The 141,189-nt window shown below is 47.1% G+C and overlaps 6 protein-coding genes across 16 annotated transcripts; 1 reads left to right on the top strand and 5 right to left on the bottom strand.

The window, feature by feature from the left end:
• Positions 1 to 3,352: 3,352 nt before the first annotated feature.
• On the bottom strand, positions 3,353 to 19,909 carry LPAR5 (lysophosphatidic acid receptor 5). Its single transcript, XM_048502854.1, has 2 exons — positions 19,787 to 19,909; positions 3,353 to 7,533 (listed from the first exon to the last, which is right to left on the bottom strand). The coding sequence occupies exon 2, from the start codon at positions 7,240 to 7,242 to the stop codon at positions 6,127 to 6,129; it is 1,116 nt and encodes a 371-aa protein (XP_048358811.1). The 5' UTR covers positions 7,243 to 7,533; positions 19,787 to 19,909; the 3' UTR covers positions 3,353 to 6,126.
• A 4,243-nt stretch (positions 19,910 to 24,152) lies between these two features.
• On the top strand, positions 24,153 to 35,325 carry LOC125436506 (protein Wnt-4-like). The gene is made up of 4 exons (XM_048503566.1): positions 24,153 to 24,321; positions 27,672 to 27,803; positions 29,630 to 29,772; positions 34,604 to 35,325. Exons 1-4 carry the CDS (start codon positions 24,174 to 24,176, stop codon positions 35,069 to 35,071), a joined length of 891 nt encoding a protein of 296 aa, XP_048359523.1. The 5' UTR covers positions 24,153 to 24,173; the 3' UTR covers positions 35,072 to 35,325.
• Positions 35,326 to 39,855: 4,530 nt separating this feature from the next.
• Positions 39,856 to 58,904, bottom strand: LOC125436747 (acrosin binding protein). Of its 2 annotated transcripts, XM_048503994.1 has the most exons (10): positions 58,628 to 58,904; positions 52,853 to 53,065; positions 50,852 to 50,946; positions 49,620 to 49,728; positions 47,481 to 47,862; positions 44,734 to 44,866; positions 43,966 to 44,148; positions 43,451 to 43,615; positions 43,274 to 43,360; positions 39,856 to 40,384 (listed from the first exon to the last, which is right to left on the bottom strand). In XM_048503994.1, exons 1-10 carry the CDS (start codon positions 58,827 to 58,829, stop codon positions 40,271 to 40,273), a joined length of 1,683 nt encoding a protein of 560 aa, XP_048359951.1. In that variant the 5' UTR covers positions 58,830 to 58,904; the 3' UTR covers positions 39,856 to 40,270. The 2 variants fall into 2 exon arrangements, with proteins under 2 accessions (XP_048359951.1, XP_048359952.1); XM_048503995.1 differs by lacking the exon at positions 39,856 to 40,384 and having other exon boundaries at positions 43,272 to 43,379.
• Positions 58,905 to 59,166: 262 nt separating this feature from the next.
• Positions 59,167 to 72,687, bottom strand: ING4 (inhibitor of growth family member 4). Of its 3 annotated transcripts, none has more exons than XM_048504542.1 (8): positions 72,567 to 72,687; positions 71,436 to 71,507; positions 69,445 to 69,611; positions 67,862 to 67,976; positions 66,267 to 66,384; positions 65,540 to 65,684; positions 61,758 to 61,819; positions 59,167 to 59,932 (listed from the first exon to the last, which is right to left on the bottom strand). In XM_048504542.1, the coding sequence occupies exons 1-8, from the start codon at positions 72,601 to 72,603 to the stop codon at positions 59,893 to 59,895; spliced, it is 756 nt and encodes a 251-aa protein (XP_048360499.1). In that variant the 5' UTR covers positions 72,604 to 72,687; the 3' UTR covers positions 59,167 to 59,892. The 3 variants fall into 3 exon arrangements, with proteins under 3 accessions (XP_048360499.1, XP_048360498.1, XP_048360500.1); XM_048504541.1 differs by having other exon boundaries at positions 65,540 to 65,687; positions 72,567 to 72,686; XM_048504543.1 differs by having other exon boundaries at positions 65,540 to 65,687; positions 66,267 to 66,375; positions 72,567 to 72,686.
• Positions 72,688 to 75,728: 3,041 nt separating this feature from the next.
• Positions 75,729 to 80,866, bottom strand: LOC125436148 (enhancer of split m7 protein-like). The gene is made up of 4 exons (XM_048502847.1): positions 80,115 to 80,866; positions 79,911 to 80,012; positions 76,905 to 76,983; positions 75,729 to 76,376 (listed from the first exon to the last, which is right to left on the bottom strand). Exons 1-4 carry the CDS (start codon positions 80,226 to 80,228, stop codon positions 76,075 to 76,077), a joined length of 597 nt encoding a protein of 198 aa, XP_048358804.1. The 5' UTR covers positions 80,229 to 80,866; the 3' UTR covers positions 75,729 to 76,074.
• Positions 80,867 to 90,571: 9,705 nt separating this feature from the next.
• On the bottom strand, positions 90,572 to 137,979 carry ZNF384 (zinc finger protein 384). 8 transcript variants are annotated; one of them, XM_048503268.1, is made up of 10 exons: positions 137,655 to 137,783; positions 135,890 to 135,948; positions 134,241 to 134,311; positions 133,915 to 134,155; positions 132,923 to 133,253; positions 99,653 to 99,877; positions 98,922 to 99,104; positions 98,008 to 98,086; positions 95,100 to 95,258; positions 90,572 to 94,956 (listed from the first exon to the last, which is right to left on the bottom strand). In XM_048503268.1, the coding sequence occupies exons 3-10, from the start codon at positions 134,304 to 134,306 to the stop codon at positions 94,606 to 94,608; spliced, it is 1,635 nt and encodes a 544-aa protein (XP_048359225.1). In that variant the 5' UTR covers positions 134,307 to 134,311; positions 135,890 to 135,948; positions 137,655 to 137,783; the 3' UTR covers positions 90,572 to 94,605. The 8 variants fall into 8 exon arrangements, with proteins under 8 accessions (XP_048359225.1, XP_048359227.1, XP_048359220.1 ...); XM_048503270.1 differs by having other exon boundaries at positions 134,241 to 134,307; XM_048503264.1 differs by lacking the exon at positions 135,890 to 135,948 and having other exon boundaries at positions 92,959 to 94,280; positions 94,843 to 94,956; positions 137,655 to 137,979.
• Positions 137,980 to 141,189: the final 3,210 nt, after the last annotated feature.

Here is a 141,189-nt window from a genome sequence, read left to right as displayed (position 1 = left end):
GCAAATTTCTGGGATGTTCCTGCAGGGGGCGCATTTTTGGATGTATCAGCACCAAAATTTCAGGGTATCATCTGGAAACTGTCCTTATGGTACCCCCCATGTTTGGTGCAGTTTGGTTCAGGGGGTCCAAAGTTATGGACCCTCAAGGGGGGTGCCCCATCCCCCATTGTTTGCTAAGGAGATGGGGGCTACCCTTTGAGGGTCCATAACTTTGGACCCCCTGAACCAAACTGTACCAAACTTGGGGGGTGCCATAAACTCCAGATGATACCCTGAAATGTTGGTGCCAATACATCCAAAAACGCAGGAACATCCTAGAAATTTGCCCAAGAATCTTTGTTCTGCATTGAGTTTTCTGCATTGCTGTCAATGGGGGTTGCAGGCTGTGGGGGGCACATTTCTAAAGGCACAGTCTCAAAACTTTCAGGACCTCATCAAGATACTGCCCTAATGATACCCCCCTAAGTTTGGTGCAGTTTGGTTTAGGGGGGCCAAAGTTATGGACTCTCAAAACTGTAGCTCCCATCTCCTATTAGCTCCCATTGGAAACAATGTGGGATGGGGCACCCCCTTTGGGAGTACATAACTTTGGACTCCCTGAACCAAACATCACCAAACTTGGAGGGTAGCATAAGGACAGTCTCTTGATGATACGCTGAAATTTTGGTGCTGCTAGCCTAAAAACTGCGCCCCCTGCAGGCCAAAAATGGAAAACTACTAAAATACCCCAAAACAAGCCCAGCATTTTGATGCCCCCCCACAAGGTGATGCCCTGGGCAGCTGCCCACCTTGTCCAATGGGCATTACGCCAGTGCCTTGCACAGTTGGTGTTGAGGATGAAAGTGGAGAAATCTGCATAAAGTAGGGACATGAGAGTTTTTAGGTTGTCGCTTTTATTTTTGTTTTAAGTGAAGCGGTTTGAAAGAGTGACTACTGCTTACCAACTTAGGTAAACAGATTTTTGGACTGTTCCACACTTTTACAAAGTCTGTTTGGGATGAGCAGAAAAAATGTTTGTGGATGCCCTGGAAAGCAAGGGCAGTCTCTAAGTGCTTTCTTTTCTCTCAGAACTGGAAGTTGTTTGAGTGAGGTGCCCATTCCCCTGAAGTTCTCTTTTTCTACTCTGTGTCGCCTCTGGTCAAATGAATTCCAGAACAATACCACACTCTCCAAATCTGTCTCTGTTTGACAGCCAGCATGGTAGTGGTTAAGAGCAATGGACTCCAATCTGGTGAACCAGGTGTGTTTTCCCTTGCTTACACATGAAACCTGCTTGGTGACCTTGGGCTAGTCACTATTCTCTCAGAACTCTCTCAACTCCACTATCTTACAAGGTTGTGGGGAGAGGAAGAGAAGGAGTTTGTAAGACTTCTTACAGGCTCATTCCGCACATGCAGAATAATGCACTTTCAAACTGCTTTCAGTGCTCTTTTAAGCTGTGCGGAATGGCAAAATCCACTTGCAAACAGTTGTGAAAGTGGTTTGAAAATGCATTATTTTGCGTGTGCGGAAGGGGCCACAGTTAAGGAAAGTGGAGTATAAATCCAAACTATTCTTTCTGGCAGCTAAAAAGAGGGAATGGTATCAAGAACCTTCAATATGGGATAACTGAAGGTAAGTGTTTTACTTCATGATCACTGAGAAGTCATGGAATGAATAGCTGTCAGGCTTCCATGGTGGGTTTGCCTCCCTTTGGGAAACTAATCGTCCTGCTTAAGTAATTTTTAATCATCTACAGCTATTCAAAATCCAGGAACACATTTAAACCCACAAGCGGATGATACAAAAGTTCTGTGCTGCCTCTGCAGGGGTTGCGCTTATTTTTAGTCATAGTGAATGCATTTATCAGACAGACTGTTAAGGCTAACCAAAATAGTATTCACCCTTTTAGACAGAGCATGATGAGAGTTGTGGTCTGTAGCTTTTTGGGTCATATGTCTTTCCGTTAGTTGACACGATAATTACCTTCCTGAGAAGGGTTGTATAAAACTAGTGTAAGTTTATTTCCTTTTGTAACTCTTGCAATGGAGGGATGTGCTGATTTATTTTCACAGAATTGTATACATTTCTCAGCTCAGTATTAACTGTGACCACATCCCAGTGGAAATGTACCAGTAAGTTCTTGAAAATTTGCATGGAGGCTACGTCAATTTTTACTGAATAGATATGAACCGAAGATTTGTGTAACATTTCTGTTGAACACTTATCCCAAAGAGAGACGTTCCTCCAGGGCTGGAATAACACCCATTCACATGTATGAAAGAAAGATTCAATGCATGTTCACTTTACAAATGACAATGGTGAGCTGGGTAAATGTGGGGTTTCAGTCACATGGTTAGTTATACGCATGTTGAATATAACATAAGAACTATTGAAGACACATATAATGAAAAATCAGGTGTACACTGTACATGGGCTGTACATGCATTCACTGTAATGTGTGAACAGGGTGAAAGCATGTTTCAACTACAGGTTTTCTGGGCTCTGTTGCCACTCAAGTGCCCAGCTTTGAACTGGCACCTCATGTCCTGTTCAGAAAGGCTCAAGTGACCGAGGGCTTGATTTTAGCAAAAAGCTGACTGTAAAAGGATATGCATAAAAACATGTAACACACAAACAGAGAAAAAGTGTTCTCCTCCCTAATATTAGAACTTATCGAATGATAGGTGGCAGATTCAGGGCAGAATCTGTCTGGGCAAGACCCTCAACCCCCTAATTGGAATGCACAGCAGCCGGCTACACCTTTCCTAATGCTTCCGTACTGAAAACATTTTGCGAACATTTTCAAAATATTTTCAAAAAAACCCCATTTGTTCACACTCACTCCCTTGAAAACAGTTACTGGCTGCCATTTTGTGGTTGTTACATTTTTTCCCCTTTACTTCTTAGATTCGTACCTACAAAGGTTCAAAGCTTTGTGTTGCAATCCTTTAGGGGTTGTGTTGCAATTCCCCAGGGGTAGCTACGTAGACACGACCCTCCCCCTGAAATTAAAAACTGATGCAAACACAGAACAAGACAGCAGGTGTGAGCTCAGAAAATGGCACCAACAAAAAAGTCCAGGGATTGCAGAGTGGCTTGGTAAATACAGCAAGGGAAAATGCTTCCACAAAAGTATTGCTTTCAGAAAACCGTTTTCACAAAAGAATCTCTAGGGAACAGCCTCTGCTGTGGAATTGGGAGCCAGCAGTGATCACCCCACCTTGTTTTCCTCCCACCCCTTGGCATCTGTTAGCAGAATTCCAGATGTGACACATGAGGGTGGGGACAGGAAGCTGGAAGAGACTGGTGAGAAAAATAAGTGTGAGCTTCCACTTGTTTTCATTGGCAGTTTTAAGGAGAGAGAGTGAATGAATTTGCTGTAGCAATCCATACATACAGGTGTGAACCAGCCCAAACTTGGCAGCTTCAAACATATAGGTGTTCCTGCAGATGTAGGTATACCGCACACTGCTTACAGATGTCAGCTTTATTTATGAACATAGCAGGGAGAAAAATTATTTCCCCCATTGACTTTGTGGGCAGTTCAAACACTCCCCCCCCCCCCCGCAATGTTCATTTAATACATTTTTATCCTTCCTTTCTTCCAAGGAGCTCAGGCAGCGTACATCATCCTCCCTCCTTCCCTTTATCCTCACAACAACCCTGTGAGGTAGGTTAGGTAGGCGGAGACAAAAAGAGAGAGTGATGGCTAGCTGGCCAAAGTTCACATGGTAGAGTAAGAATCTGATGTACTGGTCCTGTTAGATCTGCCATGAATATAATATGGGCAAATTACCTTTTTCTTAAATATTTACATTAGTGCAACCATGGAGCTACCATGTTTCCCCGAATATAAGACAGTGTCTTATATTAATTTTTGCTCCCAAAGATGCGCTATGTCTTATTTTCAGGAGATGTCTTATTTTTCTGTGTTCTGTTCGTTGGGCATGCTTCCAAACAAAAACTTTGCTATGTCTTACTTTCGGGGGATGCCTTATATTTCACACTTCAGCAAAACCTCTACCACGTCTTATTTTCAGGGGATGTCTTATATCAGGGGAAACAGGGTATTTGGCTTGAATGTGGCTGGTCTGGTGTGGGTCAAAAAGGAGGTTACCAGTCACTCCTGTGCCTCTGAAGGCTGGGAGACAGCCAAGGGATGCCAACTTCCAGTTGTGAAATTCCTGGAGGTTTGAGGCTGGGGTTTCAGGAATCTGGGGAGGGACCTCAGCATGGTATAAATGCCACAGAATTATCTTTCCAAAGCAGCCATTTCCTCTGGGGAAACTGTTCTCTTTTGGCTGGAGATGAGTTGTAATTCCCAAGAGACCTCCAGCCACCGTCTGGCAACTGGCATCCTATCAGTGCCAATGGCATCCTAGTACCCTGAGCAGATCCTGGATAGTGCTATAACAAAGCTATGCTGACATCTGTACTTTGAGAGTCAATTCACACATTACAAAGCAGTCTACAGGTGTATGCTCAGAGTTCCTAGCTGGGTGCATGGCTCCCTGGTGTGCATTGGCCTGATTTAGATCAGGATTATTTATTTGGTTGCTTCATTTATACCCTGTCTTTTCCCCAGTGAGTGGCTTCCATTATTCTCCAGCCCTCCATTTTATCCTCATAACTACCCTGTGAAATTGGTTTAAGCTGAGATAGTGGCAGATCCAAAGTCACCTAAATTTTCAGTGTGTATAAAGGGAAGCTGAAAATCCATGTGTTGACCCTTTCAGATAGCACAGTGTGACTATATATATCAAGAGGATCTCCACATGATTAATGACTTCCAGTTACTGGTTGTAGGGTTTCTAGGCTATTCCTGGCAAAGGGTGGGACAGTTGAGGGTGAGGACATAGAATCATAAAGTTGGAAGAGACCCCAAAGGCCATCAGGTCCAACCCCCTGCAATGCAGGAACACACAATCAAAGCACTCCTGTCAGATGGCCATCCAGCCTCTCTTTAAAAACCTCCAAAGAAGGACACTCCGCCACATTCCGAGGTAGTGCATGGGAGGCACTACATCTTCTGCATAGATGTCACTTCCAGGGAAAACCTGGAAGTGACATACAGCAGCTTTAGGGATCACTAGAATTACTGGTAAACCATAGAGTGATTGGTGATTCCTAGAGCTACCTAAATCACTTTCAATTTTCCCTTGTAAGTGACATAGCAGTTAGTAAAAAAAAACCTCCTGTTGCCTCTTGGACAGGTGGTGAGCAACTATGGGGAGGCTTGGTAGCCGTAGTAATGTCTGAAGAGCCCTAAGGTTGACATATGTTCCCACTCTTGGAATCAGCATATTCAATGTAAGATGTGAGCCAGATGCTTGTACACAAACGCTATTTGAATGGTCGTCATGAAGGCACTTTTAGAAATGTATGGGAAAATTCACATAAATATCTGCATCCAAGAGCCAACAATTCCCACATCATGCACCTGCCCTATGCATAACTTGGACAACTGCATGAAAAGGTTATATATTTTATTACCAAAATAATGTTAATCTATATGTTTTATTTTCAGTGCAGAATCATTAAGTGGATTCTCAAGACTATGGATGAAAAACTAGATGACAGAACTTGCTCAGAGGCTTAGTCAAGGCAATGGTCGGACTTGTCCAGCCTTCGTTGGGCCCCTGGCAGCAGCCAAATGGCAGTCATTGGATAATATTGATGGGGGAGGCGGATACTAGAAACATCTGATACAGGATTGGAGAGAAGCTGCTAGCAGTTTTTTCACACAGTTATGTCCAGGTGAAGTCTACCTGAACAAGGAGAACTTTGAATTTCAGCAGCTGTGTCCACAGTGGTCATTTTTAATAGCCTTTGGTGCTGGTTTCTATAGAGAAATGTGGCATAAAATTGGATTCTGCCCTAGATATAAAATCCGAGCAACAACATTTCCATCCTATATAGCAATGACATTTGTCTTGTATACAGCACTTGTGTGAACAGACCGCATCCGGGAATGGAGACAAAAGTCTAAAAGAAATGTCAGAAACTAGCTGGAGAAATCTGAAGTTACCTTGGTTTCGTTTTGTCTAATTGTCTGCCCTCTCCCTCTTAATATTCAAGTTTCATAACTGTTTTTTACCCTGTTCTGAAATTCCCAAAGTCGCCAGCATGATAATCCACCCATTATTATATTTCAGAGTCTTCAATGGGGCTGTTTAGAAATATCTTCGGAGGAGAAAACGGCACATCCTTATGCGTGAGGATCAAGTGCCGCACTGGGAATGATTTGACCTCTGCCTTTGCGTTAGCCTGGTAAGGTTTGCTTTGCATCACCCGAGTCTGAAGCGTTCCTGTCTCGGAGTCCCACGCTTGCCCTCTCCTCAGCCTCTTTAAAGTGTTCCGGAAGCCTTCTGTACTGAAGTAATACACCAAGGGGTCCAGGGTACAGTTCATACTGGCCAAGAGCACCGTGACAACCAGGGCCCGGCGCACAGAATCCTTTGTCAGTTGATCCGTCGGGAACACACGGGCCTTGATCATCCCGTAAGCCGCCAGGATGATATTATAAGGGACAAAGCAGATAATAAAGATGACCAAGTTGACCACAAGCAGGCGGATTGTCTTTTGCTGGCGCAGGCTCCGGTCCCGGCCAGGCTTACACAGATTCCTAAAGATTTGGATCGAGCAGTAAGTCACAGAAGTGAGCGGCAGGAGAAAGCCAAGGATCTCTGCCAGAACAACCAAGGGAAAGAGTCTTTTCTGCCACAGATCATTGCTGAAGCTTTCGAAACACAGCATGATGGTCTGGTTTTCTTTCTGGCATGAGGTGGTTTTGTGAAACCAGGCCACTGGCACCGAGCCCATCAGGATAAGCACCCACACCACCAGGCAGAACAGCCGTGCCACCTTAGGGCGCCGGAGATGGCGCCAGCGGAGTGGGTAGACAATGGCAACAAAGCGGTCCAAATTGATGCACATGAGGAAGAGGCAGCTGCCGTACATGTTGATCTGGAAGATGGAGCCAGAGACCTGGCAAAGGAAAGGCCAGAAGGGCCATTCCCCCACGGCATAATAGTAGATACGGAATGGCAAAGATACTGTGAAAAGGAGGTCACTCACAACCAAGTTCAGCATATAGATGCTCACCACAGACTTGATACGTAGATAGTACAGGAAGATCCAGAGGGCCGCAAGGTTGAGAAGCAAGCCGGCTGTGAAAATCAGACTGTATCCAATCAGGTGAAGTTGGTGGCTGGTGCTGCGGTCCTTGCACAGTTCCAAAGACTGGTTGACAGATGACATCCCTGGGGCCACCAAAGGACTCCAGAAGATCGGTTCAGACCACTGAAGGGCTTCAGAAGGACCTCCTAGGATGCAGGGAGAAACCAAGGAAGCAAGAGAACACCTTCCTCAAATAAGAGGGGGTCATGGAAAGCCTGCAGGGCCTCAGTTGGAGCACATTTCTTTGCTTGACAACCCAAGTGTTGCTGGATGGTTTCTGTGACATTGTTGCTTGGAGGTCTAGGCCCCAGACTCTTTCAGAGATCCCGATCGGGAGGCCTTGGGGCCATTCTGGTTCATGAAATGATGAGCCTGAAAGAAAATTAGAAGAGCAAATTTGAAGTAGGAGACTATTCCCAACGAAAAGCAAGGAACGGAATGGAGGTGGGAGGAAACCTGTTAATCAGGAAAGGAAAGAGAAAGCATCACAGAGTATCACAGATGTCAAGAGAGTGATAATACAAAGATTATTAAAACTTTACAGGCGGAAAAGGAAGTTTACTAGGCTTTTGCTGTAGTTCTGGACTGATTATTACTTAGATGTTAATATTAGCAGCTAACTATGCATCAGATGCATATAGCTGTAATTACTTTTTTCTAAAGCTTCAGGTATGGGGATTCTGTGCAGTGAGGCAAAAAGACCTATTTCTGCATCTTGGTTCTATGTTTCACACTATCCCTCAAGCACCTTCTTCCTCAGCAGAGTTGCAAACGCTGTAAACATGCACTTCTAAATCTGAGTTTCTAAGGGAAGGAGGACATGGGGGGCAATTTTTGGACTGCAGAACCGGCAGGTGGAAAAAAGATGGCGGCCTCATTTTGCCTGCTGCTTCTGTGCTCCAAACCACCCACTGCTGAAATTATTTAATTTTTTAAAACTGCAAAATGCCATGCATTTCTCATTGGAGACCTTCGCGTCTGAGTGAATCTCTTTGTATGGTAGCAGTTAATCTCAGTAAATCTTTTTTGAAACCATTTTGGACTTGTTTGTGAGTAAATCTGCCCAAGAGAAGGTTGTAAGAGGGATACTCAGACCAGAATCCTAGGGTAGCCAACCTCCAGATAAGATGGAAGATCCCCTGGAATTACAACTTATTTGTAGTCGACTAGAGGCATATCTAGCATGATGCCCTGGGCGCCACTTAAAGGGGGGTGCCCTCAGTTGCCTGGCTCCCTCCCCACCAAAAACTCCACTTTGCACCTGACAGATTCAGATTTAAATTGGGGGCTCTACCTCCAAAATCCATGTGGACTTCAGAAGCAGAGCCCACAGTTCAATGCTTGTGCAGCTGGCTCCGGCTCCTTAGTCCACTTGACTTTGGATCTGGAGCTTCAAGTACAGAGCCAACCATATAAACCTGGCCCCAGCCAGGCTGAGCCTGGCATCAAATTGCCAATGTGGCCTGGCCAGTCCAGCTTTATACTCTTGGCTCCATCCCCAGAGTTCCATCTCCAAAGTTAGGTGGACCTCTGAGACAAAGTCAGTAGTATAAATCTAAACCAGGCCAGGCTGAGCCTGCAGTTCGGTGCTGGGCTCGGCCTGGCTGGGTCCAGGTTTACACTGCTGGCTCTGCCTCCGAAGTCCATGTGGAGAGTGAAGAGGGAGGGAGAATAATGCTGTAAGCTGCTTTGAGCAGAGGCGTAGTAAGGGAGAAATGCGCCTGGTGCACCAGTGCGTCCTCCGCCCCCGGAATGCCCCACCACACCCCCATTCCACCCTGGAACGCCCTTGCCACGCCCCCACAGGGGCATATGCCAGGTGTTTCATGCCCCCTGTCCCCTTGGAGCTACGCCTCTGGCTTTGGGTAATCCTTGGGGAGAAAAATAGGGTATAGATGTCAAATAAATAAATGAGAAAAATCCCAGTATTAAGTGACAGCAAGCCACTTTTCTCCAGATATAGGATTTGTTCTAAGAAGGCAACACCGTTCCCTACAACCTTGAGTGAGCATGGATGTACCACACCAAGTGTTTTATTTCAAATCGCTGTCATTGTGAATTCACAGTTATGAATTAATTATTCAGTTGGGACAGCATTTGACTGATTTAATTTTTTATTTATTGGCAGTCCTAGTTGGAGTTTTAAAATTGTGACTGTTTATGTGTGTTTTTATCATTATTGTTTTATTTATATCATTTTTATTGTGTTTAAAAATAATTATTTATGTATATTGTAAGCCACGTTTGAGCTGCGCAAGGAGGAAAGGAGGCTAATAAATGTTGTAAATAAATGAAATAAATTCAGATTTAGTGGAAAATCTAGATGAAGTTGTCAGAGTCCAATTGCATTCCAATGTTTTCTGTCTTTCTTTGTCTAACCCTGGCTGCCTGCTGCTGATTTTTAACTTTGTAAAAGGCAGCTGCAGTACCAATTAGTTTTATGTGCCCAGTCTGGGTTCTGTTGAGATTTTCAAGGCTCCTATGCATTTAAAATGTTCCTCCCTTTCATCTCTTTGCAGTTTAATAAATGACTTAATGCTTCTCTGAAGGTGGGATTTCTCTCAGCATCCCTGGATCAATAATAAATTATCAGTTCCCTTGGTAGCACTTGTGGTGGGAGGATTGTTTTTCACTTTATAGCCAGTCAAGTTCACTTCTTGTTTATTTTATTTTTATTATTCTTTAATAATCACAGTATTTTGATTAAAACCAATAAAAAGGCCCAGAGACCTTGCCTGGCTACAAGAGTTAAAATATTGTAAGAAAACTGGCCAATTGCAAAATAACAAGAACAATTCTCTCAACTTCCATTTCTAGGTCTTGGTATTTTGACATCTTTTGCTGTTCTTTTTCTTCAACCCCGTTGTCATCAAGTGTTGATTACCCACACTTTTTTTGTTTTCAACCACTGGTATGTCTGAAAAGTAAAAAGGTCAAAATACCATGGTACTTCCAGATACAAACAGATAACGTATTGACGCATAACACACCAGATGTAACAGTGGTTGAGAAGAAAAAAGTGTGGGTGATTGATGTAGTAACACCTGGTGACAAGAACAAGAACTGGAAAAGATGACAAAAGATCTGGAAATGAAACTCAAGAGATTATGGCACAAACCAGCAGTTGTCGTCTCAACGATTATCAGCGCACTGGGTGCCCTACTGAAAAACTTTGGTCAGCACTTGAACTGTCTACATATTGACAAAATCTCAATCTATCAATTACAGAAGGCCACATTGCTTGGATCTGCAAGTATACCACACCAAAACATTACAATATCCTAGGTTCTTGGGTAAAACCCAAAGCTTACCAGCTGAAGATCGGGCAGCTGCAATTTCATACAAATAGTAATAACAACAATAAGGATAATAAAAGAAGTCTGAAAACAAAGCAAATTTGCAGGGAGAAGAAGAACCTTTGCAGGGAGAAGAAGAACCATGTATAGACATAATAGGGTCTTGCCAGTAGGGATTTTTTAAAGGCAGAATGGCACTGTATTTAAAGTGCCTTGTGGATTCGCTGTTCCAACTCTGCTTGCTGATTAACGCAGAAAAGAAACCCCACAACAGCTGGGGGAAAAAACCCCAGTCATAGTATAGAACAGTGGTGGTGAACCTATGGCACGGGCGCACAGAGTTCATCATGTGGGGGGGAAATGCCCCCCCCCCCACATCTAGGCTGGCCTGGGCCCCTGAACTTGATGTGTGTGCACCTCAGCAAGCAGGGAGGACTTGGCTGGCGGGCCTGGTGCCTGTGCTACAGGTGACTGGTGCCCGGGGGGGGGGGGGGCAGAGGCAGCAGAGATGCTAGAGAGGCGTAAAGCGGCGCATGTGGGACTTGCTGGAGGCTATCCCTGCTCAGGTTAAATTGCCATGGTGTCACTTTGTGATAAATAAGCGGGTTTTGGGTTGCAATTTGGGCACTTGGTCTCGAAAAGGTTTGCCATCACTGGTATAGAACGAATCCTGTACCTACACAAACTCTACGTAATTGAACAATCATGAATAGGGAACACAGAAGAGCTGGGAATGGTTAACCAAGGGGTTTCAGACTGCAACACAGTTCTGAATGATCTGGGACCATCACACCTGTGAAATTGTCTCTTCCAGTACATCCCCCAAAGGGCATTAAGCTAGGCTGGTTATAACTTGCTGGTGGTTCCTACTCCAAGTAGCATCCAGCTGTCCTCAACCTGAGTGAGAGCTTTTTCAGCTCCGGGCTCAGACAGGTGGAGCTCTCTATTGAGTGAGACTCAGAGCCTGTGAAATTTGGCTCAGTTCTGCAGGGCCTGTAAAAATGAGATATTCCACCAGTCCGATGGTTAAGGCGGCAATAGTTACACCCATCACAACCCTTGTTTTCATTTTCACAGTTGCTTTTTCTCCACGCACCCACCCCCCTCCTGACCAGTTACCATGTTACCAATTGGGCGCCGACTGGAATTTTAAAATTAGAATGTTAAAGTTAATAAGATTTTAAATCACAGCATTTTAAATGGATTGCATCAGTCTGATGTAAGCAGCCCTGGGCCTAGTCAGGAAAGGGTGGGATATAACTCTAATAAAATAAATGAATTGCCCAACTGCAAAGTTTGCAAGCCATGCCAAACCAAGTTTGCGTCATAGAAATGTGAGGTTAGATCGATGCTTCTAATCCATTGTGGCCACAACTTGTTTTCAGTTCAGCACCAGAAGGAGAAGAGATGTATCGCCCAAGCTACTTTCTATGGTCTGTAGGCTGGATCCCATAACTCCCTTCTATTAAGTCTTCACTGGAGGAAGATTTAGCTGAAGGGTCACTTTAGAAGGTGGACTTTATGGCATTATATTCTGCTGAAGCCCCTCCCCTCCTCTCCCCCAACCCTGCGTTCCTCGGGTTCTACTCCTAAAATCTCCAGGTATTTACCAAGCCAGAGGTGGCAACCCTAGCACATGCCCATTTCACTCATACCAGGCCCACTGGGTTCTGCAGCAGGCTTGAAATTTGACATTATACAAAGGAGCCCCCTTGTGCATGACCCTACACCAGGGGTAGGGAACCTGCGGCTCTCCAGATGTTCAGGAACTACAATTCCCATCAGCCGCTACCAGCATGGCCAATTGGCCATGCTGACAGAGGCTGATGGGAATTGTAGTTCCTGAACATCTGGAGAGCCGCAGGTTCCCTACCCCTGCCCTACACTCTACCATCACACATCTAGGATTGCCCACTGAGACAGAGATCTGTCCCCTCCATAGCAGCTGGTTCTATAGATAGCTGCAACTGATAGTGTGCATCTCTATGATGGAAGACCTTCACTTTTCATTCACTACAGATCATGCTCCAATTAAAGAACAGGTGACCCCAGCCTCAAACAGTCAGAGAAATCCTATTAGAGTCCAAAGTTTTTAGTAGTGACCTCTTATCCGCGGCGGCGTCCAAGCCCTCCTCCCTTCCATTGGCTGTGTTTTTACCTCCTCCGATGAGAAGCTTGGCCCGGGGATGTTCTGGCCTTCTGAACTCCCTTAGATACGTCTCCCCTTGGGCTCTCCTGCCAAACTCAGCAGCAGATAAGAGATGGCAAAGCACCAGCAGCAAGGCAGGAAAATTCCCAGCCCTGTGGACTTCCCTGGGGCTGTCCAACTTCACTGTTCTCTGACTCAGATGTTTTTTCTTTGTAGGTGTTTGCAGGTACTTCTTCCCTCCCACTTTTTTCCATCCTGTTTCTGTAGTGGAATTCACCATCAGTCAAAACACGTGACCGTGGCTTTTAAAACTGATGCTGTACTCTGGTCTTGACAGAAAAGCAGAAAGGGTTGATCGAGAAGAGAGGCATCGTTTCCTGGCAGATGTGGTTCTTCTTTTGGAACGTGTCAGAGGAGGAAGTGGTTAAGGGGTGTTCTTTGCTTGGTTTTTTTTGTGCTCCCCTCCAACTTCCTGATTTCTGTCATCTTCACGTTGACAGTAGAGAAGAGACGCGAGACCAAGGAATTAATGATTAGCCAGTGCTTGCCATATCAGGGATCAGACATGCAGGGAGAAGAATCGGATCATGCTGAGGTGGTGGTTTGTCAGGCACAATTCAAGGAGTGGGACTGACCTTTGACCCATAAACCCCTGAGCCTTAAATCCATCTGAGACATTTTATCTCCTACTTTCTCCAAGGAGCACCAAGCAGCTCTTCCTCCCCCATTTCACCCTCACAACAGCCCTGGAGGTAGGCTAGGCCAAGAGTGGGTGTGGGGGCAATGATCACCCAATGAGTTTCACAACAAGAATTTGAGCCTGAGTGTCCCATATTCTAGCCTGGCACATTGTTACGCCACTCTGTCTGTGCTGTCTTATTTGTAACATTATAATATTTAAGATCCATGAGAATTATAGCAAGGTGCCCAAGGCAAGAAATCCACGGCCCATGGTGGAAACAATGAGAGGGAGGGAGCATACTATAGTAGTTGGTCTTAGACCAGAGAGGCCCGAGTTCAAATCTCTGCTCACTGGGGACCTTGGACAGATCACAGTATTGAATACCATAGATCTCTTCTACTAACAAAGGCTTCTTTCAAATTGGAAGAAAGAACCTTTTTTCATGAATCTGACAACCTCCAAACCTAAATCATCTAACAATGTAACAGTGGTAGGATAACTTATGCCATTCTAACAAAAACATAAATGCCAATCCACTTTCCTTTACCTTATGGTTGCCAATTCCAGGTTGGGATGTACCTGGGGATTTCAGGGCTGGAGCCGGAGTAGGATGAGGTTTGGGGAAGGGAGGGACCAGTGGTGGGATCCAAAAATTTTAGTAACAGGTTCCCATGGTGGTGGGATTCAAACTGTGGCGTAGCGCCAATGGGGCTGGGTGGGGCACAATGGGGGCGTGGCCGGGCATTCCGGGGGCGGGGCATTCCTGGGAAGGGCTGTGGCAAGGACGCAGCCACTGCACCAGTCCTTGGGCAGGAAACAAATGCATGCAGGCTGCCACGCACGCTGGTGCACCTCCTGCTAGACTGCTTCAAGTTCTGCGCGCTACTGCTGAGAGGAGGGGCGTAACTAAGGTAAAAATCACATGGCAAAATCACCAATTAGTAACCCCCTCTCAGCACACACAAATAATTAGTAACCTACTCTCGGGAACCTGTGAGAACCTGCTGGATCCCACCTCTGGGAGGGACCTCAAAAGAGTATAATGCCACAGAGTCCACCTTCCACAAGTGCCATTTTCTTCTAGTGAACTGATCTCTGTTGCCAGAAGATCACTGTAATCCCAGGAGATCTCCAGCTACTGGAGGTTGACAACCCAACTTGAACCCAATAGCTGCTGTCTAAGGCAGGTTGGCCTGCTGGCCCCATGCTTGTCATTCAAACAACCAGGCTACTTAGAGACATGTTTTTGGCTTTTGTCCCATCAGCAAGCCAGTGGTCAAAGATGGCAGAGTGGATCTTACCATTTCATACTGCAGGCAAGGGACATCATTTCTGAACATGTTCCCAGAGCCGCATTAAAGTTTTCATAAGCCCTTCTAGACAATCTTGTATTTGACTCCCCGCCTCACCCCAGCGTACCTCTGGGACAGACAGACAGACAGACAGACAGACAGACAGACAGACAGACAGACAGACAGACAGACAGACAGACAGACATCATTCCAAAAACTGTCCTATTGACCTCTATGGACCTCAGAGTGTGCATATCTGTTAAAAACCAGAAGTTGAATTTTTTTCCCATTCCTCAGCCCTTGCGCATCCTTCTCTCCTCTTATTTTAATATGGGATGTGATAAGGTGGGGAAGGGCTCAAGGCAAGCAAGGAAAGAAAGATGTATTGTAGTTGAGAAAAATAAATATCTTGGTTTTGTTAATTTCTGTTTTTCCCCAATTCCTGTAATTATTTTTTGTTAATCTTGTTTTTTGCTAAGCCCTGAAATTTTCGTAGGTCTTAGACACTGTGCCTAAAGTTCCTCATAGATAAGGCGGCCCTGCATTTCCCTACAGCAATCCTCCCCGCAAGTAGGTTGCCAACCTGCAGGTGATGGCTGGAACTCTCCAGAATTACCACTGACTTCCAGAATACAGAGATCTATTGCCCTGGAGGAGATGGCTGAAAGGTGAACTCTATGGCATTATACCCAAGTTGAGGTCCTTATTCTCCCCAGGCTCCATCACAAACCACCAGGATCTGGCAGCCCTACCCCCCCTTCCATCCCCACCAGCGGATGGGGGGGATCTGGCAACCCAACAGGGCACCGATTCAACTTACTCTCCCTCCAGCAGCTGAAACTTGAATTTCACTTGGGGAAGATCTAGTCTCCCCAAAAGGTCAATTAGGATTTCCCTTAAGTAACCTGAGCTTATCAGTGCAGGGAGGGGCACTCCATCGGATCTTTGACTTTCTCTTGGCAGCCTCTGCCTGTTCCAGTCGACTCTTGTTTGCCTTTCTCACTGTTTATGGACATTGCCCCTTCATTCAAAGGGTGACACTCCCGGGAATATATATGTCCCGGCCACCCATAAATCCTGGAGGGAGACAAAAGCATCCCAGCCACTGACCTCATCCCCTCTGATTTTAATGCCTGTCCCTTTCTCAGCTAAGCCTCTTCCTGGGCTTCCTTGTTGCTGGGATCTTTGTTCCTTCGACCTTCAATGCCTTTTCAAGAATCCAGGCTCCTAAAAAGTCCTTTCAAGGGGAAAGGCTGCTCAAACCTCTTCTGTGGGAGCTAACAGGAGAATAGTAATGGCCCCAAGCAAGCATGCCAGGTCAGCTGCGCAGGGCACAGAAAGGAGCTGCAAAATAATAACACATTGGTATCTGCAGAGCTCATTTCAAAGAGGTCAGCCCATGTCAAACCAATGTCCTTCTAGACCAGAAAATCCACAAGCAAAGCTTTATTCCCAGAATCTAGCTTACTACCCCTAAGCATGGAGGTTCCATTTAGCTTTCCTGGGTCATGAAAATGTCTGACTTTGTCCAATCCCCTTTTAAATCCACTAATGCCAATTGGTTGAGTTCAGTGACTGACCAGCAGAAGGCACAGGGGGATGCTTTTTCTTCCCCATAGCAGCCTTGTTTCTATCTCTGGGAAAGTTGACCCCCAGGTGAGTGGGGTTTGCCATGAGGTTCATGCAGGGCCATCTTGACAGTATGATAGGTCCCAACAGTGGTGAGATTCAGCAGGTTCGCACCACTTCGGCAGAATCGGTTTTTAAAATGGTGCTTGTAAACAACCAGTTGTCAAATTATTCAAATCCTACCTCCGGAACCAGTTGTTAAATTATTTGAATCTCACCACTGGGCCCCAGGCAGAGCAGTGTGTGAGATATGTACACATACTTGCCCATGTGGTTGCAGAGGTCACTGTGATATTAAAATCAGAGGAGAATGCCAGTATCCTGTTGTTATCATAAAAATTAACATTAATATTGTTCATTATCTTTAGTAAAACACAAGCGCATTTTCCAATAAATGTGCATTTTCCAATAAAATATTTATAGTTTAGTATAGTATTTATGTATTTATTGACAGCAAGTCACAGCATGCATAAATTAGCATAGGGCCCCTATGCTAGTGTGGGCCCTGAGCAACTACCCAGTATGCCCATGTGTTAAGATGGCCCTGGGTTCATGTGCCTTGATAGATGCACAGAGGACTAGGAAACTGGTGAAATCACCTTTCTCGTCTCTTCTTCTGCAAGTGGAACTATTACTCCAGGCCAGAAATTACTTCTGAGGGAAGGAGAAACCTGGAAAGATCTATAGTCCTTGCACAAAGATCAGAAATACTTACACAGGGGATGGCTGGATCCAACCCAGTAGCTACCAATACAATTTTGGGTTGATAATTCTACATGTAAACCACACATCTCTTGTGTGAAAAGTACCGTCTTTAGTCCACCCTGAACCAGCTGCCAAAATATTTCATGTCCGTACTTCAAGGCATTAATGAAGAGGGGAAATGTCTGCATCTCTGCATTATTCATAATATTAAAACCCTTCTGTTTCCCGTAGACTTATAATGCTGTCCAATTTGGAGTTCTTTTCAGATTTCTGGTTGGTTCCAGACTTCTGCAATCCAAACTCTTTTGCACTGTCTATTGGATGCCCTGTCCTGTTGATTGTATTTGACTCACACTGTATAATGCACCTTGAGTTTCAGACACAAAGGCAGACTATACAAAACTTAAATAACATGAACATGATTTTTTATTGATGCATTATAAAAATCACTTCTTAAAGGTCATAATTACATTTTTTAAAGTCTTAAATCCTTTTCAGATGTTATAACCATGTATATGAAGAGGCCACCAATAACAGACCATAGGACCCACAACGCCCCCAATGCATGTGGTCCCCATTTCATGTATACAAGGCAAAGCATATGTACTGATGCTTTATACACATCAAAAATCTGGACATTCCCTGTTCACACAAAATGGCAATGGTGTATTAGATGCATCGTGGGTAACGCATGATCCCAATTAGTGGGTTCCTGGTACATATTGCTATAACATTTTAAAAGAACTTATATATGTCACATATCCTTCACACACAACCCAAAATGTATTTAATTAATACAATGAAATAAAGTTAACCCATATTATTATTGTTAACATGTTTGAGACCTACAAAGAATCGAACGCATGGTATGAATTACCAGGAAATAGCCCCCTGCCCCGACCCCAACTGAAGCTCAAATCTTCCCTTCCAATATACTTTGAGGGAGGCTTGGAAACATTTAGAGATTGTGGGGGCGGAGCCTGAAGAGGACAGGGTTTGGGGAGGGGAAGGACTTCAGTGGGGTATAATGCCACAGAGTCCACCTTCTAAAGCAGCCATTTTCTTCAGGTGAACTAATCCCTGTCACCTGAAGATCAGTTGTAATAGCGGCAGATCTCCAGCCACATCCTACAGGTTGGCAACTCTGCTCTGAGGCAGGTGACCCCCAACGTGGTGCCGGCTATGGCATCTGCTGACACCTTTCCTGAGGTTCACAAAGTGTTTTTGGAAAGTGGGCAGAGCCAGATGGAGCTTTTGCCCAGTAAGGCTTCCAACTAGCCAATACGGAGTTGAGTGATTGTGCAGATTTTTTAAAAAAACATTGTTTCACAGCAGCTGCCACCACAGAACAAAGATCTTCACTGTATGACTGAAGGTAGCTTACTGCCTCTCACCAATCAAAGAGCAATGAATATTCTCATTCCTTGGATAGCCAACAACTTGTGGGGGGAAAAAATCTCACCCCTTCAACAGAGGCTCGGCAGGAGGTTATTTACAAGGCGATGTTATTGACCTCCATATGATGAAACGCTTCAAGTGCCCATTTCCACGCATCAGACCTCTCCTGACAGGGCAAGACATCCTTTTTCTTCAGATCTGTTGGCAAGCCTACTCAGTTCTCATCAGGTTGTTACAGTGTGTGTCTGTTGTTATCCCCAGCCCCCCTAACAGATATTTTCCTGCAAAGGGAATGGTATCGCATAGCCCGATCTTATCAGACTTCGTAAGCTAAGCAGGGCCAATACTTGGATGGGAGACCAAGGAAGACTCTGAATGGGCAGGCAATGGCAAACCAGCTCAGATTAATCATTTGCCATGAAAACCCTACTAGGCAACCATAAATTGGCTGCAACTTGATGGCACTTTACACAGAGACACGTTTTCCTGCACTCCTAGATAAGCAGAAACCCTACTTTGCCTTTGGTTGGGCCCATTTCACTGTCTGCCTGAGATTCCAGGGAAACAAACTAGAAACTATTGGGAACAAATGGAAATATCCACCTGCAACAGCTCCCCTTCCAGGATTTTCTCTTCTCTCGGGATCCAGAGCACACTGATTTTCTCTTCTTCCCTTTCTCCAACTCTCAGCTGTCCTAATGCTCTATCCTCCTGGAATGCATGCAGTGTCCTTCATTTGGGTTGTCTGTTTACTTTTTACTTTGGAGTAGCTTACAAATCATATTACTGTGCAAACCAAGCATGTACAGCCTCCTACTTTATCTATGGGTAGTTCTGCCATCTGTACAACTTATGGACTGCTGAACTGAATGGCCAAACTGAACTTCTATGCAATTTTTAATCCTGAATTTTAATGGTAAGTTTTAATTATTTATAGTTTATTTATTATGTATTGTTTTATTGAAGTTGGAAGCTGCCCTGAGCCTGAATAAGGGATGGGTGGTATAAAAACCTCAGAATAAATAAATAAATAAAGCTAGGGTGGAGTGGGCCATGGATGAAAGAATCATACCTTGCTTCCAGTCGTATTGTGAGTTTATGGCTACGGCAAGATTTGAACTTGGAACATCTTTGCTTGCAACACACATTCTTAACAACTATGTTACACCTAGTCTGCAAAGAGACTGCAGATAGAGGGTTTAACCACAAGGTATTGTGAAAGGAAACAGTGAAAAAAATGCACTGCAAAATATTAGGCGCAGGTTAAGACCTAGTTTTTGAGGTGAACCCGTCAAGACCTAGTTTTGAGGCAAACCCTTTATACCAATGTAAGAGAGATACTCAAAAACCAGTTTCTTTTTCTTTTGCTCTGAGTCCTACCAAACTGAGAGCTTCCCAAGCCCTTTAAGCTGGTAACGTTGAGAAATTCCTGCATGCTCCTTATGGCTGTGAATCTAGATTCAAGCTTGCTTACCTTGAGCAGAACAGTTTGCAGTGGGGAACAGAAGCTGACAGGGAGCAGTGTTGTCCAACCTCCACTCCTCTAGGAAATGTGGCTGCAGTGCCTGTGTTCTTGCATCCTCTTGCCTGAGCTGGCAGCAGGTAAAACCAGACTTCTGGGGTGTGTCGGGGTGTGTTGAAAAATGCAGATCCCAACATGTCTCTGGGACTCGGAGTTTACAATCTCAGAAAAGAATAATAATAGTCAGCTACAAAAACCAAGCCAAGATGAGGACCAGAATAATGATCTGGAAGGCTTAGAGTGTCTCTATCCCCACATCAGAAATGTCTTTTCTTATCTGGAAAACAGACTTGTATGTTGCCAGGGACATGTGTTTGCCTCTAGTGGGCCTGTAAACCCACACCAGCACACATGAAGCTGCCAGATACTGAATCAGACCCCTGGCCCTTTCCACACCAATCTCCAAAAACGTTTCCCCCTGTAACGGAAGAGCTTGCTTCCGGCCACTCCTTCATAAGAAACGTGGGTTGGGATTTTGTTAATAAGCGTGCAAAAAAATCACTGAAAACAAAACGGTTCTTAGAAAAATATATTTTGATGTTTATTGAGTTCTGCACCTGCTCAATAAACTGAGAATGCAAAAGTAAAAGTTAAAACAATAACTTAAAATTTCCGGTAGCGCAGCTTTGTTACAACAAAATGCAAGCAGAGACTAAACACTTAACTATAACTAAAAATATCCACTGGCAGAGATTAACGACCTAAAACATAGATAAATAACAGGCAGAGTTTACAAACAGAGCAACAGCAAGAAGATAGAAAGGTAGGCTAATGAAAAGCTGAAAGGCAAATTATACAGAAATTATCTGTCAGCTGATGTAAACGGACCAATAATTCTTTCCTGATGATTAGCTGAGTCAGCTTGGCAAAAGTCAAAAGTTGCTAACAGGTGTTAATCATTTGAGTCCTAACTAAAAGGAACATGCTCTACAGCTGGGGCTCTACACTTAGCCAAAAAAGCTACAAAATAGAGAAATTTAAAATGATAGACTCAATTTCTCCACACACACCCTTTACCATGATTTATGTCTGCACTTATAGGTGGGGGTGGGCTGAGATAGTTCAGAGATACTAGCCCAAGGTGGAGAATCGGGGAATCAAACCTGGATGGTTCTCCAGATTAGAGTCCATTGTGCCAGGCTGGTTCTGCTTTTCATGTAGAAGGTTCTAGGCTTAATACCTGCCATGTCCAGGTAAAAGGATGAGGTCCTAGCTGATGTAAAAGATGCTGAGACTCTGGAGAGTTGCTGCCACTCAGAGGAGACAGTGTTGACCTTGACATAACCACATTTTGATTCATTTTAAAGCAGCTTCATATATTCATGCAGCTAACAAACAGCAGTCACTATCTCCTTTCTCTGTCCCCTTCTGCCTCAAAAAACAAAACTCACCTTCCTTTTCACAGAAACACTGATCTGCTCTCTCCTTCATCACCTTTTTCAAACCCTCTTGAAAAACAGCCACTTTCTGACACCCAAGTCCCTTCAAAGAAACACTGGCCGATGACGCATGGCAAGGTTCCATTGACTTCAAAAAGAATTGGCTTAGTTTCAGGGCATGTTCAGCATTATTACCTACTGCCCTGTTTGCAGCAGGGGAAGGCATTACCCATCATCTCACTTTTTGCTTGCATCCCAGAGCTAAACTAATCTGTGAAAAAATCTGGAAGCAGTATTTAAAACTTGATCATTTTAAGGTGAGCCATGCTCAAGCCTCTTGGAATCAAGGAAGGTTCTCTTGTGATTTAGAAAACGCTGGGATTGGGAACAGCCACAAAACCAAACTGAAAGGTTGTGTCCTATTTGTGGATGAAGCAAACAGTGCCAGGACCATTCAAGGGTTAAACTTCCCTTCTGTGCCTCAGAAGGAGGGTGGCTGTTACCCAGGGGAAATAATTTCCCTCAAGATGCATCCACTACCACCAGCCCTTCATGAGTTTAAATTCTCCCTGTTTCAGGAGCGTTCCCAGAACAAATGGACCCAGCCAGAAAGAGGCGTAATCAGAAAAGGCTTTAGCCAAAGCGTCACCTTTTATGTCTGCATCCAAATCTAGTATTCGAGGAGGGGCTGAAGAGAGTCCAGAAGGATAAGAAGGAAGAGACCCAGAAGGCGGCAGTCTGAGCTGTTGTTTGCTGTCACCATGAAGGTGTAGGCTAGGAAGAAGGCATCTGTCAGACACAGTAGGCAGGCGAGAGAATCCCCAGAGGGGTTAGACTCAGCAGCCGCAGCCTTTCGGCATTCTGCTCTTCTTTCCTGAGGGCCGGCCTCAAAGGGGAAAAGGTGGAAGGATGAACTGACTGAAAGGAAGAATGAACTTCCCAGCTGGGTCTCTGAGTGCCAGTGGATTGGAGTTAGCAAAATGGTGGAATACTGAAGCACAGTGCCCCACTCTGACACACTTCTTTTTATTGATTTGCAGGTGATTGGCATGAACCTTCAAGAACAAGCAGAAAAGAGGAGCATGTGAGAGAAAACGGGAAACATCAATCTGACTCGTGGACTCTTGGCTTTTAAATCCAGATTTACCTCGGTAGAATGGATACGACGACGATGAACGCCTCCCAAATCTGCAAAGAAAACATCAGCTTGGGTGTCTTTCAGGTGCCCACTTGGAGTGATACCTTTCCCCAAGGATGGAACATATGTTGACAGGAATTCAGAGGCACCTCATTCTTGCCAAAACTTCCTTCTAAACAAGTTCATTGGTCTCAGCCTCCGACTAGACCTTTGGTTGAGTTGTGGAGAAAAGGCAAAGCAAGTCTGGCGGCATGACGGCTACCCTCCTCCTGTGCTCCATGCTGCTTTTGATGCGCCACAGTTTTGCGGTGACCTGGCTGTAAGTATACACCCTCCTCTCAACTTCTTAGCCCATCAAGGCTGCGGCCACACAGAGGTTTTTCTCCACTTCAGGATCAAACCCTCCAGCCTTTTTTTGTTTTGGAGCATCCACATGATGCAATGTGCAAATCGAGCACTAGTTGTCCTTCCCTGGCACTCAGTATGTTCTTCACTAAACTTGTGTTGTGTCTATCTTTTTAGACCACAAGCACTTAAACATTTGGGAAGCTGAGACAGATGGTTCAGATGGTAGTTACTTGGGACTCTAATCTCTTGCAAGAACCTTATTGAAATAAACGGGAGCTGTGTGTGTAAAGTGCTGTCAACTTGTGGTAACCTTGTAGGCCCTAATGCATGCAGTACCTATTCTGAGGCTGTTTGCTTTGCAATGGGGTCTCCCTGCATTTCTCTGTTTACATGTGTGGAGGTGCCCCACTGAGCCCAGCTGCCAGTTGGAAGGTTGTTTGACACCTGCTTTTTAAAAAAAATATATTTTAACTATCAATCATTGAAAGTATTTTTAAAAATTAAAAAGAATCCCCATCAATCCCCCTAGAAATTCCAGCCAAGGAGTGGGTGGAACTGTTCCTCTGTGTATGTGTATGTGTGTGGGAAGCAGGGATGAGTGGAAAATCCAAAGCAGGCAAAATAGACATTGCTTCCACTTCGCTTTCCCTGCTGACAGACAGGGGAAAAGTCACACTTTGCCTAAGGCTTTCACAGTTGGATTCAGCTGGTTGTGGTGGATTTTCCGGGCTGTGTGGCCGTGGTCTGGTGGATTTTATTCCTAACGTTTCGCCTGCATCTGTGGCTGGCATCTTCAGAGGTGTATCACAGAGGGAAATCTGTATCACAGAGGTGTATCACAGAGGGAAGTCTGTTACACAGAGGTGTATCACAGAGGGAAGCCAGTCACAGATGCAACATGCCAGCCACACATGCAAGATGCCAGCCACACTTCTGAAGATGCCAGCCACAGACACAGGCGAAACGTTAGGAACAAGATCCACCAGACCACGGCCACACAGCCCGGAAAACCCACCACAAACACTTTGCCTACTTTCACAAGCCACGGGGCTTCTCTGATCTACAGCACGGTGAGTTTGGAGGGGGGGAAATTGCATGCAACCAGAAATCTGATCCAAAGGATATGTAGACAATGCATAAATGACCACATGGTTTTCAAGGCATGAGACAGAGTTGGTATGCCATTGCCTGCTTCTGTGTAGCAACTCTGGATTTCCTTGGTGGTCTCCCATCCAAGTAACAACTGGGGTCAACCCTGCTTAGCTTCTGATTTGACAAGATCAGGCTAGCTTGGGCCCTTCAGATCAGGGCTTCTTTCTCCAAAACTCTCTGGCCTCGGCCCCCTTTGCTGCTCACTTTTGCACAGAATCATCAGCCCAGCAGCCACCTCACCGAGGGCTACAGGTGGAGACTCCCCTGGGCCTCTCGCGAGAAAGTCCTACAAAGGGAGGGCTTGGCGGAGGAGCAGGTGAGAATGTGCCACCGCCAGGTGGAAGTCATGGACATAGTGAAGCGTGCTGCCGAACTGGCCCTCGAGGAGTGCCAGCATCAATTCCGCAACCGCCGCTGGAACTGCTCAACCTTGCAAGGACTGCCGGTTTTTGGGAAAGTCATTCTGCAAGGTCAGACATGGGGAATAAGGGAGAAAACTCAACACTTGTAAATTCAGTGCAGCTTCATACTTCAACCACAACCCTAATTTAGTGTAGAGCCCAAATGTCACAGCAGAACTTCATAGTTTCAGATGTCTGGTAATAGGACTTCATACCTATGTTCACTATGCTGGTGTGGTCTAGCTGTTAAGATAGTGGGCTGTGGGCTTGTTAATCTCTGGTTGAAGTCCTGAGTTAAAAGTCTCTCTTGAACTTGTGGACCTCAGCAAGTGGGCAGAAGAAGAAGTTTCCTTCTCTCTTCTTCAATCTGCTGACAAACTTCAGCATCTCTCCCAAAGAGCCTCACAGAAAGGCTAGAGAAGTAAGGGGTTCGGAGTACATAGCAAACGATTTAAGTTCACCCTTTATTTGCATCCTGTCTGCCCGTCTTTTGAATTTCTTAATACATACTTGTGAAACTGCCTCATATGACTTTCTATTTAAGGCCTCCTTCTCCCCATCTTTTATTGTTCTGGGTTTACTGATTTGGGACTTAATTTCTGAATTTTTAGCTTATTTTAAGATTTCATTTATGCTTTAATGTATTTACGTAATTGTATTTAATGTATTTAGCATTTGTTTTGAAGTTTTATATGTTGGAAGCCGCCTTGAGCCTGTAAGAAGAAGGGTGGCACGTAAATTGAATTATTAGTTAATTCTGTTTAGTATAACAGCGGCTAGTTCTTTAGCTGGTTATTGCGTTTCATTACAATTCAAGCCTCACCCAGAGGCCTAGGACTTTTTAATGCATTGACATAGTATTTGTGCCGAGCTAAGCAGGATTGCTTTTTTAATCTGACAGATGTTGATTTTGTCAATTTGAAGATGCTGTTGTTGTTGTTGTTACTGATAATAATACCAATACTGAATCAGGCCAATACACAGTCTGGCCACACACAGCAGACAAATCTTTCACATTACCTTCTTGGCTAATCCTTTGAAATGGAGATGCTGGGACTGAACTTGTGACTCTCTGCATGCAAAGCAAATCTTCTGCCACTAAGCTACAGTCCCTTAAACTTGTCCAGCTGTCTCAGTGTATTCAGTGGCTCAGGGAATGGATGAAATGGCCGGGAGGAAGGGGGGATAATTTCCTTTCATAAAGCACAAACAAAATACTCCATATGATAAACAAAATACTCCATATGTCCAGTACATCAGAATACAACACATCTTGTACTCTATAGGGTGGGGAGATACAAACATACATATGTATTCATGCATGTATCTCCCTACCCTACAAAATCCCCATAAGTGATTAAGGGGCCACACTATGTTGAGCGCAGGGTTGCTAACTCTGGGTTCGGAAATATCTGGAGATTTTGGAGGTGGAGCCTGAGGAGTTACCTCAGAGGGGTATAATGCCACAGAGTCCAAAGTGGCCATTTTCTCTAGGAGAACTGATCTCTGCTACCTGGAGATCTCTAGCTACCTCCTGGAGTTTGGCAACCCTACTTGGAGGAGCAAAGCTGTTTTTTTCCTAGCCAGCGCAGCACTTTCCTATTTCCTTACAGAAATGAACAGTGCTATGAGGTGCTGTCTGATCAATGGGCTTGGCCTACAGGGACTGGGGCTGTTCCGGCAAAAGATTTGAATGGTGTGAGTCCCCAGCTTGTACATTTGCAAATAAAGCAAATGTAGCAAAATACCACAAGACTCCATTACTTTGTACCCCCGTTCACTCATGTTTTTAGCATTCCCACATTGCATAACAGGAGAATGTTCTGCTCACATTCTTCGTAGTATGTACAGTCACCATTTTGTGTAAATAGGACAACAGAAATTTTTAAGCTTCAACTTGCACAGACACATAGACATAATAAATCAAGAGTTTCCGGTCGTGCATATCAAAGCAGGGAAGATTTGTCCCTTGGCTTAGTCACACAAAATAGTGATAACACATACTAAGAGGACTGTGCAGACTGCATTCTCATAGTATGCAAAGCAGGTGCATCAAAAATGTAATGACTAAAGAGGACTTCTCTCCTCCACTGTGAGTCAATGTGGACAGCGCTACCCCTGGCATTTCTTACTGCTGGGAGACGTGTGGTGTTACAAAGATAATCATGCACTTTTAGGAAAAGCGTTGAAGGGGCATCACTGGGGGGAGAGGGATAAAGCTACCCCTTGCTCCAGTGACCCCAGAATAAGACTCAAGGGTGGCCATTCATAGGGCCTTTCCTCACTTACCTTAAGCCCCGCGCTACTTGAGGAGAGTAGCGCGGGGTCCCCCGGCACTCCCCACGAGAGGGGCGGCGACAGCGCAGCCGCCCTGACGCTGTCGCACCCCCTCAGCACACGGCATCCCTGGCGCTCTTGTAAAGGGCGCCATCCCGGGTGCGCACCAGGGATGCCGCGCGGCATGGGGGGGGTCATGCTGAGTGGGGAAAGCAGCGCGCGGCATGGGGGGATCATGCTGAGTGGGAAACGCCCATAGTTCTGTCAGGGATTCCACATCTTGATCAGGCCTGGATAATAGAATTTATGTATTTTTTTGCTTTGTTTATAATGCATCCCACTTCCTAGTGGAGACTTGAACTGCAGCTTGGCAAGATCTTGGAGACTTAGAGGCAGTACTTGGGGAGGGCAGAGTTTAGGGACAGAAGGAGATCAATAGGGATGGAATTCCACTGTATCTTAAGCCTATTCCCCGTATCTTAGCTTCGCGTCGGATAGAGCGCCTTCATAGCAGATATGGGAATCACAATTAACATAGAGAGCATATGATTATTTAGCATAGGTATATAAAAGATGGCTATTAGTTACACGCAAGGAAGACTTCACAAACTGATGAAGTGGGAGACGGGTTAAACCATGGAACTATTTTTGGCCTACTCATGTGTAAAGAGTTGCTTTTGTTGCGAACCTGATGGTTATAGATAGGATGTTACAATAAAAAGTATATGCCTATAATTGGCATTCATGAGTCTTTGAACAGAGATTGTGGCCTAGGTATAGAATTTCATTTTGGTTGTTGGTTATTTATATTATAACTGCTATTTTGATTTTGTTATATTACCTGAAGCTGCCATTTCCTCCAGGGGAATAGATCCCTATAGTCTGGAGAGCAGTTAGAGATCTAGCTGAATCGCAGCCCCCATCTGGAGGTGATTTCATTATAAACGATGAGCAAATTATCATTTCTTGTTTTTTCCATTTTACAACAACCCTGTGAGGTAGATTGGACTGAGAAGCCCAAGGTCGCCCACTAAGTTACCATGGCAAAGTGGGGATTGAAACCTGAGTCAACCAGAGCCTAGTCCAAGCCCCTACACCACGGTGGCCAGGAACCGTTTTTATAACTCCCTGTTTTCCTGCAGGCACACGAGAGTCCGCCTTTGTCCACGCTGTCTCCTCAGCGGGGCTTGCTTTTGCTGTGACTCGGGCCTGCAGCCGGGGTGAGCTGGAAAAGTGTGGATGTGACCGCAAGATCAGAGGAATCAGCCCTGAAGGTATCCCAGAATAAAATTAGAGAGAACTAGCCAGCCTGTACTGAGGAGGAGAGCCAGGGCAATATGACAGGCAGAAAAAACTGAGGGAACAGTTTCTAGTGTACAGTATACAGTATGAGAGGGGAAATTTCCCTGTGTTTTCACAATGCTCAAGTGTGTGTGTACAGGGAGGGGTTTCACAGTGGGTATGTAGGTGGGTTAGAGAATAACCCCTTCCCTCGTGCCATTTTCCTGATCTCAGAAATTCCATTGGAGCTGCTATTGGCCTTGTGAGGGAAAGCATAAATTCATTATATTTTTGTGCTGTTTTTTTCTTCAAAGGGACTCACTCAAAGCACTTCAGACTTATCCTAGGCAGAGGTGTCCAACTCTAGTGCTTCAGATGTTCATGGATTACAATTCCCATCAGCCCCTGCTGATGGCAATGGCTGATGGGAATTGTAGTCCATGAACATCTGAAGCACTAGAGTTGGACACCCCTGTCCTAGAGCAATGCATTGGCACAATGATGTCACCATCAGTTTCTTACTGGAAGTGACATTGTAATGTTGGCTCAGAGCCCATTCACACACAAACACCCCCTAAGCCTCCCACTGGTTGCCAGAACTGGGTTGGCAACTCTACTAATTTACAGATAATTCAAAAACATTAAGCAACCCATTGAAACATTACAGTTTAAATAAACTTGATCTGCTTTTGGGAAACAAACACATTCCCAGGTGGGTCCTGATTCACCCAGATAACTAAGGTCAGTCACAAGCCATGGATTATGAGCCAATGACCAAGAAGACTTTGGCTTGTGCCCAAAGGCCCATTCCTGTTGCTATATAGCAGGCTAAGTACCTTTAATCTGAGGTAAAAATAGCCCAGAAGATAGGAGTGCGCAAAAAAAAATCTGTATTTTTTGGCTTCGGGTTTAACAGACCTGGACATTTTCGAAAAACCCGAAAAACGCCGATATTCCACCAGAGGTAGAGCTTTGGGGACGGATCCACTCGAAGCTTGCAGTTTAAAGCTTAACCCGACCAGGCCAAGTCTAGTGTTGGACTGCACCCCTCCACATGGAGTTTGCAGGCAGGACGTGCAGCTTAACGCTGGACCTGGCCAGGCTGAGGTGACAGGTGACAGAAGAGAGCGGAAAGTTTTTTTTTAAAGGTGACAAGCCAATGCGGCCTGAAAAGAGCCAAAATAATTCAGCATTTTTTGGGATCCACTTATTCAACTCCTCTTTAATACCACCTTTTCCTCAAGATAATCCCCTCCCCAATACTGACAAGGGGCCTTTCCCCACTCCCTTCCACCCCCCTATGCCGTGCGCCTGGGCGTCCCCACGACCCGCGCTCTGTGTGGGGTCATCAAAAGGCGCCCGTAAGAAGAGCGCCTGGGATGCCCCGCGCTGAGGGGGTGTGACAGCGGCAGCGTCGGGGCGGCTGCGCTGTCGCCGCCCCTGTCGTGGGGAGTGCCAGGGGACCCCACGCTACTCTCCTCAAGTAGCGTGGGGCTTAAGGTAAGTGGGGAAAGGCCCAAGGTATTTTTCAAGGGTAGCTCTTACTGGATTATTCAAATGCCCACCCCTACTAGAGGATATTCATGTAGCTAGCAGGTTTTCCCCCATTTCTTCCTCTGCTGCCATCAGATACCTGCATGTTTTCCCTCTGAAGGACAAAGAACACAAGACATTTGAAGACAGGAAATGGAGGCAGGGAGCAGAAGAGAAGGGAAAACCTACCATTCCTTCACTGGATTTGGCTTTGTTGTAGAATGCTGGCGGTGTTTTCTTTAAGCATGGCATTCACACAGCTCTGCTTCTGGGCTTCCTCCCGCAGGGTTCCAGTGGTCAGGCTGCTCCGACAACCTGTCCTACGGCATCGCCTTCTCCCAGGCCTTTGTGGACACCCCAGAGCGGAGCCGTGGAGCCTCCTTTAGCCGGGTGCTCATGAATTTGCACAATAACGAAGCTGGGAGAAAGGTAAGAAGGCTAGGGGCAGTTTTGGAGCAGAGGGTTCTTCACAGAAGATGAAAGCAGCTTTGAAAAATTCGCTGGCTGGCTTGGAGCAAACTGAACATATGAATGCCTTTCATTCACAGTTGGTTTCTTCAGGTGTCAAGCGTACATTTTATTCACATTCGATTTTCAATTGCTTGACCATTTCCCCCTCTTTGGAAGTGACCCCACTTTGACTTCTGGGATTCCCCACATTTTCCAGTTCTTTAGCCCCAACTTTTATTTTCTTCACACACAAAAATAGCAGAATGCGCAGCGCAAAGGCATCTTCAGGGTTTCCCCCTCCACTCTCCCTGCCTTTCCCCTCCCACAAGTTATCAATTCTTCCCTTTCATTTCCCATATCCCTGCCATAAGACTCTTTAGACTGAGTCAGAGCATTGGGTCATGTAGCCCACAGGTGATTCACACATGACAGGGTTCTCCCTAGGGAAATGAGGACTTTATTACATGCAAATAATTGTTGCTTGGTAGCACTGTCTGCTACTCTGACTGCCAGTGGTTCTCCAGAGTCTCAAGAAGATAAAACCTGTACCTGAGATGTTTCAACTGGAGATGCCAGCCTGTAGGCTTGCCAAACTCCAGGTGCAACCTGGAGAATTCCCAGAATTACAACTGATCTCCAGTCTACACATATCAACTCACCTGGAGAAAATGGTGGCTTTGAAGAGAGTTATAACTGACTGAAGTCCTCCTTCCCAAATCCTGTACTTCCCAGGCTATGCCCTCAAACCTCCAGGAATTTCTGAACCCGGAGTTGGCAACCTGAAGGACTGAACCTAGGGCTCTCCTGCACACAAAGCAGATCTTCTACCACTGGCCTGCAGACTCCCTTCCCCACGGATGGAGAGTGAAGCAGTTATTCCGAGGCAGCAGGCTTTAGGCATCTTTGCAGATGGCAGAGCTGAGAACGAATCTCATCCATAGGGCACAGGGGAGGCCTGGGTACAAGCCCCACTGAAAGGAACGGGCTGCATAAGAGCATTGCTATGGGGAATTTCCTAGTGGATTGTGTCCTTTGGGGAGTGGTTAGTATTCAGCTGTCATTTGATGGTGCTGCTGATAGTAGGGAGTGGATTTTCCGGTTCCGGCACCAGAATGTCTAGGGCTGTTGCAGTTCCAGATGATGCGCCCACATGCCCATCCCCCACGCCCAGGTTCCACACTCATCCCCCAAGGCTTCAGATTCCCAGTCCTGATACTGCTAAGGGTATGGTTAGGGCAGCAGCTTTACTGAGCATGTCCAGATTATGTTACCCGCATCCCATGCTCCAGAGTCAGATGGTAGATTCCTGAAGTGATAGAGTAGACTGTACCACTGCAATCTGTAGGTAGGGGGTGCAGAGGGAAGAAAACTTTTAATTGCTCCCCTGTTTAAAAAGCTAGGAGCCCCCTGGTGCAGAGTGATAAGCTGCAGTGCTGCAGTCAAAGCTCTGCTCATGACCTGAGTTCGATTGTGACAGAAGTCAGTTTCAGATAGCTGGCCCAAAGGTGACTCAGCCGTCCATTCTTTTGAGGTTGGGGGTAAAGTGTAGCTGACTGGGGAAGGCAATGAACACTCTGCCGAGTAAACATCATGATGTGACGTTCCCCCATGGATCAGTAAGGATCCAGTGCTTTACCTTTTATATGAAAAGACACTTGCAACCGAATAGGTATCACATGAGAGATAAATAGTCCAACCGTTTTCCTGCTGAGCTAGTTTTCCAGTTGCAGAGGATTTTAATTTTATTTTTTGCAGAGGGGAGCATTAAAATGTGTGATCCACTACCTTCAATCTGAATCTAAACTCCCTTCTCGTCTCTCATAACAACATTATCTCTGTATCATAAGAATTATTCCTGCTTCACCCACCAACCAGCTCAGAAGGGGACTGTAACAAAACACACAAGGATGCTCAGGCTGTCACCTGCCTTTCTCTGTCCATTGTTTCTCTCCTTCTATTAGTGGCTAATGCTTAACATTCCTCCCCCCCCCCCCACCACATCACCACAATTCCTAAAAGAAAAATGGCTACTCTCTCAGGAGAGATATAAATTGAGACAGAGGACAGATAAGGTCTCTTCCTCCTCCTCTGCTGTGGGTGCAATTTTGCTCACCTACTGTTTTCTCTGCCTGTTTTGCTCACCTGCTGTTTTATCTACCAGAAGCCATCAGTACTCTTTAACAGGCAGAGCTCTCCTGCAATGGGGTTGCTTTCATGTAGCGATTGATCCCTAGCCTGGTTTTGGACAGAGAAATTTGCAAACTCCATCAGCAGTGCATTTAGTGGTGTGACATTGGCCCTGCCTGGGAGGACACTGTGGCTCTCCTTTCTTCCACCTGTCTACCATTTGCCATGGGGTGACTGACTGCAGAACCTCAGAGTTTTGTGCATCCTGCAGTTTGTTCTCCAGGGCAAAGAGTTGGCAGGAAGCATTTCCTCTGGTCTACCCACTGCACCAGTCAAGACATTACCAGGTGGATGTCAGGGTGGGAAAATGAATGGATGGGCAGGATCCCCTGCTCTTGTCTCTCTGAAAGGCTTTCACTATTGTCAGAGGGGCGACTCAGAAATCATGGTTCAGTGGGACCTTAAATGATGTAGGAAGCTGTCTGACACAAAGATGCTGTTACCATTGAACCACACCACCATCCCAATATAATGAACACATGAAGCTGCCTTGTGCTGAATCAGATCCCTGGTCCATCAAGGTCAGTATTGCCTACTCAGACTAGCAGTAGTTCTCTGGGGTTTCAGGTTGGGGTACTTCTCATTGAGACCCAGCATGATGTAGTGCACAGGTGTCAAACTTGTGGCCCTCCAGATGTTATGGACTACAGTTCCCATCATCCCCTGCCAGCATGATTCTGGCAGGGGATGATGGGAACTGTAGTCCATAACATCTGGAGGGCCGCAAGTTTGACACCTATGATGTAGTGGTTAAGAGCAGTGGACTCTAATCTGGAGAACTCGGTTTGCTTCCACACTCCTCCACATGAATGGCAGACTCTAATCTGGAGAACTGGATTTGTTTCCCCACTCCTCCACATAAAGCCTGCTGGGTGACTTTGGGCCAGTCACAGTTCTCTCAGAACTCTTTCCATCCCACCTGCCTCGCAAGGTGTCTGTTGGAGGGAGAGGAAGGGAACTTTGCCCCTAAACTGGAGTGTTTTTGTAAAAGGAGCTTCGACATGACATTGGCCCTTTCTGCCCAAGTTGGTTGAAACATTTTAAGGACGTTTTCCAGCCCCTCTTTATCATGATGTGTGTCCATGCTCACCTTTCCCAAATGCTCTATGGCCACCATGAGGGGTTTTTTGCTTCATCATGTAAATGATGCTTTGTGGATCCACTGCTTCAATGCTCTGTAGCTTCCTTTAATCGATGCTTTGTTCATTCACCCAAACAGCCATGATGGCAAATAAAGAGGCAAGGGAGAAAGGATCAACTCAGGGATGGGGGAAAAGTGGTGATGAAAGGGAAGCTGAGTGACAGCACAGAGATGTGGAAAACAGCTACAGGAAAGAGAACATTTTTTTAAAATGATTGCTCAACGAGAGAAAATGTTTCACACAAAAGAATTGTTGTAAAAGGATTTCAGAGAACATGTTTTCAGACTGAAAATAAAGCATTTCCAAATGTGGAGGAAAGATGCAGAACTCCATGGAGGAAACATTTTATTTCCAGCCTGAAAACGTTGTAAGTTTCTTGTGTGGAAAGGAGCAATGTGCTCTCATCCTTCTTCTGTTGTTTGTATCCTTCCCAAACTCGCTTTCCTTCAATCTTTTAGGAAAGAACACAATCCACACATGTTATGACACAGTCTAGATCAGGGGTAGGGAACCTTTAACACTCAAAGAGCCATTTGGACCCGTTTTCCACAGGAAAAGAAACACTTGGAGCCGCAAATAATTTTTGACATTTAAAACGGGGTGGGTGAGAGGGGAAGCCTGCGGTGCGACCCAGCCGGCCGCGGGCAATTGGATGCGTCCAGCCCTGCTGCCTGCAGGGTGGGCAAGGATACCGGTGGCCCAGCCTGCGCCGGCTGCGGCGCCCTGCCAGCTCCATGGACCAGGCGAAGAAGCCAGTAGATGCGGCCCAGCCGGCCGTGGGCGGTGGTCGCGCCACGCCCTGCTGCCCGCAGGGCAGGCAAGGATGGAGCTGGCGGCTCGGCTCGGGGAGCCTCAGTGCAAGGGCAGAAGAGCCGCATGCGGCTCTCGAGCCGCAGGTTCCCTACCCCTGGTCTAGATGGAGAGGTTTTCACAGGTCTCATCCACATGGACGTCATTTTTCTGCTGCCACCTTGTGGCCTGGGTGTTCCACTGTTCGCCACCAAAAAATTTTTGGGAGAATCTGCTGCAGTACACAAAATGGCAGATGCCACTATGAAACTGACAAGAGCTCAATGCAGCAGGCAGGAAAAAAGATCCTGGCAACACTTGTGTTCTCCTACACTGCGGGAACACAAAATGCCAAAACAGATCTTTTTATAACGTCCTAAAGACGTTATATTTGTGCTGTGCAGAATCCACCACAGCTGTGGAAATTCTTTGTAGAGTCCGGATTCTACAGTTCCCAACTTTCTGACAAATTCTTGCTCAATATCTTTAGGCCATAAGACTCCCGTATATCCCATATAACATTATTAATGGAAGCCTTTCTGCTAACAGTGGTATGATATGGAATGGTGATCCTTTTGCCCTTTCCCTGCCCCATGGACAATTTATGGTTTTTGATTAACACACCAGTTCATGCTTCTGTCCAAGAGGGGTGGGCAACCCACTGGAATCATTCTTTGCTCTCTGATTTCCAGGCCATTCTGTCCCACATGGAAATAGAATGCAAGTGCCACGGGGTGTCTGGCTCCTGCGAGGTCCGCACCTGCTGGAAGGTCATGCCCCCGTTCCGTGAAGTTGGCAGCATCCTGAAGGACAAATTTGAAGGTGCCACGGAAGTGCATCCAAAACGTGTGGGCTCCCAGAAGCTGCTGGTGCCGAAGAGTTCCCACTTCAAGCCTTACAGCACTCATGACCTGGTCTACTTGGCAGCCAGTCCCGATTTCTGCAAGTGGGACCCGCACAGAGGAATCTTTGGCACCGCGGGACGCCACTGTAACCGGACTTCCGCAGCCATGGATGGCTGCGAGCTGCTGTGCTGTGGTCGTGGCTTCCGCACAGCCCAGGCGGAAGTTGTCGAGAGGTGCAGCTGCAAGTTCCGCTGGTGCTGTGCGGTCAAGTGCAGACAGTGCCGGAACCTGGTGGAAGTGCACCGCTGCCGGTAGGAAGAAACTCTTGCTAAGCAGAGAGATGTTTGGGGCCAGGGTGGGATGACAATAAGCAAGGAGAGAAGAAGTGATTCATAGGAAGAGGGTGCTTCCTTTGACAGGATCCAAAGGAGTGGGCCTGGACTATCAATTAGGATTGCCACCCTCCAGGTGGGGCCTGGTCATCTGCCAGAATTACTACTGATCTTCAGGCTGCCACGATCAGTCTCCTCGGGGAAAATCTACCATCTTATACTAATGTAATGATGATCAATTCCCCACTTCAAAAATGGAGGTCGATATGCACTGGTTTGGTTTGCTTCGGGGCCTTTTGAACACGGTTTCATGGTCTCCACAGCTTCTGCCCCCTTGGTCCAATAAATACGGCAGCCATGCAGTAGCCATGCAGGACTCCCCACTGATCCACTCAGGGGCTGTCTTGATTGGCTGCTGCGTTGTGCTGGGGCGGGGTTTTTTTCTTCAAAAGATTGAATCAACGTCTCCACGAGCATGTGCAGCTTCACCATTTTAATATATAGCTTTGCCGATGAATCTACGTCTATTTGAGCAACATCGATTTTTGGTGTTAAAAATAAAAAAACAAGCTGCGCGCGCATTGCGCACACCCCACCGTGGCCTGATTGGACGGAAGGCTCCACGTCACTATCAGCGGTGGGAAACCAAACCCAGAGTCACCCCCCGAACTTCCCCACTGCCCCACACTTGGCACGTGGTTTTGAAAAAGGTGCACTTCTGACCAAGATCCGAAATGACGCACGCTAAGGGGTGGGAGGAGCAGCAGAATCGGGGGGGGGGGGCTGCGTTGTCACCACTGGTGTAGTGGGGAGTGCTGCAGAGCCCTGGGATATTTTCCGTGAGGAGCGCGCATCTAATGGGGAATGGGGAATCGACCTAAGTGCAACTAAAGTTTGTACCATAAGCCACTTTGCCCCAAGTGGTCAACAGTATATTAATACTGTATTGATTTTTTTTTAACACAAACTTAACTTCTTCTAAGCAACCTAAAGATACTTCTTCACAATATTACAGTGTGCCTGGCTAAAAAACACATCAAAGAATCATTTATTTTGATTTTGTAATGTTCTTGGGATAGCCATTGTATTTAACAAGAGGAGTGAATGCAGTGACGTATTTGCCTAGGGATGAGGGGTACCCTCTGTCCCCAGGTACCACTAATCTGGTCACGTGGAGGGTGCAAAATCGGCCTCCCACATGACCAAGAAGATGGCAAAGCAGCAGGAAGTCCTGCTGCCTTGTTGTCTTCGGGTGCCCTCAGTCCCACCCATGTCATCATCAACATGGGTGGGACCAAGGAAACCCGGTTGCCGCCCCGCCCCCAGCTCCGTGCCGCCTCCCCCCGGCTTCCAGATTCCAGCTGGCAGCCCTTTCTGCCCTCCCTTATGGGCAGAGCCAGAGCTGGGGGGACTCTGGGAGTGGGGGGCGGAACCCTGTCCTGCCCCACCTCACCTCACCCCCAGGCACAGGGCGGGGTGCACAGAGACAATTTGTCTCTGGGCACCATTTCCCCCCAATATGCCTCTGAGGGAATGTAAACTTTTTGAATGGTGATACATGTGAACAAAGCAGTTCATGGAAGACAAAAGTTGCATATTATGCACACTGTAATATTTCGCATGTTATGCACACTGTGATATTTTGAAGTATCTTTAAGTTGTTTGAAAGAAGTTAAGTTTGTGTTTAAAAAAATCAATATGGCATTCATATACTGTCGAGCCATTTGGGGCAAAGTGGTTTATGTAATCCTAGGAGAAAATGGCAGCTTGACTGTATGGCATTATACCCTGCTGAGGTCCCTCCCCTTCCTAAACCCCGCCCTCTCTAGGCTCCTCCCCAGATCTCTAGTAAGTTCCCAATCCAGAACAGGCAACCGTACACTGGAGAGTCATGCCACCTAAGAGAAGTCAAAAGGCAGAGAGATTTGAGTTTTGCTCCATTTTGCTGGCACTATATTTGTGGACATAGGGTCAGTGGCTCTATATACAGCCCGCTAAGCTCTTTCCAAACAAGAAATAAAAGAATATAACTAAAGAGGCATGCAGCGCCCAAGCATTATTTATTTGGGCCTACTATAAACTTGGTATGGGTACGCGGACCCACATCACAACACTATAGTCCCTCATCCCATACATACAATCTCACGACCCAGAAATGATTTTTTTGTTATGAAATTACATATTTTACATTTCTGAAAAATTACTGTGTTTGCTCCTTTGGTTTGATAATACCTAGCCTTTGGATCTTACAATTCTGGTAAGTTTATGCTCATTAAAATGGATTATCGTGGCACTGTCTTTAAAAAAAACAAATTCTAATGGACCAACACGGTTGCAAAGATTTGTCCAATTTACTTAAAGCTTTATTTTTACATCTTTTACACCTCCTTATCTTTCAGACTGCCTGATTTTGTATTTATAGGCACCACCAGACCTGGCAGACTAGTGCATGAGTGTTTGTAGCTCCTCCCAGCTAAGTCTGGACACTTAGGGCTTTTCTACGCTTACTCCTGGTTCCGCTGTTGTCTGCTTCCCCAGTGGGGTTTTATGTTCAAGCAGGGATCCTGTTGCTATGAAGGATCTGCCTCTTTCTCTTTCTGTTCTGGGCTCTGCTGGGCTCTCTTTCTGTTCCGGGTTCTGTTCTGTCTTTCTGTTCCTCTTTCTGTGTGCTGGGGGATAGACTGCACTGTGTATGTGTGTGTGTGTGTGGGTGGGGGGGCGAAACAGATCTTGGAGTCAAAGAATTTAGTGAGGCAGAACTAGAAAAAGCTCTAGAGATTGGCCAGCAGTGTAGGGCTAAGCACTGCACGCTGGCAGAGGAAAAGGAGGCAGCGCGAGGAACTGGGCATGCCTACATAAACACACCCAGCTGAGCTGCACCTAACACCAGACTGCTGTTCCAACTTGCATAAATGTCCAGCCAGCTTCCATTCTCCTCTCCCCTCCTTCTCAGCCCTCCCCATCCTTTCTGCCAGCAGTCAGGAAGGCTCAGCGCTCTCTCTCTCTCTCTCTCTATCTTTTTTTTTACAGGGTTTATTACTCTAGCAATAAATGTGGAGGTGGAAGCAGGGGTGTATCTACTAAAGATGGTGTCCATGACAAGCACTGCCCAGTGCTGAGCCGCGTTCCCCCAATGCCACATAGAGCTTATTGTCTGACTTATTCCCCAGATAAGCCTCCACAGCTCAAGCGGCAGAGCAGGGAATCAAACTCGGTTCCTCCAGATTAGAATGCACCTGCTCTTAACCACTGCGCCACTGCTGCATGAGTCCTGCCTTGCCCCACACTAGATATGTCTTTGGGGAGGAGCGAGAAATCCTGAAGCCCCCTTCATTTTCCCCTCGGAATGAAAGGAAAAGTTGCATGTTGCCCGATTTTGGAAGCTGTGAAGTTTTTCTCTCACCTAAGAGCATGGTGAGTTCTAAAGAGGCCATGATAAGTGCATAACCAAGAATCCAATCCAAAGGGAATGGTGACTCAATGTGAAGTAGATCACAAGTGTGCAAATATACTTAGATATAGATATTTCTACCAAATCCTACCAAAAGAAGACCAGTACGTGTCCCACTGCCTCATGGAGCTTTTTTTGCCTTCTTACCATCTCTCCTCCAAACCTCTGTAAAATATACTCATTCTCCCCATGTGGAGGCACTGTGCATGTGTACATGAAAGATTTGATCTGACATGTTCTAGGAGTGAGCAGAAAGACACCTTTAAACAATTTTTTTTTAAAAAATGCAACAATAATTTAAATGTTAGTTTGTGGCTTTATTATCATTGTACCGACAGAAAATTCATTGACCAAACCCTCCTCGGGAAAGGGCAAAAGGAGTGTTGATGTTACAGGTACTAGCCAGTCTGTGCTATGCACTGCTAGTTTCTTCCGCAAATTGGCAAAATTGATCTTCCCCAATTTGATTCTAGATGGGGAATTGCATGCCAATTTATTTTGTGATATAAGCACACTTATGAATAGTCTGTTGGAAACTGTGCCATTCCTTCTCACAAGCTGGGAAGCAGAAGACTGTGCAGATTTGGTAGTCAAAACAAGGGTCATGAGTGCCGCATGTGGTCTGGTCTTCTCTCAAATAAACAGTAGTGCAAACAAAATTTAATGACCTGTTGCCTAGAAATCTGTGTGGCCTCAACTGTACAGTAAACTACAGAAGGCGGCCCCCCACTGTGAGCTCAGGTTGATGCCATGGAAATCTTTGCTTTCACTTACACAACTTAGTTAAAGATGCTAAGAATGTGTGGGCAATTACTGCTAAAGGACTGAAAATACGAAAGATGGGGAGAAGCATTTCCAAAAGGTGGATGGCATCACCTGGATAGGTCCCACTACATACCTCATGGCTAACAGACTCTATTCCCCCCACCCATGAGTCCCGTAGGTCCACCTCCCCCCACCCCTGCTCATTTCAAGAACATCTTGCAGGGGTCTGCAACTTGCGGCTCTCCAGATGTTCATGGATTACAATTCCCATCAGCCCCAGCCACCATGGCCAATTGGTCAAGGTGGCAGGGGCTGATGGGAATTGTAGTCCATGAATATCTGGAGAGCCGCAGGTTGCAGACCCATTCTAGTGATAGACTGTGACTGTGTCATTTGGAGGAGGGCAACCAAATTTGGAGGTTGAAATGCAGAATTCTAGACACACACGTCACACATTGTTAAGGATGCAAAAAATGTCACCGAAGTATCCCACTCTTCTCTCTTCCTCTCCCCCCACCCCGCTGAACTCGACAGAGATGAGCAAGCTGGAATTGGGGGCTGAAAAAACTCTTTATGAAAAGAAATACAAAGCATATCAAGCTAGCATTGATGGGTATCAAATGGTCATGGGGGGAGAAACTGTGATTCCTCAGCAAAAGCCTTCTCTCTTGTTGAGTTTATCCAAACTGAAAGAGCCACAAGTATTCAATACAAGCAGTTTTGCTGGAGAGAAGACACATTTACCTGTGAGACTGATTTCACAGCAGCACAAATAACGATGGAGCCACTCCTGATGCCGAATGGGGAGAAGAGGCGATGGTATTTCAGCCACAGAAGGCAGGTTATGTCGAGCATGCCAGAGAAGAGTTCTATCTGGAGAGGTGATGGTGATGCTGTTTTCTCTGTCCTTCTTTCCCCTTCCCATTTTCCCTGTGGAAAATTGCTCCTCGGCAGTCATGCCTGCATTCACCCCTCTGAAAAACTTGAAAATTTCTGGCTCCAGAGCTGCACCTCCTCTTTCCCTTCTTCGGCACTCAGAACATGGTACGTCTCTTTTTTGAAGCAGCCACGCCGCAGGACCTGCAGTCAAAGGAGGAAAAGATGAGCAAAGGAACCAGAGCTGGCTCCTGTTACAGCCTTCCAACTTCACGGATTGGGCGCCATGGGCCTTGCAGTGCACCCGCTGGGCAGTTGCCGCATGTTAGGAATTGGGCAAGACATAGATTTTCTGTGCACGTGTTATGGAGTCAACATACACATGAAAAGTCAACACATTTCCCAATTTGATATGGTAATCAGCCATAGAAATCCCACTCCCAATGTTCCAGTTCACATTAATGTAATATCTGCGGAAGGCTGCACGCTCAACTCAAAATGAATGTACTTCGTCCCCCAACTATCTAGATGGTATTGTTTGTTGTGACCAGTAATTCTCAAGGTGGTGCTCACAAGGCCTCAGGTGGCGGCTCCTACTGACGTGTTCCCAAGTGCCCGTTTCCTTCTTCCATAAAGTGAACTACTGGCCCTGTCCTGCGATCACTTTATTGGAGTAGGAAGTGATTCAGAAGGGCTGAGGGGTGGCTTAGATCTTTGTGCAGGGAGAGGATCCCCATGGAATTAGTTCTCTTCAGCGCAGGACACTCAGGTTAGAGTCTCCCATTTTGCAGCTGACCTCCAGAATCAGGTAGGGTTGCAAACCTTTCTGTCAGAAGAGGTTCAATTGGTTCAAACGGTAAATATGAATACTGGGTGTAAGCAGCCATAATATTTAAAGAAAGCTCATGGCAACATCCCACTGGGTTGTCCACTTTGGATTGGAAAATTCCTAGGGATTTGTAGGGTGGAGCCTGGGGAGAGACTGAGTGGGCCCTTTCTGCACAAATTACCTAAAACCATCTAAAAAGATCCCTCCTTTTTCACAACTTTTGACCACACTCACCCCCTCAAAATGATTTATGGGCACCATTAGGTATTTTCCCCCTTTTTGAGTTATTTGTTGAATTGATGCTTCAATGCTTCTTGCTACAATTTTCTGAAGCTCATATAATCAATGTTTCGAAGATTCCCTTCCTCAAATTAAAAAAAAACCCCACACAAATGATTAAAATAAAAAGGCGAGGGGGAATAGAGTGAGCTTAGAAAATGGCGCCGAGGAGAAAGTTCAGGAATGGCAGAGAAATGAGGGAAAAGTAGTCAATAACTTTCATAGCAAATAAGGTTTTGAAAATGTTTCAGGCAAAATAATCGATTTAAAAGGGGATTCATTTAAAACGTTTTGAGGCTGGAAATAAAACATTTTCAGGGAAAATCAGTGCAGAACTCCACAGAGGAAACGTTTTATTTCCTGCTTCAAAATGTTTTTAAAAGTTGGTGAGGAAAAGGCGAATAACTGGTGAGGAAAAGTCCACCCTCCAAAGCAGCCATTTTCTCCAGAAGAACTCATCTTTCCACAGTCACTAATTCCCTCCTTCTACCAGAAAGCCTCTTTTAAAAAGGAAACTGATATTGCCAAAGTTTGGTGATGTTACAATGATCTATTGATATTATGTACTATTTCCCCATTTTTTCAAAAGGAGTAAGCCTAACCATTTCTCTTGTTGGGTTATAAGGGCAAAGGTGCAGACTGAGCATTTTCCCTTAGAATTTTGGAGCAAAAAGGGCTGATGACTATCTTTATTTAAAAGCAAGCTGGGAACCAGTAGATCAGTTAATAGGTTGTATTAACTGTAATATGACCTTTCAATTACCAATTTGTTAAAAAGTCTAAAAATGCTGGTCAAAGGCCGTAACAAATAAAACAAACAAACAAGGCCTCTGGTGTGTGTGTGTGTGGGGGGGGGGAATGGCATCCATGGAGACTAAGGTAAGGAAAATGGTGCTGACATGAGCAAAGACATGCAAAAATTCATATTTTCCCACCCACAAATTTGTCCAAAGGGGTTTTGATAGAAATCTGTCAAAAAAAATTATACGAAACTGGTGGTGGTGGCAGAAAGTGCCATCAAATTACAACTGACTTATGGCAACCCTGCTTTCAAAGCGAGAAACATTCCGGGGTGGTTTGCCATTGCTTTCTGCTAGGTAGCAGCCCTGGACTTCCTTGGTAGTCTCCCATCCAAATATTGACCGGAGCTGATCCTACTTAGCTTCCAAGATCCAATGAGATTGGGCCAGCCTGGGCTTTTGAGGTCACAGCTGTACCAAATTAGGTTTTGGCAAAGATTTCAGAAAAGCAGGTCAAAAACACAGCAACAGGACGGATAGAGAGTAATGTTTTGTGGATGCTCCTGAAAACAACAGTGCTGTCAGCAAGTCAAGGCAGAGCAAAATCTCCATATGTCCTGGATTCTAATTATGATATTTCCTGTACCAGAAGTCCTTTTCCTGCCCCCACCAAAACAGGCCCTCCTGTCCCTTTAAAGAAAACCCAGTCCTTCTCTCTCTGGATCCTGATGATCATTTATGTTGGACTTGCCCCTTCAACCATCTCCTGTTCATTGCCCTGCTGGAGTTCCAGAAGGTGTGCTCTGCTCCTCATTTGTTCTACTCCTTGGTGTTGTGGTGTAGCGGTTAAGAATGGTGGACTCTAGTCAGGAGAACCATGTTTGATTCCCCACTCCTCCACCTGAGCAGTGAACTCTAATCTGATGAACCAGATTTGTTTCCCCACTCCACCACATGACACTTGCTGGGTGACCTCTCTCCGAACTCTCTCAGCCCCACCAACTTCACAAGGTGTTTGTTGTGGGGAGGGCAAGGGAAGGTGATTGTAAGCCCCTTTGAGACTCTTTAAGGTACATAATAGCAGGGTATAACACCCCCCCCCCAGCTCTTCTTCTTCCGTTAGTGGTCAAGAAGGCAGACAATTGGCTGCATGAATTCCAATGAACAAAAGGCGTTGCTCCTAGGGAGGGAAGGGTTAACCGAAGAGCTATGGGACTCCTGGTAAAAACAGACTCATGTCCTCACCTTCTGTCCGCTGAGGCTGTTCTCCAGGCACTGGTGGCTCTTGAAAGCACAATAGTTGGGGTGTTCAACTCTTTCAGAGTCACAGACCTGGAAAGAAGCAGGAGATCTGAGAGGAACAAGTTTATAACGGAGCGGGGTGGGGGTGGGGGGAGAGCCAGCCATGCCATTCCTTCTTACCTTGTCTGGGTAATCTCCTTGCTGGAAGAAAGAATATTCAGTTTGCAACCACAGATAAACACGGGGATCATCACAGCCGTGAGTGGCCAAGCGTCCGCACCAGTGGTCTGCCTTGTAGCCTCCATAGACATCCATCCCATAGTACTCTACCTCTGGGGAGCTAACCTGAAGATACAAAGAGGAGATCCAACACTGCGGCTACCCAACACTGAATAAAATGGGGCTTGTCTGCAAGATAAGATTGCCAACTCCAATTGGGAAAATCTTGGAGATTTAGAGGGTGGAGCCTGGAAATGGTAAAGTGTGGGGACAAGAGGGACTTCCGTGAGGCGTAATGCCCTACAGCCCACCCTCCAAAGCAGCCATTTCCTTCAGGGAAATCGATCTTTCTCATCTGGAGATCAGTCATCATTTTGGAAAATCCCTATTGGCAACAATATTGCTGACCTATGTAGACCTCTGCCCCATCTTGTTAACAAGCTCTTTCAGCATTTTCAGCCTCATCTTTATCTTACCTTGGTGCCTGTATCCTGGTACTGGGACCCAATGCCAGGGTTAATGTAGGCAGTGTATTTGGCACTGCTCTCGCAATGGACACGCCTCAGATCGGAGGCTCTTTGGCACTGCTCCATTTTCAGGGAACAGAAGGCACACATGGGACATAGGTCAGTGTGACGTCGGCCAAGGCTGTCACACACCTGGAGAGTGGTGGACCAATGAAAAGACAACAACAGTGTTTGAGATTCTAGAACAATCTTCCTCCCTCCTGTCTCTCACGAGGTGTCCAAAAGGGGAGGCATGGGGCCTTCACCATCTGCCAACATATATATATATATATGTTCTAGGAGGTTCTAGGCCCCTGCTGTATTTGGATTCAACCAAAAAGTGGAGTTCATCTAACAGCCCCACATTTCTCCATCTGGAGGTATTGTAGAAAACAGCACAGGAGGAGGTTTCTATCCTCAGAAGGATTCTGTGGCAAGAAGGATGAAAAGGAGACCCAGGGGCCCCTTCTGCACATGCAGAATAATGCACTTTCAATCCACTTTCACAATTTTTGAAAGTGGATTTTGCTACTCCGCACAGTAAAATCCAGCTGCAAAGTGCACTGAAAGTGGATTGAAAGTGCATTATTCTGCATGTGCGGAATGGGGCCCCAGTGTCAAGACTTACCAAGCCTCAGATAAAACAGGGACTCAGTGATGAAACTTACCAGGCCCCAGATAAACAGCAACACAGTCTCAAGGCCCCAGATAAAACAGGGACCCAGAGTCAAGGTTTACCAGACTGCCGTAGCCCAAGATTTTGTCCTCCATTTCTTTCCAGGCCTTGCTAACCACTGAGGAGACACAGATGTCTTCGAGCACCGCAAAGCACAATATCAATACAGCATCATCCTTCTCAAGATCTAAGAGTCTAAAGGCAATAAGAAAAGGGCAGAATGGAGCAAACAGTGAGGGCCATTTTTATTTAATATGCAACCATCTTCCACATCCATCTCTGAAATTCTACATGGGCTTACAGGATCAGGTTAGTCTTGTCTACTTTAATGGGCAATGGTCTCCAAAGTCTCATGCAGAGATCTTTCATCCTCTCTTACACTAAACCCTACAAAGAATATCATCCAAGAGCTATTCCCATCTCCAGCTTAGCTGCTACTGCCATTTCACAGCTCTTCCTAATCCTGGCAAAGAAGAAAGGGAGGCAGGCAAGGAACATTAGGTTAGGGGTGGCCAACCTATGGTGCTCCAAATGTTCATGGACTACAATTCCCATCAGCCCCTGCCAGCATAGCCAACTGGTACTTCGGTAATTAGGTCCTTCTGTAACTCTACCTTCAATGGCTCAAGGAAGGTGGAGTACCAGGTGCTTTGCAGGGCAAGAAACAATTGTCGTGGCCACTGGGATGGATCCAACCATCCTCCATCCCAGGTGATCCCAACTCCTTTGAGCCTGTTGGCACTTTTGGAATTCTGACACAGCTTGGTGGGTGGAGAAACAAAATGGCTGCCACAAAATGACTGCTGCAGGAGGCCAATATTGCCACAAAATGACCGCCGCAGCTTAACTTCATTCACACAGTGCAGATCTTTGTGCTGTGGTGGCAGCTGTTGCCAAAGCAATTTTAAAAGAATCTGTGCGGCCAATCAAATCTCCAAGAGCCAATCAGAAGCCTTGCTGGACACAAGCCCTACCTGACCTCGCCCATTTCCTAAAAATGTCTGGCAGGCACCATAAAAGTTGTGGTGGGCTCTGTGACATGCATGGGCACCATGTTGGGGTCCGCTCTCAAACCTACGTGGCTCATCATGCATTGGGAAAACAGAAACAAGATGGGAAGGCTCCTTAGAATGGAGGAAGGCTTCAAAACATGAGCCAAAAGGAAAGGTGGGTATAAATATTGTATTAACTTTTACAATTTATTTATTAAACTTCATTCAGGGGAGCATAGGATAGGAGTAAGAACCAGCCCATAACCTCTCTCTTGTTCAGGGATTTGGCTATTGGGCAGGTAACATGCCTACGTTTGTGGCAAAGAGTGAAAAGGAAGGTGAACTCATAACACAACCCAGTAAACCCAAAGCTATCGTGCTGCTTTGGGCCACCACAGGCAAATTCACGGGCAGGTGGTTAGGGTGATCTTGAAAGATTCTGAGTTGCTGAGGTGGAAGGCAAGCGACCCTGTGGCAACCTCCACCTGACCACTATGGCAACCTCCAAGCACTGAGGCTTCACGTGTGCCTTATTAACTGCTATATAGGGTTGCTGTTGCTTCCAACAAGGGGGGGCTGTCTGATGAAGCACTTGTTCGATATCATGTTCAAATACAGACGCATCCCCAATATTGATTTTATTTACCCCCCACTTTTTCTCCTTCCCCCCAAAGTGGCTTACAGCATTCTCCCCTTCTCCATTTTATCCTCACAACAAGGATAAAACCTAAAACTCCATTTTATCCTCACAAACAAGGATGAAAGAGAGAGAGAAAGACCAAACGACTGACCTGGCATCACCACGTGAGGTTTGTTGGATAAGCAGGGATTTGAACATAGGTCTTCCAGGTTCTAGCCCAATACTACATCTACTACATTTGTTTATGTAGTTTGTTAATTCATTTATACCCTGCTTTTCTCCCCAGTGAGGACCCAAAGTAGTTTATATTATTCTCCTGTCCTCCATTGTATCTTCATAACAATCCTGTGAAGTAGGTTAGGCTGACAGAATATGACTGGCTCAAGATCACCCAGTGAGTTTCACTGGTACTAGGCGAGATTTTAATCTGTATCTTCCAGATACATACCTGAAGGACTGCATCTCCCCGTATTGCCCCATCAGGTCCCTCTGCTCCTCAGAGGAGAACCTACTGGAGGTCCCTGGCCCAAAAGATATCCGGCTGGCCTCGATGAGAGCCAGGGCTTTTACAGTCCTGGCCCCTACATGGTAGAACAGGCTCCCTAAAGAGACCAGGGCCCTGTGAGACTTACAAAGTTTCCGCAGGGCCTGTAAAATGGACCTGTTCCATCAGGCATTCAGCCAGCTGGATTGATTGGTAGATTCCTATAACATCTAGACCTTCCATGGATGAATAACTGTCGCCATCTGAACCAGTCTGTTTTATTAAGTATATCTGTTTTATATTGTATATCAAATTGTGATTTTATTGTTTTTATGACTATTGTTCACTGCCCTGAGCCTTTCAGGGGAGGGTAGACAGACAGACAGACAGACAGACAGACAGACAGACAGACAGACAGACAGACAGACAGACAGACAGACAGACAGACAGACAGACAGACAGACAGACAGACAGACAGACAGACAGACAGACAGACAGACCGAACCACACTGGCTGTCACACCGTCAATTGCACCATAGTTTCCCACTCCAGATAACTTAAGTTTTCCTGAGTTACATCAACTCTGTTGCCTTGTGGTTGGGACAGTGCCAATGAGGCAGGAAACATGGTTACTAGCTGTCCGCATATCCACGGCAGTGGTCTCAACCGCTGCAATCTAGGTTTTGTCCTGACCTGCCTTTGGACTCTGTCCCTGGAGGGTCTTCTTGGACATGCAGCTCTCTTGTGCCTTCAGCAGCTTCAGTGCTTTCCACTTCCTCTGAGGGGAAATCTGTGCTCTCCGAGTGGTGGATGATTGTCGGGATAGGCTGGTCTGTCTCTTTTATCTCCTCAGTTTCCTGAGCATCCGTATCAGAGATAGCTTTGGGCTGGTGGGGGTGATCCTCATGCACAGGGGCTTGGAGAACTCCCTCACTAGCAGTCACCGTGGGGAAGTCCTCCTGGGGCTCAGGCTCCTGGCCTGAGACTGCAAACGAGTATTTCAAAAGGGTATCAATGTCAGAGAGAAGCTCCTTGCCATCGGGTGGCGATGAAACTTGGGCTTCAGTGTGGGGAGCTGTGGAAGGACAAGACACAGAGCAGAGGGGCTAGGAAGGTAGCTTTGCCACTTTTCTGCAGAAATAGATTTCCAGTATCTACATCCCCTTGCCTTAAGGGCAAACTGGCCCTTCAACCAGCCTACCTAGCTTCACCCCTCACACACACACCCCTCCAGACAGGTTACATTTGAGCACAGAAAGATTGCTGTTCGTGCTGACTGCTTGGACGGATGGGAGACCAAGCAGTTTGTCTTAAACAGAACACATCACCAGCACCGCAGCTTGCAGGGAAAAGGGAGGATTAGGGATCAGGAGAGTGTGCCAAAAAGCAGATCAGTGGACTAACAGCAGGCAAGAATCCTTTCAGATTGGTTATTGCTTCAACATTTGTTATTTATTATAGCAGAATATGGATACATTGATATAAACATAGAATCATTGCAAAATTGATGTATTGTATTGCATTTGAAAGCTTGATGTTTGGCTCCAACACACATACGCATACACACACACTTCCACCAGCTGTTGCAGTTATCAACAGGCTAGGAGGGGATGCTGTGGTGGCAGGTGGCTGATGGCCGTGGTGGCAGGGGCTGATGGGAATTGTAGTCCATGGTGGCAGGGTGCTGATGGGAATTGTAGTGTGGCTGTGGTGGCAGGGGCTGATGGGAATTGTAGTCCATGAACATCTGGAGAGCTGCAGGTAGCAGACCCCTGCTGTAGGATGAATTATGAATTACAGGCTGCAGTAAGAACATTAGATTGTGGGGAATTACAAATTACAGGCTGCAGTAAGAACATTAGATTGTGGCGGTGTCCCCCCAGTGTTGTGATGGAGGTTTCCCCCTCCCCTCCAAAAAGAACCAACATTATTGCAAGGGGATTTCTCCTGCCGCGGTCCGATAAGTACTTGCATTACAGTCCACACACATACAACCCATTGGTAAAAGAGAACCACCCCCTGAAATCTCAATAGTGAAGTTGTGATATAAATTGCAATATACATAAAATATCTGAATTATTATAACTATTCAACTACTAATATGAGGTGATTTTTTTCCCAGCGGGAAGAAGGGAGGGAATATCCGATCACATCCAATGGGAACACACATGCACTTGAGCTATATGGGATGGAACTGTCAGTCCAGTGAACATGATGCCATTCAGCCCAGCAATATGAAATGCACCAAACCCCAGTATAAAAGGTAATGCCTGCCCAGCTGCAGACAGGGCAAGGAGCGCAGGGAAACAGGGCAGTGGCTAATAACAGCAAACATGCCCCAAAGCGAAGTTTGTAAGGTGAATGTTCTTTCTGTTTGCAGTTAGCTCCCTGTGCATAATGGGCCCCCAAGACCTCATTACCCTAAGCAGGAAAAAAAAATTAGTGCGTTGTCCAATGGGAGTATTGCCTTAATGCTGTCTCCAGTCTTCCAGATTTCAGGCAAGCCTTTTTGTGGCCCTTTTCTTAAAAGACATAGATCTAGTCCCAGATTAACTGATGTCCTTCTGAATGGAAAATAGGCAAAGGCAGTGGTGGGATCCAGCACGTTCACACCACTTTGGCAGGACTGGTTGTTAAAATGGTGCTTGTAAACAACCAGTTGTTAAATTATTTGAATGTCCAGGGCTGCTACACAGAGGCCGTAATGACAAACCACCTCTGCATGTTTCTTGCCTTTGAAACCTTACTGGGTTACCATAAGTTGGCCGTGACTTGACACACATTTTTCACACACACATTATGGAGGGGGGAGTCTGGTGTGGATGTCTGTACCTGATTCTTCTGTGGGCTTAACCGAAGTTTCCAAGAGATCCAGCAATTGGGCTGTTTCTGCAGAGATACTGGTTGTTTCTTCAGCACCCGCAATAGGACACATGATCCGCTGTGCAGGGAAGAATTTGGAGACACTGCGGAAACAGACTACACTGCCTCTGCTTATGGACCCCAGTTAAAGGCTGCAAACCCCAGGTTGGAAAATTCCTGGATATTTTGGGGTGGAGCCTGGGGAGGGTGGGGTGTATCATGCCATAAGTTCACCTTCCAAAGCTCCCATTTTCTGCTCCCATTTTCTACACCACATGTAAGTCCAAGGGATCCCCAGGTCCCACCTGGAGGCTGGCAACCCTACCTCTACTATATTACTTGATATCCTCTCTAGTAAGGGTTCTTGATCTTCCCCCACTTCCCATTCAAGGGTCATCCTTTGTCTTTGACACCCACTCCTTTCTTTGTAGCTTATACCCCATATCATCAGATATTAATCTAAAAACTTTTGTTGAAGTGAGTCAGTTTTCTCAATTACAAACATGGGATTTACTAGTTTAATGAAATAGTGATCAGTAATTTGATTTATTTCTGAGTCCACTTTGTATCTTGGGGCATTCAACATTATAAATATAAGCCCTGCAAGTCCGTACAACATTAAATCCTCACTGTCCTAACAGCCCTACTCTGGGCTTTGTGAAGACAACTGACACATCCTGTTCTTGTCTGCGGGTATTGTAATTTATTCCCAGTGTGGTGTAGTGGTTAAGAGTGGTGGACTCTAATCTGGGTCTTTCCCCCCTTCTCCACATCAGCAGCAGACTCTTATCTGGTGAACTAAATTTGTTTCTCTGCTCTGATATATGAAGCCTGCTGGGTGACCTTGGGCTAGTCACAGTTCTCTCAGAACTCTCTCAGCCCCATTTACCTCACAAGGTGTCCCTTGTGGAGAGAGGAAGGGAAAGGAGCTGGTAAAACCACCTTGAGTCTCCTTACAGGAGAGAAAGGCAGGGTATAAATCTAAACTCTTCTTCATAATTCCTGTTTCCCAGCTTCCCTATTCACTGACTGTTGTTGGGTCTTCTGGATGAATTTCTCAGTTCAGACCCTCTCCTCTTTTGCCTGACTTGGTATTTGGATTCTCCCTCTTCCAGCCAACTCCCATTCTAGGCCTCTCGTTTCAGCTGGGTGCACTTGCCTGTGTTCACCTCAGCTCCAACCCTACCTTAGTTCCACCTCACCTTGATGTAGAACTTCTGATCTAAGCATCGAAACTGTGCAAACAGACAGAAGGTCTCGAAACGCTGGATCTGGGGCAAGTCAGCACAGATAGGACCTGAAAGCAGTGACCAGGGAAAGCCATCAACTTCACTACGGGAAGCAAAAGTACATCTTCAACACAGAATAAAAGCCAATTGACACATCAGGTTAATATCAGCACAGGAAGGAGGGCCATATCAGAATAGAGAGCAGCAGACCAAATAAGCCAGTGAACAATTTTAGTGGGGCCCAGGTAGTATGCCCCACCAACAATATTAGCATCAACAGTGTCTCTAGCACCCAGAATAGAAAGTGTTTTACAAAACATTGCTTGGATCTCATGGAAGATGTCTACCTGCACAACACTCCTTGCATAAGTCAGTGCACTAAAATTATTACTTTGTATCTGCTTTTACACTATTTCCTGCCCTCTTTATGAGGAATTAAGGACCAAATTTATTAAGAATCTCTTGGCAATTGATGTGGGCACCGCAATGGTTGAAAACTTGATTCATTTTCTGTTGGACATTGATCTACCGGATCTAACCAAGTTGAGCTATTCACGCATGCTTAAGGAAAATTAAGTTAAATTTTGCAAAGTGACTTGTATGTTATATTATTTCATTGTTTATGGACATTTGTTCCATCATTTCTTCAATGCGAATGTTTTTATAAGATTTTAGCTACCAGGGTACTTGTGTTGTTTGTTTTTGTTTTCCTCTTTCTTTCTCAGCCAAGTTAGGTGATTGTCCTGGATATGGAAAGATTATCAAGGCCTATGGTCAATCCGATAAAATTCTTTCTACAGTACTACTACTCCTTGCTGTCTGCTTTTGCCAAGTAAAAGCCAGCATGATGTAGTAGTTAGGAGTTGTGGACTCTAATCTGGGGAACTGGATTTGTTCCCCACTCCTCCACATGAGGCATCTGGGTGACCATGGGCTAGTCACAGTTTTCTCAGAACTCTCTCAGTCCCATCTATCTCACAAGAAGAAGAAGAGTTTGGATTTATACCCGCACTCTTTCTTTCCTGTAAGGAGACTCAAAGGGACTTGCAATCTCCTTGCCCTTCCCCCCTCCCAACAAACACCTTGTGAGGTGGGTGGGGCTGAGAGAGCTCCGAAGAGCTGTGACTAGCCCAAGGTCACCCAGCTGGTGTGTGCTGGAGCGCGCAGGCTAATTTAGTTCACCAGATAAGCCTCCACAGCTCAGAGCTGGGAATCAAACCCTGTTCTCCAGATTAGAGTGCACCTGCTCTTACGCCACTGCCATTTGTTTGGGGGGAGGGGAAGGGAAGGTGCTCATAAGCCACTTTGAGACTCCTTAAAGGTAGAGAAAAAGGTGGGGTATGAAAACCAACTCTTCTAAGAGTATTTAGTATAGTCAGACCCTGGCTCTGTTAAGGTTGATATTGTCTACTTGGACTGGCAGTAGCTCTCCAAAGTCTCACATTACCTACTACCAGATCTTTTAAATTGGGAAAGCCAGGATTGAATCAGGGATCTTCTGCACGCAAGGCAGATAACTCCGCTGCTAATACACATGTTTGTGTATTTTCTGTACAAGCAACATATAGCACAAGGTATTTCTACCAACACAATTTCAAAACTAAATTGAATGAAATCATGCAAACTTTGTTCTCCATTCCATTGCTCCAGGCAGACGTTGCTGTTTTGTTAAAACTTATATATAAAAGCACTGTTTTGAAGCACCCCTTGAACCACTGTTTGCTAAAAAAAAAACACCCCTGTACTAAGTACCTTTTCCTCTCTGCCTCACAAATTTAAACTCTTTCCCCTCAGGACACACATGGCCATTTTGGCTAACATCTTGCAGGGACTTGGGGCTGGGGTGGGGTGGGGGTTAAGACTTGGTCTGAACACAGAAAATCAGTCTGATAATAACCGGAGAGAGGACAGCCAGTGTCACCACAAAATGGTGCCCGAGGGAATCCAGAGCATGTGCAAATGAGCGGCACGCACCTTCTGGGATCTGGCCATGGTTCTCAAACTCATCAAGTTGCTTGATTTTCGGGCTCTGGCAGCCTTTGCTGCGCCGGGTCTGGCACATCATGCTGGCCTTCCACTCTGGCCTCAGAGCAGAGAAGAAGACTTCATACTCGTCTTCTGTAAGAGGGCTGCCTGGGTCCGAGGACAATGTTCTAGGGATCAACTGTGACAGGAAGAATGGGAACCCTAAAGAAGAAGAAAAGAACACGAAGAGAGAGGAGTTTTCATCAGAAGGAAGACACGAATGAGACCAGTTCTAACAAAACCAACTGTTGGTAGGCTGGCGTAGTGTTACCAGCCTCCAGGTGGGGCTTAGAGACCTCCCAGAATTGCAAATGAGCTCTACGTGACAGAGATCAGTTCCCCTGGATAACAGGGTTGCTTTGGAAAGTACACTTTATGGCATTATAGTTCCCTCTCTTCCTCAAACCCTGCCCTCCCTAGGCTCCACCCCCAAATCTCCAAGAATTTGCCAACATATAGAGTAGCCTTAGCCTACACTCTGTACAGCCCAGACTCCAAAGCAGCCATTTTCTCCGGGAGAATTGATCTCTGTAATCTGGAGTTCAGATGTAATCCTGGCCGATCTCCAGGCTCCAGCTGGAAACTGACAACCCTATCTGAAACCCACAAGAGAGACAATGACTGGACATTATTTATTACGTCTCATGGTTGAACCCACTCAACTGCCTTACACAGGAAATCATGCCTCAGAGAGTTATGACAGATTCTACACCACGCCCAAATTTGAGCCAACCCTCCTTCCCTGCAACTTTTCCTTATACATGGATGCAAAATGATTTTGCTTTAATATGCACCTGAACAAGTGACTTATGCCAGAATAAATGATGCTAGTCTTTAAGGTGCCGCCTGTTTTATTGGCTTTGAATGCCTGTGTCGTAGCAAGAATAGTAGCATGAAGCATTAACCAACCAACCACCCCCCCCGTGCTTTCGCAGTTGGGCTGAGCAAGTGAAAACACCCTCTCTCCTTCATCCAGCTTTCTTTTAAAAAGAAAAAGAAGCCAATATTATTCTGCTGCTATCAGAAACAGTCAAATGTAGAATCCCTGAAATTATAATAAAGGCCCTGGTCTTAGTGAATGCATTCCTTTCCACCTCTGAAAGCAGCACGTTTTCCTAAATAGAATGGGGCCACCTACTGGTCAGCATAGAGATTTAAATTTTTTTCTAAATATTGGGCTTTCCCACACTCAGCATTTATTTCATATCCAAGGTGTTTTCAATCCCATCATTTACCTTGAAATCTGCCCACACTCCCTCCTAGGAACTTTATTTCCTGACTGGCATAATTGTTTTTTTTTTGCTTTTTTCCCCCCATCCATGCACTGTAGTGATGCTTTGTAGCCTCACTGATTCAATGATCTAAAAAATAACACCCCCCCCCAAAGAAAACTCATGAAATAATAAAAACTGAGAGGAGAGGGGGAAAGCACTGAGGTGAGGGACCAAAAAGATGTCAGAGTAAGCATAAATGAGCAGCCGCTCAGGCGTTGTGGATAACGGCCTGCCGTTTTTTGGTGGGGGGAGGGGTAATCATTTCAAGTATGTTCACACTGTGAGGGAAGCTAGCTTGGAAACATTTCACTGAAAAACAGTGTGGTAAAAGTGTTTTCAGAAACAACTAGGCAAAAGCTGCTTGGAACCGTTTTCAGAACCAAATTTGAGGGGATGGGGGATGTGCGGAACTCCACAGAGGAAATGTTGCATTAGTGGGCTGGAAACCATATAAACAGCATGTGCAGAAAAGGCCATGCTCAAGCCATTGGGGGAAAGAATCGAACATTAAGGAAAATTTTAATAGAGGCTATAAGGTTGTCAGCTACCAGTTGATCATTCTAGCACACATTCATCATCCTGGTGAAAGCTGCATGTGCTAAAGGAAAAATAAAAACAAAAAGTGGAGATATTGTCCTGTTTAGGCCCCTATGAGCTTGCAGAATCTTGGCGATTGAATTTAGAGCTTTTCCTCAAGCCACCTTTCTTTCAGGAAAAGAAAAAACTAAGCAAATAAATCCTATGTGTTGAATTGCAAATTAAATTTACACCTGACTTGCCCAAAGTTATCCAGCAAAGTTCCATGGCAGAGTGGGATTTGAACCTGGATCTCCCAGATCTGCACTGTAACTACTACACTACGTTGGTTCTATAATTTCTTAGAGTCCTTAATTCTTTTCTCCCTCCATTTCCCCTCTTCTTCCTTAAACTGATGGTGCCAGCTCTCTTCAACATCCCGTGTCTTCCAAGCATGCTCAGTTCTCATGGAGCCATTTTGGGACTTTTTAAAAACCTATAAATTTAAATGATGTTAAATATAAATTATATACTTAATATTTTTTTCTACATACCTGTGGAGTTTCATCACCATACAGAAACCACTCATGAGAGGAAAAAGTTGAGGGGTTTAGTTATATCCCCACTCCAGGGCTCTATAATATCTCAGGTACTTAAACAGACCAATTTCCACATGTTCCTTTATACCCCCTCCCAATTGACTTTCTACTGCTTTTTGTCAACGGCTCCTAACCTCATCATACATATATAACCATATATATATAACCAATCTAAGGAGGCTGCTAAGAGCAGCAGTGGCGTAGGAGGTTAAGAGCTCGTGTATCTAATCTGGAGGAACCGGGTTTGATTCCCAGCTCTGCCGCCTGAACTGTGGAGGCTTATCTGGGGAATTCAGATTAGCCTGTACACTCCCACACATGCCAGCTGGGTGACCTTGGACTAGTCACAGCTCTTCAGAGCTCTCTCAGCCCCACCTACCTCACAGGGTGTTTGTTGTGAGGGGGGAAGGGCAAGGAGATTGTAAACCCCTTTGAGTCTCCTGCAGGAGAGAAAGGGGGGATATAAACCCAAACTCTTCTCTTCTTCTAAAAAAAACTCAACAATCCTGCCTTTTGCAGTGATCATGCACAAACCATCCACTTTAGCATCAATGGTGATAAAAAGGGCCTTTGAGTCACAGCTGATTTACAGCAACCCCCCTATGGTTTTCAAGGCATGAGAACAACAGAGGTGGGTTGCTATTACCAGCCTGCATAGTGACTCTGGACTTCCTTGGTGGCCTCCAGTACCAGATTTACCTACAGGCCTGGGAGGTTGCAGCCTAGGGTCTCAAAATCTAGGGGGTCATCAGACAAGGTGTATAATATTTTTGACGTGATATAGGACTTCCATACACATTTATGCATGTTTTCCAATCACAATAACATCTTATGTCCTTTTAGAGGAGGAATTGTGAATTGCGGAATTTTAAACACTCGTCGTCATCCTTGGTTTTACTCAATTTTGTTTTAAACATTCTTCCATTTTCCTCCAGTCGTGAGGGAGGGGGATTGAAAGAGGCCTCACAAGTGGAGTTCTCTAGGGCCTGAATCCAGCACTCATGGTCTCCAATCCAAATACTCACCAGCGCCAACCCTGCTTAGCTTCCGAAATCTGATAAGGTCAGGCTAACCTGGGCCATCCAGGTCTGGGTTAGCACTGGCTGCAGTGTATTTTGAAAGGATCCTGCCTTTGAATAGGGTGGCACCATTTTATCAGTTTAACCCTCAGCTGTCGCTAGACTGATCCTCCGTGAAAATGTCTGATCTGCCTTTACAGCCGCCTAAGCGAGCAGCAGTGAAATCACCTGCGGAGTAACGTTTTAATCTACCCGGTCGCCTTTCGATTTATGCAGATGATTCTGCATTCCACAATGATGAAAGAGGAAGAAATATTTTCTGTCCCCACATTGCTGATAGTTCTGAATACATTTAACACTTCATCCCATTTGGTTCTTTTCTTTGCAGAAAGAAGACAATTGGACACAAATAAGCTTGTACAGTTAAAGCACCGAAAGGTGAACCATGACACCGTATCCCCTTTTGTCTCTATAAGGGGCGGAGGGAACCCCACAAACTGTAGGGAAAGCCTTTATCTGGCTGTCTTGTACTGTAATCATCCTTCCCCGCCCCGTCCTCTGCCACAGATCCTTTTCCCTCAACAGAAATTTAAAAAGCAAAGATTTTTGCTGCAATGGAAAAGCTTAATTTCTTGATTTTTCTGATTTGTCATGCCATTGTAAAAAAAAGCCACAGAAAGAGAAAGAGGCCTTGAATATCACCTATATCACTTTTCTGTTAAAAACAGAAAGAGGCCTTGAATATCACCTATATCAGAAAATGTACGATTGTGGATGACGAGTTTCTTTAAGGATGGCAGGTTGGAGGTCAGGTTGCCAAACTCCAGGGGGGAGCTGGACTTATCTCCAGACTAAAGAGAAATTAGGAGCAGGCACTCTCTCAGAATACAGAGAGGAATCAATCACTCACCCACCAGAAAGGCCCATGGCAGGGTCTTGAACCTCAGCATCTCCTCCATTTTTCCTCAGGGCCTTCCTTGCCTCTCACTAACAAATCATTTGCCATTTTAAAGGCCAACATGGCTGCAGTCCAATGGAATGAGAACACAATGACCTCACAGTCACTGTCAGTCACAGCAAGACAAGAGGCTTGGAGGGCTGAGAGAACATGGTGGATGTGCGTCTATGAGATGAAACAAGTAGTGACAGCAACAGAAAGTATGCTCCTAGAAGGGAGGTTCAAGTTGTGGGTTTTGGCTCTGAACTGGCAGAAAGATTTGCCTCATGGAACACTCTTAGAATGTCATTGTCAGTGCGCTATCATGCAAGAGTAGTTGGTAGATGATGATCCATGCTCTCTTGGCTTGTGACTCACTCCCAACCCAGTAGCCAAATCATTTTTCACTGACATGAAAATGGGTCTTGTATTGAATCAGGCCCTGACCTGAATAGCTCTAGACATGTCTGATCTTGTTATATTTCAGAAGCTAAGTCGGTTCAAATCTAGCTAGCATTTGGATGGGAGACCTACAAGGAAAATGAGGGTTGTGATGTGGCAAACCACCTCTGAATGATTCTTGTCTTGAAAAGCCTATGGTTACCATAAGTCAGTTGTGACTCGATTTAAAAAATCATACCATTGGCCTGTCAAAGTCAGTATTCTCAAACATCCAGCTTTCCAGGGTCACAGATAGGTCTTTCACATCACCTACTACCTGGATCCTTTTAACCGGAGAGTCCTTTCAGTTGGAGAGACCCGGTACCACCTGCATGCGAAGCAGATGCTGCAGCACTGAGCCATGCCTGTCCCCGTGCCCCCACGAATGGCATGAAGCTGGAAGGCCCCATGCATTACTATCTACAGCACCAAATAGCAGGAAAAATGGCACATAATGTAGAAGAGTTTGGATTTCTACCCCTGTAAGGAGACTCAAGGCAGTTTACAAACTCCTTTCCCTTCCTCTCCCCACAACAGACACCTTGTGAGATAGGTGCAGCTGAGGAAGTTCCAAAGAACTGTGACTGGCCAAAGGTCACCCAGCAGGAATGTAGGAGTAAAATAGGAGATCTGGTTCACCAGATAAGAGTCCACCACTCATGTGGAAGCGTGGGGAATCAAACTCGGTTCTCCAGATTAGAGTCCCCCTGCTCTTAACCGCTACATTATGCTGGCTTTAAAGTAGTGACATAAATATTTTGTTGGTCTCTTTGATCTGTTCTACAACTGCATGGAACAAAGGAAACTGTCTTCCTCCATTCCTGTAAACAGACAACAGACTTTGATCATTTCCTAAACAGAGGGTACGTATTTTCCGTTTTACCCTCCCCCATCCCAAGTCATGCAAAAGTTATCCTCCATACTCTTAAGAAAAATACCTGGGTTCTTCCAATTGTTTGCTGCTGGTTGCGCAATGATCTGCTCACTCAACTCTTCCATTACACCTTTCTGCTCCTGTGTACTGCCACCAGTTTTTGCTTTTTTATTTTCTTGGTGCCTGCCTTTGAACAACTTGGGCCTTATGCAAGAGTGGACATGATTGCAGAAGAACATAACACAGGTACTGTCGAAGGCTTTCATGGACGGAATTGATAGCTGTTGTGGATTTTCCGGGCCATGTGGCTGTGGTCTGGTAGTTTTTGCTCCTAAAGTTCTGCCCATATCCAACGTGCCTCTGAAGATACCAGTCATAGCTACAGGAAAAACATCAGGAGCAAAAACTACTAGACCACGGCCACATAGCCTGGAAAACCCGTAACAGCCATATAACCCAGGAATTATGTTCAAAAACACGTTGGAATTTCCCAAGTCCCAGAAGATTCAAACTGCTCTTCTGCAAGGCAAAGATTTTCTGTCACGCACCTGGTCAATTCAAAATCCCACCCTCTGCCCAAGCTTGAGAGAATCGCTCCGCAGGTTTGCTGAACTGACTTTATTTAATGCTGTATCTTACAACACTGGGTTTCAACTCCCCCCAAACAAGCAGCACCAGGAGAGGAGTAGATCCCGGCTGGCCTTCGTGACAGAAGCGTGGGCTGCGAGGTCACGAATGCTTCATTTGGTGGGGCTGGAGGGAAAGGGAGGACGTCACCTGGCAGAGGGGACTCCCCCTCCTCAAGAAGACAAGACATAATGCCCAGTGGGCCCTAAATGGTTTCTTTTCCTTCTAAACAAGGTGGTGGGAAGGGAAGAAATACAAGCTTATGAACAACCAGGTAAAGGCTGGTCTGGCCGTTCCTCTGATGGGTCACAAATCCAGAAAATAAAGATGTCAAGGTTGATGGGAAGATTTTGATAGTGTTCAGGGTTATCCAGTTGTCCTTTCCTCTCCCTCTAGAAAGTCTACATTCCTTCAAGCAGATACAGGGTTTTGGAACAAAGATTGCCAGGTTGAAGAGGGCTTGCTACGCCATGTAGAATCTCCCCCTCCAATGCAGCTGCCGCAGAGTCACTTCCCAGAGACACCGGAAAGCAGTGAATGCTCCAGTACACACAGGAACCGTCGAGAGGATACAAACCATTCACAGGCAGCCCTGCTCACCCAGGGTGAGACCCCATAATTATGGAGCCCCAGGACCTGGGAGAAGAGTGCTGAAGTTCCAGGACAGGGATGGGTGTTCTGACAACAGTATCCAGGGGACGTTTACTTCTTTTTCCTCTCCTGGGAACAACGAGGACAGAACCTGGAAGAGAGAGTGAGAAAGAGAGAGAGAGAGAAGATAACTCCAAACAGTAACTGGGAGACAATTTGGATAAATAGTCTCCAAATAGTTTTTTTTTAAATCCCCACTGCTGATTATTTTCTTTTTAAAAATATATACAATAAGAATGTAGCTAAAATTAGCTAGATTGCTTAAACGTTTTAAGGTTGTTTCTATCCAGTATACTGGTTAATGTTAGCTTATCTTTATTAATAGGATGATTATAAATGCAGATCCACTCAGTACTTCTGATATAGATTATGTTTGATTTTGATTATATAAATCAATAAGTGTATTCATTATAACTATTTTTTTCAATTGTGATGACTATTGTGATTGTTATGCTTGATTATGTTTGTTTACATTTTATCTTTTACTTCTTTTTGTCATCTTCTGTATTTCTTTAGTTGACAAAGTAAAAAAAAATATTTTAAAAAAAGAAATCCCCAGTGATACACACCAAAAACCAATGGCACCAGAAGAATGGAAAGTGGTTACATCAGTATACAGAAATGGTCTTGCCAAAAGGCATGAGGAGACAATCACCCCAGGCAATCAACGTGGGTGCCAGTACAGTCGGCACAGCAGGTGACAGTCAGCACTGACCCATGGGTTACAATCCACCATGCTTTATTCCAGGGGTCTTCAAACTATGGCCCTCCAGATGTTCATAGACTTCAATTCCCATGAGCCCTACTACTTGGCCATGCTGGCAGGGGCTGATGGGAATTGTCGTCCATGAACATCTGGAGGGCCACAGTTTGAAGACCCCTGCTTTATTCATTTAAAACATTTCCATGTCACCTGTCTGCCCAAAAAGGATCTCCAAGGTAGTGAACAGACAACATTAAAAACAAAGTACAAATATAATAATTCAACAAAAATGCATAAATACAAGTGGGGCCTGCAAAACTCTCAGGTAGAGTCCTATCCCTCCTCCCAAGCCACTTACCTTAAAATGGGACTGGTGGGGAAGTGTTTTGAGTGAGACAGCAAGTGTGAGTGGGAGGCCTCTCTCCCTCACTGGAGTAGCTTTGGGTGAGCCAGCAAGACTGGGCAGGGGAGGGGAAAGCCTACCTCGTCTGCTTGCCCCGAGTGGCTCTGGACAAGATGGTAAGAGTGGTGAGGGATCTCACTTGCCCAGAGCAGCTTTGGGGTAGCCAGTGAGAGTGGGGTGTTGTGTGTGGGGGGGGGGCTCGCCCACTCCCACCAGCTTGTTCAAAGCCATGCTGACCCCAGCATGGATGCCTAGAGTTGCTGCAGCTGCCTCTTCAATAAGTAACAGCATTGTCTGCACATGCTAAATAGGTGGAAATAAGGATACTATACTTTGGGATACATCTGGACTAAGAGCCAAAGGTAATCTCCACCTCTGAGTGAAAATAAGGTGGACCAGGTCCAACTATCAGTGAGCCCAGACAGCTTTAAGCAAAGACCAGACAGACAAGCATGCTGAACCATTCCTGACAGGAATCCTTGCACTATAAAATCCTTCTTACATCTCCCCCACTCCCATGCAATGGGCTAGTCCAGGGGTAGAGAACCTGCGGCTCTCCAGATGTTCAGGAACTACATTTCCCATCAGCCTCTGTCAGCATGGCCAATTGGCCATGCTGGTAGGGGCTGATGGGAATTGTAGTTCCTGAACATCTGGAGAGCCGCAGGTTCCCTACCCCTGGGCTAGTCTTTCTTAACAACCACCTAGAGACGCTCAAGGGCAGGTATTTCTCTGCCTGCATTTTTAGTTTCCCAACCCCCTGACTCTTAGACAAGAACAGGGCTTTCTTGACAGCCCATAATTGCTCACCATTTCCCTCTTGGTTTGGTCGTCAGCCCCACACAAGCAAAATGGAACCACTCGATGGAACACTGCAGAAAAGTAGAAAGAGGAGAGAAAGACAGATCAGCAACCTCTCCCGTCTCCTTACTTTTGGATCCTCTAAACACCCCTACTGAAACTCTGTCTCCCACCCACAAGACAGGGTTGACACTGCCCTTGCAAGAAAGATTTCCTTCACCATAAAGCTTTCTAACTCTCTAGCACACCCCAGAACCTTTGACTCTCCCTTCCATGAAACGAATATTCCCCCACTAACCCACCCCCCAAAATGTCATAAGTTTTCAGTAAGACTGTTAAATCTACAGAAAAATATAAACCAACCCATCTCAAGTTTGGTCGTACCCTCTATTAATAGAGTGCCATGGTCCGACCATTATGCCCTGACGGTCCGGATGGATGTGTCCCACCGCCCCTGTCTAGGCAACGGGCTGATTTATGCCCGCCCGCGGAGACTTATGGATCCACTTGGTTTCCTGAATGCTCTGTGGGACCCTGAACCCACCGGCACACTCGATGAGCAGGTAGAGGACTGGAACTCCCAGTTCTCTGATGCCATCGAGTCTGTGGCTGGCCCCCGGCGCCCTACGCAGCCACGGGCCTCGGCGTGCTCCCATGGTATACGGAAGAGCTACGCCGTGATGGAAGTAGGCTTAGACTTGTATGTTTGTGCATGGCGGAAATCTCGGACGAAGCTGCGTTTAACATCCTATAGGATGTTTATGAAAGCCTATGAAATGGCAACAAAGGAGGCGAAGAGGGCTTCTTCTTCCTCCTCTTCAAGGCCCGGCCAGCTCCCGCCTCGCACAAATTGTTTCAGAGTAATTCGGTCTTTAACTTCCGTATCAGAGGGTTCCTCAAATTCTCAATTGAGTATCAGCTGTGAGGCATTTATGAGCTTTTTTGCAGATAAGGTCGCGTCGCTCCGCCAAGACCTTCCCCCTACGTTGGATACAATTAGTGAACTGGAGGCTCCCTTGCCGTCTTCGGGCCCTTGTATGGCCCAGTTTTCCCTGCTCTCCGAAGCCGCTGTTGACAGGGCCTTAGCTGCTGTTAGACCTACTACCTGTCCTCTGGATCCGTGCCCTTCCTGGCTTGTGAAAACCTGCCGGGAGGAGCTACGACCCCATCTGTTGAGTATTATCAATGACTCCGTTGAGCAAGGGGTCTTCCCGGATGGGTTGAAGGAGGCAGTGGTCCACCCACTCTTAAAAAGACCATCGTTAGATCCGAGGGATCTGGCCAATTACCGCCCCATCTCGAATCTTTCGTTTCTGGGGAAGGTAATTGAGAGAGTGGTGCTGGAGCAGCTTCAAGGCTTTCTGGATGACACATCGGCTTTTGACCCCTTCCAGTCCGGCTTCCGTGCTGGGCATGGGACGGAGACTGTTCTCGTCGCCGTCACAGATACACTCCATATACAGCTCGACCAAGGCGGATAGGCGCTGCTGGTATTGTTAGACCTTACAGCAGCGTTTGATATGGTCGATCATGACCTTTTGACCCACCGCCTGGCCGCCTCCGGAGTGCGGGGCACAGTCCTTCAATGGATTGTCTCGTTTCTTCAGGGTCGGAATCAGCAAGTGAGGTGCGGGGATCAGGCCTCCCGGAAGTGCCCGCTCTCCTGCGGTGTACCCCAGGGTACTATCCCCGCTATTGTTTAACATCTACGTACGACCCCTTGCTCAGCTGGTACGGAGTTTGGGGCTGGTCTGTCATCAGTATGCAGATGACACACAGCTCATTCTGTCGATGGAGAGGGGAGCAGCCACCGCCCCTGCGGCTCTACAGCATTGTTTGGAGGCGGTCGCTGGTTGGTTGCGACAGAGCAGGTTAAAACTGAATCCATCGAAGACGGAGATCCTCTGGCTTGGCCGCGACGGGGGGGACGGGGCTTTCCAGCCGCTGGTGTGGGAGGGGGCCGTATTGGCGCCGACCCCCTCCGTGCGCAACCTGGGGGTCCACCTGGATTTGTCTCTTTCTATGGAGACCCAGGTGGCCCATATAACCCGGGTTGCCTTTTTCCACCTCTGCCAGGCCCGGCGGCTGGCCCCCTTCCTCTCCCAAGCGGACCTAGCCACCGTGATCCATGCAACGGTAACCTCCAGGTTAGACTATTGTAACTCGCTCTACGCGGGCCTTCCCTTGCGTTCGATCCGGAGACTGAAACTGGTCCAACATGCGGCGGCGCGCCTGCTCACAGGCAGCGCCAGTTGGGATCACATCCAGCCTGTGCTGCGCCAGCTACATTGGCTTCCAGTAGAATTCCGGATCGTCTTCAAGGTGTTGGTATTGACCTTTAAGGCCTTACGCGGCCTGGGGCCCTCGTATCTTCGAGACCGCATCACCCCATATGTCCCAACGTGGCCTCTTTGTTCAGCGGAGGCCAATTTACTGGTGGTCCCTGGCCCCTCGATGATGCGGCTGGCCTCCACACGGGCCAGGGCCTTTACGGCTCTGGCCCCGGCCTGGTGGAACGCTCTTCCACCAGCTGTCAGGGCCCTGCGGGACCTTGGTGAGTTCCGCAGGGCCTGTAAGACGGAGCTGTTCCGCCGGGCCTTTGGAGGGACCAGCCGCTGACGGTGCCCCCTCCCCTCCCCCCCTTCCCTGATCTACCTTTGGGATTGTACCATCCGATGGGGTCTGCCGCCTCTCTCTTGGGGGAAGGATTTAACGTTGGGTTATGGGGCGCCATCCACACCCATATTGGGGCGCCATCCACACCCATATTTATATTTGGAACTTTATTAAGAGACTACACTTAGTTAGGCCTCGCTGCTTTTATAGATTTTATCTAATTTATGATAGTTTACGATTGTATTACTGATTATTCTGTATTTACTATATGTTGTGCACCGCCCGGAGCCCCTCAGGGACAGGGCGGTATAAAAGCTGAAAGTATAAATAAATAAATAAATAATTTTGGACTTCCTACTGAATCCTCCCTGACACCATTTCTCACAGCCTTCTACTTTACATAAACTAACAATATAAGAAGCTAAACAAGTCGAAGAATGATTTGCTAGCTAGTTGAAGAATTCTGTCTACTTGTACATCGCCATGAAGCCAATTTGTTTCAATGGCATAATTTAAAAATAAATCAGCATTTGGAAATCAGAACTCTTAACAGTATTGAAAAAGGCCTTTCAAGATTTCCACATCAGCAAATGTTTGCAGCTGCTCCAAATGAAGGGATACTCCAACATATGTAAAGCCCAATGCATTGTTGAAGGCTTTCATGGCCGGAATCACTGGGCTGTTGTGTGGTTTAAGGGCTGCATGGCCGTGTTCTAGCAGCATTTTCTCCTGACGTTTCGCCTGCATCTGTGGCTGGCATCTTCAGAGGATCCTCTGAAGATGCCAGCCACAGATGCAAGCAAAATGTCAAGGAGAAAATGCTACTAGAACACGGCCATACAGCCCGGAAACCACACAATACCCTTTGGTCTAGCAGGTAAGTGGTGCTGCAGCGAATGGAGTGTCTCATGCAAACCGAACTCCTGCTTATGCCAAGGGTCTGGGCGAGGCGGGGGTGGGAAACAACCACATATGTCAATTGATGCTATGTTTCTTGATGTTTTGTTGCTTGATGTTATGATTACTGATGTTTGCGATTATGCTGTTGTTCACCGCCCTGAGCCCTTCGGGGGAGGGCGGTATACAAATCGAATAATACAATACAATACAATATGTGAAGCCCATTTGCACAACATCCATCATTCCCTGCCCTCTGCTCTCAGAGAAGGACTTACATCTGGGTTGTCACAGCCAATCATCTCCCCATAGGAGACCTGGTGGCACAGGCAGTAGGTTGGCTCATTGGGATCCACGGGCATGTCCAGCACGTCGGAAGGATGCACGTTTCCAAAGGTCACTGAAGGCATCCCATACTCTGTGCTACTTCAAGGGGTCAAAGAAAGAAAGGAGAGAATAAAAGTTAGTGCAACCACTGAGAAAGGGCTCTTTCAACCAGTACCCCACTATCCCGTTCCATTTGAGAAACGAAGGGCTGGGAAACCAGATCTGTAACTTGGCATAGGTTCTGGGGACAACATTGACTCTGTGCTACAAGAACAAAAACAGGCTAGACATGTTTAAACAGGCTAGTGGTTTCTGAACCTTCCCAGGCCTGAGCCACATCTTCAACCCCAGATGCCAGCATGGGACCCACCAAGCTTCACGCACATGACAGGAAGTCACATGACAGGAAGAGGAGAACCTAAAGTCTCTGAGCCTGGCTGTGCTTCAAAGGAGCACTGCCAAGAGGCGGCTTCTCTGACCCACAGCTCCTGTTAGTAGGCTTATGAAGAAAGGCATTCGTGCTATCTATGCATGTGCAGTAGCAGCGGGTCCTTCCCAAAAGCAGATATGGGCATCCATTTTCTGCAAACCATCTATGGGTCCCAACCCACCAGATGCCTCCCGCCCTCATTTGACTTGGAGGTCAAGCTGAACCAGCTTGGGTCGGCCTCTTCTTACGTGCGGACTAATTTGAGCTTCTTTTGGGCGGTCTTTGGCGCCTCCTCGTCTGAGTTTTTCCCCTTCGAGCGAGCCCGGGCAGCTTTCTTCTCCTTCTGGGCCCGGCCTTCTGCGTGCCCAACACGGGGGAAAAAAAGAGAGGAGCACATAAATCTTTGAAGCACTAGAAACAAGGAAGTCATTGTATTTGATAAGTGAAATAAGGGTTATTTTGGAGTTATGTTCCTCAAAAGGTTTAGGGCGCTACTCTGCTTTATGCCAGCAGGGCTCGGAAAGTTCATCCCTCCCCACATTCACTGCCTCAGTTAAACTTTAATTTTAAAAAAATTAACAAAAACAGCAGGAATTCTACGGCAAGAGATGACTTGACGTTCTAGCTACCCCTCCCTACCACTGCCACCTAAAGTGTTAGAAACAGCACAGCGATGGGAAAGAATAAGAATGCCCCACCAGCTTCAGCTAAGCCATGGTGGCAAACCTATGGCACACTCCAAATGTTCATGGACTACAATTCCCATCAGTCCCTGCCAGGCTGATGGGAATTGTAGTCCATGAACATCTGGAGAGCCATAGGTTCACCGCCACTGAAGGGGCAGTAATGTTCACATCCTCCATACCAGCAAATATGAATGAACTACACCAGCTGGAGCAAGCCTGCATGTTTCACAGACATTATTCCAAGCACCTTGTTAACAGTGCCCTGTTAGATTAAACCAAAGTCTCCATCATTCCATTTCCTACAGTGGCCTCCCAAACAATGGCTAGAAGAACTAAAAAAAGAAGTCAACCATTCTCCTTGCCTAGCTTGCTTCCCAGCAATGAGTATTTAGAAATTTAGAAATTTACTGCCTGGAAGGGGAGAGATCCCATTCAGCCACTTCAGCTAACAGCTCCTGACAGAACAGTCCTCTGTGAATTTGCCTGCTCTCCTTTTAAGCTTATCAGCAACTTCCGTTGTAGAGAATTCAACAGCTCTATTGCTGTGAATGGAACCAGATGTGCCTCTGCTCATGAGCTGCTCTGCAAACTCCCCCTTTTGGGGGGATGAGAGATCATTGGCACAAACAGTGATTGGGGGGAAACAAGGACTGTCAGTCAGTGTCATAATTGTAATAGTGGAAACAACGCAGATGGAGCAGTGCTATTAAGCACACTAGGGAAGGCCTCAGCAAGCTGGTGGATCCGGGGTTGCAGATCTCCAATTCCTCTTGCAACAATCAAAATCATATTTGAATTCCCAGGAACACATGGCAACATGATTCCCCTTTCCTCCATTTATTCTCACAATATCCCTAAAAGGCAGGATGAGGCTCAAAAATAATAACTGACCCTAGGAAGCATCTTGGTGGAGCTGAGATTTGAATACAGGTCCCCCAAAATCAAGTCCACATCACATTCACTTTGGGTGTGCCTGATCTCCTTCAGCGACACCATCTCAAACCCACTTTGGCATACATAGTCAATTCCATCACAGGTCTCTTTTTATCACAGCCACCTGTTCCGAAACCTTCCCTGTTGCCATTGTAGCTGCCAGCTTTGTTTTCCCACTCCGATCCCTCCCAGCCCCACCCTTCTCCACGGAGTCCAGGGCTCACTTTTTTTGCCTTTGCTCGAGGAACTGTCATAGTCACTTGACTCAATCTGCTTCTCCTTCAGGTCAGCTTCAAACCGGGCGAGGTCCGTGTCCAACCGGCGTATGTGCTTATCAACCTGCAGGCACAACAAAACACTATTTGAGGGGATACTCCCAAAGCGTACCTTACCTGGATGGTCCAGGCTAGGCCAGCCTTGTCAGATCTCAGAAGCTAAGCAGGGTCAGCCATGATTAGTATTTGGATAGTGGAGTCCAGGGTAGCAACATAGAGGCAGGCAACAGCAAACCACCTCTGAATGTCTCTAGCTTTCAGAACCCTATGAGGGCTTGCCATAAGTGGGTTGCGACTTCACAACATTTTCCATCCTCCCTATCCAAAGTTCCAGGAAGGAGGAACGGGGGGCGGGGGGGGCGGGGGGGAGAGGAAGCAAGGTCTCTGTAGGAACAAGATGAAGAAGAGTTTGGATTTATACCCTTCCTTTCTCACCTGTAAGGAGACTTACAAATGCCTTTCCCTTCCACTCCCCACAACAGACACCTTGTGAGGGAGGTGGGACTGAGAAAGTGCTGAAGAAATGTGAGGTCATCCAGCAGGCTTTGTGTGTAGGAGTGGGGAAACACATCCAGTTCACCAGATAAAGAGTCCGCTGCGCGTGGGAAGGAGTGGGGAATCAAACCCGGTTCTCCTGATTAGAGTCCACTTGCTCTTAATCACTATATCATGAGTTCATTTTGGTTACTGGGAAACAGCTTGCTCATTAACTTACTGCATTTGTACCCTACATTTCTCCCAACCAAAGCAGTTTTCATTCCTCTCTCCTCCATTTTACCCTAACCTGACCCCCAGCCCTCCGCAAACAGGTTAAGTTAGGCTGACAGTGTATCACTGGTCCAAAGTCTCCCAGTAAACTTCCAAGGCAGAATGGGAATCCAAACTTGGGTCTCCCAGATTCTAATCCAACACTCTAACTACTACATAGCTCTCACCAAACCTGCCTCCACCACAGGACAGCATTTGGCCTGGAACCCCCAGCATCCTGTGATGGATTCACGGCAGCCATTTGTGATTAGTTGGGCTTCCCCTTGGCAGACATTTTTACGGCATCGCCTATTCCCTGTTCTCAAAAGCTAGAAGTGCTCACAGGCTCACCAAGGTTGGGGGGGGCGGGGCTGAACCATGTTTAGGGGCTTTTCAGATGATTTGAAGGTTCATCATAGAAACTCCAATGTTACTTGGAAAAGGAAAAGACCATGAATGCAACTCTGATCTCCATAGAAAGAAGACAGGATAAATTCAAAAGATAGATAAAAATCTCCCCATAAATATCTACCTACTGCATTTTTTACCTCATCACTCCTTGAAGGGGCTTAGGGAGGTATACATGAGTCTCTCTTCTGCCATTTTACACTTTCAAGAACAATCTGAGGTAGGTTAGGCTGAAAGGGAGTGACTGACCCTGAAAGTTTATGGCTGAGAAGGGAGCTGAACTTGGGTCTCCTCAGTTCTAGTCAAACACTCCAAGAACTGAATCACACTCCCCATGATATCAAACCCCAAGGCCTCTCCCTGGCTCTGCCTCATACCATCTCGTACGTCTGCATGGCTAGCTGCACTTTATCATCTCCAAATTCCTTGCATTTCCCATAGGCCTCTTGGATTTGCTTGAGGAGCCCCAGTTTCTCCTCCGAAGACAGCATCCGTGCATTGCTGATATATTCTGTGGCCAATTTATCAATTTCCGACTTAAGATCTGAAAACAAAGGAAATGCATTATAAGGGTGACCATGCTTGTAAGACACCACAATCATGGAATTATGGAGTTGGAAGGGGCCAACAATATCCTGCTTAATCTGGGTTCAGCCTAAAGCATCCCTGACAAGTGTTCATCCAGCCACTGCTTGAAGACTGTTAATGAGGGGGACATCACCACTTCTCTAGCCAGCTGATTCCATTGCTGATGGAGTCTTATTGTAATTTTTCCTCCCAGGGTCCAGCTGGTGCCTGTCATGTTGAGGATAAAGCAAGTTCGTTTTCTACTGCTCCAGAGACTAGGACAAGAAGAGTTTTGGGTTTATACCCCACCTTTCTTTCCTGTAAGGTGATTCAAGGTGACTTACAAGCCCCTTTCCCTTCCTCTCCCCACAACAGACACCTTGTGAGGTAGATGGGGCTGACAGCATTCCGAAGAACTGTGACTAGCGCAAGGTTCACCCAGCAGGAATGTAGGAGTATGGAAACACATTTGGTTCACCAGTAAGCCTCTGCCACTCAGGTGGAGGAGGGGGAATCAATCCCGGTTCTCCAGATTAGAATCAACCTGCTCTTAACCAGTACACTATGCTGAAATAATGGGTTCAAGGTAGAGGAAAAGATATTTCATGTAAACATTAGGAAGAACTGCTTGACAATAAGGGCTGTTTAACAGTGGAATACGCTTTCTCAGAGTATGGTGGAATCTCCTTAAAAAACCTCCAGTTTTTAAACAGAGGCTAGATCAGGGGTAGGGAACCTGCGGCTCTCCAGATGTTCAGGAACTGCAATTCCCATCAGCCTCTGTCAGCATGGCCAATTGGCCATGCTGGTAGGGGCTGATGGGAATTGTAGTTCCTGAACATCTGGAGAGCCGCAGGTTCCCTACCCCTGGGCTAGATGGTCAAAGAGTGCTTTATTATTTTATTTTATTTATTTAATTTATAGGCCACCCTCCCCTGAAGGGCTCAGGGCAGCAAACAACAGAATAAAATAACACAACATAATAATTTAACAATTAAAATTCACAAAATTTCTAATAAAATAAGCAATAACTATTAAGATGGCGATAAAAATCACATCCCCCCCCCCACCCACTCAAACTGAGCCCACTGGAAGCCAGATGTAGTCGGGAGTCAGCCCGGCTGCCCAAAAGCCCAGCGGAACAGATCCGGTTTACAGGCCCTGCACAAACTCTGAATGTCCCGCAGGGCCCTGGTCTTTCTAGGGAGCCTGTTCCACCATAGGGGGGCCAGGACTTTAAAGGCCCTGGCAGAGGCCAGCCAGATGCATCTGATTGTGTATTCCTGCACTGCAGGGGGTTGGACTGGATGGCCCTTTGTGGTCTCTTCCAACTTTATGACTCTACCTATCTGCCTGTAATTTAAATCCATTATTGCAAATACTATCCTCTGAGGCTAACAGGAACAGCTCCCTGACTTCCTCAAAACGACAGCCTTTTAAATACTTAAAGAAAGCAATCATGTCCTCCCTCAACCTCATCTTCTCCACACAGAACATTTCCCTCAGCCTTTCCTTATAGAGCTTGGCCTCCAAGCCCCTGATCCACGACTCCAGCAAAACTAATGTAAAGGCTCATGCAGTGTCCCTCAAAAGTGTCATGGACGCGGCATCCACATAGCACTGCATTATTGCTACACTGAGAGGAAACATTTGCAACTGGGCTGTCTTGTCCATGCAGGGAAACCTGGTCACAAACAATAGTTATTGGGCCACAGTAGGACAATCAGCAATCCTGCACGGACATACGGACACAAAGCTAAAGGGAATCAGATGGATTCTCAGTTCAGTCCCCACAGCTCACCTTCTGTGCGTTGGTCCAAATCTCGCATGAGTTGGAAGTTTCTCTGCAGCTCAAAGGGGAGGTTCTCAATGCCTGAAAAAAGAGTCAGCAAGTGAATCAGGGAAGGCAAATAGTCTGCAGGTGAGAAATCTTCTGTCTGCACTGCTCTTCATATTCTCCTATAGTAAAATCACAATGCTAACATTAGTTCCACACCAACTGAATGCTTACATGCCAAGTTTCTGTGTTGAGGTCCACAAATAATTTAAATAGAGACAAACACATGTGTGTCACCAAGCTCAGTGGGGAGCTTCAACCTGGCTCGACTATCCGAGAAGCATCCCAATACCATATAGGTGTGTTAAAAGCATAACAACAACAGCCTCGTTTTTAGGATTGCCGAGAAACATCCTTCCCTTGAACATCTGATTAATGTGTGAAAACAGGCAGATGAATCTTTTCATCACACAGATTAACATTCCCTTAAACCTCTCCTAAAGGGGCAGGGCAGTTTTCTCCAGGTTAGATGGCAACCCCATCACACTTTCTAGTAACAGTAGGGTGAAAAGGCTTCATTTCTCTTCACTGCTCTCTTGCTACTCCTACAGACCCAAAAGAGAATGAAGGCACACTTTAATACTGTCATGAAACCCGAACTGGAACCTATAGAGCAAGTCTGACAATCCTTTTCACACCCCTCAAAAATGTCATTTTAAAAATGTATTCACTGTTTAATAGCAGACTCAAACCCTTCTCTTGTAAAACTACCTCCTTTCACACTCCTTACCCCCTTCAAAAGAAAAAGAGGGATCCAAATACCCGCAGGTAACGCCCACGAAACATTTCACACGCTTCGTTTTTAAGGGCACATCAAAAACAAAAGGTGTGAATGGGTACCATACAGAGGACTGGAAACGCGTCTATCACACAGAAGCTCCTGCCAGGAAACCATGGTTGGCTGTAGGTTTCCATTACGTAAGCTGCCGGGACCAAACCCGAGTTTGCCTCTTCGTAACGTGTGAATCCTACTCTACGTGTAAGCAAAATACGCTTTCCATCTGTATCCCTCGGAAACACCACACAGAGGCGAGTGCTGACTTTTGCGGATCTTTCCCCTCCCTGCAATCCCCAGAATCTCGCGCCGAGCCTTACTGTCCAGGTAATGCTCCAGGTACATCCCCGCCGCCATTTTGGATCCTAGGCAAGCGCCCAGGCTCTAGCTTCTTTTCCCCCCGCCCCTTCGCCTTCATTTCCGCCACTACTAAAAGCCACTTCCGTTTCCACGAGAGCAGTTTCCGCCCTGATTTCCCCAAGCGCTTCCGCTTAATCCTTGCGGGGTTTAATTGTAAAGAATTGGTGGGGCTGGAGAGCCTGGATGAGACTTCTGGGGGTGGCTGATCGGCCAGGATCTTCTACTGGGCTGCTGGATTTTTAATTCTGCTCAAATCCTGGAAACATAAACAATTCTCAATAAAGGCTAATTAAATTTTATTCCAGAAAAAAAAAACACTTTCGAGGACTAACATCCATGTCTTCAAATCCAACGTGTGGGTCTTCATGTTGCCTTAGTTTATGTAGGTAGTATGGCAAAAAAATAAATCAAAAGACAGCAGGATAAAGGAACCATCAATTGCAAGTAGTTCAGGGTGACGCTAGTTACCAGGGAAGGCAAACAGATGAGGGCTGGCGATTTGGCATTATATCTGATTTCCAGATCACAAAGATAATTTCTCCTGGAGAAAATGACTATTTTGGAGGGTGGCTTCTATAGCATTAGACCTGGTGAGGCCCTGCCCCTCCCCAAACCCCACACATATGGTAGAGTCAGTTGCAGATTTTGTTGGATTAGTCACAGTTACACTACAGGGAGACAAAAATCCTAAATTTTGGTTGGGTGGGGAATTAGTGTGAATCCAGACAAAAATGCAGTGTATTTGTGTGCTTTTTAAAAAATGTCCTAGTTCCTATATGACCATCTTTATTCTTCACATGCTGTGTTCTCTGAAGGGAAAAGTATTCTGCGTATGGCCATGGTGATTATGCCATAGTCATTTGCAAGCCCTTGAGGCTGCTTTGGAAACGTCATCAGGTTATACAGAATGCTCCTTACCAATATATCGATGTCATCCTATATCCTGCATGTACTTAAGCAGCTGCACTGGTTGCTTGTTGACTTCTGAGTCAAGTTCAAAATGACAGGTCACAAAGCCCTAAATGAGACCTTCATACCTACATGATTGCTTCATGTAGGCGCAGCAGTGGCGTAGGAGGTTAAGAGCTCATGTATCTAATCTGGAGGAACCGGGTTTGATTCTCCGCTCTGCCGCCTGAGCTGTGGAGGCTTATCTGGGGAATTCAGATTAGCCTATGCACTCCAACACATGCCAGCTGGGTGACCTTGGGCTAGTCACAGCTTCTCGGAGCTCTCTCAGCCCCACCCACCTCACAGGGTGTTTGTTGTGAGGGGGGAAGGGCAAGGAGATTGTAAACCCCTTTGAGTCTCCTACAGGAGAGAAAGGGGGGACATAAATCCAAACTCTTCGTCTTCTTCATTCTTCATAATATGCTCTACTAGAGGTGCCCAGGCCACAGTTGGCTTGACTGCCTTCAATGAACTCCTTGCCAAATGGCTGTGAGGGATCTTTCTACATGCCTTAGGGCTTGTAAGATGGAGTCGTTCTACCAAGTGTTCCACTGAGGACAAGTGAGGGACAGTTTTCTAAGTCTTATAAGCAGTGCCACCTTTTTTTGACAGCAGTCTTGGATGTTTATTGTCGTGTGCCAAATTATCATGTTCTATTCTGATGCCTGCGCTGGATTTATGTCACGCTCCACGGTGGGAAATTAAGTAAAGATCAGTCCCCTGTTCCTCCCCTCGAGACTTGGAAGAACCATGGGAAAAGAAAAAGTTGTACCTCCAAGCAGGTACAGCAAAAACGCGGAATAAGGGGGGAACGATCGCCAGAAATGGGAAGAAACCCCCTTTGTCGTTTAAGGAGTGCCTGAAACCTTGTTTTTTTTACCACTATTTCATGGATTGCACTTTAAGATTTTGTAACTATCTTATCGCTGTTGATGGATTGTTTATTGAATGTCGTGAACTACCCTGAGCCCTGGGACCCAGTAGGGAAGGGTAGGGTGTGTCTAAATAAATAAATGTTCAGAGGTGCTCAGCTTGAATATGCCAGAATTTTGAGAAAAAGATTTAAGCTAGCCTGAAATTAAATGTCAGAGAGGTATCGTGAAGAAAAGGAAATAAAAAGGATTGTGCTTGTAGATGCATCCAGGAATAGCTTCTTTTTAAACAAAATGTTAGCTGTTGTGTATTGAACTCATCCTTAAGGCCAGATTAACCCATTTGAACTCAATATCACTTCAAGGTGACAGTGCATGGAAATGCTGAAACGCATGCAGTGAGCTGAAAAGAATTTCATGAGGTCAGCATTTCTTGGGGCTGGAATATTCATATTTAAGTTTTCCCACGACAATGTCTGGAAATTGACTGAGTTTATTTTGGTGAAATCGTTGTCGTTGCTATGGCTTATTTGGAGGCGCAATAAAGGCAGACTGACTATTTATATCCCTAAGGCAGCTAACAAAATTTAATCAAAAACAACCTGACAAAATCAAAACACTATGGAAATGGCAGAGAAATAAAATACACACACACACTTCCTACCTGTAGCAAGAAACAGAGCTATCAAAACAGGGATAGCAATAAGCAGGACTCTAGACCAGGAGTTGCCAACCTTTTTTGACCCTCAGGCACATTTTGAAGTCCTGGTTGGTCCAGGAACAAAATGGCTGCTGTAGGAGGTAGAGATAGCCACAGAAGGGCAACCCACAGTTTAACCTTGTGCTGTGGTGTCAGCTGTTGTCAAAGCAACATTTTAAAAAATCTACGCAGTCAATCAAATCTCCAATAGTCAATCATAACTCTTGTAGGGCAAAAGGCCAACTTGGCCCTACCCACTTCCTAAAAACACTTGGGTGGGCACCAGAGAAAGTGTTGGGGGGGCACTTTGGCACCATGTTGAGTTCCCCCCAAATGAACTATTTTGATCTGATGCCTCAACATGTTGTCTATGAGATGCTCCTGCATTGAAAACCTGGAACACTTTCTGCCAGGGGTGACGAATGCTTCATTTCAGATGGCATGGAAATGCAGAAAGTCAGGCAGCATGAAGCACTAATTCTCTCAGCGCGCTGAGGCCACATATTCAGAAAAAGAACATTCTCGTGTTTCTGTTAATTGAGGTGTTTGTGACCAAGCTGTGGAAAAGACCAAATACTGAAAATGCTAACACCCTTCAGTGAGGTTGGAGAATTTATTTACAATCATTCTTTTTTTCATTTTTGTCAACATGACAGAACCTACACGCCACTGTAAGTAGAGTGTGAAATGAACCCGTGTGAGGAAATGTGAGAAAAGCTACTTACAAGCACAGCAGGAAAAGGACCTTAAGGGAGACAGAAGGAAGAAGTGGAATGTCAGGATTGTTCTATTAAAAGACAACACATATATTCCTTCCTACCAACACTAGCATACACACTTTCCTGAAAATATTTTTCCAGTGCTAAATAAATTAAGAGGCTTTAGTACTCAGTCAGCACTTTCTCTAAACCCCCATCCTCCTTAAAGAATGGGTTAGAGAGAGACTCAGGTGGACCAAGGTCTCCAGAAGAGTTGAGGCCCTGGTTTTCTCAGGACTGAGGGAGGGACAGATCTTGCAAAACACCTGAGGCCAGCAGAACCTGGAGTGTCTCCACTTCTGGGGGAGATCTGTTCTGCCTTGGATGAGTGTGGAGGTGTTGCCAGAGGAGTGGTCTCATGGGTGGAGCTGGATGCTGAGTATGATAGATGGAAAGGCTCTGGTTGCTGCCGTGTTTCGGAGACGAGGAAGGCTTGAACGAGAGAGGCACAGCATGAGTAGCCGGTGTGGAAGGCCTTGTCCTCTGGCACTGTGGAGAGAAGAGCACATACCAAAGGATACTTCCATAAGTCCTACAGAAGGGGAAGCCAAGTCAAGCGATCAGATAAGCTGAGTATCTGTGGAATGGCGGGAGTGATCCCAGGGGGAGTCTAAATAAATAAATGTGGTTATCTCCACAGCTGTATGTCTCCTCATCATCCACCATGTATTTATTTAACTTCATTCCTACCCCATCTTTCTCCACAATAGGGACCTAAATCAGCTTACATTGTTCTCCCCTCCTCCATTTTATCCTCAAAACAACCCCATGAGGGTAGGTTTAGTCTGAGAAGGTGTGGCTGTCTCATGGACGTCCAGCAACCTTCCATGGCAGAGTAGGGATTCGAGCCTGTGTCTCCAGATGACAGCTTTGGGGAAAAATGGAAAGACAGAGAAGCCAGCCAAACAGAAGAGTTTCTCATCTAAAGTCCAACAACCTCAGACAAGCTAAGTCATGAAGGTTTTTAGTGTTTTTGCTGTGGAATGCTGCTGGGCCTCTCTTAGGTATAACTCTTACCTGCCAGTTGCAGTGTTTGGATCCGCTGCACGGTCATTTCCAGGAGAGCTGCTTTATCCATGCGAGAATTAGGAAGAGGCTTGTGGGAGGGAAAAAATCAGAATTGCTTGAGTCTGGCTGGGATCTGGCAGGGTGTAAGAAGATTAGGAACCAGAAGGCAGGAAACATTCTATTGATCAATTATTATTCCAGCCAAGAAACATTTTTGGGAGTCAGGAGCATATCTGCACCACCAACTTATGTAAACAATCAAAAATCCCTTTTAATATTTATAATGACAGACTGTGATAAAACATTCCCTGCAGGCACCAGTTCTGTCATTAGGGATGAGGAGTTTACTCCGTCGGCCCAGATCTCAAGCTACTAGACCTCAATGGAGAATTTGGCTCTTCAGTTTAATTCCTTTTCCTCAGTACAACTGGTATTGCTCTTTGTTACCACCACTAGCCAATAGTTGGAAGTGCATTTATCAGGTAGTCTAGTTCCCAGACTCTGCTTTCTCTACAGATTAAAAATTACCCTCCTAGAATGTCAAAGGGAACAAAACCCAGTTCTTCAACATTTGTCAACCTGGCAAGGTAGTTTTATGTTAGCCTCTGATCAGTCAGAGAGTTCAAATTTAACATTCGTCTTGCACAAATAGTAAAACTATACACAGATACTTGTGCAGACATTTCATGTTTCCACAGGTCACATATATTGGGCACGTTGGAAATGTTAGCTCTGAGAACAGACTAAAGATCTTGCTGAGAAATTCTCAACACTTTTGTACAACTACAGTTCCCAGAGTCCTTTGTGGACAGCCAAGATGATCAAACCAGTTTAAATTTCTAACACAAATTCAGCCCCAAAGGCACAATTTCTTTGAGCTCTTCTTGGGATGTTTAGCCATTATCACCATACCTCCAGCAACTAAAGGCACTGACTGTTATGGAAGTAATCACATATCTCTGAAATGACTAACTGGACATAGGAGGAGGAGCAAGGGATATAGTGGGGATGGGAACCTCTTACAGCCCCCTGGGATGGCCTACTTTGGCTTGGGAACTTTCTGGAGATTTGGGGGTGGAGCCTGGGGGATGGATTTGGGTGGAGGGAGGGAGCTTAGCAGAGATGAGATGTTATACAGTCTACCATTTGAAGTGGCCATTTTTTTCTGTTAGTAGTCTAGGGATCTGTTATAATTCCTGAAGACCTCTAGGACCCACTTGAAGATTGGCAGCCCCTGTGGCGGAAGTCAAGGCTGCCAATTGCTGAACTGGATGAAATTATTATTGGCACATTTCAGTTCCTTGTGGAAGCCCTAATTGAAAATTTGCCCCCCGTTCTGTACCTGCACAAAAAATCTAAGAAGAAACAGATAAGCGGTGCTGCTAATAATATGCCATTCTACTGTAATTTTCCTTCCAAGGAGTGGAAGCCAAATGTGCAAGAAATAGGGTATCAGCCTCCAGGTGGTGCTGGGAGATCTACTGGAACTACCACTGCTCTCCTTATGCCAGAGCTCAGTTCTGCTGAACAAAATGGCAGCTCTGAAAGGTGGATACTATGGTATTATACCCTGCTGAGGTCCCTTCCTTCCCCAAACTCCACCCCAATCTCCAGGAAGTTCCCAGCTCGGAGCTAGCAATCCTACCAAGGAATCTTCCCACTTTCCTATCTGCTAACCAGTGGTGGGATCCAAAAATTTTAGTAACAGGTTCCCATGGTGGTGGGATTCAAACTGTGGCATAGTGTCAATGAGGCTGGGTGGGGCACAACGGGGGCGTGGCCGGGCATTCCATGGGCAGGGCATTCCTGGGTGCGGCTGTGGCAAGGACGCAGCCGCTGTGCCGGTCCTTGGGTGGGAAACGAATGCACGCAGGTGCAGGCTGCCACGCACGCCGGTGCACCTCCTGCTAGACTGCTTCAAGTTCTGTGTGCTACTGCTGAGAGGAGGGGCGTAACTAAGGCAAAAATCGTGTGGCAAAATCACCAATTAGTAACCCCCTCTAGGCACACACAAATAATTAATAACCTACTCTCGGGAACCTGTGAGAACCTGCTGGATCCCACCTCTGCTGCTAACCCCCCACATATCTTCTGGGCCCCAGCAGGGTAAGGGTCCATCAGTAGCCAGGCCTGTGGAAGGGTACTGCACTCAGGCAGTGCGTTATGCTTTAGTGTTCAGGTGCATCTGACCCTATTTCTTCAGAATGGCTGAACAGGCTTGGGGAAGGAAAACCTCTAAAAGGAGATCTAGATCTTTTGCTCATAAGTTGCTTACAACATTTCCAGCTTGCTAATGCTGGATTTTCCTGTGGTGTCCCATGCATTTTTTCCCCCTCCATTTGGTTCCAAAAACATTTCCGAACAGCTTTTGATTCATTGTTTTCAACAACACTTTTACTGCAATATTTTACCTGAAATGTTTCTGAGCTAGGTTCCCTCACAGATCATACTGAAACTTTTTCCCCCTGCCAAAAAGCCTGCCCATTATCCATGCCCTCTACGCTGTCAATCAATGTCCCCCTTGGTGCCTGGTCCACCATTTATTTGGTCTCTCACCTCACTGTTTTGCCCCCTCTTCTTATTTTTATCATTTCTTGCGTTCTTTTTCCCCCGCTCTGTTTTTGGGGATCTTCAAATGAGCAATGCTATGAATCATCACTACAGTGTATGTGTGGCAAAAAGCAAAAAAATAATAATGAAGGGCAGGAAACCATGTTCTGAGGAAGGGACTCAGGATAAACTTCGTAGAAAACGATGGAATCAAAAACACCTTCGAAATGAAGTACATGCATTTTTACACTGTTTTACACTGCCAATTGATATCATCACTCCAGGTTAACTCCAAAAGCTTCTCCAAAAGGATTTGAGGAGCTCTGAGAATTCTTTCTCCATGGCTGCCCCACACTGAACTACAATTCCTGGGGATCTCCACGTAGAGGGGAAAGAGGGATTGTTAAGTCTGTCGTGTTAGATACAAACACATTAAGGTGGAAACAAGCCGAGTACAGTCCTTACCTTATGACCTTGGCCAGGGGCATCTATGAGCAGAGTCTTCAGCTGGTTCAGACAGTGGGCAATTCGGTCCCGTCGCCTTTTCTCCATTAGTGGTTTTATAATCTTTATGGGAAGAAATTCTGCATCAGTACAGGAATGTTTTCCTACCTGGAGTTTGACAACTTTGGCAGATAGGGTGAGCGGTTTTTTTTTTTCTTTCCTTACCTTTTTGTACACCAGACGTTTGGGCTGTTCCAGCTGTGGCCTCCTCCAGCTGTACCCCCTCAGTCCTTGCTTTCCTGTCAGTGAAGGTTCACTCTGCACTTTCTGGAGACTCATTTTGAGTCTTGAATCTTTTCAAATTTCCCTCCGTCTTGCCTTCCCTTCCTTTATAGGGCACCCCTCCCGGGGGAGGGGGGCAGCTGTCACACTGTCTGCAAATCTTTTCCGCCTGCCTCTTCCCCCCCACCCAACCATGGCAGCCAATGGGATGCTATTTTTTATTTCTTAAGAGGGGAGGTCTTTCTCAGGGAGGGGTGGGCTCTGTAAGAGTGTGTGTCATCAACTCCAGTGAGCTTCGGGGCCGAAAGCCAGGAGGGAATTTTAAAAGGGGATTTCATTTCAGGCTGGCCAGCTGCTGCTTCACGGACTGGGGATAAAGATGCTAAGAAAAGCAAGAAGGGCTTGAATAGAGAAAGGGCCAGGGGGTAGAAGCTATTGAGATGGAAATGAGAGGAACAGATGGTGTATGTAGGCCTTTTCTGATCAGGGGATGTATGGTGTCTGGGCTTGAGGTAGGCTGCAAGATTCCAAATGCCAACACAGTTTTATTGATGCAGAACAATCGACTCTCCCGCTCTGCTTCAAAGGTTGCCAGGGCAGCCCCTGTCCCAGTCTCAAGAGCTTTGTTGAAAGAAGCAGAAGCTAGGAAGAGAACTCCACCTCTGAGGGCTTCAACCTCTTATCCTTTCTCAACAGCAGGATGGCACCAAACTCCAGCATAAAATGAAAGACACCAGCCTACATCCTGCCACCCAATCCATTTCCATCCAAGGAAAACATCCAAATTGCCTGAGCGGAGTGGTAAATGCAAGTCATCTGGGATTGGTTTAAAATGTCAGCAACTCCCTCCTCCTGCGCAAGGCTTGCCACAATTTTATAAGGTTGTCAAACTTCAGATGGGGCTGTGAGATCTCCCAGAATTGCAACTGATCCCCTGACTAGAGAGATCAGTGCCCCTGGAGAAAATGGCTGCTTCAAAGGGTTGACTCTAGGGCCATGGTGGCGAACCTTTGGCACTCCAGATGTTATGGACTACAATTCCCATCATCCCCTGCCGGGGGCTGATGGGAATTGTAGTCCATAACATCTGGAGTGCCAAAAGTTCACCACCACTGCTCTAGGGCATTGTACCCCTGTCTTCCCCAGACTCCACCTCCAAATCTCTAGGAGCTTCCTGGCCCAGATATGGTAACCCTACACACACACACACCCTTTATTAGATATGGCCTGGAGGAACAGCAATAGAACGTGCTGGTAGTTAATGATGTTTATTCTGGATGTAGTGTGTGAGAGGAACCGATTGCTTGACTGTTGGGACATCCATCAGAAAACACACACACAGAGAGAGAGATTTCTGGTGGGCCACTGCAAGTAGCAGAAAGCTGGACTAGATGGACTCTGGTCTGATCCAGCTGGCTTGTTCTTATTTAGGCAGCTCCCAAGGGATTACCAGCACCACCTTTGCTGCCCAGAGTTCTGTTACACATGCAACATTCAAAAGACTTGAGCAGAGTATTTAATAAGCACCACAACTTGAGGAAATGTACAGGCACGTTGTGGAATCTATAGGATTTGAACCAGAATGTTTTTGTGTTGTTGTTTTTAAATTAAGCAATCATTCCTTCCTTGTCCAGCCCAGATGTTTCCTCTGTTGAAACAAAGTTGTTTCTGTTGGGCTTCCAGGGAACTTGAGTCACCATCAGAAAGAGTTGGGGTGCTTGTGATGTTGTCTTATCCTCAGGTTTAGTAGAATTTCCAGCTTCATATTGGGAAATACCTGGAGATTTCAGAGGTGGAGTTTAAGGAAGACAAGTTTTGAGAAGGGGGGGGGTGTTCAATGGGGTGTAATGCCATAGAGATGATTCTCCAAAGCAAGATATCAAGCCATATGGGGTATAATGGACTATAATGTCACAGCTGCCATCTTCTAAAGTGGCCATTTTCTCCAGGTGAACTGATCTCTGTCACCTGGAGATCAGTTTTAATCCCAGGAGATCTCCAGCTACCAACTGAAGGTTGGCAACCCTAGGCAAGCCTGAGGTAAGCTGGTTCGAGTTCTGTAGACTCTTCTTGATATACTCTTTCCCACTAAAGAATCTAAGTGGAATTGTAACTTCATCTGCCACATGCTGGACCATCTGTGTTCTAAAATGCTTCGCTTGGGTTCTAGTGCCTACCTGTTGGGTAGGTTGTAGGACCCAAGTAGAGCATTCTAAAATAAATACAGTCCAGCATGTGGCAGATGAAGTTACGATCCTACGTAGATATTTCAATGGAACAGAGTATAGTGTGTTTGGTTTTTGGGTGTAGAAAAGTATGGGGATTTTCCACTTGCCACAGCTTGGCCAGCAACTTCCATATGTGGGAGATGCGTCAAGTTCAGTCAGTGAAAATAACGGTGATCAGTGAAAGGCAAGAGTTGTTTAGGCCACTATGAGAGTGTCATAGTTAAGTTTCTCCAGGTGTTTCTCTGGTTTTTTTGCTATGAGAAAAGAGGGATTGCAGTGCAAGCAGCCATCTTAACTGGACCATGGGACTGTTTTCTTACCTATTGATTGGTTGGTACCATCTCCGTGGTAACCAGCAGATGGTGCTCTGTGACCATTCCTGTCAGCATCAGTTTGCCAACATTTCTCCCATGGAAAGTGGAGATCACAAGCTAAAGAACAGGGTGTACATATATATATTTATTATGGGGAGGCTGTTTCCAAGAGCTCTATGGCTCACTCACACTGCTGATTCTGGATTTTTTTCAGAACTAGTGGGTTTGCAGTCCAAAACCTTCCAGTCCATCTGTCAAATTTAAGATTCCTAATATTTGAGGAGGCCGAGAGCTAAAAGAAACTTGCTCTGCAGCTGACAAAAATAGCCCCTATTAGTAATGTGTAGTTTGAGAGCACTCAGAGGCTCAACCAGAGTGAAACACCATCCTACCGGAAGTTTCAAGAGCAGAGAACATTTGGATCACTTTTCAAAGTGAAAAACAAAAAACGAGAAAACATGCACACATGTACACCAGATAGAATTCAAATATAATAGAGCCCTTTTCAAGTCCTGCTGTGCTCAACATTCCCACTGAAGCATACTGGGTGTGTTTCTGCCCATTAGGGTTGGGAATGGTTAGACACATATTTCCTGAGCTAAGAATCCACAAATAGGTTAACAATGTGCAACATTTCTGTCATCAGCTGACTGGGGAAGAGGGGGAGGGTTAGTCTCAGGGGCAGTTAGATTGCTGCACAACACAATGGGTTGAATCCAGCCAACTTTTCAGTCTTGCCCAACTCTGCTCCATACTACAATCTCCATCCCAAATGGCTCTTATTCATTCAAGTCCCACCACTGATGGCCTTTGGTCCAACGAAACCACTTCCTTCCCTTTCCAAGAGCAGAAAGGCTGTTTGGATCCAGCCCAATGGCTGCAATATAACAATGGTATGTATTTACAAGAGACCCAGTGTGGTGCAGTGGTTAGTATGTTGTCCTAGAACTTGGGGACCATAGTTTGAATCTTGCTCCGTCACTGAAGGTTTTGGAGGTGGAGACAGGGGAGGGTGAGTTATAGGGATGTGGGGCCTCAGCAGGGTATACCAAAGAGTTCGCCTTTCAAAGTGGTCATTGCCCCCAGGGAACTAATCTCTGTCACCTGGAGACCAGTAGGAATTCTGGGAAATCTCCAAGCACCACCTGGAGGTTGGCAACCCTAGGTGTGAAGTAAGTAGCTTTCCCATGCTCACCATTTTCTGTTTTGAGTGGCCTCTTCCTTGTGGCTTCTGGATGAAATCTGTCAAAATTTTAATTCATCCAGGACTTTCAAAATCCAATGAAGATAATAGTAGGAGGATGCCCATGTTGGCATGCAGTAGAAAAGTTTGGATTTATACCGCACTTCTCTCAACTATAAGGAGTCTCAAAGCAGCTTACAAACTCCTTCCCTTCTTCTCCCCACAACAGACACCTTGTGAGGTAGGTGGGGCTGAGGGAGTTCTGAGAGAACTGTGACTGGTCCAAGGTCATCCAGCACACTTCATGTGTAGGAATGGGAAAACAAACCTGTTTCACCAGATTAGAGTAGGCCACTCATGTAGAGGAGTGGGGAATCACACCCAGTTCTCCCGATAAGAGTCCATCGCTCTTAGCCACTAAATCACGCTGGCTCGAAGAGCTAAATACCCCGTTGGTCTCTCAGGGGCTACTGAACTAAATTTAGTTTCTTTCATTCGTGTAGTCTCTAAAGATTTACACCAACTCAAGTGTCTTAACATAACATACTGTGGGAGTTCCTGACTGTCCTCCATTCTCCTGCCATCAAGTATTTCCATTTTTTAATGCAATCTCACCCCATCAGCACTTTTCTCCCAGAAAATGGGGATGCCATTCCATATACCAGAAACTTCTTGGGCGGTGAGACAAGAAGAGCCACTGATTGGTAGACAGGAGCAATCCTCTAAAGGCCAACTGGCACCAGCACATTCCTCAGTGGGATTATGTATTGTTTTGAGACCCTGGATCAAATATATTTGCTGGAATAAGTCCAAAGGAGGTGGCATCTGAGTTGAAAAAGGAGGGTTTTTTTAGCTGTGGAGACTGGGGACAGCGACCATGAAGAAGCTAGAAGAGATTCTGAAGTGAAAAGATGCATTGCTGATGACTGAGATCAAGATAATTCCTGCCATAGTATCTCCCATTACTGTGTAAGAATGTGAAAGCTGGACAATGAAGCTGACTGGAAGTTGATTAATTTGAAATGAGGTGTGGGAGGAAGGGTTTGCAGACACAACAGACTGCCAAAAAGACAAAGCAGTGGGTTCTAGATCAAATCAAACCGGAACACTTCCTTAGAAGCTAAAATGACCGAACTGAGGCTGTCCAAACTATGACAGCCTCACATTACGAGAAGACAAAAGTCACTGGAAAAGACAACAAAGATAGGAATAGTTAAAGGCAGCAGGAAAAGAGAAATACCTAACATGAGATTGGCTCTATAAAGGAAGTCATGGCCTTCAGTTTGCAAGATGAGAAGAATGGCTGTTAATGATAGGATGTTTTGGAGGTCATTAATTCATAGGGTTGTCACAAGTCGGAAGCAGTGGCGCTTCATTCTCTCTTTCTCTCTTACACACACACGATTGGTGGGAACTGAACATCACAGTCAGAAGAATGTAAGCAGTGGGGTCTCCTCAGGATCAATGCTGGCAGCCCTGCTATTGAATTGGTTCACAAAGGTTCTCTAGAAGCTACACTACAAATGATGATAAATGATTCAGGCTGAGGAAGACCCAAGTGGATTGCAAGGAACTCCAAAAGCAACTCTCCTACCTGTGGGAACGGGCAGCAACATGGCAACTGAGGATCAATGGAATCAATGATACACATCAAAGGGCTGTTGTGGATTGCTCAACAAGAACCTCGACTCAGAAACCTGTCAAAAACTCGAGACTGGGTTATTCTTAAGAATGGGACAAAGAGGGAAACTGCTTATCCAGTCTTTCGTATAAAGCTATGGTGTGGCCACATCTTGAATGATGTGAGATTTGAGTCAACCAGAACTGTAAAATGAGAGAAAGAGCAATTGCCATAATGGAGGAGTTGAAGCACCATCCCTCAAAAGCTATAGATTGTGGGGCTTAGTGGGTTAATAGACACTGGGGGGGGGGGGATGGAGGGGAGAGATGGAGACAATAAAGTGTTCAGGTCAATAAAGGTAGAAAAGGAAGTGAACAAAACACATTCTGGCCTCTCTTTTAATACTAGAATTCAGAAACACCCCACAAAACAGATAGACAGAAGACTCAGCAGAGTTAAAAATACTTTGCATCATTAATTCATGTAGTGCACTGAGATAAGATAGTTTCCAACTCAGACTGAGTTGCTAGGGAATCAGACAACATTTAATAGCTATATGGAACCTCTGTGAGGAAAGGCAGTGTACCTGTTGCTAAATGGTGAGAGCAGAGGAATTCTGTTGTCAGTCTTCCTGTGGGCTTTCCTACAGTGTCTGACTGACCCTTGGAACAGTATCCTGGACTAGAGGAATCCATGGGATGATCCACCTAATCTCATCTGCTGTTCTTATGCATAGAGCTACATTTTTTTGAGTGTGCAAAATTTAGGAAACAACTTGGACAGAAAAGAGTTCAGGTCTGACACATACCTACAAGAAGAGAAATCCTGTTCTGGCTGGTGTGCTTTGATCACTTCCTCTGCACAAAAACACATCACCTGCAATTGGAAAGCCCTGCTTCTAAAGATTGGTTGCTGGTTGTGGTCCTTCGGTAGTCAGCAAAAAACACTCTGCACATGTTTATACCTGCTCTTATTACTGTTGCAATTGTATAAGCTTTCATGGTTGACATAGGGGCTTCCCAGAAGCATCTGCTTAGCCACTGAGAAAAAAAACCTCCTGGATGCTCGATTGGCATGGCCTTTGATCAAATATCACTGGCTTTTTACAGAATTAGGAAGGAAACATACCTGAATTTTGGTATCCCTGAGCAAAAAGACCCCAAAGAAACTGGTAACTTATGGGGCACACTTTGGTTAAAAAGTACCACTATGAGAGCCAGCATGGTATAGTGGTTAAGAGCAGCTGGATTCTAATCTGGAGAACCAGGTTTGATTCCCCACTCCTCCACCTGAGTGGCAGAGGCTCATCTGGTGTACCAGATATGTTTCCGCATTGCTACATTCCTGCTGGGTGACCTTGGGCCAGTCACAGTTCTTTGGAACTCTCTCAGCCCCACCCACCTCACAAGGTGTCTGTTGTGGTGAGAGGAAGGGAAAGGAGCTTGTAAGCCACCTTAAGCCTCCTTACAGGAGAGAAATGTGGGATATAAATCCAAACTCCTCTTCTTCTCTTCTATGAGAAGAAAAATGTGGTTACATGGCTATCAAAGTGCAATTATTTCTGATCCAGTTCATCCCCAATTTATTTTGCCCCCCTTTCGCTCCCCCGTCTTCTCTATTCTTGATTTGTTTTGTTCCTGTCCTCTGCAGTTGTCTGCATATGGGTGGGCTGAGGGCCACAGATCTAAGAACCTTTTATTCATTTTACCAGTGCCTTCTCCTGACCTCATCCGCTGCCTCTGCTGAATGCTTTCAGAGGACAGCAGCTGTAGCAGGTTGCCATAACAACATTCAGGGGGCTATAATTCAGAGGTGATACAACACAAGAAGCAGCCAGCCCCATTATTTTCAGTAAGGAAAATAAACTAATTTCAAGGGGAACATTTGTATCCCCCCTCCAATCAGGCAGTCTAGAAATTAGGTCCAAATTGGTGCTTGGGCCCAAATTGGGAAGAGCAATAGTTGGAGAACATTCAGGTTGCTGGATTTGTGGATCTTGTTCTCAATCCAAAATCATTAAAAACAACAATCTAAAGCTGTCTGAAAAGATATGACTGATTGGACAGCTGCTATGTAAATACTATACTTGATGTTGCATTTATAAATCTACTGAATTGTTTTTCTGTAAATATTTTTGTGTGAGGATAAATAATAATTTAAAAAGAAAACAGAACACATTTCTTTGCACCTATGAAAGTCACAGAATTTACAATGGGAATTTTTGTAAGCAGTGTGAGGACAGAAACACATCTTGCCATGACATGCCTCTGAAGAGGACAGCCACAGCTGCAGGTGAAATATCAGGAGCAAAAACTACCAGACCATGGCCACACAGACCAGAAAACCCACAACAGCCAATCCTATGCAGACTTACTCCAGTTACTCTAGTATTCAAATGAACGGGCTTAGATTGGAGTAACTCCCTTTAGGACTGCACTAGGACTGCACAGTAGGTTACAGAAAAATATGCATGAAATCTTTTCAGTGTTAATTAAATTTTAAAATAGGACATTTTACTTGTTCCTTAATACTGTCACCCCACGAAGGCTGGATAAGGCATCAAACTGGGAAAAGGCCGTAGCGCTTTTCCCAGTTCCGTTGCTGACCCTTAACACTACTGATGCAAGGGTAGTCATGCTAGTGGTTGGAGCACTAGGCTGTTGGTTTTGAGGTGGGCACACAGAAGGACCACTTACTTGGAACCACAGGGAGATGGGCTGCAAACTCAAAAGTAAGTCTCTCTAAAACGAACAGTGCAATCCTATAGCGGGTTACTCCAGTTTAAGCCAATTTAAGTCAATGAGTATAGACCCGGAGTACATCTGCATAGGATCGAACTGTAAGAGAAGAGTGCTGTTGGGCTGCAACCAACTCATTGCAGCCCCATGAAGTTATACCTCACGAAGTTTCCAAGGAAAGAGGGAAGGGGAGGTGGTTTGCTATTGCCTGCCTCTCTGTAGCAGCCCCAGCCTTCCTTGGTAGCCTCCAATGCAAGTACAACCTGGCTTAGCTTCTGAGCTCCAATGAGATCAGGCTAGTCGGGGTTCTCTTGGGCTCTCTGAAACGAACCTTTGTTTAAAACAGCAAACTTAGTTGCCAACAGCGAAATGGCGAATTGGAGAAGCACCTGCTGGGACTGTATCTAAGCTGGAAATAAAATGTCTTCCAACAACAGGCTCACAGCACCTACCTTGGATTCTATTCCTGATGCATCGTCTAAAAAATAAAAATAAATCATCAGCCATCATCTTTGCTAACCTGACTAAAAAGTTCTGTTTTCATTTCTGCCCTCTGCAGAATGGTGCACTCCGATTTGTGCCATCGTCTGATTTAAATACTGGCTTTTAAAATGATATTCTTAAAAGAGGGGAAACGCATTGATTGCCTCTCTATTCTGGCACACTTGGGTGCAGCCTCAGATCTTTTCTGAAGGATACCAAACTAATTAGTCTGCAAACAGCTGCTCAAAATGCCACCTGAAGTGTGTCCTATATTGCAGAGTGGCCTCTACCATGCCCTGTACAGCAACATTTTCCCTGATCACCCCCTGCAGCCATTACACTTGAAAGCTAGCTCCCTACCCTGTGAACTGCAGTTAGCCCTAATAAAGGTGTTATTGCTACAGCTGCCAACTTGAATTTCTCCTTTGATCAGCGGCAAAAATCTGTGGTTTAAATTATTTCTGAAGCTCTATACAACCTTTCAGTCCGTGATGCCGCTCAGATCTTTCTTTGCTTGAAAGCCCATGGGTGGGCGGCACCGTGCACAGAACTAAAATAACTTATTTTATTATTTCTGCAGCTTTACCTGCATTTACTTTCGTGGCTCCATCTTCTGCAGGCAAATCTACAACAGTTTTTGTGCCGAAGTTTAAATTGCCTTTGTAGTAAGGCAGCTCCCCTCACTTTGGGCAGGCTGTCTGATTTTCCTTGGACACTGAAAGGATTCATACACGACCAAACACATCAATAAAATGTTCACTGCTTCCTTGCGGCAGGTGTGAAAACAGGGATGGCCTGCAGGGAAGCAGAATGGAAAAGCATGGGGCTTATTTCCACCTGCCCTGCCAAGAACACGATTCAGCTCCTAATGTTTTGCCCGCACCTATGGCTGGCATCTTCAGAGGTATGTGTTTCTTTCTGTGGCACAATATGGAGCCTACTGGACCACTGTGAGAAACACATCGTGACATGCCTCTGAAGATGACATAGATGCAGGTAGAAATGTTAACAGCAGAAACTACCAGACCATGACCCCACCACCTGGAAAATCTACAACCACCAGCTGATTCCACCCATGAAAGCCTTCAGCAATACCATTCAAGTTAGCTGCTCTGTCACCACACGCATTTCTAGGGTTGTCTTCACAATCAACCAGAACACTTCCCATTAAATAGCAGCCTGAGGGAACATGTAAAATCGGATAGTGCAAGCAAATTTCCCCTTTCTGAAAAACTCTGCTTTCATCTCAAACAAGACCAAGCTTCTAACCCTTCTACACCTGTGAAGAGATGATTCAAAATACAAGGATCAGGCTTGCTGAAATCTTGGAAGCCAAACAATGCCAAGGGTAAAAAAAACCAAACCAAATCAACAGTAGGGCCCTGCAGGGCTCCTTACCACACCCTTGAATTAACAAATTGAGAACAAATGTTAACACAATAAAACTGCAGAATGATGCTGGTTTTCATAATTTATACATCACATAAATTAAGCTTTTCTTGGATTATCTTCGGAAAGTGCGCTGAGAAATCCTTCAGATTCCTGGAATGGCAGGCCAGAGGGTGAAAGATGTAAAACATTCAGGATGAAATGGAAATAATTCGGAGACACAAACGGTCCGTTGCTGCCCCAACCTCTGTTATCATGCAGGGAAGAGATATTCAAAGACGAGACTGGACCTGGTCAGATGTCTGATGTTCTATAAGCAGGAACCATAAGAGGAGGTTTGTGGCACCATTTTTTTTCTACTTTCAGATGGTTCAATGAGAGTGTGAGTCACTCAGCCCATCTAGCCCTGCTTAACTGTTCAAGAAAAGTCATGCACAACCCCAGTTCCATGAGTTAAGAGGGTTTTTGAAGTTTATTATTTTTTTAAAAAAGTAATGAAATGAAATACAAAAAAGTTCTGATGCAATAGTAAGGTTGGAAATTAAAAAAATGCCCCCACTTCTCCTCCCTCAAGAAATGCAACAAGAAAGGTTTGCAGAGCAGCTTAGTTACCCACACTGAACTGATGTGGTAATTTCAGAAGGTATGACCGAACAGGAAATTGCCTGCATTCTGCCAGCAAGTTTCTTTTTCACTGAAGATGGGGAAAAAATCCAGTAACCTGCTAAAATCAGCCAGTGCCTTAAATATTTGGCATTTCTTGATTCAGTGTACATTTGTTAGCGACCTTAAGACTGTACCTAGGGACCAGCACTTTATATTCAACTTAAATTTGTGTTTTCTTACCTCCATATCCTACAATCCGTTTTCCTCAAATGTCTCCCGTCTGGAATAGCTTGGGGGGGGGGGGGGTGTGTGTGAGTGTGTGTGTTTGTTTGTGTTTAAAAGAGTCAGGATAAAGGGTGGGGAGAAGTGGTCACCAAGGAAAGAAGATTTTCACACACAGGCAAACTATCATCTCAGTCCATATGCTTTTCAAGTGTGATGGACTGCAGCATTCCAACAGCAGCGCACACATTTTTACACCCAGATGTGACTCACAACCCAGCCAGGGCCCTCAGACGGCTCGCCAATTTGTTCAAATCTCAAGAAAGGTGCAATTCTCACACTAGATTCTGGGACCACGGAGGGCTCAGCAATCTCAAGGGGAGGGCAATTCTTTGGTAAAAGTTGAAAGATCGATACGGTCTGAGGAGAAACCAGATTGAAGGTCCTGTTACCTGGACACTCAGAGCACAACATTCTCAGCCACACAACAGTCCTGGCGCAAGAGCAAGGGGGCATCTGCTTGTGACAGCAAATTCACCCTTACCGAGAAAGCACCAAAAGGCTCACAGTTCACAGGGAGGCAAGTATCCTCATCTTCTCTCAGGCATGGGAGACTGTCCCCAAAACAACTTTCGCCTTTTAAAAAACTTGGTACAACAGTCTACACCTCCTTCAAATCTCCAAAATCAAGCAAGAGATCCACTGGTGCCTGCTGTATACACCCAAGCAATGCCCCTCCCCCCCATCAGTGGTCCTCTACAGAAGATTGAAAAACCTGTTTGACCCAGGGCTGTATGAAAAGGAGCGGGGAAGGGGGGATGAACATGTCTCACAACCACCAGTGGTTCTCGAATACCCCCCTTTCAAGGCTTTGAAAAGTCACCTTGATGGTCTTTGGCTGGAAGAAAGCACCTCTGCTAGCGGAACAGACCCACAAGGTCCAATCCATCCTCTGTAGGCAACTGCAGAGTTTTTGAGTCTCTGTCAGGGAAAAAACCACTCGGTATTGGACTGCCCATGGCTCACCAAGCCCTCACTCTGTCCCCCAAGATAAAGGAGAGAGCCTCTGCCACTCAGGCTCAGCAGAACAGATTCTCCCATCCCCGAGCATCTGCGGCCAAAAGTGCCCAAGCACAAAGAAGCGGGGGATGGATAAGGTGTGTGTTAAATGGGGAATGGACCATATTGCCACGCAAGCTGCTTTGCAAAATCTTGGTATGCCCTTCCCTATTGTACAGGAAAAAGGGGGCAGGGTAATTCTTGCAACTCCCAAGTGCTCACAACAACAAGGGCAAACACAAAGCTACCTTGAGGCCAGGTAATTCATGCCCAAAGATGCAGAAAAATGCAGGACTCCAGCAGACACGCATGCACCCACTGCCGAAGGGCAGAGACATTTTGTAACAGTCACACTCGTGCCTGACACAGAGGCAGTGCAAACAGACACGCAAAATTCATCCACACACCCCACAGTTAAACCACTATCATGAGATATTTAACCACCTGGTCCATTTAAGTAGTGCCTAGTGTAGAGGGGGAGGGAAAGTAGTGTGATACAGCCTGATCTCAGAAGCTAAGCAGGGTCAGTACTCAGATGGGACACCACCAAGGAAGGCTCTGTAGAGGAAGGCAATGGCCAGCCCATCTCTGCTGTTCACGTGCCTTAGAAGCCCCTTGCCAGGGCTGCCAAAGGTCAGCTGCTCTTTCTATACTCAGAGAAGTGTTGGGGGGGAAGGATGCCGGGGAACCACTTGGTATTGGACTGTCCAAGCAGGCTCTCAGTTGATTACGGAGCTTGTCACTGTATGGCTGTTGTTTTCAGCGCTGGCACCAGCAGGGCCGGATAAATAGAAGGTGGACCACGATACCCTCACAGGACTGGCTCTCTGATGGCTGTAGAGTTAAAAAGAATAGGCAACCCACTACCTTCACCCCTCTCGCCTTGAGTGCGCACAGCTTCTGCCAACTGCTGAAAATATTATTCACACAGGGGAAAAAATATATATATCTCAGAACCCATTTATTTTGATGCACCAATATTAAACACCCCCCCTCCCCCCAGCACTGGTATGCTCGCTAGGGATCTTTATTTATTTCACTTGCCTCGAAAGTCAATTAGATTTGTTTTCCTGTCCCGTTTTCTGCCCTCTGTCATCCAAGCGAGATGCAGAATATTGAAATGATGGCGTAGGGAACCACAATATTAAAAATTGGGGAGGGAGGGGCAGTGAGGGAGAGGAAGGAAGCAAAAGAAAAACCAGGGACATAATTTGATGAAAACAGCAAACAGTTGGGTGGGGAGGGGGGACTTTAAAAACGAAGGATTGAATATTTTTTTAAAAAAAATTCCAAGGATAATGCATTTTATAAACACAGATAGAAACAGTTACAGCAAGGAACAGAGCAGGCTGGGTAAGGGGTGTGAATAGATATCTATATATATATCTATAGATATATATCAAATCAATGGGGTGCGGGCTTAAGTCTTTTAAGTACTCCCCCTTATCATTGGTCTCTGCGCGGGGTGGGGAAGGATCTCTTCTGCCATCTTCCTTCTTCTAGCGTTCCCCCCTCCAGAAGATTCCTCGGGCTCCTGCTGTCCACGGGGACCACTGTGGGCCCCCCACGAGTCCCATCTGCCATGGCAATGTGGAAAGTGAAGGAAGCTTCTGGACAATCTGCCACCAGGCGAGCAGCAGTGGAACAGTTCCCTTCCCCGCTGGCCCCACGAAATGATCTCCTTTTAGCCAACAAGGGGGTAGCAGCTTGGGGGGGAGGAAGATGGCAGGACCACCGCTTTTGCCCCTTTCTCTGGGAGAGAAAGAGCGGGGACCACGTTCATTTTGGCACTCTTTACTGCCGACTTTTTTTTTTAATGGACTCTGCCATTTTGGGATGCTGCGGGAGCCGCAAAAGGGGTGCGGGAGCTGCATTCTTTCCCGCCCCCTCCGATTCCGTTCAGATTACGCTGGGGGATGGGGAGGGCAGCAGCCCCAACACAGGCCTCCGCAATGGTCAAGAAAGCTGACACAAGTCCAGGCAGGTCTCCAGCCCTGGCAATATCCCTCATTTCCATGTCCCTGTGGTTCTGCGCAATGAGTATATCTGGCGTGTGGCCCTGGAGCGGTAATTCCTCCTCCCCCTCATAAAGAAGGGAGAGGTGTGGGGGGGGAAAGAGCCACTTTTCTCCACTCGACACCCTTCAGGAATCTCCCTGTTGCGTGCCCTCAGTACTCAGCAACCAGCCAATGTTGAAGTCCCTCCCGTCCGTTAGCCTCCCCTCGTTCCTCATCAGGTACCAGAAGGGAGACGGGGGTGCTTTCACCTTGAAAAAAGGAGACAAAAAATGGGGGGAGGCCTTCCTTTGACAAACCAAAGACACTTGCCAAAGGAAAGGACTCCCCCTCCCCGACAAGAAGGGAGCTCCCTTCCCCCATCCAAGACACGCCGCTGAGCTCCTGGAGGCCTTCAGGGCGGTCGCCTAGAGGGGGTTGATAAATGGATCTAACCCACCCATTCCCCTCCCCCAAAGGGAAGCTGTAATAGGAGAGGCCAGAGGCGGTCGCATCAGAAGAGGCCATCGCACAGGGAACGCGCCCCAAAGCAGAGGCACTGTGCCAGAGGTTTTCCACTGCCTTCTGCCAAGGTCTCTAGGAGCTAGACAGGTGTTCCACTTGGATGGCGCTGGTGCTAACTGTGAGACAGATGTCCTTGTGATGCTCTGATGTCTTGTAAGGGGAAAGGTCAAAGGAACACTGGGGCGGGGGGTTGGGAGGGTTGTCCCCTGACGGGCCACCCGCCGCCCCGCCACCCTGCGACTGGAAGTGCGGCTGCTGTTGCTGCTGCTGCTGTTGCTGCTGCTGCGACGCCTGCGTTTGAGCCTGCACCTGCGCTTGCACCTGCGCTTGCACCTGGGCCTGCACCTGGGCCTGCACCTGGGCCACCTGCTGCTGGGGATCGGGGATATTGTGTTTCCGCATGTGCTTCATCAAATACGTCTCCTGCAACAGAGATGGGGGGAAGAGAAGAGGAAATCAGAGAGCCAGTCAAAGAAACCCAGGTGGGAGACCCAGCAAGAACCTGTGTCTCCAGCACTATATCAGTTTTGCAGGGCTCCCCTCCTCCAGCAAGGGGCCGCCCTTACCGAGGTGTAGGCCCGATTGCACATGGAGCAGTTGTAGATCTTGGCGTGCTTCACTGTGTGGGTGGCCAGATGAACCTCTAGTGAGGGAGCGTCTGTGTATGCACGGTGGCAATTGTGGCACTTGAATGGTTTGTCTTTGTTGTGTTGCCGTCTGTGAGACTGCAAGAGAGGGGGAGAGAAGACACACAGAGAAAGAGAGAAAAGGAGCACAGGGAAGTTAAACCTACTGATGTGCCTCCAGATATTCTTTCAGGTACGGCTCTGGACTCAAAGACCAGAAGGTGCAGCTCTCCATTTTGCAAGGTCTCCCCTAGACATCTGAGATTCCGAACATGGTACTGGGTTAATATACTGACGTTTAAACACACTCCGCAGCAGAATGTCTTATGGCTTCTCCACCACAGTGGCAACAGTGAGATTTTAATTAAGGGGCCATTTCACACGTTTATAGAATTTATCCCCTGTGGCTGAAAAGGTGCCTAAAAGATAACGCAACTAGAACAGTGCAATCAAGACATAGGTTCTCTGCCAAAGACCTTCTAGGCTTCCTTGCCATGCCCCAGTCTCTTAGCAGAGAAGGACTCGCGGCTGCTGCACCTGTCCTCCAGCACTGGCGGACTTTGCTAGCAACCTCTCGCTTCCTCAGTTTGAGGGCCGCCAGAACTAGGTTATAGCTGCACTGTGGACAATGCTATGCTACAGTGACCGATTGGCCTAACTGTTCATCGCTACATTGAGCGCTAAAGAGGTAGATCTCAGGTCTGAGCCTACTTCCTAACCTGTTGGCAATGCTTTAATTATTGCTTTCCACTTTCACATCCATACGATTGCTACAAGGATAAAACTTTTCTTCAGTCTAGCGTTATTATGACTTCAGGGGTTACTGGAATTACGAGGAACGGTAACTATTACTATGAGTAACAGTATGGACATGGTCCAATATTCTTCGCTCAATCTAAAGAAAGTATCGGGACAGTGAAACAATTTTTTTTACCCAAGATCTCTTTATATCAGCCTGCGTATCCCATCTCACACGTCCATGTTAACTGTGAATTGTTTATTATGGATTATCCTGGATATTTCATTGTAAATGCAATATTATTTATGGATTATCTGTTCACTCTATCACAAAAAGAGCTGGTAATGTTACATATGGGCAACTGGTTCATACCATAACACAGTTTGCTATCTGAGATCATTATATTCCAGTGGATTATTTTTTACATTCCTGCCTTCTAGGGAATTCGAGGAAGTTCTGCCCTCCTACTAGCCTCCCCCACCACCCATGTTCTACTAGCCGTCACCTATGAAAAACCTCTGACTAAACCAACTCTTTCTTGAGACTGAGAGTTCAAAAAATTCTGACCCAGCATGGTGGGCTCAGCCACAAAATGGCTGCCAGATCTTACTCAAAGTCAAACAGTGAAGTCCCTTGTATTGTGGTGGCAGCTGCTGCCAAAGCAACATTTGAAAAAATCAGCACAGCCAATCAAATTTCCAGTGGCCAATCAGAAGACATGCTGGGCAAAAGCCCCACCTGGCCACTCCTACTTTCTAAAAACACGTGGTGGGCGCCAGGAAGGGTGCCATGGCACCCACAAGCATCATGCTGGGAATCGATCCCTAGACTAAATCCTGTCTGAACTCTTGTGCCTTAGTTCAGCTCCATGTCTTTACCATAGCTCTCCTTCTACTCACTTCTCTTCCTATTTCAGCAACTCCCCCCCCCGCCCCCCCCGTTCTCCCATCCTTCCCTGGGTCTCTGCTGGAAATTCACACTATATCTCAAATGTATTTACACAACAGGATGCAGAAAAACACCTGTCCGACAGCTTGTTTCCCTCGTCAAAATCCTCAAGCAAAAACCCAGCTGTTATAACAGACTGAGTATTTTTGCAGCTGTTTTCATATTTACACCACATGTTAATTTGGGCACAGATGTACATTAATACAAAAATGTCTTCTTTCCTGATGCCCAGCGAGACAGAAGCGACAGCTCTGAGCTCGTGACCACTCAAGGGCGTCACTATTCACACACATGTTAGGTAGTCACCTAAACTGTGCAGTGATATTCTAGAACAGGGGTCTGCAACCTGCGGCTCTCCAGATGTTCATGGACTACAATTCCCATGTACAACTGGCCATGGTGGCAGTGGCTGATGGGAATTGTAGTCCATGAACATCTGGCAAGCTGCAGGTTGCAGACCCCTGTTCTAGAGAATTGGGGGTGGGGGGTTCAGTGCCAGTTTCTTTCCTTCTGCTAATCTTTGCTCCGGCACATCCTTTTATCAGAGCAGCATTTCACCAATTGCTACCAATCCTCTCATGGTTGTACATGAAATTAAACACTAGACCAAACCTCACCGCAATAACAGAAAACACCCACACAGGAGCGTTCTTTAAGAGAGACATGAACTTTAAAGTCTTCAATGGTTCGCTCCAAGAAAACAGCCCGAAGGAATTTTATTGCAGAGCAGTAAGCCCACGGCAGAATGAGATTGCTGCTTTTATTTGCTGTGCAACGCCTAGCAAACCTTTATAGATCATAAAAATGCAACACTAATAAACCACAGCCTAATGATAATGAGCCAAGAGTTTGTTTTTGACTCCGCTGATTGCAGAAAGTATCATCAGGATTCTTCTAAGACTCTGTCAGTCTTGTATAAAACAACTCTCTACCAATCATCCCGGGGTCCACTTCATGATGACGCCCTGACAGGCTTCCATTTCTGCATCTTCAATTCCAGGGCACAAAGGAACAACCCGTGAGGCAGACCATGATTTAACAATGCTCTCCCCAACTCTTGCTTCAGACACTATGGAGCTTGGGGGCGGGGGGGGGGGGGGGCACATGCATCACTTAACCTTCCCAGGGGGCAGTACATTCAAGGCAAACGTGCAATCTTACCTGAAGATTGGAGAGTTGTGTGAAAGCCTTCTCACACCCTGGGTGAGCGCATTTGTAGGGCCGGTCTCCAGTATGGATCCTACCACAGGATGAGAAAAAGAGCACCAGAGGAAGGATTAACCGTAGGAAAGAAACTGACACCAAAGCCTGCTTCCAGATGCTCCCGGGAAGCCGCAAAAGCCCAGAGACTAAAAAGCGGGAGAGATGCAACCCTCCACCAGACTGGCTTTGCCTCAAGGAGTCCCGCATGCCTCCCTTGCTACTCTAGCTTCGCTTGGTTAGCTACGAGGGAAAGCGTGCCGGGTCACATGAGAAAGAGGGAACGGCAGGATCAGCAGCTCACAAGCCAGAGGGAAACTTGGGGTTGTAAGTCACCTGCAACACTGCCAGGGGACAGGAGTGGAAGGGGAGATCACGGTCTCAGAGCCAAGCTAGTTGGGTGGTTTTATATGGTCCTCCACCATCAGACCAAAAAGGACGATCCCAGGTTGATCTGCTTTCTGCCTTCCCAGCACCAGTCACCTCCCACCCTCCCCTGAAAGTGCCAGGCTAGATCTGCTTGAGGAAAAATCAAGAGCCTTTCTCTCCCCTTCCCTGCCATACCCTCACTTCCCTGTAAAGTGGGTTCCTGTGGCTCATGCCTGCCCTCTCTCTCTCTCTCTCTTTGGCCCTCTGGGGTGAGAATGACAAGGGTTCCTGGGGCCACAACATGCCCACCTCAGCCCTGGCATGGTCCGTGTCTCCTCTGCAGCCCCCACTCCGTCTTCTCAGGCGGGCCGCCTCCTTCAAGTCCAACACAGCTGGTCACCTACCCACCCGCCCACTCCCCTGCATGCTTGGCGCGCGTGCTCCAAAAAGGTGCATGCTGACGGCACGGGGGGCCAGGCTGGGCCCCCAGCCTCCTTGGCCCTTACCGTGTGTGCTGCTGCAGGTGGGAGAGCTGGCGGAACGCCTTCTGGCAGTAACGGCACGTGTAGGGTTTGACCCCCGAGTGGATGCGGAGGTGCTGGGCCAGGTAGGACGTGTTGGCGAAGCTCTTGGAGCAGTGAGGGCACTTGTGCGGCTTGACAGTCGCCGTGTGGAGCTTGGAGTGGATCCTGCCGAAGAGGAGGAGGAGGAGCAGGGGCAGCAGTTGGACACGACCGCCAGCTGGCTGGCAACGACAATATGAAGGAGGCCAGAGAAAACCCAGGTCGGGCCTCTTTGCTGTGAGCTTCCCAGGAAGGGAGGGAAAGGCCACAGCCTAGCTAGACTGGGGGGTGGGGCAGAGAGAGGTGCTGTAGCAGTGGCGGAAGTGTGCATGTGGAACACTAAGGACTGGAATGCCAGGGAAGGGGGCTGCACTATAACTTCTGGTGGGGGTGAAGGCTGCCGATCCTGCACCTACCAAAGTCACAGACCCGTCTCCAACAGCTAGATAGCCTTTCAGCTTATTGTGGGTGGCCCCTGACCTTGCACCTGCCCACCAACGGAAGATTGCAAGCACACAGCAGGGGGTGCCCTGACCTGCTGTGCAACCTAAGGAGACCACCACCTGCAGCGAACGGGCACAGCTGCCCCAAGCAGTCTCTCCATGCTGAGATGCCAGCGGGCATGCATCGTGGACAGCGTTCTTCCCCCCAGGTCCAACTGCCGCAGCCCTTACCGTGTGTGCTGCTGTAGGTGGGAGAGCTGGCGGAACGCTTTCTGGCAGTAGCTGCAGGTGTAGGGTTTGGCCCCCGAGTGGATACGTATGTGCTGGGCCAGGTAGGAGCTGTTGGCAAAGCTCTTGGAGCAGTGGGGGCACTTGTGGGGCTTGGCCTCTGTGTGGGATTTGGAGTGGATCTGCATCTCTGACTTGGAGTAGAAGGTCAGGGAACACATCCGGCACCTAAGATCAGGAGGAAACGGGGAAGAAACAGAGAGAGAGAGAGAGAGAGAGAGAGAGAGAGAGAGAGAGAGAGAGAGAGAGAGAGAGAGAGAGTCATGCACGGGCAGCTGGGCAATCTGGTGCTCTCCACCACCACCTATGGGTAGATCAGGGAAGCTGCTGCTCCAAGGAGGAGACTATCTCCTTTCCTGAGAAATCACCCAACTCCAATGTTCTGTGGTTCATTGGTATTTCCTGGAATGGGTTCCAAGGTAGCACCAGGTACACGGAACACACTGTGGCAGAAACTGTCATCAGGCTGAAGTTGTCAGCTCCATAAAGTTTTCAAGGCAAGAGAGGAACAGAGGTAGTGTCCTACTGCCTGTCTCTGTGCAGCAACCTTGCACTTCCTTGGCGGTCTCCCTTTCAAGTACAAACCAGAGCCAGCCCTGCTTAGCTTCTCAAATCAGCTTCTCAAATCAGCAACGCACGGATGGCAGCTATTATTTTATCCATTAACCTCTAAGCAAGAGGAACTATTAGTAATCGCCAGTGAACTTGACCGTAAATATATTGGATTCCCCTCTGCCAGTTATGCCCTGTGCTTAATTTTTTCCCCCAATGCCCTTTCCCCCCAGCAGTACAAAGAGGATAGCTGGAGTTGCAGAATCTGCCCAGGTAAAAAACCCCGTGTGCTGAGGGTCTGCACTGAGGAAGAGGAAATGTGAGGAAAATCCTGCCAGATCTTTCCATGCTCACTGGACCCAACAGTTATGCACAAGAGCCTTCTGTGCTCTTAAATCCAGGACCATCTTTACAGCAATGACCACCTGATCCAGAAGTGCCTTGAAAGCCACACACTTAATCAAACAAAGGAATTCTCCCCCACCCCAAACCCGCCAGCCTGCAATTATACACTACATTTTTAGCCTGTCTTTCCTCCATGGAGCCCAGTCTCGCAAACATAGATCTCCCTTTCCCCAGTTTATCCTCCCCTCTAAGGTAGAATAAGCTGAGAGTGCACAACTATCATGGGGTCACTCGGAAAGTTTCCATGGCTCAATTTGATTCTGGGTCTCTCCATTCACTCTCACCACTACACCACATGGCTCAGCAGAAAGCACCCGAGATGATCAGCACCTGCTGCTGCGCCTTCCAATCAGTGTCTTCTGCCCAACCCACGGCTCCATTTCAGAAGGTCAACATCTCAACTCAAGGATTCCAGGAACAGAACAAAGAAGACTTTGAATTTATACCCCGCAAGGAGACTCAAGGCAGCTTATAAATGCCTTTTCCTTCCTCTCTCTACAACAGATGCCTACCTTGTGAGGTAGGTGGGGCTGAGAGAGTTCTGAGAGAACTGTGACTAGCTCAAAGTCACCCAGTAGGCGTCATGTGTAGGAGAAGGGAAACGAACCCGGTTCACCAGACTAGAGTCCACCTGCTCTTCACCACTACACCACACAGAGGACGACACGCAAACCTTCCCTGTCCCTGTTCCAAAGTGTCGTCAGGTTAAGGTCTTTCACATCACCTGCTACCTGATCCTTTTGACTGCCGATGCTGGGGACTGAACTGTGAGCCTTCTGAATGTCAACTGGACGCACTAACCCTGAGCCACAGCCCCTCTTCCACTTGCTGCTTTATATATATATAAACATCTATCAGGAAGGGAAGTATTAGAAGCAACCTGAAGCCACAAAAACAGTGAGGTGCTCTTGGGAGTTTCCTCTGCAGGTTCAGAGTCAATATTATGCAGTGGACAGGGCCAGACCAGAATATGGGTTCAAATCTTCAGTCTGCCTCAGAAACTTGCAGAGTAGCCTTGGGCCAGTCACGCCCACTCCGTCTGGCACACATCACAGGACTGTTGTGAGAATAAAATCAAAGGAAAGGAGAATGGCATAAGTTGCTTCTGGCCCCCATTGGGCAGCAAGGCAGAGTATAATTGAAGCACCTGAAAAAATGAAGGGGATGGAACAGAAGGGAGGTGAGGGAGATGTTGCTAGCGCAAGGGTCTGCAACTTGCAGCTCTCCAGATATTCATGGACTGCAATTCCCATCAGCCCCTGCCACCATGGTTTGATTCCCCACTCTGCCACTTGAGCTGTGGAGGCTTATCTGGGGAATTCAGATTAGCCTGTACACTCCTAACACACATCAGCCGGGTGACCTTGGCCTAGTCACAGTTCACAGTCACAGCCCCTCTCTCAGCCCCACCTACCTCACAGGGTGTTTGTTGTGAGGGGGAGAAGGGAAAGGAGTTTGTCTCCTTGAAGGAGAGAAAGGGGGGATATAAATCCAATTCTTCTTCTTCTCTTGCTCCACCATATGAATCTGTACTAGAATTTGTTGACATCACTGCTCGACGAATGAGGACATGGCAAGCGAAGGCCCCTCCTGAATGGCACAGCCAAGAGAACCCTAGTAAAGAACTTCCTGGATTCAATTTGCCACAGAACATCTGGGACACACTAGATAGGCTGCGTACAGACCATGGAAGATGTGCACACCTTCTGCATAAATGGCGTGTGCTCCAATCCCCAGAATGCAATTGCAGTCAGTCATGTTATAAAATAACACCCTCTTCGTTCATGTAAGGGCCACGTTCGGGAATTATTAAATGCACCAGCAAAACTGATCCGAGTGGGTAACTAATCTACATGTGAGACTATAAAACCTATCTTTCTCTGTCCTACTTTATAGATCATGGCCTGGCAGTGTTGTCTGTGTGACGATTTTTGTTCATGAATTTTATTTTATTGAATCTGCCTAAGTAATATTGCGCAGCGGTTTTTAGGAATTGGTTTTAAGATTTATTGCCTAAATACTTTTAAAACATCTGAACACGAGAAGTGCGAGCCGTATAATAAATAAATAAATGGCATTGATTAAAGGGACTCTACTATTTGGCGATGCCATTTGAGCCTTAGTGAGGAAGGCAGACTGTAAATGAAGTAAACAAGCAAATAAGATACAGAAGCCAACAGTGACAGCCATGCTGGATGCCCTGAGGTTTCTCACAGTGCTACAGAATTACTGGCTACCTACCGCTTGCTCTTGACTGGCAAGGACTGGCTTGTTTGCCATAATTGGTAGTCTCAAGACAGTGTTGACAAGCCTGGTTAAAATTGCCAGAGGCTTGTTGGGCTTCCTAGAAGTTAAGCCAAACAAAACAGAAGGCAGCTAACCACATGCAGTGCCATGAAATAGAAAATTCCCTCCCTGTCCAGCCATCAAAGGGAGACATAATCCTGTGAAACGTCTTGGCATGTGTGGACTGCCAGACTGGAGCAAAGGATCCAGGTGACTGTGGACCTTGTGACTGCTGAGCGTCATCAGGTGATTATAACCACAATAATTTAATTACTTTCTTCATTTATACCCCACTGTCCTTTTCAGTGTGAACCCAAAGAAACTGACCCCCAATTTTTCATTGTTTAATTCATTTACAGCCCAGCTTTCTTATCAGGGAACCAAAAACAACTTTCACTCTCGTCTCCATTTTTCCTTGCAACAAGGCATAGAGTATGTGACTGGCCAAAGTCACCAGCAAGCTTGTCCATGGCAGACTGGGGATTCAGCTCTGGGTCTCCTAGCACGCAATCCGATATGCCCATGATGGCGAACCTATGGCACGCAGAGGCCTCTCATTGGGCACGCGAGTGCCCGAATCTCCCCCTCTCCCTTCCCCCCTCACCTTCCCACGGGTCTGACAGAGGCCGCTCCCCTCCCGCAGTGGCTTCTGGGGCGTTCCCCTGGTTCCCGCCCTGTGCTCTCTCTTACTGTGCAGCCAGAGGCCCAGAGCAGGAGGATGGGGGAACTCATAAGGAAGGGTAGGTGAGCCCACAGGGTCTTTGCTCTCTGGCTGAGGCAGGGCTCAGACTCTTGCCTGCTCCCCTGGAGTTGTGCCGCAACACCCACCTTCCCCCAAGATTAGCCTTTCCACCCTGGGGATTTGGAGGCAGAGGGCAGAAATTGAATGGCGGGGGAGAGGGAAGCGGCCACGGAACTTTTCCAGTCACCCCTCCCGAGTGACCTGCTTCCTGCCTGTCCGGGTGCAGGGGTAACCCCCTCCCCGGACTCCCCCTCCACCTCAGACTGCCTCACAGAGCCAGCCAGGACCCCCACTGACATTCACTCGGCGGCACCCAGAACAGGCGACTTCCCCGCGCGGGCACCGCCCAGGACCTCCACTGGCCTTCAGGAAGCCGCGGCCTGCATCCCCGACCAGCTCAGAGCCAAGACAGGGAACCTGTGCGGGGGTTCCCCTCTGACGAGGGAGGACTCTGAGACATGGGGCTGGAGCAGGGGTTCCCCTCGGACGGGGAAGACTCGCCGGCAACATGGCTGGTGGCGGCCAGAAGGCGGCCGGGGACCAGGAGGCCTGGCAGCAGCCCCAATGGGCAAAAGGCCAAGGGCTGCTGTGCAGCCGCGCGAGGACACCGCGACGAGGAAGGGCTCAGCTGGGGAGAAGGGCAAGGCGAGGTGGAGAAGGCGGAAGGGGATAAAAGGGGCAAAGATGCACGGAGGGGGGAGATGCTGATTGTGGCGGACTCCCCGGACTCCCCCTCTGCCCCGGGCTGCCCCACAGAGCCGGCCAGGACCCCCACCGACATTCGCCCGGCAGTTAGTTTGAGCGTGAATATTTTGATGCCAGTGGATGTGTTTTAGCCTCTTGCTTTTATTTTCTCTGTCTTTTTATTTGTTTTATCTTTCTGCAGGGATAGGGGGTGTATGGGAGGAGGGGCTGAGGTTTCTCCAGGTGGGACTGGGAAGGGGGGTGCAGCTGGCATGGAGGGGGAAGACACAGGAAGCCAGCAAAGGAGGAAAGGTTCCTATGCTGCATGATGATGTGGCGTGAATGTGGCCACAGAGTCACGGGGGATGAGGGATGATCTGGGCAGAGCGCCTTTCCTTGTGAAGGTGGGGAAGAGAAGAAGAAGAGTTTGGATTTACACCCCACCTTTCTGTTCTGTAAGGAGTCTCAAAACAGCTTGCAAACTCCTTTTCCCCTTCTCCTCCCCACAACAGGCACCTTGTGGGTTGGCTGAGAGAGTTGTGAAAGAGCTGTGATTGGCCCAAGGTGACCCCAGAAGGCTTCATGTGGAGGAGCCAGGAAACAAATCCAGTTAACCATATAAGAGTCCACTGCTCATGTGGAGGAGTGGGGAATCAAACTCAGCTGTCCAGATTAGAGTCCACCTGCTCTTAACCGCTCTTAAGCACTACACCCTGCTGGCTAAGGCGGGTAGGGAATTATGTGGCCACAGGTTGTCTCTTCCACCCAAGATTAGCCCTCCAGTAATCCTTTGTTGTGTGTCTAAAGTACAGGCAAGAACCTCCCCAGGGTTGGGGGGGGGGGGGAAATACAAGCAATCCCCCCCCAACCCTGTTACCATGCAGCACCCAGAGGCGGGAGGTGTCCATCCCTCACCCCAGCAGTAGTCTGTACACGCCCTTGCAGTCCCTCAGTATTCAGGTTAAAATGCCGTATTGGCACTTGGTGACACATAAGTGGGTTTTGAGTTGCAGTTTGGGCACTCTGTCTCGAAAAGGTTCACCATCACTGCGATATGCCAACCACTACACCACACCGTGCCCCATGTTTCTCAGGCTATGATATGTTGGAATAAATTGAACAAAAATAAAGATGTATTGTCGAAGGCTTTCATGGCCGGATTCAACTGGTTGTGGTGGGTTTTCCAGGCTGTGCGGCCATGGTCTGGTAAATCTTGTTCCCAACGTTTTGCCTGCATCTGTGGCTGGCATCTTCAAAGGTGTATCTGAGAGAAGTCTGTTGCACTTTTTTCTGCGCTACACCTCTGAGGATGCCAGCCACAGATGCAGCCAAAACGTTAGGAACAGGATCTACCAGACCACAGCCACATAGCCCGGAAAACCCACAAAAAATAAAAATGTTGCTTTGGAAGAATGATACTGAAGAGATATTGCATCTCTGAGATACTTTCTGTTTCGGGCACTTATGCATTCTTTTGATCCCATACAAGTCTAGTATATCCCTAAATACACGGGTTGATAGTAGACCTACTTTGTCCAGCTTAACCTTTTATTATAAGGCTACAGTTAGTATCAGTAGAAGCCTGCTAAGTAGATACTTGATACGGATCAACCAAGAAGATTCAATTTCCACTAAGGCTTCTCTCAGCAGGGAAAGAACAACTCTTTTGAATTAACAGTGTGGTGAATATAGTGACAGTTTTTCCAATAGGAAAAACTAAAGACTGGTTAGCGCCAAACCCCTGTGTGAACCGCTCTTCCTGGACTGCACCACTAAAGTGTGGAAGGGAGGAGGTTGCCTTTTTAAAAGGGTTTTCCAAGCAAGCACACAAAACAGGACTCCCCTACATACTCCTCTCTGCCACATATGGAGAAGGGCCTGAATTCTTCTCCTTGCTAGTTTTCTAAGTGCAGGGAATCCCTTTCCTTCCTTATGGCAAGCATTCAGTCCATAGTGGTCCGGTGCACAAAGAGCTTCACCATACGTTTCTTCTGCTGTGAATAACATCCATTAGAATCTTCTAGGACAGAAAGCATCTAGGATGAAAAATATAAAGATGAAAGGGCTCAGCAAGGGATGCAATTGAGGCAGGAAGATTTCCAGGCTAGTAAGACCCTAAGAACAGACTACTGGGGAAATGATAGGATCAGGCCCATTTCAATTCTATCAAGGCAAAAATGGTCCATTGGTACTTACTGTGAAGGGGCCTTCTCTTGGAAGGCAGGAGACCTTCTCAGATGGGTGATTCCCACCCCTTCTCAGGGAGGCTGGACCAAAGAAACGTCATATCCTGTTCAGGCTAGGACTCGATTTCTCCCCAGTATACTACTGACTGAGCAGTGAAATTCAACACATATAAAAAATTAGAACAGGAAAAAAAACAGTAATGTAACTGTCAGAACCAGACAACAAAATGAACGGCCTGGGATGACTAGATATGTAGGGGGCTACCACTTCACTAACTAAGGTAACCGAGAGCATTCCGGACACTAGCGATGCCAATGGGAGGGTCGAGAAGGCCCCTTCACAGTAAGTACCAATGGACCATTCTCTTGGAGGTGGAGACCTTCTCAGATGGGACCTCCCCAAGAAGTGTCCCCGAAACGGGGTGGGCTACCGCTAAGCGTCCAGTATGTTCTCAAGCACTCTGCGACCAAAAACGATCTCCGCAGCTCCCCATGACTGGAGCTTGTAGTGCCTGACGAAGGAAGACGGGCTAACCCATACGGCTGCTTTACACATTTGTTCAATGGAAGCCTTGTTGCGGAAGGCAGCATTTGTAGCTGCAGACCTAGTGGAGTGCGCAGTGATGCCTCCAGGGACTGGTAGCTTGAGGACTTTGTGTGCTTCCACTATGCACTGCTTAATGGTCGAACTGATGGCTGCCGTCGACATCTGTTTTGGAAAGGACCATTGATAAAAAGTGATTGAGTTTGTCTAATGTCTGCAGTTCTCAGGATGAAAGCTTTAAGGGATCTGCGCACATCCAGGGTGTGCCAGGTGCATTCCCGGGAATGTGTAGGTTGTGGACAGAAGTTTGGGAGCAATAGGTCCTGTTTAAGATGGAAGGCGGATGCGGCCTTAGGTTTAAATGCTGGGTCCGGTGTCAGAACAACTCTGTCTTGATGAAATACGCACAAGTTAGGGTTCACTGAGAGGGACCTCAGCTCCGAAACCCTTCGAGCTGACATGATGGCCACAAGGAACAACGTCTTCATGCGAAGCCAACGCAAATGAATGGACTGGACTGGTTCAAAGGGAGAGGCAGTGAGTGCCGTCAGGACGGTGTGCAGACGCCAAGAGGGGAATCTGTGATTAACTGGAGGCTGTTGCTGTTGGATGCCCTTAAGGAAACGAACCACGTCCGGGTGTTGCGAGAGACCGAACCCTTGGAAGGAAGGACATACCATGGACAAGGCTGCGACCTGACGCCTGAGTGTGGCACTCCTGAAACTTTTCTTAAAACCCTCCTGTAAGAACTCTAGGACCGAGGCCAAGATAGCATTGCACGGGTCCCATTTTCGGCTCCTGGACCAGGACACAAAGGTTTTCCAAGTTGAATTATACAGTCTAATGGTGGAAGGTCTCCGAGAGGCCAGGATGGTGTTAACGACCTCTACCGAGTAACCCTTGCATCTTAGGGCTCCCCGCTCAACAGCCAAGCGGTCAGAGACAGCCAGCCGGGGTCCGGATGATGTAGAGGGCCCTGAGTCAGGAGATCTGATGAGACCGGAAAATGAAAAAGAGGCGATACTGCCATTTCGGTGATCGCTGAAAACCATAGTCATCTGGGCCAGAAGGGGGCGACTAGGATGACCCTTGCCTCTTCGGTTCGAATGCGTCTGAGTAGCCTTGGAATTACAGGTGTCGGAGGGAAGGCATAAAGGAGGGTCCGAGGCCATGGCGCGATCAGGGCATCCACCTCCTGGGCCTGATGATGATGGAATCTGGAGAAGAAGGCCGGCACCTGTGCATTCTCCACTGTGGAGAACAGGTCCACCTTGGGATTGCCGAAGCAGGAGGTGATCTGCTGGAACACCGCTCTGTTGAGGGACCACTCCGCTGGTGATACCATAAAAATGCAATAATAAATATAAATAAATAAATAAATAAATTTGGCTCAGCCAGTCCGCACTCAGGTTGAGTTTTCCCCTGATGTGCTCGGCTTGGATGCTCAGGATGTCGAGTTCCACCCAGCTGAGGATCTTCTTGGCTTCCCTGTGAAGTCTCAAAGACCTGGACCCTCCCTGATGGTTCAGGTAAGTCTTGTTTGCAACACTGTCCGTTCTTATGAGCACATGTTTTCCGAAAATCTTCCTGCTGAAGTGCTGGAGTGCTAGATAGACAGCCCGCACCTCAAGGACACTGAGGGGTAAGGATGAGACCGGCTTGGTCCACTTGCCCTGCGCGAACTCCTCCTCTAGCGTGGTTCCCCAGCCCTGGAAGCTTGCATCTGTGAAGATCTGGAGATAAGACTTCTCGCCAAAAACCTTGCCCTGGGACAGATGGCTTCTGCAGGTCCACCATTGGAGGTTGTCCTTGAGGGACTGGAGAATGTGAAGAGACCTGTCCCGTTTCTGGAGAATCTCCCACTGGAATGGACGAAGAAAGAATTGAAGCTCCCTTGAGTGGAACCTGCCCCACTGGATCATGTCGAATGTGACTGTCATGACTCCAAGAAGTTTGGTCAGAAAAAGCAGAGAGATGGACCTGGACCTGATGACAGTGGAGGTCATAGCGATAATCTTCTGGATTTTGTCTTCGGGAACAAGGAGGATATTCCTGGTGGTATCGATGCAGGTTCCGAGGTGAACCAGTTGTTGGGTAGGTTGTAGGTGGCTCTTGTCCCGATTTATCAGGAAGCCATGGTCTTGGAGAACCTGCATCGTGAGGTTCAGATCTCGAAGAGCTGAGGGAACCGATTTGGACCTGACAAGAATATCGTCCAGGTAGGGGTGTATGTGCACCCCCTGCTGACGAAGAAGGGTTATCGGTCCCAAGAGCAGCTTGGAAAAAACTCTTCGGGCGGTGGTCAGGTCGAAAGAAAGAGCTTGATATTCAAGATGGAGATCCTCCAACGTGAATCTGAGGAACCTGCAATGTGAGGGGCGAATGGGCACATGGCCTCCGTAAGCCTCCGTAAGGTCCAGTGATGTGAGAAAGTCGCCTAGGCGAAGAGCCTCCGTGATGGACTTCAGGGATTCCATCTTGAACCTCTTCAGATGAATGTACCTGTTGATGGAACGAAGGTTGAGGATCGCCCTCCAGTCCCAACTCTTCTTGGGAACCGTAAACAAGTGCGAATAATGACCAGAGCCCTTCTCTGCGTCTGGGACAGGTTCTATTGCCCGGATATCCAGAAGATGACGAACAGAAGGTTGAGCAGACTCAGTCTCCTGAAGTTCCAGAGCGGACACGGTCTTGGTAATAAGAAATTCCAGGTCTTCTGGGTTAAAGCACCTAAAGGACTGGTCAGAAGAGGGTAGCTGGAGTTCCTCTGAGTCAGAAAATTGCTCCAAAGACCCAGGATCCAATCCTTCTGCGGGGGTTTGACCCTTTCCTGCTGAGGAAGGAGGGGGAAGTGTTTGCTCCGGGGACCTAGGATGCCCTTGGCTGGGAAGCCTGGGAGCAGGAGCGTTGGAGGGAGGAGGAGTACCAGTAGCCCTGGATCCCCTACCCTCGAGGTAATACTCAATGTGTTCCTCAATGGCCCTCTGAAAGGCTGAAGGAAATTGTGAGGGGGGAACTGGTCAGTCCCTAAGGGACGATGCGCAGGCCACCTCTCTATCCGCATCCCCCCCTCCATCAGTACGTTCTTGCCTGGAAGACTCCGAAGGGGCGGCATCACTGTTGTTGCGGGAGGTCTGCTCTGCGTGCTCCATTGACAGATGCCGATTGGAGCCCTCATGGGAGCTCCTAGATGAGGCGTGTGCTGACGGGGGCCTTCCCTTCTTGCTGGGCGGGCCTGAGCATGCGGCATGTTTTCCACTCGCTGGGACGCCGCTACGGCGCGCCAGCTCCAAGGCGGCCACAGAGGGGGTTCTATTGGCCACACTTGAAGCAGAGGAGAAGGTGCGGTTGCCGCCTGGAACGAAAAGTGCCCATTTGGAGAGGGACCTAGTGCAGTGGTGGTGAGCCTTTGGCAAATGTTCGCCATCACGGACCTTGTGGCTTCTGCCAGTCCCCCATGGAAGGTCTCCGGGGGGGCGGGGGGGGGAGAATTCCTGGTCTGCCATTTTCTGGTGGGAAGGAGGGCAAAAAGGCAGGAAACAAGAGGGCGAGGGGAAAAAAAGAATTCCCCAAGCCTCCTGCCACAAGAAAGCCACAAGAGACATTACAGAGACAAAGAAATCAATAGACAGGACAGAGGAACAGAGAACACCAGAGGAAAAGAAAACTTAAAGGAAAGGCTAAGGAGTCCAAAGGATCCGTGAACTCCCTAATCAGGCAGGAAATAGAACTGGGGAGAAATCGAGTCCTAGCCTGAACAGGATGTGACATTTATTTGGTCCTGCCTCCCCGAGAAGAGGTGGGAATCACCCATCTGAGAAAGTCTCCACCTCCAAGAGAAGGCATTACTGGGTACCAGAACTGGAAACGTATGACCAAAAGGCAATAACCCATCAATACAGGATACAGAAGTATGAAGTTCCCAGGCAAAGTGTCCAGATTTCTACTGAACAGAAGCCATGGCACATTGCCAAGAATTATGTTCAGTTCTGCATAAACTGTTAGCTTATGCCATGGAGGCTAAAGCTGACGCGTAACCTGAAGCCAGTTTGATATAGTCCTTATTAAGATTCAGGAGAATCAGGCCTGAATCTGAACTCTGCTATGGAAGTTACCAGGTAACCTTGGGACAATCTCTCAGTCTAGCCTACCTCTTAGGGTTGTTGTGAGAATTAAATGGAGGAAAGGAGCTCATGCACTCCACCCTGAGCTCCTTGAATGATGAGCGGGATAAAAATAAATGAGATGGAGAGCCAGTGTGGTGTCGTGATAAAGGTGTCGGACTAGGATCTGGGAAACACAGTTTCAAAGCTCCGTTCTGCCATGAAAGCTGGCTGGGTGCCCTTGACCAGTCGCACGCTTTTAGCCTAACCTACTTAAAGGGTTGTTGTGAGGATAAAATGAAGGAAAGGAAAGTGAGGTAAACCTCTTTGGGCCCCTTTGAAAAGACAAAATATAAATAAAACACATAAATAAAAAAAATGATTTATGTGTGCCCATTGCTGGTCCATTTTCCATTTAAGGTCGAACCCTACCATTTCACATTCTGTACACAGCCACGGGGTATCCTTGCCTGAAAAACCAAGATAATTGACAAACAAAACGTGTATCGGAATGGCCAAGAAATTCTAAATTCCCGCATATGGAAAAGCGAAAGTTTCCAAGAAATTATAGCAATCTCTCCCCCGCGCCCCCATGCTGCCTGGTGTTGGCCTCTGCTCTCATTAAGAGTGGCCAGCCTCATCAATACGTTCATTCCAGGAGTGGCTCATCAGCAGCTTACAGTTCCCTGCTGGGCAGTCGGTTGTCAGGATCCTCATGAAGGGGCTGTCCTCTGATGGGCAGACGTGGGAGTCAGAGAGCAGGAGAGGCAGCAGCAGCTCTGTGGGGGACTGTCAATTCCAAAGTTGGGTTTGGAAGATGAAGCCCTCAAAAAAAAAAAAAAAACCCACACACACACCCTTCAGCTCTTCATAACTGAAAATGAACTTCCAGAGAAGAGAAGCCCACCATGGAGGAAGCCAGCGACTGTCCCCCTAGGCCCTTTGCTTTCCCAATTAAGAGCCCCAGAGTGCCATTGCTCTGTTATAAAAATAGCTTTAAAGCATTCATTTGCAACAGTTTGCCTTTTTAAGATCTCTTCAAATGAGTCCCTCTGCAATCCAAAAGGACACACACATCACCATCGGAGAGACATGCATTTTTGCTGAGGCGCATGGAAAATCCAGCATGCTGCAGTAGTCAAGAGCACCAGAGAAGTCTGGGTTTAAATCCACATGCCGCAATGAAGTTTTCTGGCTGACCCTGGGCAAGCCACTTTTTCTCAGCTGGACCTACCTCTCAGGGGTGTTGCAAGGATAAAAAAGACAAAGAGAACGTTGCTGGGAGCTCTTTGGAGGAAGGACGGCATAAAAGGGATAGAGCACACAAGTTACTAGCCCCTAAGTCTATGAGCAGATGCAGATTCAGGCAATTCCTACTGAGATCCCAGGATCTGAAGGAAGGCTGGGAGTGGGCAGCACAATATGACACAGAAAAAACCAGGGCTCCAATTTTCCTGCAGTCCCCTTGCCCTGTCCCAGGATGAGTAAACGTGTATCTTAAACGTGCAAAAATAGAAATGAAAATTTGACGCAGAGTAGACCTTCTTCAGCAGAAGGCGTGTTACACTGGTAGGCAATGCAGCTTCAGTAGACCACTGCACTGGCAGAATACTTTGATAAATAAGCAGACCACACCAGAAGTAGTTAACTTCAACGAAGGCTTTTTATCTTCAGTGGAGCAATTTACAAAGTATATGCAGAAATCAGAGAACAGTCCAACAGCATGCTACGCAGAAACTCCTTAAACACCCCAACACCAAGCTAACACACCTACAAATACTTTATACAGATGTTAGCTAGGACTTTTGACAGTTATATTACTCATCATCCTCTGGGAAGATCTGTCACTTAAATCATTGTGATCATTCTACTCACAAGATGCTCTCAGTTAATTACTATCTCTTACAAAATTATGCCAACCAGACCAAAAGCAGCTTGTCCTGGCAATGGTGGCATTTTAAAAAACTGAAAACAGCCATGAATACGATGCTGAGGACCACGCCTTACACTTATCTCTCTGGAGCTGTGATTCTTAACAGGGGCAATCCACACAGGCAGGCAGTTTCGGCAGCATATGGGAAAGTGAGGGAGGACCAGCCCACTCCATCCCTAGCAAGCAACAGGATACAAACTCCACGTAATGCCTGTTACCAGGACTAGCCAAAATCACACAAAACAGCACGCAAGCTTTTGACCTCATCAGAGTTCTTCTAGACCAGGGGTCTGCAACCTGCAGCTCTCCAGATGTTCATGGACTACGAGGTCAGGGAACTGCTAACTATAAAAGAAGCATCTTTTAGTGAGCTCCCAAAGGCACCTGGTGGGCCACTGTGAGTAGCAGAGAGCTGGACTAGATGGACTTTGGTCTGATCCAGCTGGCTTGTTCTTATGTTCTTATATTCTTATGTTCATCTGCCAATTGGCCATGGTCGCAGGGGCTGATGGGAATTGTAGTCCATGAACATCTGGAGAGCCGCAGGTTGCAGACCCCTGTTCTAGACTGAAGAAAAGTTCTGATGAGCTCAAAATCCTCCACTTGTTCTGCGTCACCACGGTCGGCCCAATAAAAAGTATTCAATGAATTTTGCTTCTGGTTTTGAGCTTGGCATGGGCTGATAAGGCTGTTTAGGACTTTAGTTGACAGGATAGCAGATGCTGCAGCTAGATTGCTTTCAGATCCATAAACTGGGGGAGGGGGGATTTTTTAACTTCTGAGAATAAATGGGGGGAATGATTGGGAATTTTCAACAGCCCCTTCTCCCCACTTGTAATGACTGCAGGCAAACAGAGAAAGAGCCGTTCTATACTGCTCACCCTGGCTAGAAGATAAAATGCCAGAGCCTTAATTTCTCCCAAAGGCCCTTAAAAAAATTGGCACACAGCATAGAAGAAATCAAGTCTGGCAGTAAGAAACCACTGGCAGATAGCCACTGGGCACAAAAAAATCTCACTGAACACACATTCGACATCCATGCTCTATCATAAAAATACCTATATAAGTAAAACAGCTTTGCCTGGTGTGCTGTTTTATCTTACGGCTTGGGGAGGGAGCTGATGATTATGTTGTGCGCCCAGTGGGTGGTAGTGGATTAAAAAGAATAAGAACCATAGCTTTGAAGAAAAACACACCATAGCAACAGGCAAGAATGGAAGCATTTCATCCCGTACCATTCACTGTCAACTTCCTACTATCTGAAGGTTCAAAACATGCACACAATGGCCCTCATACACTGCATTCCCATGAAACGGGGCAATCGGGGCACTTGGAAGTAGTGAGACTCTCTCAGAATTAATGTTGTGACTCAAGGGAGTACAGGCACCCTGTTGTAAAAATCCTGCAAGGTGGGATAATATTAGAAATGTTGGGGCCAAAGATGGAGAGACGGTATGGCAACATGACTCAGCCACTGAACAATAGAAGTGTCCATTCTGTGTTAATGATATGACACTGGCATGTTCCACTCTCAAGAGCTGAAGCAAGACAGACTCTAATGCCTGTAACTGTGTAATGGTCACATATCTAAAAATCAGTATAAAATGCTGCAAATATAGGATTGATGTAATAGGATTTCTGAGTGCCGCTCCATTCTCTTGTTCAGAGCCTTCCTGCCTTGTGTTGCAGGGAGCAGCAGTGGCGTAGGAGGTTAAGAGCTCGTGTATCTGATCTGGAGGAACCGGGTTTGATTCCCAGCTCTGCCGCCTGAGCTGCGGAGGCTTATCTGGGGAATTCAGATTAGCCTGTACACTCCCACACACGCCAGCTGGGTGACCTTGGGCTAGTTACAGCTTCTCGGAGCTCTCTCAGCCCCACCTACCTCACAGGGTGCTTGTTGTGAGGGGGGAAGGGCAAGGAGATTGTAAGCCCCTTTGAGTCTCCTACAGGAGAGAAAGGGGGGGATATAAATCCAAACTCTTCTTCTTCTTCTTCATACCGTGTTTCCCCGAATATAAAACAGTGTCTTATATTAATTTTTGCTCCCAAAGATGCACTATGTCTTATTTTCAGGGGATGTCTTATTTTTCTGTGTTCTGTTCGTCAGGCATGCTTCCAAACAAAAACTTTGCTACGTCTTACTTTTGGGGGATGCCTTATATTTCATACTTCAGCAAAACCTCTACTACGTCTTATTTTCTGGGGATGTCTTATATTCGGGGAAACAGGGTAAGCAGGCTGAAGGGAGTTGCAACAGACCTGTTGCTGGCAGGAGAGAGGAAGGCAATAGGTCAGACCTGGGCATTATACGGCCCGCAGGCCGTATCCGGCCCGCCGGATGACCCTGACCGGCCCCCCTGCCTTGCTGGGGAGCACAGGCATATTTGCCTAGGGACAGTACCTCTTGTCCCCGGGCGCGTCCCTGCACACAAGCTGCTTCAGTAGGCCTTAGCAAGCCCGGCAGCGACTGTTGCCAGTGCCTGTTGTAGCTCCGCCCACTCTGTACGGTGGCCTGGAGTGTCCAAGGGGTCGGGGAGAAATCCCACTGTGCTCCCAGGAGCAGGACTGGGGCGCTCCGCCTCCCCTCCCTCTGACCCAGTGTGCCTTATTCTCCCTTACTCACAAGCCTTCTCGGCAGACTCCGATAGGCACAGGAGAAGGGAAGCTGAGCTGGATCCCAGCAGCAACAGAACTGATGATGATGCTGGCATTTGTTTGGTAAACCTCCAGATGGGGGTGATTTGTGAGAGATTTATATGCTTAAAAGTTAATTTCCCCTTGCACTGGCTTGGAGCTGTTTCTCAGGCCAGCCTACCTCACAGTGGGGGTTGGTGTGTAAGGACAAAATTAGGGAAAAGAGAGCTTGGTGGGGAGAGAGCCATGTATGTTTTGGCTGGGGTGGGGGGTGATCTGTGAGAGATCCTTGCTGACATTTGTTCTAAGTAAATCTTCTGATGGGGGTGGGATTTGTGAGAGATTTTACATGCTTAAAAAGTTAATTTTCCCTTGAACTGGCTTGAGCTGTTTCTCAGGCCTACCTCAGCTGTTTCCTCTCAGGCTAACCTGCACTCCTCACAGGGGTTGGGTGTAAGGGACAAAATTAGGGAAAGAGAAGTTGGTGGGGAGAGAGCCATGTATGTTTTGCTGGGGGTGGGGGGTGTTTTGTGCGGTGGGTGCAAAAAAATCATTGTTTGGTCAGCAATGGTGGGGAAGGGGTGGTCAGCCTACACCTGGGGAGGGGGGGGCCAAATTCAGGTTTTGTCCCCGGGCTCCAGCGCCTTGCATAGATAATACACCTCTGCTGGGGAGAGTGAGGCATGCTTTTGAAAGTCCCCGCAGAAGCTAGGGTTGCCCTTGGCTGGCCGGCTTCTGCGGGGGTTTCAAACCACCTCAGCCCTTCTGAGCTTAGTGCTGGGGAGCGAGGCGCCTTTGAAAGCCCCGCAGAAGCCGGTTGCCTTGGCTGCCGGCTTCTGTGGGCTTTCAAAACCACCTCGCCCCCCCTGCGTTTTGGCCCGGCCCTCCACAATATTTTCTGTTTCTTATGCGGCCCCATGGAAAAAATAATTGCCCACCCCTGCAATAGGTGGATGCAGGCCTCACTTTTAAAAGGATGTGGACAGAATGGAGCGGGTGCAGAGGAGAGTGAAGAGGGTGATCAGGAGCCTGCAGACCAAGCCCTGCAAGGAAAGGCTGGGGGAGCTGGGAGTGCTTAGTCTGCTGAAGAGGAGACTGAGGGGGAACATGACTGTTCTGTTTGAGTATCTGAAGGGCCATCATTTAGAGGAGGGCAGGGAGATGCTCCCTTTTGGCAGTAGAGAATGGGGCTCACAATAGCGGGTATAAATTATTGGGAGAAAGGTTCCATCCAGATATTAGGGACACATTCTTTACAGTAGGAGTAGAATTAGATGCCTAGGGAGCAGTGAGCTCCCCCCCCCCCATTGGCAGCCTTTAAGCAGCAGCTGGAACAACACTTGTCTGGAATGCTATAGGCTGATCCTGCATTGAACGGGGATTAGACTAGATCAGGGGTAGGGAACCTGCAGCTCTCCAGATGTTCAGGAACTACAATTCCCATCAGCCCCTACCAGCATGACCAATTGGCCATGCTGACAGAGGCTGATGGGAATTGTAGTTCCTGAACATCTGGAGAGCCGCAGGTTCCCTACCCCTGGACTAGATGGCCTGCATGGCCCCTTCCAACACTATGATTTAATTAACCTTTTGCTTCTGTTAGCCCCTGGGGTGCATGCACAGTTAGTGTGGTGTAGTGGTTAGAGCATCATTTAAGTATTGGGAAGACCCAGGTTCAAATCCCAATTCTGCCAGGGAAGTTACTATTTGACCTCTGGCCAATCACACACACATGCTCCGCCTAAGCTACATCACCTGGTTGTTGTGAGGATAACATGAAGGAAAGGAGAATGACATAAGCCGCTTCAAGTCCCCGCTGGATAGAAAAGCAGGGGATAAACAACGCTGAACGATTTGCCTAAGGCTACTGATGGGAGTTCAGAGGGGAGATTTTCCAGTTCAGAATCCTGTCACAATACCAACTCTTGGTTACACTTTCTGGACCAGATCCCATGAAGCTAACTCCCCGTGTCTCCCATAACATTAATCACCCTTGGCCACGTAAGTACAGGCCACAGTTGCTTCTCATTTTGTTTTCTGTGAGGGAAGCAATCATCCCAAGTGTGGCCGCTGGACCCTTAAGGATGGATGTGGGAGAAGGGACCTCATCCAGTAACAGTCACATGACCAGTGTTCAGGAAAGTGATACTCTCTCTTCCTCTTCATTGCCTTCATCCATTTAATACTTTGTGCAAGAGGAAAGAAGCTGGAATTAGAGTGGATAAAGGCTCATTAAAAAAAATAGATTACTCCCTCATATGATCTTGCCAGTGGTGGGGGAAAGTGCCAGTAAGTCACAGCTGGCTTATGGAGACGCCTAGGATTTTCAAGACAAGAGGCGTTCAGAAATACTTTGCCATTGCTCGCCTCCATGACCCAGGAATTTATTGGAGGTCACCTAACTCAATATTAGCCTGGGCTGACCTTGCTTAGCTCCTGAGATCTGATGAGACTAGGATAGCCAGGCCAGGGTTGACCTTTGCATGGGATCTGTTCTTATACCAGATCACCTCAGTAATCCGCAAGTGGCCATTCCTTGAAAGTGTGGGCTGATCAGCTGAAAGGAAAGAGGGGGGAATGGGAACAATAGAGGGAGGGTTCCATTAAAGAGGAAAGGGTGCTGGGCCAACAAGCAGGAGACACCACAAGAACCTTTTTCAGCCTTCCACTTAAGCTCCCTTGCAATGTGTCTCCCACACATGGTTCCTCTCCGAGCCTCTTTTTCCAAAAGCGCATTCTTCTAGTTTCTTGCTCTTCCCCAGACTCTGCAACTCTTCTGTTCTGTGCTCTCTTCTGGCTCTCCACACCACTCTCTGCCAACTGATTACTCATTCAGTCAATTCTCTTCCCCTAAGAACTGCCTTAGGGCGCAGACAGTTCAGCCAGTCTGGCTTTCTCCTCCCCTCAGATGTTTTACTTTTAATTTTTGTTCAAACTAGATCGCAAGCCTACTGGGTAGGGCTGGTTTTTTTATTATTATTATTATTATTATTATTATTATTATTATTATTATTATTATTATTATTATTTCCACAGCAGCTAGGGCCTTCATACACGCATTGTGCAAGTAACAACCATGTTCCAATACTTATGCTCTACTCCGTGGGCGCTGCCAGCTTGCATGACAAATCTAGTGTGAGACCTGGTTTTGCTACTTAACTGGCCTCGGCTGCCTTAACCAGAAGACTGATCGGGGGGTTGGGGGGGCGGAGTGCCTCCCTGTTAATTCTCTGAGAACTGCTCAGTGGTGTCCAATCCTATCAACCCCACTGACAGAAGAAGAGTCTGGATTTATACCCCGCTTTTCTCAACCATAAGGAGTCTCAAAGCGTCTTACAAACTCCTTCCCTTCCTCTCCCCACAACAGGAACTTTGTGAGGTAGGTGGGGTTGAGAAAAGATTCTGAGAGAACTGTGACTGGCCCAAAGTCACCCAGCAGGCTTCATGTGGAGGAGTGGGAAACAAATTCAGTTCACCAGATAAAAGTCCACTGCTCATGTGGCAAAGTGGGGAATCAAACCAGTTTCTCCAGATTTTAGCCTGCTCTTAACCACAAAAGCACACTAGCTCCCACTATATCTGCTGGGACAGTATTGCAAAGAGTGTGTATACGTGTGGGGATAAATGCACCACAGTGATCCATTCCAAACATTTCTCCTTCAGAAAGAACCCCAAAGCCAGAAAGGACTTTTTAATGGGGCCACTGTCCATGAATACACGAAGCTTTCTTATAGAGTCAGACCCGTGGTCCCTCTAAGTCAGCCTTGTCTACTCTGACTAGCAGTGGCAGCACAGATTCTCAGGCAGAGGTCTTTCCCATCATCTACCACCCACTTCTTTTAACTGGAGATGCTGGGGATTGAACTTGGGACCTACTGTACTCAGGACAGGGGCTTTGCCACTAAACCACAGCCCTTGTACAGGATAAACATCCGGAAGATACAGCTAAGAACTGATTATGCTTCCTTTCAGTCCTCCTGCTCCCATGGAAGTGGTGAAAGAGGTCATTCGAAAGCTTGGGCAACAGCATCACCAGTATGAAGGTGGCACCCAGTTCTCTTGCATCAGGCCGGAAGAAGCAGACTCACTGAACCACTGTTGGGAGACGTATAGGGTGATACAGTGATTAGAATGTCTGAGTAGGATCCGGGAGACCCAAGTTCAAATCCCCACTCTGAGACAGAAGCTTGCTTGGTGACTCTGGGCCAGTCATACCCTTGCCCTTTAACTTCCCTCACAGCGCTGTCGTGAGAATTAAAAGGAGGACAGGAAACAATTAAAGTTGCTTTGGGATCCCCAATGAGAAAGGTGGGCCACAAATAAAGTAAATAAATTAACTGGGCTGGATGACAGTCAGAGAGCCGTTGTTTGAACTAGACAAGGGGGAGACACTAAGTGATGTTCAATTGTTTTGGATGGGCTGTAGCATCAGTAGAGGCATAGCTGGGCCATACTACACCCAGTGCACACTCTGTTTTTTCCGTCCCGCCCCCCCTCTGCAGCACTCTGTCCCCCCCACAAACTTACCTTAGTTCAGCCTGGAAAGGGAACTACACTTCCCAGGAGACCTTGGGGCTCACAAGGTCTCCTGGAAAGTGTAGTTCCTGCCAGGCTGTTTTCAGCCTGAAGGAAACAGGCCACTTCTCCAGCCTGCAGTGTTTCAATAAGGCAAGTGTGAGGGAAGGGGAACGCCACAGGGAGGGGATGCCACGGGGTTGATCTAAACTGGCCAGGCATGCGCCCAATGCAACACATATACCCCGGCTCCCTGGTAGCTCTGCCTCTGAGCATCAGCCCCCTTCAAGACTCAGATCTGCACCATAATGGTACTCCTGGGCTGAGACTTGCCTTCCTGGTGGCAGCTGCATTTGGCCGATTGAAGTCATTTTGCCATCAGCAAAACCTTCCATTAGCCACATGCACACACATCCTCCTAGCTCCAAGCCTGGACTGCAGGGCAGCCTTTGAAAAGGCCTCCGAAATGTTGACTATGCCAACAGTTGTCTGGGGGGTTGAGCCACTCCCAGTTTGCTCCCTTCACAGCTTCTGGTTCATTGGCAGACCCAACTCACAGCCTTTAAATCCCTGAATAGTTTGGGAGCAGCAAACTTGAAGGATTGCCTTCGGTGGCCCAGGCCAACCTGGACGCGGAAGTCCCTCATCCATTCGCAATGCTACATGGCAATTAGGCTTATTAAGGCTGTCACATCAGCTAACCACAGGGCTTTGGGAGCTAGCTGCAACTGAAGATAGAGGAGATGCCCTCCCATGCAAACCTAGTTCATGCCCTCTTGATATTAGGAAGGCAGCAGAACTATCTCTTTGAGCAGATGCTTGTGTGGACCTGGCACTGGGCTGCTGGGTGGATCAGTTTGTTCTCTGTTCTCCTCCCCAGAGGTTTATTCATTAGTATCTGCAGTGCTTTCATCCAGAGTTACAGTCCTGTTTGCTCTGGTACAGTAGCTTTTTTTTGTACTGCTTTAGTGTTTTTAATGGATTTCTATTAAGATTCTGTGCTACTGTAAGCTGCTTTGGGGGCACTTCTGCACTAATTAGTTTGATAAATAAATGAATGTGTGCAGCAGATCAGGCTCCCCAAGGGCCTTTGTGGATTCTTAAGGAAGTTTTCCCTCTGGTCAAGTATGCCGCTTGCCTTTTCAACAAGAAACAATTCTGCTCTAGTCTCATCAAGAAGTAATTTTAAAAATTGCCATCAGAGGTTGAGAGGAAAAAGTGGCGTTAAGAGGAACCGCGCGGAGAAGCGGGTTTCGGCCCTGAATGAAAGAGTGGCAAACTATACGATACATTTTTTGTAGTTAGTATCTGGATCTCCTCAAACTGCCTGCCCCCTCTCACTTGAAGGAACTTGCTTCTCAAGCATGCCCACTGGGATCGAGACCAGAGCAGCAGAGGAAAAACGCGCATCAGCTCCCCAACTTTCTTGAGCCGAAACAGGCTGGGGGAGCCCGGTTTGCCTCACTGGGGGACTGAATGTGTAGCCCACCAGTACTTGTGCAGGCCCCCAACATAACAAACAGTGCCCTCTCGGGGCCATTTTGGGTCAGAAAAACTGCAGGGGGGAGAAAGCTGAATCCCCCCATCTGCCCCATGATTACCCCAGTGCCATGGTCCTGATTGCAAACAGGGCCCCACACAACATGTGACTGACTGCTTCAAAGTCAAGATGGGGAGCCCCAACAGCAAATGTGTCAAATGTTCAATATGAAATGCGACACAGCAGACAAAATCTCTCTATTTCTAAGCAAACTCAAGTAACCAGGAGGTATGATCAGAGGCATAGAGTGAGAGAATGCCTTTTATCATAAACAGGAGGGAAGGCCTGAATCTTTGTCCTAAAATGCATGGCCCCACTCTTTTTCTGAAGCCAAGCTGAGCACCTGAAATCACTCGGGGGGGGGGGGGGGCTGGAAGGAGCTCCCCTCTTCCGGGATGACTGAACAGTGCTTCATGGGAATGGAGGTGGTGTGCACCTTGATCTGATCCTCTCCAGGCAATGCAAGTGCTGATGCTCAATGGGGTCAGTGGGCAAGCAGAGGACAAAAAACAAAGCTTCCCACTAACCTGTGGGGGAAGGATTCCCAAGGGAGACGTTACTATAGAGAACCTGCTTTCCTCCTTCTGTAGTGTCCTGGCTCCTTCTCATGAATGGTGATGCCAGAACTACAGAAAACATGGAAGTTTTCTACACACTGAGGATGAAGAATCTCTTTTGCACCCAGCTTACAAATCACGTAGGATAGTTTTTCTTGGTGCCAAAATTCAGTGCAAACCTACACAGTGCCCTGAACATAAGGTTTCTTCCATGCTGCCTATTTTATAGATTCTGCAGGTCCCCTGCGCCACCTCCTTTCCCATACTAGCTACTTGTCTCCATCCGAAATGCCTGGTTAAATGGAAAATCTACTATATATCCTTCATCAGCCTGCAGTGCTGCAATTTATACTAGTTTCCTTCCACATCCCTTAAGAGAGCACAACCTTAACAGAACACTGTAGCCAATCTCTGAGCATCTGGGTTTTATAAAAAGGACAAAAGCCTTGTTATATTCCTCTCCGTTTCTGCCAGCGATCCCCACTGCGCTTGTCTTTTGGGTAAGCTTGACTATTTTTAAAACATTAATTCACTGGCAAGCACCGTCCTCCCCACACAATTGAAGCAGCCTGGCAAGATTCAAAAATTTGACTAAAGATGGCTACAGCTCTTCCAAGAGATGACTGAGTGCCACCAGCATGCTCAATGCCAGGTTTCAGCTTCTGGACTCTTTTTTTTTTTTTTTGCAAAATCCTCAGCGAGGTCTAGTAGACCTCAACAGGTGGTTTTGATTACGCCAATGTTTTTCCTTCCTTTTTGTATAAATGAGGACACAGTGGACACTCAAACTCCAGATTGGAGCATAATAAAGACCTTGAAGCTGGATTGGCTAGAGAGAGAGAGAGAGAGAGAGAATTCTTGCCATAGCTCAGTGGTTAGCTCATTTTCCCTTCTCGGCCCTCATAACAAACCCTCAGCCACATTCCCCGAATAAAGGTTGCCCACAGGAAATTGTGCAGCCATTCCACAGGAGGAGGCAAGAGAGAACTAGACGTGCTAGGAAACCGGATGATTTCAGACTAAGGTTTCTCCCACCCTCTCTGCATTGATGTATATTTTCTTTTAAAGGCCGTTACTCAAAAGCTGGTCTTAAAATCCAAACTCTCTTTACTAGGCATTTAAAAGGCTTTGTCTTGTCCTTGGTTTTTTAGAATAGTTATGAATAGAAGGGGTGCAACATATATCAATACTACAATGGAAAACATGTTACACCCAGCTGATCTGTATTTGATACCAGTGCAGACTATATAATTGTGTACAATCATATACGATGCATCATATGCGTAATATACATGTATCACATTCCTATACACATACCAACTCATGAATCATCATACAAGTAATTTCCAATATGGTGATTTTCCTCAGTATATAAATCCTAGCGGACCATAAGTGTAATATTTATGGAAACCATCTAATAATCGTCCACAAACTGGATGATAAGTCCAGCATGTAATCATCTAGTATGTCACCTGCGGAAGTGGCTACTGTACATCAGCCCACCATCCACTGACCGGTGGTCCAATCCTTATTAGGACAAGGAAAATCTTCTGCATCAAAACAGAATACGCATTAATGTGCCGTTTTCAAAGATACTCTTCTTCAGTAATATGATTCTGTTGTTATATTCTATTTTGACAATGTGGGTCTGTATATGTTCAATGGACATGTACATCAGACATCAATAACAAATTGTAAACATTACATCTTTTCTTATGCATTTTCTAAGGGTTTCTAGAATAGTTGCCAGCTTTGCTCAAGGGTTTCACAGAAACAGACTGTTTCCTCAGTATATAAATCCTAGTGGACCATGAGTGTAATATTTATGGAAACCATCTAATAATCATCCATAAATTGAATGATACGTTCAAAATATACTCATCAAATCATCAAACAGACAGAGTGATGGCACACAATTCAGATCCAGCAATACATTTGTACAAGCCACATGAAGCTTCCTTTGACGGACTGCTGATCCATCAAAGGTCCTTACTGCCTCCTCAGACTGGCAGCAGCTCTCCAAGGTCTCTGGTAGGGGTCTTTCACATCACCTACCATGTGGTCCTTTTACAGCTGGAGATGCTGGGGATTGAACCTGCAACCTTCTGACGCAAAGGGGAGGGTCTTCTGCTCATCCACAGCCCCCCCCCCCCCCATTCTTACACTGCAATCCACAGAATGAACCATCTGGGATGGAAGTCACCCGCACAAAAATTACTTTTAATGGTAGATGTGATGAGGTGATAGGCAGGAGGAAAGAGATGATGTGATGGAAAGGGGGTCGGGCGTCTCTGTGTCTGGTAAGACAGGGAGAAGTTGCCCTTCCTGGGTAGAGAACATCTTTTTCCAACTGAGAGGGGAAACCTGCTGGCCCTTTGATGTAACACTTCTTGATCCAGGTTTAGCAGGCTTAATCCCAGGACTGGCACCAAGATTGGCTGAAGGCCCCAGAACCCATGCAGGGTGGGGTCTGAAGAGGTGAGATGTTCCTTTGTTTACGGAGCTTTTTTGAATCTGCTCTGGGAGTGCTTGTGATGCAGGGTTTGGTGTCAGTTTGCCATGAAGGATGGCAGAGGCAAATGATGCTAAAGGACCTGAGAATCCTGCAGCTACCTCAGATCAGATATACCATAGACTGTAAGTACCTCAGTTAGTACCTGACCTTTTGTTTATTTTGCATAGCGCACCTAGATCCTCTCCTTTTGTAGTACCTTGAGTTTGTGCCTTGTAGGAATAAAATCTGTGTAACTTGAGGGTCTGCACATGCCCTTCCTCAACTGCCTGGCTGTTGGGAAGGCTACAGTGAGACATCCTTGTCACGTGGACCTTAGGACAACCCACGTGAGAGAGAGGGGCTGGATTTTATTCCAAGATGCTGGTGGTGACGGAGAAAAGGGGGACCAAACAGGGCTTAGTCTTATCCCTCGCTGTCAGAGATCATGACAGCGGTATACTTTATGATGTTTTTCAAGATAAAGTCAACACGTTTATGATAGCCGGTGGAATAGAATGTACTACTACAGATCAATCAATGTCCTTAAAAAAATAATAAAGAGTGGCTTCAGGTTTCTCATACAGGGTGAAAGCATTTAGGTTTAGATAGTTTTCCCTTCTGTGTCCTGTCCCCCTCCCCCCCGTGTGTGTGAGTGTATGTGCCATCAAGTCACAGCTGATTTACGGCAACTCCATAGGGTTTTCAAGGCAAGAGATATTCAGAGGTGGTTTACCATTCCCTGTCTCTGCATAGCGACCCTGGAGTGCCTTGGTGGTCTCCCACCCAAATACTAACCAGAGCCAACCCTACTTAGCTTCTCAGATGAACTGGGCTAGTTTAGGCCATGCAGGCCTTCATACCTTGTATGCACATCTGTGTGCCATCAAGTCACAGTTGACTTATGGCAACCATGTAGGGTTTTCAAGACAAGAGATGTTCGGAGGTGGTTTGCCATTGCCTCCCTCTCTGAGGGCTGAGAGAGTTCGGAGAGAACTGTGACTGGCCCAAGGCCACCAAGCAGACATCATGAGGAAGGGGGGGATAGAACCCAGTTGAGAGTCCACTACCCTTAACCCCTGCGCCACACTGGCTCTCTCTCACTCTTCATGTAGCTACTCTAAGCCAATCTGCATCCTCATCAGCCCTCTGACAGAGGCTGATGGGAATCGTAGTTCATGAACATTCAGAGGGCCAGAGTTGGACACCCCTGCCGTAGGATCTCAACATGCATGCACCCCCTTTTCCCTTGCAGCCAGATAATTTTTGGAGCATGAGGTAAGCCACAGTTGGTGATACCTTTCTGTCGTCTAGCAGGTGTGATTCCAACCACTTGGTCCACAGGCAACATGAAATAGAGCATCCATAGGTGGAAGTACTCTCCCTCCGAGGGCTCACCAGGAGTCGTGGTGAGCTACTGGGTAGCTCTAATATCAGATGGCTCTTCTCCCTCTCCATAGGGAGGCATCTGTACAGAATTCACACAACTGAAGGTCCGGGAACAGACTTCGCCTGAAACCATGTGGAAAGCAAAGAGGAGCTCCAAAGCAACAGAATATTACATGGTCTGGAATGGTATCATCGCAGCTTACTCAACTATTTAAGGCTCATAGCCAGGGGCGTACCTAGGCAAACTGGCACCCGGGGACAAAACCTGAGTTTGGCTACTGCCCGGTGTATATGCCACCCTCCCCCACCATGACCAAACAATTATTTTTTGTACCAGCTCACAAATCACCTCCCACTCCCATCAAAACATACATGGCTCTCTACCCACCAACTCTTTTCCTAATTTCCTAATCACAACGACCCTATGAGGTAGGTTGTTAGCCTGAGAAACAATTCCAAGCTAGTGCAAGTGGGTATTAAGCATGGAAATCTCTCACAAATCACCCCCAGCAAAACATTTACCAAACAAATGTCAGCATCATCTCTCACAAAACACCTCCAGTGGAATCCACTTTCGTGTTTAAACTAGGAGCCTAGATTCTTCTTTAAATCTACCTTTAAAGGGAGAATCTGGGGTCCCCCGGTTAAAACAAATTGAAAGTGATGCTTTGGGAGGGATTCCCACCCTGGAAAGTCATTTCCAGCATCACTTTTGAGGGTTGGAGATTCAGATGAAAACAAATAGCAGATACGGCTGGAATCTGGGCAAATTTGGGCACATTCGGACAAAAATTGTCCGATTATGTCCTGCCCAAATATGAGCAAATGCGAATGCAAGGTATTTGGGCTTTTAGGGGGTATTTTTGGTGTTTTTTCGCCCTGCAGGGAGCGCATTTTTAAAACTAGCGGCACCATGATTTCAGGGCATCATCCAGAGACTGCCCTGATGATACCACCCAAGTTTGGTGATGTTTGGTTCAGGGGCAGCAAAGTTATGGACGCCCAAATGGAATGCCCCCATCCTCATTGTTTTCAATGGGATCTAACAGGGAGATAGCTACCCATCGAGGGACCATAACTTTGGTTTCCCTAACTTCACCAAACCTGGGTGGCATCATAGGAATAGTTAACAGATGATAACCTGAAATTTTGGTGTCACTAGCTTTAAAAATATATCCCAGGCACCCCAAGAAATTTGCCCAAGATTCTTTGTTTTGCAGTGACTTTGCTCCATTGTAGCTAATGAGGAATTTCTGAGGCAGGCTGCACATTTTTTGAAGATAGAGGTGCCAGACTTTCAAGGTGACTCCAAGAGGCCTTGAGTAATAGCATCCAATCTTGGTGAGCTTTGCTTCTGGGTGGGGGGGGGGGAGGCGAGTTGAGAGAGTTCTGAGAGAGCCCGCAGGCTTTCATGTGCAGGAGCAGGGAAACAAAATAAGCCTTTGGGGGCCCATAAAATTGAACCCCCAGAAGCAAAGGTCTCCAAACCTGGATGCTATTACCAGGAGGCCTTCCTAGAGCCACCCTGAAAGTCTGGTGCCTCTATCTTCAAAAATGTGCAGCCTGCCTACACACTCAGAAATTCCCCATTGGCTACAATGGAGCAAAGTCACTGCCAAAGAATCTTGGGCAAATTTCTTGGGGTGCCTGGAAGGGGTGTATTTCTTTAAAGCTAGTGACACCAAAATTTCCGGGTATCATCTGGTAAATATTCTTAGGATGCCACCCAAATTTGGTGAAGTTATGTTCAGGGAAACCAAAGTTATGGTCCCTCAAATGGGTAGACCCCATCTCCTGTTAGCTTCCATTGAAAACAATGGGGATGGGGCACCCCATTTGGGGGTCCATAACTTTGCACCCCCTAAACCAAACATCACCAAATTTGGGTGGTATCATCAGGACAGTATCTGGATGATACCCTGAAATTTTGGTGCCGATAGCCTTAAAATGCGCCCCCTGCAGGCCGGAACGTGAAAAAACACTTAAAAAATTTAAAAACACACAAACGACCCTGAAATGTTGGCGCCCCCCCACGTGACCAAATGGGGGGCGCCCGGGGACATAGGGTACCCCCTGTCCCTAGGCAGGAACGCCACTGCTCATAGCTGAATCCTCTACTGCTGCTATGTAGTTCAGGATACATGGAGCTGACTTTCTCGTCCCTAATTCTTTTCTGAGAACGAATTTGGTTGCACTCCTCCATTGATCACTCATTTCATTATGAACACATCATGAACACACTGTGTGTCTGGATACCTGACATGGATCCCAAGCAGAAGTTCAATGTTTCCCTAACAACCCACTACACCTCTCTACTAACAAGAGGGTGGAAGATCACCAGTTAGCCAGTTATAGGGGGGCTATGCCTGGCAATACAGCCCATCCCTTCCCTCCAGGGAGGCTGCAAGGTTAAGAAACCATAGCATTGCTCTACTGGAGCAGCAGTGGCGTGTACTCTAATTTGAAGGAACAGGGTTTGATTCCCCGGTCTGCCACTTGAGCTGTGGAGGCTTATCTGGGGAATTCAGATTGGACTGTGCACTCCAACACATGCCACCTGGGTGACCTTGAGCTAGTTACAGTTCTTCTGAGCTTTCTCAGCCCCACCTACCTCACAGGGTATTTGTTGTGAGGAGGGAAGGGAAAGGAGTTTGTAAGCCCCTTTGAGTCTCCTATAGGAGAGAAAGAGAGGGGGTATAAATCCAACTCTTCTTCTTTCCATTGATCTCTAAGCCCATGAGAAAAAGATACATGAACAGCAGCAGGAGGCACTGGGGCTGAAGTGGGACCAAGTGAAGCAAGATATTCCATGAGCTGTTATGTGTTCTTAGGATCCAGGCAACACATCTGCACCCCCGAAATAAGGAAGATATCTCAACCATGCCTGCCTGCCTGAATCCTCACTCTGTGGTTGTCTAAGGGCCGGGGAGGAGCGGAGGAGGCTGGCCAAATTAGTTCAGGGCATGCTATGTTGTGCAAGGCCTGCCTGCTAAGCTAACACAGCATCGGCTTTCCTAACGGCTCTGCTTCCCACAATGCCAGAGAGGGAACGGACTCAAATAGAAGGTGGCCTTTTTTAAAGACAGGCCTGCTGGAATACACCACGTCCAGTTCTAAAACGAGTGGAAAAGCTCACCTGAGTGGGATATCTGGGGTTTGTGTCCTCTTCCTGAATTAACCAGTTTCAAGCTCCTGTGTCTTTCCACAGACAAAAGATATAAGCACAGAAGAGGTAGCCAGCAGGACTCTCTGAACCTACGGTTGTTATTCTTTTGTTCTAGTGTATCAAACCCTTCTGCCAGGTTTGATTAGTCAATGGCATTCACACCTATTGGCTTGAACTAACGTCTCAGGATCAGCCAGTCTTCAGAACATCAATAATGGGTGTGGGTGGAAGAAAAACTACTTGTATAAGGAAAGTTACAGAGAAGAGATTGTGGCTCAGTGGCAGAGCATCTACTTGACATACAGAAGGTCCCAGGTTCAGTTCTCGGGGTATCAAGTTTAGATGGTGATCAGACAGTAAGGGATGGGACAGCCTCTGCCTAAGACCCTGAGGAGCTGCTTCCAGCCTGTGTGGACAGTATGGATGGAGACGTTCCACTAGGCATTCAGTTGAGGCCTCTCGTGCATCCTGAAGCCATCACCAGCCACCCCAATACAATACCATCTTGTGTGATCTCCCTCCTAAACCCACTTACACCTAGACGTTTTAATAAGGGTCCATGTTCCTGAACTGGGCCAGAGGGGTTTTTATAGGTTTAAATGTTTGCCATTTTAGATTTTGTTTTATCGATTACTGGTATAGTATTAGTATATTTTTAACCACGTTGCATGCCGCCCTGAGCCTGCCATTGTTGGGGTAGGGCAGGATCAAAACTGAATAAATAAATACTAATCTTGACAGACCAAAGGTCTGATTCAGCGTAAGGCAGCTTCGCGTGAAAAAAATCTCACACGCATCTTTGCTATTAAAAAAGGTTTAAAGTCTGAGCGCTCGCTAGGTTAGACCAAGTGCAAAAGGAAAAGGTCAGCTGATAAATTCCAAGAAGTCTTCAAGGCTGCCTATTGGCTACAATACAAGGCTGCCTATTGGCTACAAGGCCTTACCTCTGCTGGGTAATGATCTGAGTTGTGCCTTAAAGACGAGAAGCAGCCTCTGAGATTCCCACCCCATCCCACCCCCCCACAAATGTACAGCTTTGCTGGATATCACAGGTCTAGATAAACACCAATATTGGGAAAGATTTTCAATTGTCCTCCTGTACTGCAAAACATTCCCAGAAGGCCACAAAACAGCAAACCAGAATGGCAGCTCCAGGCGAATGGGTAGCACCCACCCCATGAACTCGGCAGAACCAAAAACCTCTTCAGGACAGTGACCACAGAACTTGCTTGAATCCACTCACTAGAACAGGATAAGGCAAACTCATATCCAGATACAGGACAAACTAGACTTGCACCATAAAGGACAACTCCGCACAGGCCAAAAACTGTGTCCCGGGTACGGTTAAAACACTGTTCACTTTCTGGGCTGAGTTCACATGGTGGTTGCCGCTTACTCCAAAACGCAGGCGAGAGCACCGTTCTACTCCCCCACCCACCGCCGATCATCCAAGGCGGGAAAACACTTTTTTTGAATACACTCAATCAGTGAGGTTTTTCAAAATCAGTGTTTTGCACCTGGTGCCAAGTGAACAGTACCGGATCGAAGGCGCCACTTTTAGGCATGTTCTGTTTTTTAAAAACTTAACTTCTCACTCTGCGCAGCTCCGCAGGGATGAGGAGTCATGCCCACGCTGCCCTCCGACCCCCAAGGAGTCGCCATGGCAGCAGGGTGTGTCTCCTCGTCCCTGCTGAGCTGCACAGGGCGAGAAGGTAAATTTTTTAAAAAACAGGATGCCCGCCTCTGTAGGGCTGCAGCAACTTCGGCACCCCCCACACAAAAGTGTGTGAACAATCCTGGGGCTCCACTGGGGTCATTTACCCCAGTATGCAGCCGATTCCCCGGCCCATGCGGAAAGGGCCAAAGACAACAAACTCAAGGAAATTGGTTGATCTGTTCAGCAGATAATAAAGCTCACAAGAGTTAAGCTGAAGAAAATTCTAAAACACAACAGTTGCCAAAAGCATTGCCTTGCATGCCCAAGCCTCTCAGCCAGGTCACAGAGTACAACTGGACACAGCGGTCACCATTTGCGAGACACAGACACATGATGGTACAATCAGATCTATAGCCCTGTTATGTCAGTACATGGCAACTGCAAGCAGCCAAAGATACAGAATCCGCTGCTGGACAATAACGGAATGATTATCTGGTCTCTGCTCTGTCAACCTAATTCCTAGCAGCCACACAGCTAAAGATACCCTTGCCACGTGATGGCCTCCATCCTTCTCCACAGGAAACAAAAATGAAAGCAGGAACAATTAATGCAGAAACACCAATTGACGCAGGAACAAAATCTGGTTGAGCAACTGGTTGACAAGCAGATCAGCATCCAGTACTAGAAAATCCTACACATGGAGCAGTTCCAGAGCAATCATCATCCACAACTGGTGATGTCAAATTGCACCCAATTCACAGCAACCCTGTAGGGTTTTCAAGGCAAGAGACAAGCTGAGGCAGTTTGCCATTGCCTGCCCCTCTGTAGCAATCCTGAGCTCCCTTGATGGTCTCCCATCCAAGTACTAACTAGGACTGACCCTGCTTAGATTCCAAGGTTTGATAAAATCAGGCTCAACTGATTGGTAAGGTGCCACTGAGGGGCCCGCTGGAAAGAATGAGTTGCTCCCTAAAACTCTCGACATCTGGCATCAGCATGCCCACCAACTGAGCTTGAACTCATGTTACCTTGCACAGTACTTCAATCCTGCGTCCTTCTGCAGATATGAAGCCCAGCCCAAGACACTGCAGTATTTTTCTGTGTCCTTCATCCACCTATAGCTCAACTACATGCTACTGTTGTGCGCCCGGGGCGCCCTCCGTTGGTCCCCTCCTCGTCCCTCCTGGTCTTTATCCTTTTCCAGCTTCACTCTCCCACATGCTCTCCCTCCTTCCCTCCTCCTCATTCTTCCTTCCCAGCTTCCCGGGCTTTTCCCCTTTTATCCCTTCCTGGGCCACCTGAGGGGTTGAAAACCCCGCCCCTGTTCCCCCGCGCCCACTTCCGGCTCTCTCCTTCGGCCCAACCGGGCTCAGCTGCCTAGTTTCCTCCAGATCGCCCCACCTCCTGCAGACGCATCGACAGAGCTCCCCGGGGCTTCATTCCTCCGTCAAAGGAACAACGCGCCTCGCTCTGCCGCCGGAGCCGCCACCCGTCACCGCTCCCGGGGAAAGCACGGAGCGTCCAACGAGCCCGTCGTCGACCACCTGACAGGCCTCGTCCCCGGCGCTCCGCGTTGCCGGGGCCCCGCCTGCCAGCCGTGGGTCGGGGCGCGAGTCCGGGGAGGGGGCTACCCAGCGCGCTAACCCGGACAGCTACCTTCTGGCCCACCCCATGTTCAAAACAGAGCCAAAGATGCCCAATTAACCAGAACACCGCACAGTTTAACAAAACTATTCCCTGGCAGAGCAAAACAAAAACTAGCTCTCCATATGCATGAACAATGGAAGAGAACAGTGACAGCTACAATTAAAGAAGAGTTCAGGACCCACCTGTACGTCTTCCCATCTTTGTGCTGGTCGTCATCATCCTCATTTGACAGCACAAAAGGATCGCTCATCTCTGGCAAGCCAGACTCCTGCAGCCGCTTCTTTTTCCGACCTCGGGGTGCTTTGGGAGTGATGCCTCCAGTGCCGCTTGCTGGCCCTCCCTCAGAAAGGGCGCCGGCCCCCTTTTTGGAAAGATCCGGGATGACCTGGAGGGCAGCCTGGGAACCGGGTGGAAGGGCTGAGACAATCATGGGTGCCGAGATGGGGAAGGTTTGTATGGAAGAGGCTGTGGTCACCAACGAACCAGAGGGAGAAGTGATCACCAGACCAGGGCCTGCAGCGAGAGAAGAGAGGAAGGTCAGCCACAATGCTCCACAAGAACTTCCTCATCCCTGAGAGAAGCAGAGGTTGGACTTGAAAATTCAAGGAACAGAGAATGCTCAAATCCATTAATTCCTAGAGCCAAGACTGAAATATCCCAAACTAGATAATAAATAGCTAACAGGTTTGCCGTTATTCAAAAGCATTCAGGTCATGTTTTGTTGGTACTCTCTCCCTTTACATCACTTGAGACATACTGTTTGATGACCTTGCTTGGAATGAGCATATTATATAGCATGATGTTGTGATGAAAAACCAGCATAGTGTAGAGCACTGGACTCTAATTTGGAGAACCAGGTTTAATTCCCCAGTCCTCCATATGAGCAGTGGATTCTAATCTGAAGGACTGAATTTGTCACCCTACACATGAAGCCTGCTGGGTGACCTTGGCCCCTCACAGTTCTCTCAGAACTTTCTCAGCCTCACCTACCTCATGAGGTTTCTGCTGTGGGGAGAGGAAGGGAAAGTGTTTGAAAGCCCCTTTGAGACTCCTTAAGGTTGAGAAAAGTGGGGTATGAATTCCTCTTCTTCCAACACCTTTTTGCAAGGATTCAGCAACCCCTCCAAACACCCCTCTATTGATGCTTCCTTCTACACTCTCTAGAGCATCTCACCTGTTGTCATGAGCCCAGTAGACTGTACAGGCACCACAGTGATGTTTTGTGTCACAGGTGCTTGACTGTGCGGGGTAAGCTGTTCTGGCTTGGTGTCAGACTCCATAGAGATGCTGGTCGACAGGGCTGCAGAAGTGGGGACAGTCAACAGGGTGGGATAGTGAGGGGGAGCCAGACCACAGCTTTTTTCTGCCGGTAACAGTTGCTCCTTCATCTTGTTAATGAACATGCTGTTGTCAATCTGGAGCAAGAAGGGAAGAAAATGTATTTAGAACAGCGGTGGACCAGCTCTGCAGAAAATGTATTAAAAATGAGACTTTCCTTACCTGTCCAGAGACCGTGGGCACCGCAGGCCAGAAATACGGAGAGGAGTTGAAGTGAGATTCTTCCATTCTAGCTGGTGAGAGAAAGATACAAGGCTGATGTCAGAGAACTTTCATACTGCATTCTGAAGGGGCAGCCCCTTCTTTATTTTAAACCCAGTCTGAGTTCTACTGCTGAGATTCCCTTGGCCCGTAAAGCACATGGGGATTCTACAGATATGGGCCCTGATGTTCCAAACCTCTCCAAGCCCGGATCAGCCTCCAATCCCAATGTCCCTCTTCAGATGTCAGAGATAGGGTCTGCACACATAGTCCATCTTTACAGTAAGACCAGAAGAATACTGTGCAATTTGAACCCAAAGAAAACAAGAGTCTATGTGGGCTTCCTTACACTATCAAAGTATTAAAACAAAATGCAGGAGGGCGAACATAACAAGGTGGCAACAAATTACAAAAATCAGTACTTCCCTTGTTTTAAAAAAGGTTGCATCTTAATGCCTGCAGAAAAGCTGTAGGCATAATTGCAGGCTCTGTTCTCAAAGCACGGGAATATTCATGATCCTTGAAAAGAGACTTTGCAACACTGAGTTTGATTTGCTTCAGATCACTGTGAGGTAATGGGGCAAACCTGGCTGCCGGTTCAAATGACCAATCACCTGCCCAAACTCTGTTCAGTCCTAATTCTATAAAACATACAGCATAGTTTTGAATCCCTTGCACCATTTTCTTTTCCTGGAAAAACTTTCCCTTCTCGGTAGGTGGAAAGAGGATTCTTGGGCATCAAGTCCAGCCTCCCTATGTCTAATCATTCCAGGCAAGATCTCTAGAAAGTATGAGTAGAGACACACAAGCCCTAATTGTCTTCTTTAAAAATAACACGAATATATTTTATATTTAAGATCAGCTGTAAGAGGCAAAAATATCTTCCAAAATAATTCACACAGAAAGTGGAAGAGCACATTTCTGCACAGAAGAAATCTGGCAGAAAGAACAGTGGGAAAGCAAGTTTACAGATGTTGAGTGTTCAGGTTTCAGCTGATTGTGTAAACCTTTACAAAACGAAATGCAGACCTCAAAAATTACTGCATGTATCTTTTCTAATGTCACAATACCAGCACTAACCTCTTAAAGACCAAGAGAAAAAAAGTTGAAGAGTTTGGATTTATACCCCATCTTTCTCTCCCGGAAGGAGACTCAAGGCAGCTTACAAACTCCTTTCCCTTCCTCTCCCCACAACAGACACCTTGTGAGGTAGGTGGGGCTGAGAGAATTCCATAGAACTGTGACTAGCCCAAGGTCTCCCAGCCGGAATGTACAAGTACAAGAGCAAATCTGGTTCACCAGATAAATGCCTGCTGTTCAAGTGGAGGAGTGGGGAAACAAACCCAGTTCTCCAGATTATAGTCTACCTGCTCTTCAACACTACACCATGCCAGCTACCATCCTTTGCATTTTTCTCAGGAGTAAACCTCATTAGATGCAAGTAAACCTTAGATACAGGAGTAAACCTCATTAGATCCAAGAAAATAATCAAAGGATGGGAGTTGCACAAAGTGTAGAACCACTTTGTTGTGACTATGCATCTTCCTATAGGGGGAAAGAAAAAACTATCATCTCAATTATCAGACAAGGCAAATAAACCTCCTTCTCACCTCCAGCCTATTATCAAGCATGACCAGGGCAGCTTTAAACCTTCTTTTCACCGCCAAACCTATTATCAAGAGCAATCAGTGCAGCTTTAAAGCAAAACAACAAATAATCTTCACAGCCGAAATACATATGTACTGGCAAAAACAGATTGTTCACAAACTATCTGCAGAAGGAATACCATCATGCATGGACCACCTCCCATTTCATGGGGAAATAAATCTGCCATACTTTAAATGTAACAGCAGATGAAGATATGGAATAACAGCCAACAGCAAATATGCAAGAAAAGGTGAGAGAACACACATAGTCACTTATGTTTCCCCTCACTTATCCAAAACTGTTTCATTTCCTTAATTTCCCAGGCCCAACCATTACCACTCAGGAAAGGTCAGGTTTCTGACAGACTGTTAAGGACCAGTATAGAGAAACAGAAGATCTGTTAAGAAACAACTATCCTTTATTTTGCTGCTAGGGATGAAACAGACAAAACTTATTAAGATGAAGCATCTTCGTACCCAATAAATGCCACAATGAGGTATTGGGACAGAAGAGCACTTTCTAACTCACTGGGTTAATTTGTAACTTTCAAATGCCACTTGCCACTAGAGAGGTGCTTATTATTACAGTGAGATAGAAGTGGGCAATTCCCAAACATCAACCTACATAACCAGGAGAAAACTGGAACCCAAAGCTGGGGAAGTTTTAAAAAGGCAAACTCCAGAATAAAACTTGAAAAAAATCAATAATAAATAAACAATGCGGCACACTCCTACAACACAGATCATATGGGGATGAGTGACCGCTGAATCTTACATGTTTATCCAGCACCAGTAATTAAAAGCAGATCAAATCTCTTCCTCCCCTCCCTCAACAACCACAAGCAGGGAAGCACAATTGGAATAAAACACCAGCTCTTACTGAAAGAATGTATGTTTGTGGAGCTCCCACCTGCAGAATTATTCTCTCTCCCCATAGAACTTTGAGAACCTTTTTTTGGCGGGGTGTGTGTGTGTGCTAATCTCTCCATTCTAGGCAGTCATTCCTTCCATCTACCCAGGAAAAGTGAAAAACTACTTTGAGAAACTATACTTTAGAATAAAACAAAAAAGGATTTATTGGCTCTCCTTTGGGATCTCTAGCATAGCCTGTCACATCACCTGTCATGCTCAGAGTGACAGACGTGTCACGAATACAAACATAACAGAAGGTGGAGGTCATGGGATCTACCAGGTGAGTCCCCATTTCAAGTCTTGCTAAATCAGAACAGGAGCTTGCCTGCACCAGCATCCTCTTTCCAAAAACAGTCAACCAGCTGCTTCTGGAAAGGCCGCCACAAATTGTTGTTCTTTCCCTCCCCTGGGGGATCTGATATTCAGTAGCGTATTGCCTCTGAACATGAAGTTTACATTTAATTATCCTGGCGACAAGCCAACCAGAATGCAGCATTTCTGGGTGAAGGAGTCTGGCTCTTTTTCAGACCTAACGATCCCCTGGCCGTCAGCCTCTTCTTGTGGCAGAGTTCTGCAAGTTAGCCGCTGAGTGGGTGAAGAAGAAGTGATCCCACACAAAAAACATCCCGCCCGCCACCGCGTTGAGATGGGCACCTCCTCCCTTCAGAGGTGCCACATTTTAACCGTCGTGGGGGCAGAAAAAGCGGACAGGGGGAAGCCGAACCCCTTAGGTCCCCTCCCGCCCGGTCCAGCCCGAGAGCCCCCAGGGGCGCCCTCCCCCTCCCAGCTCCCGCCGCATCCCTTCGCTCGAACTGACCCCGCCCGCGGCCCCTCACTCTCCGCCCCGTCCGGGCTGAAGCGGGGAACAACGGCCGTGCCGACGCGGAGTCCAGCGGCGCGCGGGCCACGAGCTGCGAGGGGCCGCCGACGCCACCTCCTGCCGCTGCCGCTCCCCCAGACAGCCAGGCGGACAGTAGGCAGCCCTTGTCCTCTTCCGCTTCCGGGTGACCCCACCCCGGAAGGGACCCTTGCCGAAGACACCCGCTCATAGTCCCTCGCCCGCTGCCCATGCCCCGGCCCCGCCCGGCCTCGGAGACAGCCCCCCAGCTCCCGGCCCCAGTGGCCGCAACGACAGCCTCCTCCTCACCGGAAAAGGGAGCGAGGAGCCACTTCCGAGGTCAGTAGGCGGTGCCTCAGCTAACGCTTCCAGGGCGCGAGCCGAAGGAAGGCGGTCGTCACCGGAAGCCACGCGAGTGGCGGCCAGGACGGAGAGTTCGAAAGGCTGGAGAAGGCACGTGGAGAAGAGCGACGGTGTGCCGGAAGGGCCACAATTCGTAGGCGTCAATCGGAGATTGCGTGACTGCTGGGAAAGGCTGTTTCCTCCTGGTGTGGCTGCGTCTCCGTCTCTTCTAAAAACTCTCCTGATCAGCCTAGGCTGGATTTATTCCCGTCGCCTTTAGGAGGGGCCTTTCTCTCCCACCTTCCACATCTTTATAGAGATCTGGGCTGTGAGTCATTTATTCATTCCGGTCCTTGGCCAGAAATGTGCCCAAAATAATCAAAAGTGTTGGGATTTGGCAAGTGTCCGTCGCACAATTGAGTCAGGAAAGAGTTAAACAGAGGCGTAGCTAAGAACAACGGCACCTAGGGCAAAATCTGAGTTTTCTGCCCCCCACCTCCCATATGGGCGGTTGCCCTCCCCCATCACAACCAAACAATCTACTAGCAGCAAAACCCATTGCTGGGGAGATTCAGTGGGCCCTATAAAGGGGTAGAAGATGGACCTCCCCAGCAATGGGCTTTAGTGGGGCTGTAGCAGACCCCACCCCACCCTTACTCAAGATGTGACACTTACCTGGGTGTGCAACTGTGGCTCTGGGGTGGAACAGGTTGAAAAATGGCTTGAGGTAGGAAGGAAGATGAGGATAGGTGCATGGGAGGGGGACAGAGTGAGAGCTGGAGTGGAGGAGGGTGGAACAGCGGCTTGAGGTGGTGGGAGGGTTGAAAGGGCAGGCTTGGGGGGGCAGATTGTGAGAGGGTGGAATGAAAGGCTGCAGGTGGGGGAGGTCAGAAAGGTGAGGGTTCTGGTGGGGCACGGTGGCAAGGTGAGGCATGGGTGAGGGTTGAAAGGTAAGGCTTTGGGTGGTGGGGGTGGAAAGTGTGGCTAGGGGTGGGGTGTAGTTTTAGAGTATGAGGGTGGGTAGGGTTAGCAGGTTAGTGTCAAGGTAGGGCAGAGTGGCAAGGTGAGGGTTGAAAGGTAAGGCTTTGGGTGGTGGGAGGGTTGGAAGTTGTGGCTAAGGGAGGCTTTGGGTGGTGGGAGGGTTGGATATTGTGACTAAGGCGTCGGTAGGTGAGTATGAAAGTGGGGAGGGTTGGCAGGTTAGTATTGGGGTGGGGGAGAGGCAAGGGGAGGGGTGGGGGAGGGTTGGCAAGGTGAGGCTTGGGGCAGGGGAATGTTAGAAGGTAAGGCTTGGGGGAGGGTTGGAAGGGGCGACAAGGGGTGGGGGAGGATGGAAAGATTAGGATTTGGGTGGGGGAGGGTGGAAAGTGGCTGGGGGTTGGTAGGTGAGTATGAAGGTGGGGAGCGGTGGGATGGGGAGAGAGGCGAAGTGAGGGTAGGGGTTGGGGAAGGTTAGAAAATGAAGCTTGGGTGGGGGGGATGGGGGAAGCTGTAGGTTAGGGTAGGGGTGGCAGGGCCTGGGGTTCCTGGTGGGGTGGAGGGAGGGAAGTGCCCACAGAGCTGCTTCGCAGACCCAGGCTTCCTCACAGGGGTGGGGGGGAGATATGAAAGGGCCCACGGGCTTGCTGGGGGTGGGGAGGACTTGCGGGGAGGGCGTGCCTGGCAGGGCGGGACTCTCCAGGCAGTGGGGGCAGTGGGTGGAGAGCAGGGTCTGGCAGGGGGCAGGTGAGCTGAGGCTTCCCTCTTTCCTCACTTGCCACCTACTGCCGAGTGGGGCCGGGCTGTGCCGAACACCCCAAGCCGAGGAGGGCCACCCGGGAGGGGGGAAGGAGGAGGGGTGTGGAGGCGGTTTTCCGTCCCCCCATGTGACTGAACAGCGGCTATCCGGGGCATTTGTCCCCAGATGACCCTGTGGATGCTCCACTTCTGATGCTAAGTAGAGGTCACTGCTTAATGAGAAGGCCAACTGATTAGCTTAGTCTGCAATTGCTAGTAAGCCAGATAGCACATATGACCGAAGTTGTAAGTTAACTTGTTTCCTTTGTTTAAGAGTACTGTAAACCATGTGAGACCACATGTAGAATGTAGCGGTCTGTATGTAGTCTTGAACAGCATTAGCTAGCAGGCTGCTGGCTAGATGCAACTGATAGAAAGCATTTATCTTTTGTAACTTTTCCTGTTATCAAAGCTAGTAAAGTTTTTCTTTTTTATAATAGCAACTGAGACTCTGTCTTGTTTATTTTGAAGCTCTGCTAAATAAGCACATATTTCCAATAAAAAGGCTTTGCAAATACCATTTCTGAATTACAAAAATACTAGTTACAAAAAAACCCTTATGATATTACATTTAAAGCACGTTAAAATTCCTTCAAGATTCTGCTGCATAATACACTTTTTGGACGCTACGAATCAAGACAGAGTGAACTGTAAACTTTTGGCCCCGAGTCCGACTGCCCAGCAAGAAGAAAAGTGCCAATGTTTGCAAAACTAAATTAGTGGGATACCGTTGGAGATCCTGCGTGATGTGCAGTGGTTAGACCTCCAGATATGGATCTGGGTGGCCCGCATTGTGCCATGGAAACTTAGCTGATTGCACACTTTCAGCATTGCTTACTCCCTTCCCCCCAGGTTTGTTGTGATGATGAAAAGTGTAGATTTATATCCCACTTTTCTCCACAGAAAGGTGTGTCAGATCAGCTCAAGAAATCCTTCCCATCCTCACAATAGACATTGAGTAAGGCAGGTGGGGCTAACAGAGGCTCATTCCGCACATGCAGAATAATGCACTTTCAAACTGCTTTCAGTGCTCTTTGAAGCTGTGTGGAATGGCAAAATCCACTTGCAAACAGTTGTGAAAGTGGTTTGAAAATGCATTATTTTGCGTGTGTGGAAGGGGCCAGAGTTTCAGAGAGAACTGTGACTAGCCCAAAGTCATCCAGCCAGCTTCATGTGTACGAGTGGAGAAGCAAATCCAGTTCACTAGGTAAGAGTCCGCCACTCATGGGGAGGAGTGGGGAATCAAACCTGGTTCTCCAGATTCGCTGCTCTTAACCACTGAAGTACGCTGAGTCTCAGTGCAAGAGAATCATGCTTTGGGTTCCCACTGAAAACAAATGTTGGGTGTGAATGAATCAATATTAGGGCCCACCAGGAGGTTGCACCCTCTCCCTCC

Source organism: Sphaerodactylus townsendi, linkage group LG07 (assembly GCF_021028975.2).
Source record: "Sphaerodactylus townsendi isolate TG3544 linkage group LG07, MPM_Stown_v2.3, whole genome shotgun sequence".
Classification (NCBI taxonomy): domain Eukaryota; kingdom Metazoa; phylum Chordata; class Lepidosauria; order Squamata; family Sphaerodactylidae; genus Sphaerodactylus; species Sphaerodactylus townsendi.
The sequence above is the reverse complement of the archived record's forward strand: the minus strand, read 5'-3'. Positions and strand labels throughout refer to the sequence as shown.

What these genes read in the sequence shown, in the direction of transcription:
- ING4 (XM_048504541.1), bottom strand. Translation starts at nt 72,603, where the DNA reads ATGGCGGCGGGGATGTACCTGGAGCATTACCTGGACA. An exon ending in CCTGGAGCATTACCTGGACA is followed by an intron (nt 71,508 to 72,566) that starts GTAAGGCTCGGC and finishes CTCTTTTTTCAG; the next exon opens with GCATTGAGAACCTCCCCTTT. An exon ending in TTTGGACCAACGCACAGAAG is followed by an intron (nt 69,612 to 71,435) that starts GTGAGCTGTGGG and finishes CTTTGTTTTCAG; the next exon opens with ATCTTAAGTCGGAAATTGAT.
- LPAR5 (XM_048502854.1), bottom strand. Translation starts at nt 7,242, where the DNA reads ATGTCATCTGTCAACCAGTCTTTGGAACTGTGCAAGGACCGCAGCACC.
- ZNF384 (XM_048503263.1), bottom strand. Translation starts at nt 137,907, where the DNA reads ATGGGCAGCGGGCGAGGGACTATGAGCGGGTGTCTTCGGCAAGGGTCC. An exon ending in CACCTACAGCAGCACACACG is followed by an intron (nt 99,105 to 99,652) that starts GTAAGGGCTGCG and finishes CCTCTTCGGCAG; the next exon opens with GATCCACTCCAAGCTCCACA. An exon ending in GCAATCGGGCCTACACCTCG is followed by an intron (nt 94,957 to 95,099) that starts GTAAGGGCGGCC and finishes TCTCTGTTGCAG; the next exon opens with GAGACGTATTTGATGAAGCA.
- LOC125436506 (XM_048503566.1), top strand. Translation starts at nt 24,174, where the DNA reads ATGTGCCACCGCCAGGTGGAAGTCATGGACATAGTGAAGCGTGCTGCC. An exon ending in TGGGAAAGTCATTCTGCAAG is followed by an intron (nt 24,322 to 27,671) that starts GTCAGACATGGG and finishes GTTTTCCTGCAG; the next exon opens with GCACACGAGAGTCCGCCTTT. An exon ending in CAGAGGAATCAGCCCTGAAG is followed by an intron (nt 27,804 to 29,629) that starts GTATCCCAGAAT and finishes TTCCTCCCGCAG; the next exon opens with GGTTCCAGTGGTCAGGCTGC.
- LOC125436747 (XM_048503994.1), bottom strand. Translation starts at nt 58,829, where the DNA reads ATGAAAGCCTTCGACAGTACCTGTGTTATGTTCTTCTGCAATCATGTC. An exon ending in TCTTGGGCTACGGCAGTCTG is followed by an intron (nt 44,149 to 44,733) that starts GTAAACCTTGAC and finishes ACCACTCTCCAG; the next exon opens with GTGTGTGACAGCCTTGGCCG. An exon ending in AAGGAGATTACCCAGACAAG is followed by an intron (nt 43,361 to 43,450) that starts GTAAGAAGGAAT and finishes GCTTCTTTCCAG; the next exon opens with GTCTGTGACTCTGAAAGAGT.
- LOC125436148 (XM_048502847.1), bottom strand. Translation starts at nt 80,228, where the DNA reads ATGAGTCTCCAGAAAGTGCAGAGTGAACCTTCACTGACAGGAAAGCAA. An exon ending in AACGTCTGGTGTACAAAAAG is followed by an intron (nt 80,013 to 80,114) that starts GTAAGGAAAGAA and finishes CTTCCCATAAAG; the next exon opens with ATTATAAAACCACTAATGGA. An exon ending in CCCCTGGCCAAGGTCATAAG is followed by an intron (nt 76,984 to 79,910) that starts GTAAGGACTGTA and finishes CCCTCCCACAAG; the next exon opens with CCTCTTCCTAATTCTCGCAT.